The sequence below is a fragment of the Lagopus leucura genome, unplaced genomic scaffold (genome assembly GCF_019238085.1).
Source record: "Lagopus leucura isolate 7727_CA_CO unplaced genomic scaffold, USGS_WTPT01 Super-Scaffold_100057, whole genome shotgun sequence".
In the NCBI taxonomy this organism is placed as follows: Eukaryota; Metazoa; Chordata; class Aves; order Galliformes; family Phasianidae; genus Lagopus; species Lagopus leucura.
This window is the reverse complement of record NW_024962303.1, coordinates 334,259-470,726: the sequence shown is the minus strand read 5'-3', so window position 1 is coordinate 470,726 and position 136,468 is coordinate 334,259. Positions and strand designations below refer to the sequence as shown.

The 136,468-nt window shown below is 49.9% G+C and overlaps 12 protein-coding genes and 1 long non-coding RNA gene across 18 annotated transcripts in view; 3 read left to right on the top strand and 10 right to left on the bottom strand.

The window, feature by feature from the left end:
- Positions 1-3,853, top strand: part of GPR174 (G protein-coupled receptor 174) — a 5,632-nt gene extending 1,779 nt beyond the window's left edge. Inside the window, exon 2 of the mRNA XM_042886429.1 lies at positions 1,226-3,853. Coding sequence (XP_042742363.1) covers positions 1,690-2,682 — 993 coding nt within the window. The 5' untranslated portion in view covers positions 1,226-1,689 and the 3' untranslated portion in view covers positions 2,683-3,853. The remainder of the gene's footprint in view (positions 1-1,225) is intronic.
- A 9,062-nt stretch (positions 3,854-12,915) lies between these two features.
- On the bottom strand, positions 12,916-21,677 carry ITM2A (integral membrane protein 2A). Its single transcript, XM_042886465.1, has 6 exons — positions 21,532-21,677; positions 18,673-18,804; positions 18,273-18,461; positions 17,595-17,705; positions 16,344-16,494; positions 12,916-13,996 (listed from the first exon to the last, which is right to left on the bottom strand). The coding sequence occupies exons 1-6, from the start codon at positions 21,613-21,615 to the stop codon at positions 13,908-13,910; spliced, it is 756 nt and encodes a 251-aa protein (XP_042742399.1). The 5' UTR covers positions 21,616-21,677; the 3' UTR covers positions 12,916-13,907.
- Positions 21,678-35,302: 13,625 nt separating this feature from the next.
- Positions 35,303-40,695, bottom strand: LOC122188268. The gene is made up of 3 exons (XR_006181538.1): positions 40,605-40,695; positions 40,241-40,376; positions 35,303-36,494 (listed from the first exon to the last, which is right to left on the bottom strand). It is a non-coding gene; the product is annotated as an uncharacterized LOC122188268 (long non-coding RNA).
- A 6,634-nt stretch (positions 40,696-47,329) lies between these two features.
- Positions 47,330-52,181, top strand: TBX22 (T-box transcription factor 22). The gene is made up of 7 exons (XM_042886459.1): positions 47,330-47,415; positions 47,701-47,802; positions 48,235-48,409; positions 48,490-48,654; positions 48,728-48,792; positions 48,863-48,948; positions 50,728-52,181. Exons 1-7 carry the CDS (start codon positions 47,393-47,395, stop codon positions 51,336-51,338), a joined length of 1,227 nt encoding a protein of 408 aa, XP_042742393.1. The 5' UTR covers positions 47,330-47,392; the 3' UTR covers positions 51,339-52,181.
- An 11,426-nt stretch (positions 52,182-63,607) lies between these two features.
- Positions 63,608-69,629, bottom strand: CHMP1B (charged multivesicular body protein 1B). Its single transcript, XM_042886473.1, has 8 exons — positions 69,508-69,629; positions 67,712-67,809; positions 67,226-67,372; positions 66,337-66,405; positions 66,129-66,236; positions 65,310-65,353; positions 64,818-64,890; positions 63,608-64,294 (listed from the first exon to the last, which is right to left on the bottom strand). Exons 1-8 carry the CDS (start codon positions 69,521-69,523, stop codon positions 64,250-64,252), a joined length of 600 nt encoding a protein of 199 aa, XP_042742407.1. The 5' UTR covers positions 69,524-69,629; the 3' UTR covers positions 63,608-64,249.
- An 865-nt stretch (positions 69,630-70,494) lies between these two features.
- On the bottom strand, positions 70,495-94,036 carry ENOX2 (ecto-NOX disulfide-thiol exchanger 2). 5 transcript variants are annotated; one of them, XM_042886392.1, is made up of 16 exons: positions 93,971-94,036; positions 87,286-87,429; positions 86,446-86,580; positions 85,020-85,103; positions 82,671-82,826; positions 81,936-82,142; positions 81,357-81,590; positions 80,449-80,661; positions 78,817-78,923; positions 76,206-76,320; positions 74,721-74,902; positions 73,925-74,032; positions 73,290-73,346; positions 72,512-72,620; positions 71,919-72,004; positions 70,495-71,787 (listed from the first exon to the last, which is right to left on the bottom strand). In XM_042886392.1, exons 1-16 carry the CDS (start codon positions 94,020-94,022, stop codon positions 71,656-71,658), a joined length of 2,121 nt encoding a protein of 706 aa, XP_042742326.1. In that variant the 5' UTR covers positions 94,023-94,036; the 3' UTR covers positions 70,495-71,655. The 5 variants fall into 5 exon arrangements, with proteins under 5 accessions (XP_042742326.1, XP_042742327.1, XP_042742328.1 ...); XM_042886393.1 differs by having other exon boundaries at positions 86,446-86,577; XM_042886394.1 differs by lacking the exon at positions 93,971-94,036 and adding an exon at positions 91,988-92,085.
- A 1,587-nt stretch (positions 94,037-95,623) lies between these two features.
- GPR119 (G protein-coupled receptor 119) lies at positions 95,624-97,327 on the bottom strand. The gene has a single exon (XM_042886457.1). The coding sequence runs from the start codon at positions 97,088-97,090 to the stop codon at positions 96,128-96,130; it is 963 nt and encodes a 320-aa protein (XP_042742391.1). The 5' UTR covers positions 97,091-97,327; the 3' UTR covers positions 95,624-96,127.
- A 1,627-nt stretch (positions 97,328-98,954) lies between these two features.
- SLC25A14 (solute carrier family 25 member 14) lies at positions 98,955-105,184 on the bottom strand. Of its 2 annotated transcripts, none has more exons than XR_006181543.1 (9): positions 104,856-104,998; positions 104,582-104,676; positions 102,671-102,756; positions 102,340-102,435; positions 101,606-101,730; positions 100,451-100,586; positions 100,149-100,229; positions 99,269-99,409; positions 98,955-99,158 (listed from the first exon to the last, which is right to left on the bottom strand). XR_006181543.1 is itself a non-coding variant. In XM_042886458.1 (9 exons), the coding sequence occupies exons 1-9, from the start codon at positions 105,137-105,139 to the stop codon at positions 99,368-99,370; spliced, it is 873 nt and encodes a 290-aa protein (XP_042742392.1). In that variant the 5' UTR covers positions 105,140-105,184; the 3' UTR covers positions 98,955-99,367. The 2 variants fall into 2 exon arrangements, 1 of the variants encoding a protein (XP_042742392.1); XM_042886458.1 differs by adding an exon at positions 105,076-105,184 and having other exon boundaries at positions 98,955-99,409; positions 104,856-105,003.
- Positions 105,185-105,560: 376 nt separating this feature from the next.
- Positions 105,561-107,869, bottom strand: RBMX2 (RNA binding motif protein X-linked 2). Its single transcript, XM_042886431.1, has 6 exons — positions 107,823-107,869; positions 107,639-107,754; positions 107,406-107,457; positions 107,205-107,334; positions 106,920-107,100; positions 105,561-106,529 (listed from the first exon to the last, which is right to left on the bottom strand). Exons 1-6 carry the CDS (start codon positions 107,825-107,827, stop codon positions 106,087-106,089), a joined length of 927 nt encoding a protein of 308 aa, XP_042742365.1. The 5' UTR covers positions 107,828-107,869; the 3' UTR covers positions 105,561-106,086.
- Positions 107,870-107,906: 37 nt separating this feature from the next.
- Positions 107,907-112,218, bottom strand: RAB33A (RAB33A, member RAS oncogene family). Its single transcript, XM_042886469.1, has 2 exons — positions 111,972-112,218; positions 107,907-108,394 (listed from the first exon to the last, which is right to left on the bottom strand). The coding sequence occupies exons 1-2, from the start codon at positions 112,188-112,190 to the stop codon at positions 107,939-107,941; spliced, it is 675 nt and encodes a 224-aa protein (XP_042742403.1). The 5' UTR covers positions 112,191-112,218; the 3' UTR covers positions 107,907-107,938.
- A 2,063-nt stretch (positions 112,219-114,281) lies between these two features.
- Positions 114,282-117,703, bottom strand: MARS2 (methionyl-tRNA synthetase 2, mitochondrial). The gene is made up of 3 exons (XM_042886468.1): positions 117,484-117,703; positions 116,724-117,058; positions 114,282-115,878 (listed from the first exon to the last, which is right to left on the bottom strand). Exons 1-3 carry the CDS (start codon positions 117,686-117,688, stop codon positions 114,700-114,702), a joined length of 1,719 nt encoding a protein of 572 aa, XP_042742402.1. The 5' UTR covers positions 117,689-117,703; the 3' UTR covers positions 114,282-114,699.
- Positions 117,704-117,847: 144 nt separating this feature from the next.
- On the top strand, positions 117,848-129,633 carry AIFM1 (apoptosis inducing factor mitochondria associated 1). Its single transcript, XM_042886453.1, has 16 exons — positions 117,848-117,940; positions 119,425-119,552; positions 120,135-120,228; positions 120,800-120,912; positions 121,041-121,171; positions 122,217-122,307; positions 123,010-123,094; positions 124,038-124,114; positions 125,022-125,130; positions 125,279-125,386; positions 125,475-125,563; positions 125,643-125,783; positions 126,322-126,464; positions 128,080-128,204; positions 128,817-129,013; positions 129,418-129,633. The coding sequence occupies exons 1-16, from the start codon at positions 117,856-117,858 to the stop codon at positions 129,487-129,489; spliced, it is 1,788 nt and encodes a 595-aa protein (XP_042742387.1). The 5' UTR covers positions 117,848-117,855; the 3' UTR covers positions 129,490-129,633.
- A 1,426-nt stretch (positions 129,634-131,059) lies between these two features.
- The window catches only part of BCORL1 (BCL6 corepressor like 1), a 20,829-nt gene continuing 15,420 nt past the window's right edge, over positions 131,060-136,468 (bottom strand). Inside the window, exons 12-15 of the mRNA XM_042886415.1 lie at positions 136,339-136,468; positions 135,340-135,417; positions 133,379-133,532; positions 131,060-132,601 (exon numbers count right to left, since the gene is read on the bottom strand). The exon at positions 136,339-136,468 is cut by the window's right edge and continues 16 nt beyond it. Of these exons, the coding sequence (XP_042742349.1) occupies positions 132,325-132,601; positions 133,379-133,532; positions 135,340-135,417; positions 136,339-136,468 (639 nt within the window). The 3' untranslated portion in view covers positions 131,060-132,324. The remainder of the gene's footprint in view (positions 132,602-133,378; positions 133,533-135,339; positions 135,418-136,338) is intronic.

Genomic DNA, 136,468 nt, shown 5'->3' with positions numbered 1-136,468 from the left:
TGTGGCTGCAGAGCATCCCCCAGTCCCGGGTGGGCAGCAGGAAAGTCCCTGAGCACCCACAGAGGGACCCTGAAGCTGTTTGTCCCATTGGCCGTCTGTCCCTCCTCCACGTGATGCTGAACCCCAGAGGTGCTGCTGGATCCCATCACCCTCCTGCCACTGGTGCCACTACAGCAGGCAGCAATGGGAGTCCCCAGCTCCCCACCCATGGTGAGACACCCCTGTAACTCACAGATTACTCACACTTCTGGAATTAATCATGGCTAAGGGTCAACTTCAGAGCTAATAAAAGTATTGGGAAGTCTTTGGAAAGCAAGCCCACAACTCAGTGCTGGTAGCTTCTGGAGTTAATGTGATTACTGCCCATGGTTACACTGGATGATGGCTCCCTGGAAAAAGAAACATCTCCATCTCATTGGGCTCATCATGGTGGTACAAACAAAAGCGACACAGAAAGCTGCCCCTGGAATTGTTTCCTTTTGCAGGTTTTCTCATTTCATCACCCAAAGCAACAGTACAGGCACATGGATACTTGCTAGATGTCAGCTTTGTTGGCAGACATGTATTTCAGCACAGGAAGAAGCACCACACAGCACAGTAGGATGCAGTTCTATAGCCATGTCTGCTGCACCCACGTGGCACCCACGCTGTTCCCACTCTAGTGCTTCACAGTGAAGCAAAAGCCAAACCAGAGCAACGTGGGTCAGAGGGCTGAACTCCCTCTGTATTTATAAGATCTGCTTGTTGGGGTTTTTTTTGGTTTGATATATTTAGGTAAGGTCAACTGCTCACCATGCAAACAAGTTTTAAATGAAGCCCACCCACTTGCTCGATGCGGAACCGATACCTGGGATTTCCAGTGGTGATGCTCACCAGGTGGCTGAAGGAAAAGCTCAAAAAAGCCACGGGGAGAGAATCAGATTCACTGCCCTGAGAGCACTCAGGTGGCAGAAAGTGGCTGACAGGCACTGGGGCTGCAGAACCAGCTCACAGCCCCAGTCGGTCCTGCAGCACCAGGAGCTGCTGCCCGCGCCCTGGTTTGCGATGGTGATTGAACCCATGTTCTGCTCACTCTTTGGGTGCTTGGCACATGGTTGCATGCAGTGCTGGGTGGGTGGTGAGGAGCTGCCACCAGATGCCACCCATTGGGTTTTTGTTATGGGCAGAGATGTTCCCTGGTTTCTGCACATCCACGCAGTGCTCCAACCACATCTTTGTCTTTCAGCTTCTTCAAAGGAGGGTCTGCAGTGCCCAGTGTGGGTACAGACTGGCACTGGGCTGCCCACTGCTTCAGCTGGCGATGATGGGTTTCCACGTGGGATTTCACCTCATCCAGCACTGCCAGCAGCTGCACTGACATCGGGCAGCTTCTGAGAACACAGCAGCACAGCTCGGACCAATGCACAAAGCTCCTGGCCAAGGGCATGGGGCAGTTGGGTCTCTGAGCCTCACTCACCAGCACCGGTGCTGGAGGGCCTTAAACCTTTTGATTTCAGCCTCAGGTCAACACAGTGAGGATGATGTCACCGCACTGGAGCATCAACCCCACACACCAACACGGCCACAGCAGCAAAATTCATGAAGAGCAAAGGCAGATGGTGCCTGGAAGGAGGGGAGGCAAAGTTTTGGGGCAGGGGCAGCACTGAGCTAGCAGACCCCGACACACACTAGGATTGGGGCACGGGGGCCATGGAGAACAGCTCCAACTGCTCCGCCAGCACTGACCTGAAGCTCTACTACGCCATCACATACGCATTCATCCTCATCCCTGGACTCATAGGAAACGTGTTGGCTTTGTGGGTTTTCTATGGCTACATGAAAGAGACGAAAAGGGCCGTGATATTTATGATCAACTTGGCCATCGCCGACTTATCACAAGTTTTATCCTTACCCCTGAGGATTTTCTACTACTTGACCAAGACGTGGAAGTTTGGAGGAGGCCTCTGCATGTTCTGCTTCTACCTGAAGTACGTCAACATGTACGCCAGCATCTACTTCCTGGTGTGCATCAGCGTGCGCCGCTTCTTGTTCCTGATGTACCCCTTCCGATTCACGGACTGCAAGCGTGTCTGCGATGTGTACATCAGCATCGTGGGCTGGGTGGTGGTGTGCATTGGCTGCCTGCCTTTCCCCTTGCTGAGGCTCACTCAGAACACCACCAACGAGTGCTTTGTGGACCTGCCCGTGCAGGAGGTGGACCTTCCCACCTCCATCATCATGATGACCATCGGGGAGCTGGTGGGCTTCGTGACGCCCCTGCTGATCATCCTGTACTGCTCCTGGAAGACGGCCTTATCGCTGAAGGAAAGGAACTCTGCTTCACCAGACCTCGGGGAGAAAAAAAAGGCTCTCAAGATGATTCTCACCTGCGCTCTCGTATTTCTGATCTGCTTCGCGCCTTACCACATCAGCTTCCCCCTGGATTTCTTTGTCAAAACCAAAAAGATTAAGAACTGCTGCACCCAGAAGGTGATCTCAGTGTTCCACGCTGTTGCCCTGTGTCTGGCCAGCCTCAACTCCTGCGTGGACCCAATCCTCTACTACTTCACCACGGATGAGTTCCGCAGGCGGCTGTCCCGGCAGGAGCTGCACGACGGTGCCCCGCTGCACAGCCACAGCCAGCAGCACACGCAGGACGCACTGCAGGACAGCATCCCTCTGAATGCTCCTAGCCAGCAGTAGGCCCAGAGCACACTGCAGAACAAGCCCACTGATCGCTAGCACAGCGCCCGTGGTTTTGGGGTTTAACCAATGACTTCAGGAAGGATTTGAGCTTTAAGAAAAAAAGCCAAGCTTGAAAAAGCCATCACGCTTTAATATTTTGGTTGAAGATTTGCCCTGTATAAATAACCACGTGTGGTTCCCCATTCCAGAGCTGGGCAGCCAGGAGCAGGACACAGCCATGCCACCTGGCCACGTCACGATCACACCAGCACCACACAAAGGGCAGCAGAGATTTGGGGGTTTCCCTATGCAGAATTTGGTCCTAAAAGTGAGCATATGGCCTAGAGGCGTATTCTCCTGAAGCAAAAGGTCATGGAGCAGTGCAGCTCACTTCCACACGGTGCCCAGAGCCCACCTCACTCCATGCTGACTACATACAGGAGCTTAACAGCCTTGCTGTGCCAACAGTTACTCAGGCATCTTTTCTGGGGGTGCACCAGATGACAGTTCCCCAAATTGCAATGCCACTCAAGTGCCCACACACTATTTTTCTACCCTCGTTTTGTTCTACCACCAGTTATTTTTCTACCCTCGGTTTATTTCTGGATCAGGGTAAGAAGTAGCAGAACACCACCAGCAAAGCCCAAAGCCCTCTTTGTTGCCTGTGACAAGCTTTAAGCATGGACTCCTGCTTCGAGGGTATCCATTCAGGCTCCAGCAAGCCTCCCGGGTCCCTTTTTCCCTCCAAGAATGGCACATGTGGCTCTGCAGCACTGCGCTCCCATCAGCACAGCACTGAGCTCACCCCGAGCCCAGGATCCAACCACTGCAATATCTGAGCAACTTCCTGTAACCTTACACAGGCCAACTCGTGAAGTTCAGGCCCTTAACCCCAGCTTGGCTGAGATGCTGTCAGAGGAACCAAAGCTGTCTGAAGCTGAAAGCAATGGAATCCACTCTTTGTCAAGCCACGTAAGAGGCACAGAGACTTATAAAGACATATTCAAGGCTGGGTGGATTTCTAATGGTCATTACTTCCAAAAAAATCAAGCAACAGCAGCTTCGTGCTCATCTGGCATTCTGTTTGCACCTTCTTGTAAAATTGTTACGGGAATATTTGAAACGTTACGTTTTGGAAACATAAAAATACTGTGACGATATGAAAACTTTATTTAATGCTAACGCTGTTTTGTAGATTTAACTTATGAAAACATAAATATTTCGTAGAAAAATGATGTGAATCCCATTTCTTTGTTGTTTTAGAACCCTTCCATTTAATAAAAGGGAACTCCACCAGCCTGTGTACTTGCATTCACCATGAATTCACAGAGACCAACAGCATGCTGCCATTTGCTCGTGGCAACAAAAGCAACTATTTCTTTTCCACTACCTGCCTGCATTCCCTGCAGCAATGAACACTTCCCATTTTCCCTGCTTTCAGCACAGCCCTTGGCCTGCTCTCAGCCCAGCACACATCACCAGCTCCCACAGCAGGGCAGCACCTGCAGCACAGATATCTCACATGCACCTGCAGAAACCCAGCTGGGCACACAGAGCATCTCCCAGAGGATCCAGACACATCAGACACACTTCACTGCAGCATCCACGTTCTAAGATAATGCAGTTTTAAGCTTTTCCTCCATCTTACGAACACCCATGCGTTTCAGAGCAGCCCCAAACGTGGCTCTCTTGCCCTCGGCCCATCGGGCTGTGATTGGGCTGGTCCCATTTCAGGCGAGAATGAAACCCCCATTAGTGGAAGGGATGAGACCCCCGACCCACACTGGCTGACATCAGCAGCTCCGGATGTGTGGGAGACAGGCGATGGGTGTCAAAAGTTCAGAAATAGATGAGAAAAACTCAGTGTGCTTTGGTTTTCCCACCTAGGAAATACCGTAGGTGGGCCAGTAGCCACACGGGTTATTCATATCAGCTCCAAGAGTCTCTTCACACAGGAAGTACTGCGACAGCCTCAGCACTCACGTGAGCTGGGTTCAGGGTGCTGCAAGCTCTGCGACCCCAGCAGTGCTTTCTGTCATGGAATCACAGAATGATGAGGATCAGAAAAGCCTTCTCAGATTCCCACCCCCATCCCACTGTGCCCCTCAGAGCCACATCCCCATGGTTCTGGAACCCGTGGGCAGCCCGTGCCAGTGCATCACGGCTCTTTTGGACAGTAAGTTGTTCCTAATGTCCAACCTGCGCCATTGCCTCTCGTCCTCCATCTCACAGCCTTTATCTGACGCTCTGTGGACACTCGGAGAACTGAGATGTTGCCTTGCGTGGGCAAACAGTGAGGCTTGTGCCCAGGGGATGGCTCTGCACCAGCTCAGAGGGATGCTCTGGGTTTCTTCAAGCATCCTCTGCACGGTGCATTTCTCCAGCAGTCCCCATAGAGCTGGGCTGACACCATCCTGAAACAACACCCAGCTCAGTCAACCGCTGCTATGCCAAAAGGAAAGGTCTGTCTCCTTCTTATTTGCAGCATCACATTTCAGGAGAGTTCTCCTTCATGGAGCAATGGAAGGCTCCTTCATGGATTACTGAAGATATTTTCCTTGCAGGGACATGCAGCTCCAGCTGCAATTGAGCCAAAGCTTCCACAGGCTCAGCTCTGTTTCTGCTTCCCCACGCTTTATTTTTTCAGACTGTTGCACAAAGTTTATTTTCAACTTTGCAGCTTTCATCATCACCCTAAAACACTCCAAACCTCAGAGGAACGCGGATGGTTTCCTGGGAAGTTCTGATCTTATCAAAAAGCTAATTTTCCATTAATTAAAAAAGTCCAGATCCAGCATTTTCCCTGACCTCGTTCCAACACTCCATCTGCAGACTGAGACCTGTGCTCCCCCTGATGCTGCACAGCATCTGCTCCCAGCAGCTGCATCCCACCTGACCCCATCTGTAGCAATAGCACAGAACCGAGGAAAAGTAGGTTATGTGGGGACCCTGAGCTGCTCAGCAGCAGCACCAAGGTGTGTTCTGCTTTGGGACACAGGGAGCTTGGCTGGGCTATGGGTCACAGCAAGGCTGTCATCTCACAGTCCCATTCCCACCGCCACACAGCACTGCCTGCCCCAGCTGCAGGACGTTCCATCACCAGTGCTGTCTTGCTCGGCTTCCTCTGTGTCAGGCACCAGGGCAGAAGCACAGCGGGGCATGCATGGCGAGGCCTGAAGCTACAGGAAATGGGGCAGCATGCACCTGGGTTATCAATAGCAGGGCTGTTATCCTCCCTCTCAAAGGCCAGTGCTCAGCCAGCAGGAGATGCCCAGTCCAAACGTATCCATCTGGTTGTTAAAGACTACATCCAAAGCAGGACTGGGGTTTTAGCAGAGCATGAATCTTGCTGTCCTAAAACACAGGGAAAGGATCAAGTTGTCACTGCTCCTCCCTGTAAGCGTAAGACAGGAAATGGTTAAGATTACTCCTTCATCCAAGAGGGGATTTGAAACTCTGCTTCCTCGTGCTCTGAAAATGCCTTTGGCTATTCTATATGAGGACTCCGCTCCTCCCATCAAAGCGGTGGAGAAAAAGAAAAGCTGAGTAGCTGGTGACCAGGGAGCAGACACAGACACAGCTTGTAGTGGTCAGTGCCCTCTGCTCAAAGGGGAAAGCACTTGTTCCTGCTGCAAGCTCTATTTCTGTACCTGACGTCAAACCAATGCTGGTTATGACCCATGAAAATCACCAGCTGCTGGGAGGGGCACAGGGGGTTTTGGTGGCAGGAGGCACATCCTGCTAAGGGATCTCCATCCTGCCCATGGGAAGCCAGTTTGGTACCGTGCACAGATGTCAAGAGAGCCTGTGCAGGCTGCAGTGCATTTGGACCTCAAAACAGTTCTCAACCCCAAAAGAGAAAACATCCTTAGGAGGGTCAAAGCTCATGTTCACACACAGAGGTGTCAGCATGAAGCTAAAGAGAGGGAAAACGAAGCCTCTTGGAGGCTGCCTACCTCTACACTGGTTGAGCAGTGGTTGGCAGGATGACAATTCTCAATGCAGTTTAATGAAGTTTCCTTCTCCCCTGTGTCCCAATCCTTACCCTTAAGCCCAGAATTCAGGACAAAAAAAAACAAGACAAAACAAAACAAAAACCACAGCAAAACAAAAGATTAAAAACCAGACCAAATCAAACAGTGAGCTCAGGATGGATGTGATAAACATAACTGACTGCCAATGAGAACTAAAAACTCCTCCACTCTTCTGCACACTCACTTTCCCAGTGGGCTCAACCGTGATCCAAGGACACATCTTGTCAGGGCTCAGCTCGTTGGAGTTCATGGCTTTTAGCACCCAAACCATACAGCCATCCATGGCCTGGTGCAAGCACCCAATGACCAGCCTCACCTCCTTGCCTGCCCTTCCAGATGTCCTAGCAAAAAACCCTCTGTATCAGACTCTCAAGTTCCTGAAGATCTGTCTCTGCTGACAAGGTTCTGTAATCTGCTGGCAGCCCATGTATCAGCCCTGTGATTCAGTGCCATTACCTCACACAAACCCCATATTACATGACGTAGTCAATATTTAAAGACATGGTGAGTCCTTGTGGTCAGACAGAGGTCTGTGAGCTGAAGAGAAAGTTCCCAGGAGACCTACATAAAACAGAAGCTAACGATCACACGGCTTTAGGTTTCTTGTTTAAGGAGAGGTTTCTTATTTAAGCAAATGAACACTAACCATCAAAGCCTCACATCCCAGCCTGTTCCTGTTGGTTAGCAGACCTTCAGACCCATCACAAGCCCACAGCAGCACCTGCTCCACCCCAGGTTTTCTCTCTAGATTTGCTCATCCCTGGACTCTCCCACCAAACGGTCAATGCACCCTGGTTCTGTGGGATTTCCTACATCACTCACTGGCCTGGGACAGGGCCAAGCTCTATCTGTGTGACTAAGGAAGTATTTACACTCCATCTTTTTGTCTTCTAAGCAAGCCACGTGCTACTAAAGGTTCCAGGAAATACAGTGGCTGCAGGGATGACCTTATAAACACTACTACAAATGCTATCCAACCTCTCAGAAGTAAGAGTCAAGCAGTTCTCCTTTATTGGTAAAAGGGATGTGGGGCAGCTGGCGCAGCCTCTGCAGGGAGCAGAGGATCCCTCTGTGCCCTCTCCTGAGAGCCAAGAGGCACGATGCTGAACTGGTGCCCAGAGAGACAGGAGGTAAAGCACTGCCTTGGATGGAGAAGCGTGATGGTATGGGGGCAAACAGCCCTGCTGCTCATAGGGGCACCTGCAGGCAACACACAGCCCCAAACTCACAGCATCAGGCAGTGCCCATTTTCCTGAGGCCAGACTCACCACCCAGGGCACCGTGCCTGGTCCCCACACTGCCACAAAGCCATCAGCTGGTCTGTGCATCTGGAGCCTGGCACCAGCTCTGCTCTCAGCCTCCTCTCTGGTTTATGCTCCTTCCTTCAAAGCTGTCCGTGATGGAGCCAGGCACTGGCTTTCTGCTCCCTGAGCAGGATGCTCTGCTTCAGCTGCTTTCTTCCTTTCTTTGGGGCACAACAACTGCCTCTATCCAGACAAAAGCAAGCCACGCACTTGTTTTCCTATTCCATGTCACTTGCTTCTCAAGGCTCCATACTGCATACCTGGAAGAGTTTAAAATCATTGGCAATGGATCATTTAATATTGACTGGAAACCGCTTTTTTTTTTCTTTCTAATCATAGTTTTCCCATAACTTTCTCCTTTCTCTGAGCAGCCCCAGGACATTTGTGTTGCACTGGAGTGCGCTCAGGCAGTGCTCAGTCCCAGGATTAGCAAGCCCAAAGCAAGAAGAAAAATCTGATCTCTGCAAAACAAACCCTTGTAGAATTAACAAACAGGGACTACAATGATGCCCATCCAGAGGCAAAAGGATGAACACAAAAGCAACACTGCATGGCTCTGAAGAGCGCATCCATGTAGCCTCAGCCAGCATAAGCTCTTGGATGCATGAAATCACAGAAACAATGCTGGGAGGGAAAATAGTACAATTTATACAGGGAAGCCATTCATTTCTTTAAGAATAATGAATATTGTGAGCCTAGGATATGAAGAGTGCTTCTGCAAATAGGGTATTTATAGGAAAAATAGAGAAGTGGTCGAGGTCTGGAACTTCTTTCTCCCACACTCAGGGGGAGAAAGGCACTCAGTCACTTTGTTCTCCCATTAGCATGAGTCAGGTTGGGAGCACAGGGCTTGGGGGAACACTGGGGGCCAGCAATGGGAGGAGGCAGTGCCTTTAGAGGCCACCCTTCTCCTCAGCTATCCATCCCACCCAGCAGAGCTTTGCAAACTATCAGAGGCCATAAAATCGTTTTTAGAAGGGCAGAATTCATACACGAAGGAAAGCAGCTCCTACTGCAGCACAGATGTACGAGATAAGGAGAGGTGCTTTCATTTCTCTTCAGACTGTGAACTTACTCAAAAAAAAAATAAATACAGCAGTTGCAGCTCAGATCACAGGCATTGAAGTGCTGCTGTTTGCTTCGTGTGAAGCAGTCTGACTTCCTCTTCTTACAGAAGATGAGCAGAGCTCCAACGGCTGCCGGCTGCGCTGGGTGAGGAGCCGTGCTATGAGGACAGCAGCTCATACAGAGCTCCAACTTTCCTAAGCAACAATTTAGTGACAGTGGCTCAGAACGCGCAGTGACAAAGATGACAGCACAGTCAAATGCAGAGAAGGCAAAGTGCTGACTTCCAACTGATATTGCTGCAAAAAAATAAGCAGCAAAGCCCCCCTGAGAAGCCAAACTTCCCCCCCACCTCCCTCAAACGAGGCATTTCTGATCATAGACCACCTCCTGATGAGCCTCGCAGGCAGGCACTCTAACTCCAGCAGAAGAGCACCTGGCTCTGCTCCAGAGGGGGATCAGGTTTACAGGAAGGAAGTCCCTTCTTCAGAACGAGGTGCCCACGTATGGGCTTAACCTGGAACAACTTCAAGTGTCAGCAAGCCTTGACAATGGAACGGCTCAGTAGAAGCTGAGCACTTCTATAACAAACACAGCCTGCTGCTATCTGCAGTCAGAGCGGTTCTTAAAAAGTCACTCTCACGTTTGTTAATGAGAATTGGGAGTGGTGTCACTGCACAAAGAGACAGCAAAGAAGCTGAAGTAAGCAAAATGATTGGAACTGTAAGAACTGATTTCCTCTGGAGGCGGAGCGCTAGACGGTGAGACTCTTAATTGCTATCAAGGCAGGAAATACGCCCATTCGTGCTGCCTAGGCAATATCATCAATACAAACACATCATAAAAAAAATCATTTTAATGAAATGGTGTGACTAATTACACGTACTTACAGTCGTTTTGGTCAAAGGCTCAAAGCTACGATCAGTGCTTTCGGGCTCTGCGCCACGGCCGGCAGGCGAGCGTCCCCCACACAGCTCAGAAGGAGGACAGGCAGAGCAGCTTTAATCCATCCAGCCTTACCTCCAGCAGTCTTCCAGAGTTGTAATTCAGCCACATGGCAGCAAACATAGCACTGCAGAGGCTCCATGAACCGTTCTGTGCTTATCTGGCCCTGCAGGCGTTCTCTTCCACTCTAGGATTTTAAGTTCAGGGCACACTAGGAGGATACGAGTTGAAACACAACAGACCAGGCATGTTTTTACTTTATATTTAAGACCACCGTGTTTTCTCTCTCCCCAGCCTTCCTGAGTACTTCAGAAAAGGCTGAGAAACAAAATGATCCACCTCAAAAACTAAAGCTGTCAGCTGCTCTATCACCAAGAAGGAAGCCATCCAACTCAGCCTGCCCTGTTGCAATCCCAAGCACAGGAGGAAGATTTTAAAGCATGAAAACGACTTTCCTCAGGGAAATACAGAGCTGATTTCAGGGCTTGAATACTTACGCCACTCACCACTAAATCCTCGGAGTGCATCTGTATTTTTGGTGGTTTTTCCTGTGATGCTGAGAACTAAGAGAGGTCCATACAAGTCAGTCTGGTCTTGCTGGAGTCCCAGCAGGTTCCTCTTCCGGCCATGTGTACAACATCACCTTTGCTACAGCTGTGAGGTGAGATTTTTCTCACCCATGCTAGCCTGACTGTGCTACAACAGGCTGTGGTATTGAGCTGAGCTTGTGGTGAAAATGACTGACTGCTTGCCAAGCGGCTCATCAGTGTTTGAGGCCTCTGTAAGTCTTCCAAACATCTCCTTGCTGTTTCCATTTTAATTTCCCTGCATCTCCACCTCAGAGTATTTATATATGCAAAGAACAACTAAATTCCTATGAATTTTCACAAAAATCAAGCTGGAGAAAAACCTGGAGTTCAGGTGCAGGCAAGCACTTCTTTAATGGAAACATCTGCCTATCATTATGCCACCAGCAGCAGCCTGCACCTTGCAAGCCACATTCAGAAAGCTGCCTTCACATTCTGTGAAGGCCAGCAGCATCTCCTCAGAGTAACAAACATTTGTTCTTACGTGCCATTTTCTCACGTGTCTTTCTGATCAGCACTCAAACATTAAAAAAATCCACACACGCTGGAACAGGAATCATCCAAAGCACTGGATTCCATCTTAACATTCCTAAAGGTGCTTAAGATTTAAACATTAGATCACTAAAAAGATAACTGCAAGCTAGCATAAGGATAACTGGTCTAATGCAGAGATGCTTCTGATTATACTGTGCACGTTGATCACTTTGTCAGTAAACATACTTACCAAAAGAAGCAGCTTCTGTAAAGGAGTTTGCACGTGCATCGTGGTAATGCTAATGTTGTCACACCCGTGGGTGAAGCTGAGTGTTACCCAGACATTCAGTAGGATTTTATACACTTACACAGGCTATTGAAGAGAAAACTCATGCCTATAAGAAAAGATGCTTAACAGCAGCCGAAGAAAGCTTGCATCGACCCATTTTTAGGCTTAGTTATGGGAGTTTACTGGAAATCTGCATTTTAGGCTAAAAAGAAAGAGCAGCAGTGTGGGATAACTCAGTGCACAGCTGGTGCTGCTGCACCAAGGTTCCACCAGCTGCCCGTACTTCAGCCCAAGCAGCTCAGCAGCACAAGGGCTTGCTGACTGTGCCATCTGCTGGCACAAACCATCTTTCCAACTCTCACCCTCCTCATCCCAGCTTCCTGCAGAGCAGATGAAGGCAAGAGCTGCTCAGATACAGAACCAAATCCTGGGGATACTGGTTATTGTCATAGAAACAGCCTTGAAAGCGTGGCCCTTCGATCCCAATGCCTGCCCGCAGGGCACAGCAACTGGGGCCATGCACAGCACCTGCAGGCCTGAAACTGCAGCTACCTTCTCACTGACAGCACACAAAGCAGGTAAGGAGAACAGTGTGTTCCTCTGAACATGTTGGTTCGCTGCCTAGAACATCTGATAAATTTCTAAGGAACTGACTTCATTCTTTTAAAATCTTTACCAGGCAAAGGTAAGAGAAACTGTTTCAGCCTATCTGGAAGCATTTTTAGTGTTTGTGTGAGGTATCTCAAGATAGCCAGAGGTTGAAGTCTTGTGCAGTGAGAGCCATCCACCCTGCAGACGCTCCAAGCTGCAAGGGAAAATTACCTTTTCTGTTTTCAATAAAGTCGGGGCTTCGTGCTGCCATCAGATGCTCCCTATTCCCTGCAAGGAACTCGTTTCCAGCCCTCTCCACTGAAGGCTACCAAAACAAACCAGACAACCACCCCACCCTCGATATCCTCTCAGACAATCAGGAAATTGTTGCAACAGTAACTTGTCCAAACCCACAGCAAGCAACTTGTCCGGGCAGCTGCGTTACAACACAGGCTTCATCACCAATTCAGAGTTCTATTTCAGTTTTATGCCCTCAGCTTCGTTACTACCTCCTCCATTTACTAAGCTCCAGTGTAAGGACACGTGCTCTGCATTGCCATACACCTAAGGCAAAGAGCTGTTCGTTTCCAAGACAAGACAGCAGGACTCCCTGCTGCCCAGGAGCCGTTATCTCACTCACCAGCCTCAACAGCACCCAAAAACACACGCTGCAATCCAGCCGCTCTCTTTGCCGTATTCTCACGCCAGGAAGTCTCCATGAATTCAGTTTACAGCATCCAACTGTCCCTCGGGGGATCAAGTTTGAAGTGATGCATCCTTTCCTCCCCCTGTTGCTCAAGCTAGCCTTGCAGCATGACATATTTCCACCATTAACAATATGAGGAAAGCGAGCATCACGGGCAGATGGGAGAAGAAGGGAGAACAGCAAATGCTGCCCTGGAGCCACACACTGCTGCACTGCACTCTGCTTCTGAGCACCAGGAAGTCACACAGACACCAAGTTTTTAGAGAAACATTTATTATAGGGTCGCAGAATTTATGCCAATATAAAGTCCCTTAATAAAACTCTCATCAACTGCAGGATGCTAACTTCACTACCCTCATATGACAGCTTTCAAAGAAAGAACAACGCGCTGGCTGCAGCAGTAATGCTACCTGCTCATAAAAAGTTGATCTAAAAAGTCTGTGTAAGCCAGAGTAGTTTAAGTTTACAACTACAGTCACATTCACAAGTGAGCTATTACCAGAACAGATTCTTGAAATAGGAAGTTATAGGATAAACCAATTCAAAACCAAAATACTGACGAGCTTCAAGAGCAAATCCATCTGAATCTAAACAACTAAATACCAAAACAAAAAACAAAGGGTAGAAGAATTAAATGTAAGCTCAGGGAGGGTTCCAAATATACATACGAATTCAATACAGTAATTGCACAAAAAGAAAGAGGGTAGTGTTAGAGGTTTGTGATCACTGAGGTTGGATTTTACATGCTTCACACATGGATGTCAAAAGAAACCTTTAATGATACACACCAGGTTTTTAGGCAGAAGACCGAGTGCAGAACTATACTACAGAACTACACAAGATGTGCAAACCACAGATTATTAATACAGCAATCATTCTGTGAACGTTAAGGTGAACAGAACTGGTTCCTGGTTAACATTGTTGTGTATATATATATATATCTATATATATATGGTTTTTCCTGCCATTCCCAGGTTACTGCAGATCACACGCATTCAATGGATAAACTGATATCACCCTGCTAAAAAAAACTTATTCAAACTTAAGTTCTACGTGAGACAACTAAAAAGAGAGATACCAAGGATCAAAGAAAGCTGAAATGGTGACTGTCTTTTTGAAATACAAGCGATACACAGAAAATGCATAAGGCTTTTGATTATCACTGCACATTTTAATTTAAGAAGTCGCCCCCTAAAGCTCAGACTTCTCACTGAAGGTGTGAACTGGTCACCGCCCATCCAGCACCTCTCACTGCTGACAGATCTTTGTTTCAACCACGAAAGAGTTTTCAAAGTGTCTGATTGAATGGCAGTTCTCCACTGAACGTTTCTGCAGACCTGGGGAGGAGAGGAGACGAGAGGCTCAGTACAGCAAGAGATCAGGAACTGTGCAGCAATATTTACACACTCCTCTTTTTGAGTAACTCTCAACAGCGAGGAGTTACAACCATTCTGTGCCTGATTGCACGGCCACCACGTCACGAGCTGCCATTTGAGCTGGACACTCCATCACAAAACCTTGCCCATCTCCATGATGAAGAATAGTGACAACTCAAGAGAGGGCCAGATACAAACAGGGAATAAAGCAAGCTAAGATACTGCCAATTTTTCCTAGTATCCAGCAAACATTCCAGTGACAGAACATTAAATTGATTCTTCATCATTTCTCTTAGTCCTTCCTAATCACAGAGGAAAGAAAGGCAAAGCAGGCTGGAACTACAGGGAGAAAGCTGGAAAAAAAACCTGAAAAAGTACAGGAAAAAGGAAAAAGTTAAAAAAAATATTTAGTTATCAGCATTTCTCCACTCCCAGTGCACATAACAAAGTGTAATTTCACAGCACAGCATTCACGTGAGAAGAGAGATGGGGATTTGCCACACAGCTGATGACCTTATGGGGTCTTTTCCTAACATTATTAATGTGATTTTCTCTGTCCTGGGACATGTCAGCAGCACAACTGATAACAGTTTACTTTTACCAGCTGTGGGTCTTTAATAGGAGATAAGAATACAGTAGTCTCACAAGCAAAGCCAAGCTGATCAATCAAAGCATTCCAGTATACAAGAAAAAAGCTTCACAGCTTGTGTAATAAGCACAGAATCATTCAGAGCTGTAATCCTACGTTTCCTCTAGAACTAAACACAGCAGGGTGCTGTTTCATTTTATGAACCCCTAATGGCTGGACTGTGAGCTCATCCTTCAACTCATCTCCATCCCAGGCTGTACAAGCATTAGGAAGTCTCCAGTAGCTATCTATCCAGGCACACACAGCACAGCAGATGATCTGCCCAGTCTCTCCTACCTTCACCCACAGCTCCAGGAACTGCCTCAGAACCTACAGACAGTCCAATGGAGCAAAACCAGCCAAGCTCTAATCTGAGGGCAAATGCAGCATCAGCTAAATGAACAGACTTCCCCACAGAGGTTACAGGAGTTCATCCTCTGATCTAATTAAGTGGGATGGTTTTGTTCTCGCCAGAAGGGGTGCAAACATCTTATCTGGAAGGCAAGAAGTGTTTTCTCCTCACCACTAGGCTTCATCTGTCTAGATTCTTCTCTTCCCATCAAGGGCAAACAAGGTCAATGACATGAAAGAAACTGTCCCATGAAATCCTTTCGTGGAAGTACTCTACAGAAGTTCTTACTGTGCAGTGAAGCTGTCAGCAGCACCAACTGACACATGCTAGAGCAAGGAGATTTTCAGAAAATACCATAACTGCCCTTCATCGTACTGTCAGCAGACTGCAGTCAGAGCAGTTTAGACTTACAAAAGCTAAGATACACCTCTCGCCCTCCCTTAAAGGCAACATTTATTGTTTCTTCATCTGCTTTTGCTACACTGTACCACTGTTTTATGTTTCCACACACAGAGGCTTCCATCTTGCTGTAAAAAGGACATAAGTGTCTGGCAAACAGCAGATGTGGCTGCTGTAGCTGTAACTGGGGAGAGGAAAATCTTGCCCAACAGTTTGGCAGGAAAACTAGAGCAGAGTTCTGACAAACCCATCATTTGCATTCTGAAAGGCAGTCAGGGACAAAGGATTCGTTTGCCCTGCATTTGGTGAGAGCAGCAGGCTGAAAAACGCCTCAAGTGAGCACAGAATCACCGCCCTGCACTTCAGGCCTCCCTCCAATGTGTCAAAGCACTGCATGCCAAACTCAGTCCTTTCCACAGAAGGGTAGGGAGCAGCACAAGGAGACATGGGAAGGTAGAAATAGAGCTTGTAAATTCCTAAAAGTCTTCTTCCCCTTTCAGAGAGGAAGCCTGGGATGTCCAGGTCCAGATATTCAACGTTTTCAGAGCAAATTAACAAAATGGGAATGCTGTCATTCTGTGCTCCCGTGACTCAGATTTAGAAAGGAGAGTGAGAGGGCAAGTCACAGCTACAGAGAATCGCATCATCTGATGGACCATGTGAATTCTGGGGCCAAGCCAACCCATGGCTTACATTTAAATCCGTTCCAGCCATAAGCTTCAACTCTGTAACTGAAATCTTCTGTTACTCTGAGTGAAACTTACAGTAATGCTTGAAAGTAGGAAAAAAACACACAGCAGTTTTATCAGCAGTCTCAGAAGGCATGAGCAACACCAACAGATTTACAGGTAGAAAAAACACTAAATTTAGAGGCATTTACTCTTTCCCTGCTCTGATAACAGTTTTACTTCTTACTGCAGGAAACTTACCCATTATTTGGTCTCTGCGCTGAAGTTTGAAGGTCTCTTTTCCAACACAGAGCTGGTAAATGAAGATCCCCAGATCTGATACATTCTCTATCTCCTCTGTAACCACCATTTCTTCACGCACCAGGTAAGTCTGAGGCAAGTAGGAACCAGTCTGCAAGGACAAAGTGCTTTGAGATGTACTGTAACACCTGAAGAGGACAAGCATCACTGCATCTGATCCTTTGCTTTGGAAGGACTTGAAGTCCTAGATTCCAGCTTGCTTTCTTTTGAATATTAAAGATATGCTGGTCTTGAAGAGCTGCACACCAGCAATGTTAAAGACCAACAAAGGCCGTGTCAAACAGCTGCAGCTACACTCAAATATAGCACAGTTACCTTTAACACTGCCTTCAAGTACTGTGCACACTTCTCACCTCATACAAAGCAAACACTAATATGATCTGTTCAGGTCTACCTGAGTGCAACAGGAAGCTCACAGTTAAACAGGAAAAATGAGGTAATGAGAAGGTTGTCTTATGTGAGGCAATACATACCCAGTACAGAAAGAAGCAGCATGACCTATAAATGCTAAGTCTTCACCAAAAAAGGTTATAGCTCTATTAAAATAGCTTCCTGCTGCTCACAATCAACTTGTGAATGCAGAGGCAAGGGAACACACTTAAATTTTGTCTTTATTAAGGTGAAAAAAAGTAAGAAAAATGAATTGAACTAAGCTAGATCACTGGGCACAAGATCCTTCAGTATTGCATTCAACCTGGAAATAACAGCAAGCTCTATCAGCTTGACCTGTAAGTTAAATCCTCCTGGAAGAACACCACTTCCAGTCACTGAAAAGTCAAAATGCTTGCAGTGAGCTCATAACCATAGCGATAGGGAAAGGGAAGAACAATTGCTCTTTTCATGACAACTCTTGCAGAGCAAGTGAGCTTTCCAGCAGTCACTTGCAGGTTTAGGCTTTCACCGACACTTGGAGCCTCATGAAATTCCTTTATAATGGCTAAATGTGACCTTAGTTACGAGTTGCTTTCAGTTTCCATAAAGCTATGTGTCAGTAAGAGCATTATGCACGAATCTGCTCAACATAATATACACTGACAGCTGGCCTCAACTTCAGCACAGTGACTGAGCCAGGAGGATTATGCACTTTGATAGCAAGAGGACTGTTCTAGCAAGAGATTTGAGCTCCAGAGCTAACATCCAGCTTTCTCAGCAGGACTGATCAGGTCAGGACAGCTAGAAGCCCCCACGTACCGCCAGTTTTGCAAAGAGATCCATCAGATTTCTTGGTGGCATAACTATGGATGTGTTCAGTGGAATCACGTAGCATTTACCCAGTTGCAGGTCAAGATATGCTGTCAAAAGCTATTTGAGGAAAAAAAAACAGGTTTTCAGTTCATCAAGCGTGGCTTTGGGGTATTAGAACACAACTCTAAAGGTCTAAAAAAGGAATTCCAAAATGCTGAAGACCATGCACAGCAAGCTGAATGCTCTGACACAAATGTCTGCTACAAGAACTTGGCAATGACTACTCTTCCAAACAAAGCTGTTACAGTAATGCTTTGCTCACCCAGGATTCTTGAACTGCAAGTGTCACTTCCATACACAGCACGGGCAACAGAAGTCAAAACTGCACATCACTGAGACACATTACTGGAGAAATGATGCAGCAGGCTCAGTCTGGGCCTGAACTTTTCTAATATAATTGTAACAAAGAACTCAGTCCACTACTGGAGAGTTAAAAGACAACAAACCCACTGTATTCCAAGGGTACGATTTCCCACATTGAAGCCAAACCCAAAGAAGTGTTTGCACTGACAGCGAGCTTCAGCATCCCAGCAATTAAAACCCTGGCGCTACTACAACTCCCATCAGCTCCAGCTTCCCAGGGAGCACGGATCAGCTATTTCTTGCTGCCTCACATGCACTCACCCTGTCAAAGTCATGAACAATGGCAGCTGGGTCGCTGTCAGAGAACTTTGGCACGGGCACATCGATGATGGCAATGTTGTCATCCTCCCGAATGTCAGCTTCTTCAGCAATAGGGAGGAAATAAGGTTCGACCGCCCGATCCCGATTCTCATTCTCAAAGTAACACATCTCCCCACGGTACACCTTGTGCTGCAGGGAAGAGAAAGAGTAGGTTTCTCTGTTAGTTTGCTTTACAGCTGCATTCCACCACTCGCGTTACAATGAAGTGCAAATCTGCAAGGCCTGGAATTGTTAAGGATACAGCCGTCTGGAGGCAAAAGATGTGGATTACAGAGGTAACCCATTCCTAGTTACAGTTTCTTGTTTATTGGTGCTCAAAGAGAACAAACTTTCACGTTACCTTCGGCATGAAGTACTTGTAGATGCAGGCTCCTCCAACAACAACTCCTGCCAAGATGAATGCTAAACCCAGCAGAGTCAACAGGCATCTTCCAGACGAGTTCTCACCTCCCTGCGTGGCAACTTCAGGGTCCTTTGAGCAATGAATGATGAGAACTGAGATGGTGCAGCCACTCGGAATTTAAAGCAAGCAGAAATCAAGTACTTTACTTTGACCAACAACTGTTCTCAGTATACACACAGAAGAAACAGAAGTCAAGCATAATATAGTAAGAAAACACCTGCATGAAATGCTGTTAAATCATATTAAGATCAGTTTTCAAGCTGCACTGAAGAGAAGATATTGTCTCAGAGTGAGCTTCCTAGACTAATCTATGTTCAGACACTGAAGTTATTTGAAAGAAGCAATTTGAGTTACAGGAAATTCAACTAGCTGTAACAGAAGATTTAGTGCTGCAGCTGCTGAATAGTACAAGGAAAGCAAGATTTGTAGAGCAAGGTCATTTCCAGGTACACTGTGTTTTCAGCCCTGTTCCCAAAGCCTACTTTCTATACTCCTCTATCCCTATCAGATGAAAGGAGACAGTGTTGCTTTTCCTTACAGGGCTGGACTAACAGGAAAAAAACTGAGGTGCTATTTTATTTATTTTTGTCCTATTAGTTGGGGAAGAGACATCCAGCACGAGGCTGACATTCGGGTTTCAGAACTTACTCATAACAAGCACAAGTTCACCGTGAAGGAGAACTACTCATTAGCTCTAGCACAGCTTCCAATTATGGCCAACAAAAATAAACTCCTGCAGCACATCCTACCTTGCAGCCCCAAAATACTCCTCCTTCCACAGAACCACGGAAGCTGTTTGTGTCTTTTTAATCCAGCAGCCTACAGCTCTCTAGTTCAGCGCCTTGTTTTTTCCTGGTGTGCTCTGACAGAGCAGGACTGCAGCCAAGGGAAAGGCTGATCACCATTACATAACACAGTGATCCCGTGTGTGATACCTCGTGCTGATAGCACAGCATTCATTTTTACATGCTATTCTTTAGGCCTTCCCAGGCTCACAAGCAAAAAGCCCGCACTGAGCCCTTTGGAGAAGAAGAAAAGCACTCTCAAATACTAAACAACCAAAGGAGGCACACACCTGGAAAACACCCTGTCTTCAGGTCCTTCAAACACCCACAAACACCGTGATAATCTTTGGTCAGGAACGTCCCTGTGATGATTCATGACTATAGGATTTAACTCCCTCATTCTCAAGACTTGCTCTTTCACTTCCACACGCAGAACAAGGATTTCACGTGGGGTGCAAGAAGTCTTTTCCTCCTGCTATTTCTACATTCAGTGCCTAGATTTAGCACAGCAGCCTCCACAGCCCTTCTTAATCCCAGTCCCCTTATTTGCACTCCTGTACAGCACATTTAGGTGACCTGGGATCAGAACAAGCCACAGCACCACCACCAAAGCTGCACACGCTCCTGTGCTCAGCAGGATAGGTCAGCACAGAAATCAAATGCTCCAACTACACAAGCAGGGAAACAAAAACCAAGCTGTTCGGTGAAAAATCAGCATTCCTACATTCCACTCTCCCATCCTCCAAGCAGAAAATCATTAGTTCAGCAAGATCTAAGCTGCTCCGATCAGCTGGTTAAGCACTTGCCAAAAACATGGAAGAGAAAAAACCCAACAACTTGATTTCAAGTCAGAACAATGCCACACCATTATGCAGAAACCATCTTTCAGAGCTAGCTTTGCTTTGGGATCACCTGCTTTTCTGTTCTCCTTGCATTCTGCCGTCTTCTCCCACACCTTTCAGCCCTTCAGTTACTCATCAAGCCTGTCATTAGCTGAACACAGCAGTCTGCAGCAGGTTTTGGCACTACAGACATCCCAGCACTTGCACAATGTCAGCATGTCAGTAGCTACGCTTGCACTACATTTGCCTCAAACAAAGCCAAGCTATTTATCACATTAAGACACAACGTAGGAAGCCTGACTCTCAGAAGGCAGACAGAGCTGATAAGAGAACACAATACCAAGAGTTTGCTCCAGTGGGTTACGCAGCCTCTGCTCTAAAACAATAGGAGCATAAAGACGTGATTCTAAGCCGTGCAGTAACAGGCAAAGAAAGCTGGGAGCAACAGAGGAAAGAAATCACATCTGCAGCAAGGTCAAACTGCAAGGCTGACACAGCCACCCCCACGGGGATGAGCTCTGCAGGGAGAGCGCTGTGTGAGCCCAGGGGCTCCGTGCAGGTATCCTGGTGGGTTTTTGCCGTGCTGCTCCAACCGGCATTAGAGGTGAAATCTGTTTGCTGCGCACAAACGATCCACCAAGAGAAAAACCGGCATCGGAGCACCTCTGAGCAGCACTGCGAGCTCACCGACCGCGGGCACGGAGTTCAGACCAAAAGGCAGAACGCAGCGCAGGCTGACACCGAGGGCAGCACCGGAACCAACGCAGCCGAGCCGGGAAGAGCAGCTGTGTGAGGACAGGAGAGGGCGTGCGGCAACACCGGCAGCCGCTCGAACAGAGCCCGAGCCGTTAGGGGAGCAGGGCCGGCTTCGTCCCGCAGGACCGAAGGACCTTCAAACGCACTTTGTCCTCTCCCGCTCGCTGCTACCCCGGGCTCCTAATGGCCGGCCGGGTTCTGCCCGCAGAGCCGAGCCCCCCGGGCGGCTCGGAGCCGTCACATCCCGCTCGTGTCGTGCCGTTCCGTGCCCGCGGTGCGGCGGATCCGCGCAGCCCGGCCCGCCCTCAGCCCTCCGCACTCCGCCGCGAGAAGATGGCGGCGCTTCGGCCTCCGCCTCCCTCCTGGCCGCCTCCTTCCCCTCACCCCGCGCTCCCCGCCGCTCCCCGAAGCACCTTGTCGGCCACCAGAGCCTCGCTCGCCTCTTTCTTGGGTTCGCCCTTCTGGGCGAAAGGGGAGCTGAAGGCGATTTTCACCATGGCGCCGACGCCGCTCAACGCCGCTCCGCTTCGCAGCCTCCGGCCGAAGGGGGCGGAGCCAGCCGCGGAGCCACGCCCACCGCGGGGCTCCGCCCACTGCCGGAGTTAGAGCGCCCCCTGCCGGGCGGGCGCCGTCACAATGCGGGCGTTACGGCTCCTGCCCGTTCGGTGCGGGTGGTTGGGTGGGTGGACGCCCGTCTTCGCTGGGGCAGGAAGCGAGCTTCGTGCTCGCAGTGTTGCAAAGCACAGCACCGTCCTGCAGGCTCCATAAGCCCATAAAGGGGGCTGAATCTGCCACGTGCACGAATGGTGCTCCAAGTCCTCCAAGCACTGAGGCGCTGCGATCAGCTGCTCTCAGGATCCCCTGCGCTGAGCCCGGCAGTGGCTGTGATGGTGCCGCCTTTAAGCCGTTCCTGAATGTGGCTGCTCATAAGTGACATTAAACGTGGACACCTCTCATTTCAATGGCAAAGATGATGTGAGCAGCCCAGGCAGCCTATAAATTGTGACATGAGGTAGAATCTTTTGTTGAAGCGTGGGTTCAGTGGATAATGTCACTTGAGCCATCTTTCTGAGCAACCCTGCCGTAGCCCCACAGCTAATCTTCAGCATGTCGGAATTTTTGGACCGTTCCTACGTAGTTTTTTAAGCATGAAAGCATTATGAAATGTATCTGCTTTTATTCTGCCTCCTTCTCATGCATGCCAGGAGAATGGTTCCTTACTTTCTGGGAGCAGTGTGGTATTCCAGTTGTCACAGTTTGTATTCTCAGACTTTGAAACAGGAGGCACCGTGTACGTGCACAATCTCCGGCCACATACATTGCTCCAGTTCAAACAAAACTATGAGCAAGAGGGCTGCAGTCTGGCAAGACGTGTAAGCACACGCTTTACATTTCAGTGGTCACACACAGCTGAATGCTGAGCACGTGTTTAAGGATTCTGTTAGACCCAAACCCATGCACACAGCCAAGCGCTCAAGTGCATATTCAGTCACTGTGGTCTTGCAGCTCTTCCTGGACATCACACATGTGCACATGGATGGTGGCTGCCCCTTGTGAAAAACACGTATGGAGCATTGCACTGTTGAGCTCCAGCCTGGAACCACCTGAGCACACAGAGAAACAGTAATTAACACAAGTAATTGATAATAGTTTTAAATATAGACGACATCTTTCAATTGACATTCATTATGAGTAGCATAATTACTGAAAGAAGGGCAACAAAAAGTAAACAAGTGTTCGTGTAAGTCTTGAAAATGAAAGAGAAAGTACAGGCACGGCAACGTTTGCAAATGGAGACCTTCCCTAAGTTCGACTACTTATGGTTATGCAGATGCCTAAAGTCCTATTTTTGAACTCCAGTCCTTTTCATCCCTCTTTATAAATCTTCCTCATCTCCTCAGCCTGTTTTCCTTAGCTCTCTAACTCTGATCATCACCATCCTCATTACTTCTCAAAGCTGCTCTTTCCTCCTTCAGTCACTCCACGCGCACCTCACTCATGTTTGTAAGGCTGTTGATCAGGAATCTGTCTGCATTTCAGACTGTGAAACTGTTGTGCTGACAGCTGCCAACACAAACGTTTGCAGGAGAAAAGTGTTCCCCGTGTGTTGTGGTGAATTTGGGCCTTTGACTGAGAGGATGATTCTGGAGAGCAATGACCGTGTTTGCTCCACTGTTTCCCACGCTGCATGCAGTGCTTTTCTTTATGGTGTAGTTGCAGCAATATTAGATTAGTATCTGTGGCAAAACCAGCAAGCATTACTCACTTCTACTGATTGCCTCATTGCCAAAGACCGTAACAAGAATATTAGTTACATGCAAAGTAGCTCATCTGTATTCAAGAGAAAATCGTGAGTCCATTTTCTCCTTGGTGACAAACTGTGAGGAGCACAAAAGGAGCCTGAAGGAGACTGAGATGGAGAGGTGACCCCAACATCACCAGCGTGTCCCAACAGCTGTGCTCAGGCTGTGCTGAGGACCCAGCTGCCCACACAGCAGTTGCCTCACCGAGCAGAACTCCACCAGAAATTCCAGTCCTCCATAAAATGTGCAGCGCAAGCAGCACGCCCAGAGCACCCAGCGAGCCGAGCCCCAGCGACTGCAGGACCGCCTTCACCTCTGGGTTAGCTGCAGTGAAGCAAGCAGAATTCCACCGGAGAGATACGAGGGAGACAGGTCTGAAAGAGCATTGCTTATCTCTGTTATTGGAGGAAAAACAATAAAGACTCAGAGCTCAAGCTATCTCCCACTGAGCTGATCAGCAACGTCCAGCCTCGCTTATCGGTGGCAGCAAAACAACCACTTGGTGTGAAGAGCCTTTCTGCGAGCTTCATTTCAACAGAGCACAGCACAGGAGCTTCTTGCTTTGCTGTGTTGTCTGATGCTGCACTGAATGCTGCCTGTGCTTCCCTACAAACGCTGTTAAGCTGCAGCCATCCACACACTGCAGCTATGTGATGATCTTCCCAGACCAGCAGTGCTGTGTTGGCAGAGGTCCCCACTGTATCATCAAACCATGCATTGGCTGCTGCAGCTCATTGGACTCGTTGTGTGCTGTTTTATTTTGCAATGTGTTGATACGGCTGTGTGCACAGCTCTTGTCTGGCATGATGGAAATAGAGTAAGGATACCCCTAAATCCTGCAGATGGTTGTTGTGGAGGCGTATGATCAGCTTAACATTCATTAAGGCTCACAGTGAGGAGGCAGTTCTGAAAGAAGCCGAGGAAACAGAAGCTCTCCTCTGCTCTGATTGTTTACACCCATGTGCGTTGCATGCGTACTGTTTGCATATTGAACAGCTGTGTCTGTTAATATGGCATTAATAAGGGATGTATAGCTAGACAGCATTCCAGCTGGAGGCTCTTCCTCTTTGCAAGGTGATGCAATCAGGTGCTCTGCCTGAGGAGCACTGTGCCAGGAGGCTATGGGAGACTGTGGGAGACCAAGGGAGAATATCAGAGACTGTCAGAGACTATAGAGACTATGGGAGGTTTTGGAGCTGGAATGAAAAATCCCAGGAAAATCTTCAGGGGCTTTGGCAGAGTTTCATTCATTATGCAGAGGTATATCAAATTTGGAACTGATTGTGCATAGTGAGAAAGCAGTGCTACAGTGATAGAGACACTTTGCCTGCACTTTGTCACTTTTGTATTCTTTTAACTAGTGAAACAATGTGATTTTTCAGCACTTATGGACAATGAAGTCGCCCTCACCATCGTCAGCTCCTCTGGGTGTTTTTTTAGAGTACAGGTGTCCTTTTTCATCTGCCTGAAGCTTACGCTGTCAAAAATAGCAGTAGCACAGAACACCTGTCCCAACAGCAGCTCGGAGTACAAATATTATCAGTTAAAGAGATTTGTTGCTTTTTTTTTTTCCTGCAGATTGGAGGAGAAGTTGTGCAATGGGCTGGAGATCTTCTGTTAAGGAGCAGAGCAGGTGACAGCGGTATCCTGTTATGGCCTTTATCTCTGAGCAGGGGGACTCACAGCCCTGAGAGGCAAAGCCTCATCAAGGCTGTGATGTCTGCTCTGGGTGAAGATGAAAGCGGCTCAGTAAGATGGAGGCTGCAAAGCTCAGCTTGAGTTTCCTCGTTACAGTGCAGGGAGGAAGAAGCACAAAGATAGGAAGATCACACGCACACTCATACAGAAATGCCCGCTTACACGTGCTAAGTTTGATGCTTATACCAAATATTACGGTGTCCAAACAGATCCCAATAACATTATTCTTGTTTTTATTAATGCAGAAAAGGTGGCTTTTCATGTTCACAGAAGGGAAATCTACTGCCACCATCATTTTTGCAGACTGCTTTAGTGCAGATGTTTTCTGTACATCCGATACCACATCACGGCACAGGAACTCACTTGCGGTACTTTATTTTCCTCTTCCAAGCAATCTCTTCAAAGAATTTGTTTTCACGCTGAGGAGACACCTGGTGATGTTAGAAGGCTTTGATGGGACCCCATGCCATGCTATTTTTGAACGTGTTGGATCTCCAGCAGACAGCAGAGTAAACAGCCCTCAGATTTGAAAGGAGTGGAGTTGAGAAATGCTTTACAACTGTGCACTTTTTCCTACTGCACTTTTGTGTGAAACTCCCCAGTTCTGAAAGCAGTTCAAGACACACTGAAATCTTACACACTAATGCTAAGGGCACGTGTACTGGCCTGAATTTAAGATCACAGAAATATGGAAATGTTTGCTGGAGAGGAATTCTGTTGGACGTTTAGTCCAACCTCCCACCCAGTGAAGGACTTCCACCAATGTTCAGTTGGGTTTTGTGCTGCTGAATCTTTAAAATCCCTATGGATGGAGAGTCTCCAACTGGCTTCACTGACCTGTTCCAGTCCTACACCACCTTATCATGGGATCATCAGATTGCTCAGGTTGGAAAAGACCTTCGAGACCATCCACTCCAACCTCAACCTAACCATACTACTCAACCCACCACTAAGCCTTCCTACCGATCTTTATATTCCTGATGTTCAGTTGGGTCTCCCAAGCCACAGTTAGTGTTTGTTGCACACATTTCTGCCTCCTGGCCCCACACGTGGTGTCTCAGTGTCCTCTGTCTGCATGAGGCCCAGCAGAAGTTGCAGTAAAGCTGAATGAAAGGCCTCACTGAGTAGAAAGCTGTAATGGTTTCCCTCATTCTCCTGCAGGCCAACGTGTGGTTTTCTCTATTTGAGACAAAAGCGTGCTATTGGTTCATGGGCAGCATGGAATCTGCTGCAATCCCCAGGTGATTAAGTAAAATACTCTGAGATACTGGTTCACATCCTCAGTAATTCAAAACAGTGACAACAACACCACAAATAAACCCAAACCAACCAACAAACCCAAACTTACAAACCAACAAAGCCGCAGCTCACTGCGGTCTGACCGGAACATTCACACCCCAACAGCGTTGGGATATGGGCTCAGCCAGAGCCCTGGGGAGTGGTGGGAACAGCTTTGGGACACAGGGGAACTGCGGCTCTGCTCTGTGACACCATGGCCTTTTCCTTCATAACCCCAGTTTGCTTGGCTGCAGTGATGTGGAGGAGGTCACGTTCCCCATGCCCTGTTTCTAACTCCATCATTCAGCTGAGGGTGAAGAGTTTCCAGGAATTTGACCATCCTGTCCAATCAAACACAACTCTGCTCTTCTGGAATTTAACAGCTCCTTAGAATTTTAATAGCCCTTTACAGTGCAGATCATTTCAGGGCTTGGTGTTGCATTTCCTGGGGATGACAATGCAGTTGCCCTACAGGAAGAGCTGTGCAGAGCCAGCAGTGCGTTTACTTCCCCTTCTTCAAGGCTTGCATCACAGAGAAATACAGTTCCTGACAGTTATGTTGCAATGTTTTATTCTTTGGTAATGCTCACATAAACTAAGACCCAAACCGTTTCCCAGCTTCACGCAGCAATAATGAAATCCATGGTGCTGAGTGTTCTCATGGGCCCCTTTAAGGGCTCTTCGTGGTCTCCTGGGGTTTTTAATATTTTCCAAAGCCTGTGCTGCTCTCGCTTCCCTATGATGAGTGTGCTTGCCACACTCAGCAGGAAAATTATTTCAGTCTCAGCACTGCTTGGGCTGTCTGGAGACCAATGACCTTATTTCTAGGTTATTTTCTCCTACTTCTTCCCAAGCGAATATCCCCCATTTGTGAAGGACGTGATCTCCCCTGCCGTGTCCTGCTTACTCCATCTCATTTGACAGAGGCCTGGAGACGATGCTGTATTTAACCCAAATTTAACCCTGTGTCATGTATGCACTGCCACTTCCCTGAAATTCAACTGCTTTCAATGGGTGGAGATGGATGGTGATTCCCAGTACAAAAAGTTGACACCAAAATTAACGAGAGCATCAGAAATTCTCCAACTTGCATCCTGTGTAATCTGCTGGGGATAATAACTACACACAATGTAACAAATAGAAGTCTCCATGGAAGTCCTTTCTGAGGAGAGTTATTTGGATGAGCTTCTTTTTCACCTTAATTAGCAGAACTGTGCCTGGTTCATTTCAATATTTATTGGGAATTGTTATTAACTGAGGGCAGTATCTGTTCAACTACCACAGCACAGGGGTAAGGAGCAGCCTCACTGCTGGTTTCCATCCTGCAGACAGTGCTAGTGGACATTCCACTGAAGATATTGCACAGATCATTGCTTTCATAACCACGTTGCTCACCACGTTTTAATCACTGAGATCAGCAAGAAAGGAGGGGCTGGAAAGTGCTGTGCAGGGCAAAGAGCTGGGCAGGAAAGAACAAGAGGCAGGAGTGGGAAAGAGGTGATGAGCAGCTCCGAAGAAGGAGGAATTGGGAAATGCTTGCTAAAACGCAAAATTCAGTGCTGCTTGAGAACATTCTACCATTTACATGCACACACTGATCCTCTGCAAAGCATGCAGCCATCGGGCAGCAATGGGCTGAGAGTGGTTTTGGAACTCTGCTTATGTGAGGAAGCACCGAGCCCATCACTGTCACCTTGAGTCCATGAAGAACAGAGGAAGAACCATTTGCAGACAGAAAATGGATTAAGGGAAATAAATGATTTGCAACACCTGAAAACAAAAGTTTGGCACCAGAGGACCTGCAGTGAACTCAGCAGCAACACAGGCGTGTGTGTCTGTTCATGTGCAATGAATGCATGATGGACCCATGGGTGACCCCAGAAAATAGAGAGAGAGCAGAAAGGAGCTGGTACAGGAAGGCACTCAGAAGGGTGTTGGTTTTAAGCCTGAAAAGGAAAGGGCTTCCCAGGGCACGGCTGCCCACGCAGGGCAGAGGCAGCAAAGCAGTGCCAGGTGAGCTCACTGCCTTCTCCTCACTGAGCTGAACCTTTTCCTTGCCACTGTGTGTGTAAAGAGGCACACCGAGAGCCCAGCACGCCTTATCAGCCCCTGCCTTCTGGCAAACACCAAATTGCATTCTGACTTTGGGGTTCCAACCCATCCTGGCCCCAAGCCCAGCAGGGTGGGGTGCGGGTGCTGACACCCAAATGCAGGAGGTGTTTCCCCCCAGCAGCACAACGCTCTGCTGTCAGCTTTCAGACACCTCTGCAGAGCCCGAGTGCTGCCAGAGGAGCACCAGAGACACATTGCTTTTCCCAGCTTCTTCACAATAGCTTCAAACAGAAGACAAAAAATGAACACGGAAACGCACGATGCAAAACAAAACATTCAGTCCCCTCGGGGCTTTAAGGCAGTGAAATCAAAGGGAAATGAGATCTCGGGGTATTTGGGGATGTGGCTGTTGGGCAGAGGCCAGGGAGGAGCTTGGCAGATGGGTGCACAGCGGGTAGGGCAGGAGCAGCTCTGTCGGTGCCAAGCAGCAAAGCCCAGGGACATCTTTCCAGCCATCCTTATTCATTGCCCTTCAGAAAGAACAGTAAGATATGGAATGGGGGCAGATTTCAGAAGTAGAATTGAGCCGGAAGGTGAACAAGAGAGAAGGACAGCATGCTGCCATGCGCGTGTCCCTTTTAGCCCCCACTTGTGCCCCAGCTTTTGCACAACACACTCTTTCTGCAGCCGTGTCGACCCTGCAGTGTGGCACTGAGCAATGTATCAAGCAAGGACAAGGGGAAATATTTTTAAGTTGAAGGAGGGAAGATTGAGGTTGGATGTCAGGGGGAAGTTCTTTGCTATGAGAGCGGTGAGGTGCTGGAACAGCTGCCCAGAGAGGCTGTGATGCCCCGTCCATCCCTGGAGGTGTTCAAGGCCAGGTTGGATGGGGCCCTGGGCAGCCTGGGCTGCTGTGAAATGTGGAGGTTGGTGGCCCTGCGTGTGGCAGGGGGCTGGAGCTTCCTGATCCTTGAGGTCCCTTCCAGCCCGGGCCGTTCTGTGATTCTGTGAGCAATACTTCTCCAGGAAGAAGAGCTGCAGCGTTCACTGCCCTCTGCAGAGCTGGGATGGAGCAACACCTATTTTGGCAGCCTTTGCAGTCTCCTCGTATCAGATAAACGAGAGATGATGAAAAAAATACGGTTCATTAAAAAAAAAATAAAAACCCACAGATAGTAATCTGAGAAAATTAAACACGTGCAATCTCTAAATGCGGCTTAATTGCCTTAAGTAACAATCAACCCTAAGGCAAAGAGCTCAATCTGAAGGCTCCATCTGGCGGCGAAGAGCAGCAAGTTCACTTCGGGGCTGCAAACAGGAGCTGCTCACACTCGTGCGCAAGCTCGCCGCCCAGCCCTGAGCGCCCTGCCTGCCTTCCCAACGAGCTCCCCGCTCCCAAACTGCATCACGGCCCCCTGAAGTCCTTCCCCAGCGCTGGGTGAGGAGCCGGGCCGTGCTGCCTTCAGCTTTCTGCTGGGCAGCCCGGAGGAAGAGCAGCAGCTGCCGCCTCATCGCCAGCACCTCGCTGCCGTGCGTCATCTTTCTTCTGCTTCTTCGTTTTCCTTGGCTATGATTCTATGATTCTAACGTAAAGTAAGGCTGGTTTGCACCATGCCCGGTCATCCCCTCCTTCCTCCCATACCCAGCAGGAAAGGGAGCACAGAGCCATCAGCTGCCTTGCAGGAGACGTACAGAGCTCTGCTGCTTGGGGTAATCACGCTGCTCTAGATGTATTCATCACTCTGCTCCATGCCTTTCTATGTGTTTCCCTGCCCTGTTTACAGCACTAAGTGGCAAACGAATGCACTGTGATGTAGCATTAGGTTTAAAGCAGTGCTTTCCTGTTGCTGTTCCCCATGAGTTGGTCCTTAATGTCCTTCATAGGAAATATTTACTTTGAGGACTTTGGTTCTGAGCACGGCAAGTGATCAAAACCAGACAGCTCAGTTTTTCCTGGAAAAAGAAAGGGGGAACAACAACAACAACAACAAAAATTTCACTTTCCAAATTAACACAAATCAGCTTGAAGATCAGCTTGTCCCAACAAATGAACGCGATGTTCTTTCTCAGTCACGGGCCTTTCTTGTGGGAGCTGCAGAGAAAACACTTTTCGGCTAACCTCGTGGCATGGCAGCATTTCTCCTCCTCTGTATTTCCTCCCTACAGACACGCCAAGCAGAACTCACGCTGCTCTCCATCAGCTGCCCTTCAGACGGGTCACCTTGCTGATCCTACAGCTCTGCCCTGCTGATTCCCCGCCTGCTGCTCCCTGCGTGAGGCTTCCTGCTATTCCTCAAAGCTGCACGAAGCCTTCTGAGGGATCCTCGTGCTGTCTGAAATACAGCTTGCCATTTAATTCTGAGGTTTTGTCCATAAAGCAGCAGGGTGTAATTATAACCCTCCGACCATCCCGACTTGAAAGAGCCGTGATCTCTCCCTTGTTCTCCATGAGCTGTAACTCAATGCAAAGCCCTCTGTCGGTTCCCATTTTCCAGTTCTTTCATTCATTCCTGCTGAGTAATTAAAAATGGCTCATAAATAAACACCGGGGATGATTTCCGAAATGTTCTGTATTTATTTGCAGGGCTGGTTCTTCTGTCATTGGCCCACTTAAGTGATTTTGAAGGGTTGTATACGGGTTCCTTTTACAGCGTATTTGAAGTTTGTAATCCTGCTTAAATACACAAAAATAGGAAGGATTAACAAACTGCCACGCTGAGGCCAAAAGAAGACAGAACTAAAAGCAATCAAGGAGTGGCCTATCGGATACATGAAATAAATTGAGGGAAAAGTGGAAAACTGTCAACAAAAATAATACGTTACGAATCCTCAAGCCTTTGTGTTTATGCTAGAGGAAGCCTAAAATAATCTGTGGTTTCTGGTGCTTGATTTAGTTTTCCACAAGCCTAATTAACACCAGATTAAGCTTGCTGCCACTATAGTTTATTACCGAGATTGACAAATACTGGCTGTTTATTTGTTTTCTACAAGAAATGACTGGAGGCAATAACAGTATGACACAGCTAATAAGTTTGAAAACAATGCTGTAATATTCATTTCCATAAACTTCATCTTTAGGAAAAACCCCGTGACTTTCCATATGTTCTGCGGTCCTTTTGAAGGAAAAAGTCCCACTGATTGGAAGTCCCATTGATTGGAAGTCCCACTGACTGGCTGGCCCATTGGCTGGAAGGCCGTTGATGGGATGTCCCACTGATTTAGGATACATCCCTGGATGTGCCCAAGGCCAGGCTGGGGAGACCCTGGACAACCTGATCTGTTAGGATGCAACCAGCCCACAGCAGGGCTTGGGGCTGGGAGGGATTTGAGATCCCTTCCAACCAAACCATTCTATGATTCTGGGATTCTATGATGCTATGAAATGAATACATCTGTGAATAAAACCAGGGCAGGCACAGGGAGGTGAGCAGGTCAGATGAACACTCACTTCACAGCAGATCAAGGCCAGCCCCGCTGCTGGGATTTCCCTCTGCAGTCCTCACCTCTCCCCAAAACCAAGGCTGAAAGGCACAGCAGAGCCCCAGCTATTTCTGGAAAGCATGAAGGGATCAGCCAGTGCCAACGCCTGATGAGAAGGGGCAAATGTCAGGATTGAGTGGCTTTCTGCTGTTTGCATTTAAATCACTGCTGAAGCAGCTCACTCGGGTACGACACGGGCTGTGAGGACACCCACACTGGGACACGGCTCACATCTGTCTCTCCAGCCATGCAATTCGGAGGTGACACCTCTATGCACTCTACCCAGAGCTGCAGCCCTACCCCAGGTGAACCTGGGAGCAGCTGTCGCCATGCAGCAGCTCATCGTGCCCCACACTGATGCTAATTTTGCTGAGAAGCAGAGTGGACAGGTCCAGGCCGTGGAGCCATTTGGATTTAATAATTCACTTCCATTCCTTCTTAGCCCAGATTTCTCAACCAACTGTGCTAGGATTTATCATTTGTGAACTGTAATTTAATTACTGCGGGGTAACCCAACCCCGAGGAGGGGGTGATATCCTGCATATGGCTGCAGAATAGGGGCTGGGGCTGCAGCACGGGGGAGAGCCCAGTGCCCTCCGTGGGATGTGATTTCCTTCAGCAAGGATAGGGAAAAGTGAAGGATGGACACATGGGTCAACACCTGAGAGCAATGGGACAAGTTTTGCTGGCTGGCATTGCCCCTTCTGGCTCTGACTGAGCCCAGAAAATAACATCCCAGCCAAAAGTGCCATTTTCTAGTTGAAAAATTGTGCTTTCATTGTGGGGAGCAATCTGGGCTCAGGATTCAAACCATAGGGAGACTTCTTTTTCCTCCTCCCTTTGTATTTTGCATTCAACATCTGATGTTCCTCACATTTATCATAGCAGTCAGCCTCAGAAATGGCGTGGCAATGAAATGCAGCAGGTAATTAAGCTCTTTACCTCATCACTGTGGACGTTACCTTGGTTTGGTTGGCTCTTCCTTTGTTCAAAGAGAAGAGCAGCCATGACTCACGTGCAGCATCGTGTAGATGTGGCGTATGGGGACACAGCATTGTGGGCATGGTGGGATGGACGGATGGTTGGACTTGGTGAGCTTCCTGCAGCTCCTGAGCCGCTGGCAGGCCTTGCAGGGACCAATCCTGATTTTGCAAGGAGCAACGGGACCCAGGAAGAACAGAGTCACCCCTCTATCACCTGTGGAGCAGCACCCGTGCACCCACTGTGGAGCATCTGCTTGATTCAGAACTGACCAGCACCAAAGTTCAGCCCTTTTGCTCTCTCCCTCATTGCACACTGGGTGTTTTGCATTAAGGGAAAGGCAAGAAGGGCTGCAGCAGCTTGCAGCTTGTTGCGAGGCCCTGCAGCAGCCGTGAAAATCCTCTTTCCTTCTCGCAGCCTCTATCCACTTGTTCCCCATCAGCCATGGTACTGAGCGATCCGCGTGCTTTCAGCTTTCTGCTTTAATTGCCATGGAAATCTGATAATTTCATTCTACAGCAGAGCTGAGGAAAACTCAGGAAGAGCTCCGATTACTGAAAACTGGAAAAAATTAATCTTGATTAAAGCACTTCCCGCCTGAAAATAAGGACCTCCTGAACCCCGCAGAGCTGATTGCTCAGGAGCTGCTCTTGGGGCAGCGTCTGACTGCACTCGTGCTGTGTTTGTCCTGCAGCAGTGTGCAGGGTGCAACCACCACAAGGCAGAAAGGAGAAAACCCCCAGAGGTGGAACCGAGTGGGATGTCAGCAAGAACTCCCAAGGCAAAGAGCCAAAATACGCGTGTTACCTTCCCAAGCCAGAAAGGTTGCACAAATGCCCATCGGCTGTCAGCGCCCATAGAACTTCTCCAGCAAAAAGAAAAAAGAGGGTTTGATCACCAAAGGTGTTTTGCCAGCTCAAAATGTTATTTGTTATACTATTTCTATTCTTTTTCTCTATTTTAACTTTCCATCCCCCCCCCCCCCCACGCAACAAGGCTCTCCCATGCTGCAGGGCCCAAACAGCCCACCCCATGCAGCCCCATTCCCAGAGCACAGCTTTGCCCTCACCCCCCCCATCCCCACTCACTCAGCCCCACAGATGCTTGCAATTATCCGCAGATGCAGAATGTGAACGCAGGTTTGGTGGTTACAATTTGTACCCCTCAAAATTGTCCTTTTGAAGAGTTGTCTCCGAATTTCTCCAGGCTTTCAACACTGTATTTATTCAGCAATTGACTCCAGCAGAAGAGAGCGAATGTTACCTTCGCATTGAATCCCCTTCAGCAAGGGAGATCTATGGCACAATTATGCAGAAACAGGCCGGATTTGCTCAGAGGAAGGCACATGCAGGGCAGGAGCAGCCTGGTTTTCCTTCAAGGCTGTGATATTTGGCTTTTATTTCGTTTGATAGCAGCTTCCAGCTCCTGCGTGACGTGGATGAAACCCCAGCAGGCACCGACACAGAGCTCAGCAATGCAGCCCTGCCAGCACTGCTCACGTTCTGCAGAAAATCACTGCAAAAGGGGAGGCTTAGGGCAAGGAGCCGTGTGTGCAGGTTGGGAAACACTACGAGCTCCTAGCAGCCAGCCATACAGCTGTGCTCAAGCAACTGAGTGCGATTCTGTTTGCAGTTTGACTTGGTTGCAATTAAATAGATGTCAAAGAGGCAATAAAGCCCAGCGCTGCCATCCTGATAGGGGCTTTGGGTACTTGAAGCTCACTGTTAAATGAAGAGATGGAACTAGAAGGCAGCAGAACACCACAGGGCTGAGATGTGCACAACATCAGGTTTCGCAGTTTCCTTGCCCCAGGGGAAGCTCAGCAGCACAACTCCACATTTCCCTTGTGCAACACTTCACTGCGTAACTCCCAAGTGGCTCCGTGGATGCGTATTCGTGCCCTTGTCTGCACTGACACATTAAGGTCCACGTTAAGAAAAGACACCAAAGTGCAAAAGCTTCCAAATCATCTCTGCAGCACCGAGTCTTCCTGTATGAAGCTGCGGGCCTAAGGGTGGGATTTTTAGTATCCTGTGGAGCAAAGAGAGGCTATGAGGGGAGGAGATCAGCCTGCATGGGAAAGCTGAGAACTTCTGCTCTCCTGGGCAGGATCCTGAGGCTTTCTCTGATCACCTCCTCCAACATTTCCCCCAGATATTAGAATCATGGAATCATTAACGCTGAAAAAGACCTCTAAGGCTATCATGCCCAACCACTGACCCCACCACAGAAGATCCCACGAGGCACAAACGAGTCCATCCCCTTTCCCATCCATCACACCACTCACAGCCCATGCTATGATCCCCAAGGGTGTCTCGAGGTGACCTTCCCATGGGCAGCCCCTCCTCTCCCCTCAGATCCCCCATCCTGGGAGTTCCATCAGTCCCACATCTCTACAGGACACCCCCAAGGGGCCGCAGCCACTTCCCCTGGACCTCATTACTCCATTGACAGCAGTCAATATCTCCCCACATAGGAATGTATTTACTTACAGGCACATAAGTAATTCATTTATGAAATTGAATTATCTGACTAGGGAGATTGTGTGTTTTGATTGTGTAGCTGTACTTCTGAAACCGACTTAGGACTGATAAAAGCCAGATGGAAAGCGGAAACCGTCCATTTCATGACTCTTTAAACGTTTAAGTTGGTTAACCCTTGTACTGCACGAGTTTTGATGTCGGGCCAGAGTGTGGAAGCAATTTGTTGGTGAGTTCTCAGGCTGCAAAGGGGCTGCTAGCGCTCAGCGGGTTGGGTGCCGAAGGGAAACGAGTGGTTGGCCTCCAGCTACGGAGACTTGGTGGAGAAAACACTGCAAAGCAAGAGGTGTCACCGCAAGGATTGCTGCAGCTAAGGAACTTCTAAAGGAAGAGGCAAAATCCCAACGAACAGGAGAGCTGCTGAGCCGTGCCGGCTCTCTGCACCGTGCTTCCCTTCTTATTCTTGGAGTTTGCTCTTCCCCAGGGCCACACGGTGCTAAATTTCCATTACTTCTCCAATTACCCAAACCTGTCCAAAATACACACCGGTGGTATTACAGACCAGCATCACGTTCCCTTAATAACTGAGGCAGAACGTGACCCGGCGGCCCGAGCGCGGTGCCCGCGGCACATCTGGGAACATCTGCACTGCATCCCAGCCTGCAGGTGCTGGGCTTTGTGCACTGCCAGAGCTCTTCCTTCCGTGAGAAAGCCCCGAGGTTAAATGGCCCTAAATTGGCTTACGGCCCTGCTGGTGCAGATCGCAAAAGGGAAAGCAGGCCAGAGCAAAATGCTTTACGATCTCAGTTTCCATTTTGTTAATATTTTCCAAGGCGGTTTTCTTGTTTCCCTGCTGCCAAAAACGCGCATCGGGAAGGAGGAACATAACTCACATAGCAGAGATCTGAAATAATCACTGCTGCTCGCTCAGAAGCGCGGTCCTGGTGCCGCCCTGCAGCCCTATGCTCCCCATGCAGATCTGTGCCACCACCACAGAGGTTTTGAGGCCATACTTCCAAAGCTGAGGGCCGTTCCACTCGGAGAGATGTTTTGTGGATCCCAGTAGAGGTGGGTGCTCTGTCCTTACACTCCTCCAATACGCTCCTGTGTCGGGCAAAGAAAGCAGTGAGGATGCAGTGGGGCTGCAGGAGGAAAGCTTTCTTGTGCCTGCAGTTACCCTATGCTAAAAGCAATGAAAGACTGTGATACTCTGAAAGGCCACAAAAGGAAAAACCTTTTTATCAGAGCACGAAGCAAAGGAGTGTAACAACTCAATCAAGAAAAATGAAGAAAATCAGGTAAATTGTGATTTAAATATGCAGAAAAATGTTAATTCTTCAGACTTGCTTGGTGGGGACAGGGATTGCCAAGGAGGGGAGCAGCTCCTCACATCAGCTTTCCTAGCTCTGCCCTACCAAAATTCAGGCAGATTTGGGAAAACAAAACAAAACAAAACCCACCAATCAAAGCTTTGGGTCAGAGAAGCAAAGCTCTCAGTGAACTTCCCCACCATGGGATGGAGGGTAGAATCTGGGCAAATACAGCCTAAAATGGGTGCTTGGATCCCATCCTCTCCTGCAGCTCTCGCTGCTCGCAGAGACACTGAAACACTTCGGGAATTGGATTGGGAACGTATTTTCCCCTGTGACCTTCTCTGAGAATCAGACTGGAGATTTATTTTTCCCCTGTGATTCCCTAACACAGGGTTTACAAAACCTGATCTCACAGTAGCATCCTATTATTTTATTTTTTTGTTCATCAAAAAATGGATTTTTACAAATCATGAACTGTTACAACTGGAGCAAAGCAGACCCACAGACCTAAAGCTTTTTCCTTCCATGGCCTTTCAAAGTACCACGATCTTTCATTTCTTTTAGCCCTGCAAAGGGTAACTGCAGGCAGAGCAAAGCTTTCCTCCTGTAGCCCTACAGATCTACAGCCAACAATTCTTGGGGCACTTTCCACCTCTCCTTCAGGAACATTGATAATTACCCCTGTTTTCCAATATAAACCCAGGACAAAACCCTCACGGGGGTTCAGCAGCTGCCTCAGTGACAGCAGCCACATCCCAGCTCCATGCAAGCGATGCTGAGAATCACGATGTTTCAACTCAAAACTCGCAGAGCTGCTTGCTATGGCGCTTCTGAGGAACAGGAGATCATTACTTTACCAAGGGGGGAAAAGAAAAAAGAAAAAGAAAATTAATTTCCTCCCTTTTGCTCGAGTTTCAGAGGAAATTCCGCATTGTCGCCCCGGGGAGAACCCGCAGAAGAAAACGAGGAGGAGAAACCTTTTGGTGCCGTGATGGGGAGCAACGCGAGCTGCTGCCCAGCTGGACTGGGAGTGAAGCACGGAGCCCGGCCAGGAGAGCGGCTGGGATGGGATACCGGGGCTGCTGCATCCAGAACGCTCCCTTACGCTGCGGGCACAGCCGAGGGGGCTGCAGGAAGCGCTGTTTGCAGGCTCCGGCCTCCAGGCGGCAGGCAGAGGCCGGGCTGCTCCGAGGTGTTATTTACCGATGCGCGTAAATAAAGCGGCACGGATGAACGGCGCTGAGTCCTTCAGAGCGCTGTGCCGGCTTGGCATCCCTTATCCCCGTACATTTCAGTTCGCAGGCGATGCAAACCCACCCACCTGGGTGTTTTTTCCAACCCCGTGCCAGCATTTTTTGGCTACTTCAGCAGTTTCCAGCGGCGCGTTCCTTGTTGCCATCCCACGGTGCCTATCGCACAGCTGGAAGTGCCTCCCGTCCTTCTGAAGAGACCCTGCGCCGACCTGCAGCATCACGCCGAGATGGGAAGATGGCTTTGGATGAACGAGAGAGCAGGGAAACCCCATTGCTGCCCCTTAAAGCGACTTCTGCTGAAATCCTGGTACCGAAGGAAGGAGGTGGGGCTGCCAGGCAGGAGGTGCCCTTGCAAGGCATCGCTGGGACAGAACCAGCTCACCTTCCCAGGATTATTTTCCAAGGAAGCAAATTGCATATGACAAGTATTTGATTAGAGTTCATAGCTGAGAAGGAAAAACAATTAAAAAAAAAATAATCACAGAATAAACATCTGTGCTTGAAGGGCAATCTTCAAGTGTCAGAAACTGGAAATGGAGCAGGATGATTAGCATTGGCATCTTGGTGCCCCACTGCTGAGCTCAGCTGGATGAGACCCCATTCCCTCCCCAGGTCACTGCTGTACTTTTTGGGGATGGCCTTGGGACAGAGCCATTGGCAAAGACAGAGATGGCTCGTCCCTCCAGGGAGATGCAGCGCTGTACCGTTTGTTATTAATAACACCCATCTCTTTCTCAGTGTTGTTTGGGCACTGCGTGCCACGGAGCAGATGGGGTTCATTGGAAGCCCTCCAGATCACAGGGGTCCACGTGCAACTGATAAAGGCCCATTGGGGGGGGGGGGGGGGGCGGCGGAAAAAAGAAGAGGGGGGCAAATCCAAGCAGGACGCCCTATATGTTTTCTAAGTGCTAAACTCAAGGGAAATTACTTCATCAAAACCCGATCCAGACCACAGTAATGAAGACTGTGATGTAGCCAGTGTTCAACCATGTTGACTTTGCAGCACTGGAATTAATCCATCTGCATTGCAGCTCGGTGAAATCACTTCCAGCCCGCAGCAGCTCCGGGGCTGACTTCATCCTCACAGCCCCAGATGCGGAGGCTGGGGGGGGGAGGACAAAAAAAAAATACAATCACATGGTGACACATAGTGACAGCTGCCCATCCTCAGGGCACTGGGTTCCTGTTGGGGACAGTTGGGTTTGGGTGGTTGGGGGCTGGCACGGGCAGCATCGTGGTGCTTGGTGTTGCTGGGCAGGTTGGCAGCTTTGTTCCACCAGGTGAAAAGAAACATCAGTGAAATCCCAGTTTCGGTGGGTTTTCTGCAGCCAAACTTTGGGAACTGCTGGATTCTGACCCTGGGAAAGGCTGTCACAAGCTCTGGGCGTTGGGATGACCAGCACAGGTCACCAAAGACACACAGCCTTCCTGCCATTGCATTGCTTATTGAGACAGCCTGCTCAAAGCACCAAATTCACCAATCCTCAGCTTTCCAAAGGGCTCCCTGCTTTTTATGCCAGCAAAGGCAGTATTTAAATCACATGGAAGGGGAAGAAACCAAACAGGCAACTCACGCAGACCTGCAGGCAATGGGATGCACCTTCAGAAACCATCCTAAAAGAACACAGCTTTGAAGGAGAGCCTGAGCACATCTAAAGGCATTTTCCAGCCCTTGTGCTCTTGCTGGGTTTTTTGCAGTCTTACCTAACCCCAAAATGTAATTTAATTAAGTTTGTTTAATTTTTTAAATTTTTTTTCTTAATGCATGTGGGACTGGTAAACTTAATTAAAAAGAAACATTGTTAAGCAGTCTGATACAGCTATAATTTGATTTAAAGTGCTGGATGATACCAACATTAGGAACGTAAACCGATACATTACAAAAAAAATAAAAGGCTCTAAGTGGAATTTTACAGTTTCTCCTCATTCGTGGCAGGTTTTGGAGATGGGGTGAACTGCAAAGTTCCCTTCCTCCCGTTCATTGCTGCAGAGTGAGGGGTATTCCCTACCCAGCAGAGGACCTCTGGCTCATTGCACTGCATGCAGGTGGGTACCTTCGTTCCTGTAGCCTGGAGTCCCCCATGTGCACAGCAAATCTGAGCCAAAGTTCCCCAGGATTTCAGGGCCCAAGGGGAGATTTGGGTTTGCTCCTGGAGCAACCAGCAGGGTTTCAGAGAGGGAAGAATCCACCCAGCAGGAAGGAAGCAGCTCCCATCCACCCCAGCTGTAACATTGCTGTAGATAAGCAGTGCAATACACCATTACGCAGTGCGCTCAAACTCACCTCTGCTCACGATGCTTTTTGCTGCTGCCTCGCTCAGGTTGTGCCTCACAGCTCATCCAAACACCCACAGCTCCGTGCTCAAAGCCTGCCCAGAGCTCACTGCTGAGCCAGGCCAAGCACCAGGCAGACATTGAGGCTGTAAGGGAGAGAAAGCAGGGCACAGCTCCCCTCCAGCACCACAAACCCCTCCTCAGAGGGGGCTGCAGGCAGGCACTGAGGCTGAGCAGCCCCAGCTCTGTACCAGCAACATACAGAACTATTCTGTGGTTGAACGTGAGAGCTGAAAGTCTCACTCCTGCCTCCACTCCACACCCCCTCCAAAAAAAAAAGGCTTATTTTAGTACTTTTTAAACTAATCTCTTACCTGAGGTGCCCACAGAAACATCCCCATCACTCTGAAGCTGAACACTGGGCAGCACCACTTTTAACTGCTGTGGCCCAGGTAAATCCCATCAGTAATTATGAAGGCAATCACTGTGCTCACCTGTAGCCCACAGCTGCTGTCTCCTTTATACCCCTGCTCTGTGGGGAACAAATGGGTGGAGGAGGTCTCTCACAGCACCATGTGGGCACAGGAGCAGAGCAAACCAAAGACAAATAATTGAACAGATGCTGAAAGCTGGGGCTGCTGCTGTATTCAGTCCTTCTGCTCATTTCTCTGAGTTGTTGCATGTCTTTAATTGCATTTCTCTACCTCAAAATGAGCCCTTTATGGCTGAGAAGCAGAGCAGGCACTCCCTACAGCTGCAGCACCTCCTGTGTGCACAGATCCCCACGGGAGCTCACAGCACTGCAGTGCATTCAGTGTGACCTGTTGGATCGGGCACTGGATAACTGCAGGCTTTGCTTTTTGTCCTGCAGACTGTGCTCGATGTGCCCTTGATTTCAGTGCAAGCAAATGAAGTGCAGTTGTTTTTGGACTCTGCTCTGCTCTGCTTGCACACAGTGGGGCAGACAGCAATCCTACAGTTCTGCATAGAACCCTGCCCAGCTCTCTGCCATCAGCTTTATTTGTCAGTGATAGAGATTAACAGGCCTGATTCCATAAGCTTTTTCCTATGCATTTCCTACTAACATTTCTACTTGCATTTCATTGATACAAGTGACAGGAAAACAAATCACTGCGCTGCCTTTGGATCCCTTTCTCACACTCCTGCTCCTACAGCTGATGCTGCTCCCTGGCACTCAGAGGGTATCACACATCTTACCCTGATCTCCAAACTGCAGCTTCCCAGGCACGAAGCACACCAAGCAGCACATGATGCTGGGGCATGGATCACAGCAGCACACCAAGCACAGCCCGGCTGTGGTTCCCTGCCCTCCTGCAGCACAGAAAGCTTTCCTCATCCCCAGCCATTCGCAGTTTCTCGGGGAGGTCTCAAAGATCCTGAATTAATGTGGAGCAGAAACCAGGGCTGCACGCATTGCTTTGCGCTGACATTGAGCTCCGGTGTGATTTTCACCAGCCCTGCTGTATGTGGGAGAGCCTGAAGTCTGTGGGATGTGGGATGCAGGACGAGGGTGAGAAAGGGGACAGTCGTTGTGCATCATGCCAAAGCTCATACCAGTGCTATGGCTGAAGCTGAGTCCTGGCCAGCACTGGCAGGGCAGGGAGTGGGTGCAGGCTGATGCTGTGCACCCAGGGCTGTTTGAGCTCCTGGGGCCATCATGCCCATAATCACAGTCTCGGGAGTATTTCAGAGCTCTTCTGCATGCAGACAGCCTTCCCAGGGATATTACCTCTTTGTTCCTACTTTCTAAACTGTGTCTTAGCTTAAAAAATCCATCAATGGAGGCGAAGGAGCTCAGACCAAAGCACTGCACAGAGCACTGGAACCAGCATTCCCCTCTAGCCTCCCTATTCCATGCTGAGGGTTTTTTCACCGAGGGTCCAAAGCTCTCTGTGCAGATCTCTGCACCCTGCAATGCTTGCTGGACCCTGCAGCTCCCAACAGCCATCCTGCCTTGTTTTCCCATTACCCAAAGACTGAGTGGGTTTTTACAGAGCAAATCCCCTGCTAACGTTGCAGGGCTGTGGATTTATGGCCGCGGAAGGCGCTGAGCCACCAGGCCAGATGGTTATTTGCTAATTTTGAAGGTTTGGAGTGGTTTTTGGATCTCGGCAGAACTGTCCCCGTTTGCAAACAAAAGGAACCCGCAAGTTGAACTGCTTCGTCTCTTAAATCCCTGCGTGTTTTCCTTCTTTCCTTATTGAAAAAGACCGCTGGATATTTTGCCATGTAATTTACAGTGTGCATTCTACGACCCCGTGCAGCCAGAAGGACGTTTGGGATGCAGAGATAAGACAGATTTCCCTGCTCTCTGACCTGCAGCCCCCATGAAGCCCCATGCCCAGTTGGCTTTGCACCGCTTTCCTTTCTGATGGCAGCACCAGCAGCAGCAGCACACCATGGCACCACCCCTGCAGCCCTCCCTGCGCTGAGCTGTGCGCAGCTCCACAGCCGCCATTGGGTGGCAAATCCATCACGTTTATTTATTACTTCCAAATTAAAACCAGAGGATAATATCCCTCATCCCTAAGGGGAAACGTGAAAAAGCAGAATTTCACCCAGCTCTGCATGGAGAGTTCACGTGGTTTCAATTTCAAATACAAAGAATATATATAGCTTGGTTCGGGGCTGACATCACTCTCCTTCGGAAATGTCTTGTAATTCATTCTCCTTTTATTCTGAAGCTATTCTCTTACATATCTGCTGACAGATATTTGTATTGGCAGCTCCCATGGAATATTAAGATCGTATCTTTTCTGATTCATTCCAATAATCACTTCCTAACCAAAGTGCAAGCTCACGGTTCACCAGCACTTTGGTGCCTAGAAGTGAAAGCTTCCTCGTGCCTTTTCTGACTTGTTGTCCTCCTCCCAAACACACTCCCCTCTCTGAGCTGCTCCTCTTCCCTCTGATATTTGCTATCACATCAACAATTGCTGCAATATCCGAATGGAGAACATCAACAAAGTGCTCTGGCACAGCAGCTTCAGGAGGAGTGTGTCCCTCCCTGCCGGGCTCAGCTGAAGCCCTGGGCTCACACTTACCTTCGGACCCACAGAAGTCTCCAATCTGTCCTCAAAGGTTTTCCACTCCAGCCACACAGTTCACTTTGCTCTTCCCAAATCCTCTATGATTCCACATCCTTGGAGTGTTTTCTTTAAGTATTACAAGGAAAGTTCACCGCAGCAGGGCTTCTCCCCTTCGCTCTGCAGTGGAAGGGGCTGTTTGTTGGATAGATTTTGTGCTGGGGAAGGAAAGCCCAGCAGGACAGGACCTCATTCCCACCAGGCAGAGATGCCTCTCCCAGCCCCATCAATGAGCCTGAATGTCTGGCAGAGCTTGGAAAATACCTTGCTGTGTTGTTTGTTAATGGGGCCGATAACCAACAGTGCGTGCGCTCCACACAGTCCTCAGCTGCAATCACTGACGCCAACAAGAAGGCAGGAGATGGGCTGGGAAAAGAGGCCCAAAAAACATCCTTTGCAGCACAGAGCCAGTAATTCTTCCCTTTCCCTCAAACACATTGGGTTGCAGTGGGATATGGGCGCTCTGCAGCATCCCAATAGCTCTGCCCTGGCCACGGCAGTGGGCTCAGGTGGCAGCAGGTGGACGCAAACCTGCTGGGACAACAAACTGATCTCCAGCACCAAATTCGGCTTAACTTTCCCCCAAATGCTGCTCGGATTGTTTTTGCTTTGCTGAATCATTTCCTCGGGGCTTAATCCTCCTCCCTGTACAACCTTCCTTTGTGCCGATGGATAAAATAACATAACAGAGGTTTATTTTAATACATCCTCGGCTAATGCCGCGCATGTGGCAGGAGGGCAGGAAGGCAAATCCAATTCCAAAATGCTGTGTACCCTCCCATGCCCACCCACTGGGCTGACCTGGGCTCGGCGCTGCCCCTTCCTGCACCCACGGGTCCTTCAGAGTTCATGATGGGCAAACTGGGATGGGGGGTGAAATAGAAGCTACGCTGTGGGACCTGACATCCGAGAACGCGAGGGGAAGCGATCTCAGCAGCGCCGTGCTAAGCGCCATGCTAAGTGTTTCTGCCAATTTTTGCTTAGTCTTTCGGAGTGTCTTCTCAAACCATTGTTTGCTGGAAATTGCCTTTAATCTGCTGCTGAGCGGTGGCTCAGTGATTCAGATGAAGCAGCCACGCTTAGAGAAATGGAAGGTCGATGCACGCACCCGCAGTGCCCAGCACAGAACCGCTCCGAGCCGCTCCCAGCACAGCCGTAAAGCAGCCCCAGAGCGAACTCCCTCTCCTCCCCGTGGCCGAGAGCGGCGGTGCGCAGGGACGCAGCTCTTCTGCGAGAGAACAGCGCGATTTGCGCCCTGCACCATCAGCTTCTCGCTCGCCTTTCTCCCGCGGCACAACGGAACGAGCTGAGCGTTGCGCTCCCAGCCCTGCCCTGTTGTTGCGTGTCTGATACCCGTGGGCACATATTTGGTCTCAAGGTTTCTATCCTGTAATTCCGTTATGAGATGAAAACAGTTTTCCCATCCACACCACGAGTGGAGATTTTCCAGGGTCAGCAAGCAGGGCTTTGTTTCGCACTGCGTACAAAGAAAGGTTTTCTCGCTCGCGGTTCTCAAAACAGAAAATGAGGATCCTCTGCTTTGCTGTTAGACCTGACAGTGCCTCAGCGCCAGGTTTATGACTGCTTTTCACATAAACTCGTTCAGGTGGAGGCACAGAGGATGACGGCGTCGGAGCGTAACGGAGCACAGAGGATCCCTGCCTTCCCAACGGCAGCTTTGAGACCTTTCCTTCAGTTTGGTTTCACTTTGTTAAACTCAGAGTGAATCTGGGCAAAAGCGAGCAGTGCAGCACAGTGAAATGCCTCGTGGCAGCCCCAGCACGGCCAGCAATGCCAGGCTTTGGCATCTACCTGTGTGCCTCAGAGCGCCATCCAGGATCGTTCTCAAGTGAGGCAAACATTTCTGATGTATTGCACGATACTTGCTTCAAAATGGAGCTAGTTCATCTGAACTTGATGCCAAGGGATTATCTGCTCCGTTTTCCGATGATGGAAATATATGACATCCCACCCTGTAATTCGTTAAGGACAATAAGATGACAAAGCCCAGGGAGGGGCTGAGTCGGTCTCGGATGGCTGAAAGCAGCCCCTGGAAAGGCAGCCCTGCCGCCTCCATCTGACTCAAACCCTCAAAATGTTCCTGATTACATCGTCTCAATTGCGCTTTATTTTTGTTTTATTTCTCCTTGTAGGAAATTAAAAAGGGGCCGCTTGTTCCCGCTCCAAGTTCTTGCAATGTGTTGCAATGCTGAGGAAATCAAAGATTACTTGAAATACTTCTTAATAATCTGTCGTGTCAGCAGAGATAAAGGCTTGTGGCCCGTGAGCTCAGCTGGCTTCTATCAGTGCTGCGAAGGGAGGGACCCCCCCCAGACCCCCTTCTAATTACCAACATGCTGAAGGAGTGATCCATTTCTCCAGGTAGAGAAGTGCAGATGGGTATAAACAGGTGTAAATGGGAATGAATGTGTTGAGCCCGCTGTGAGCCGAGCAACGAGCATCCTCAATAACGAGCATCCTCAGCAGTGAGTAAGCTCAGTGACGAGCACCCTCAGTAACGTGCATCCTCAGTATTGTGCATCCTCATGTGGGCTGTGAGGCCAGCAGCAGTTTGTGGCACTGGCACAAACATCAGCAGAGGGCTGACGTTCGATGCTGCCACTGCCTCATCCCCACCTGCACCTCACCCACCTCCACATTCCCTCCCGAAGGCTCACCTGCCTCAGCTGATGCTTTACCAACACTGTCCACAAATTTAACTTCCTTTTTATTTTATTTTATTTTTTTTCCTGGCCCGGGGCTGCAGCCCCCATCAGCTTTGGGATGCGGGTCCCACTGGAGCACAACGGCACTGCAGGGGAGACTGGGAGCGGGACACGGAAACGGGACTGGGATGTACGAGTGGGATCGGGATGCTGGAGAAGGATCAGAATAAAGGAGTGGGATCGAGATGCTGGACTAGGACCGGGATTCTGGAATGGACCGGAGATACGGGGAAGGGGATGCAGGAGTGGAGCGGCAGAGCGGGACCTCAGGCTTAATTGCCCCACCGAGGCTCCGTTTCCGAGCCGCTGCCACCGGGTCAGTGCGGAGAAAAAACCCGACGGAGGCAAAAATCGGCACTCGGCGCCGGCACACGGAGCGGGGACACCGAGATCCGCCGGGAGCGGCCCCGTCGGGACAGCCGGAGCCCGGAGCCAGCATCGGGGCTCGCCGGAGAAGCCAAAGCGTGGGGAGTTTCTCCCCAGCTTCTCCTCCCCCGCTCATAACCTCCCTTTTCTTTTCCGTCCTTCATTCTTTTTTTTTTTTTTTTTCCCCTTTTTTTTGCGCTGGTTCTTGTTAAACGTTATTTGCACTTTTGTTGGGAAAGTGGCCCCTAGTGTGCAATTATGTCAAATTTCTTTGAGTTTTACAATTTAATGGAGAACAGTAACTCTTTTATTGATCCTAGACGGGGCCGGCTCCTCTTCCCCCATCTTCCCCTCGCCTCTCCCTTTCCCCTCCCACCCCTCCTCCCCCCGTCCCGGTCCTACCAAATGTCACTCAATGTTTCTTACGCTCCCATCAGTTTCCAAAACAAACAGTGGGAGCCGCAGCCTCCTCTCTCCTCACTCGGAGCACCTCGCCGTGCCCGCTGCCCCCCGACGGCCGCCGGCTGCGGGCCCCCCCCCCGCACCCTGATGGAGCCGCCGCCCGGAGCTCCGCCGCCCGCCTGAACCCCGCGGCCGCCCGGGGGGAGCCCGGCCCGGGCTGGGGGGGGGGGATGGCGCTCAGCTCCCGGGCTCACGCCTTCTCGGTGGAAGCTCTCGTGGGCCGCTCGGCCAAGAGAAAGGGACCCGACGGCCGCGACGAGGAGAGCGGGGCGGGCTGCAGGCAGAGCCGCAGAGCATCCGAGCCCGGTTGGTAGCGGCGGGGCAGAGCGGGGGGGGGTCCCGGTGAGGTCCCGGCAGCCGCCCCAGCGCTCCCTCCGCTTTCTCTTCCCCGCAGAGAAGCGGCCCAAGGCCGGCGCCGAGAGCCGGGAGGTGGGGGACGAGGTGCAGGTGGAGCTGCAGGGCTCTGAGCTTTGGAAGAGGTTCCACGAGATCGGCACCGAGATGATCATCACCAAGGCCGGCAGGTAGCAGCCCCCGGCTCCCCGGCTCCTGCCTTCAGCCCTTCCCGCTCCGTTTTGCGTCTCACATCCATTTCTTCTTTTTCTCAACTCCACTTTGCTGTGTTTTTACCTTCTTTTTTTTTTTTTTTTTTTTTTTTTTTCCTACTTTTATTTTTGTTGTTGTTGCTATTTCTTTATTTCTTTATTTATTTTTTCTCCAGTATCTGTTTAATTTTTCAAGCCCTTTTCACCTCTTTAAACAACCACTGCCATGGGCACTCCTTAACTGCTGCCCCGTGCCCTGTGCAGGCGGATGTTCCCATCGGTCAGGGTGAAGGTGAAGGGGCTGGAGCCAATGCAGCAGTATTACATTGCCATCGACGTCGTGCCAGTGGACTCCAAACGGTACAGGTATGGTGAGCTCCAATGGTGGCTGAAGAGATGAAGCCCTTCTGGATGGCCGAATGGCCAACGGCTGCACTGGGCTGTGCTGGGAATGGGGGGATGGATGGATGGGTGGAGGGATGGAGGGATGAATGGATGGAGGAATGGATGGATGGATGGATGGATGGATGGATGGATGGATGGATGGATGAATAGATGGCAAACTCATGGATGGAGGGATGAGGGGATGGACGGGTGGTGGATGGATGGATGGATGGATGGATGGATGGATGGATGGATGGATGTAAGAATGGACTGATGGAATTAGGAATAGGCCGAGGGACAGACATGCAGATGGATGGATGGAAAGATTGGAAAGATGTATGGATAGATGAATGGACACAGGATGGATTGGCACATCAGGAGTACGGTGTGCTGACGGTGTCCCACTTGGCGCAGGTACGTCTACCACAGCTCGCAGTGGATGGTGGCAGGGAACACGGACCACTCCTGCATCACACCACGGCTCTACATCCACCCCGACTCCCCCTGCTCGGGGGAAACATGGATGAGGCAAATCATCAGCTTCGACCGGGTGAAGCTCACCAACAACGAGATGGACGACAAGGGGCACGTAGGTGTGGGGCAGCCGCGCAGTGGGGCTACGGTGGGACTCGGGGCAGCGGCTCAGCCCGGCCCTCTCTGCCCGCACAGATCATCCTGCAGTCCATGCACAAGTACAAGCCCCGCGTCCACGTTATCGCCCAGGACTCCCGCTTCGACCTGGCGCAGATTCAGTCGCTGCCAGCCGAAGGGGTGCAAACCTTCTCCTTCCAAGAGACCGAGTTCACCACGGTGACGGCCTACCAGAACCAGCAGGTACCCACGGGGCCGCGGCCGCCCGGCCTCCTGCTCCCCAGCGGCCCCATTGAGATGTTGCTTCCGCCCGCAGATCACCAAGCTGAAGATCGACAGGAATCCCTTTGCCAAAGGCTTTCGGGACCCTGGCAGGAACAGGTAACGGCTCAGTCACCCCCCATCACAGCCTGAGGCCCAGCCCTGGCTCTCAGCCCCATATCGCCTGCAGGGGAGTGCTGGATGGGCTCCTGGAGCCGTTCCCATGGCGGCCACAACTCGCTCTGGACTTGAAGGCTTTCGGGGCAGACAGTCAGGGTGAGTGCGGGGCCGTGGGGCCGGGTTGGAGCTGCTGGCAGGAGGACGAGGATGTAGGGCTGAGTGGGGTCACAACTGTGGGTTTGGGGCTGTGAGAGTGCGGGTGCACGGGGTTCTGTGATTCTGTACGATTATTTTGCCAAAAGTCCCGTTGAATTCGGTGTGAGCGCTCCGGGGGAAGCAGTGACGGACGTGGCGGAAGCTGCAGGAAGATTGAGACAAACAAAAAAAGAAAGAAAGAAAAAAAAGTATAAATATATGGATGTATATATATATATAAAGATGCAAGAGGTTGTTTTGGAGTAGGGTTGCTGTGTCCTGCAGCCCACAGTGCTAATTGCTACCAAACCACTGAAGGATGTTGTTTAGAAACACCGCATTAAGAATAACGAGTCGTAAAAAGGAGACTTGGGAGGAATTAAGAGGTTTAACAGATTGTAAAGAGAGACCATTTTTTTTCCCTTTTTTTCCTTTTTTCCTTTTTTTCCTTTTTTCCCTTTTTTTCCTTTTTCCCTTTTTCCCTTTTTTCCCTTTTTTCCCTTTTTCCCTTTTTTTCCTTTTTTCCCTTTTTTCCCCCTTTTTTTCCTTTTATTTTTCTTCTTTTTTTTTTCTCCTTTTTTTCCAGATTTTTTAACCTTATTTTTTAACCTTTTTTTTTTAATAGAAAAGACCATTTCTAAAACAAAAAGCTTCTCTTGAACCAACTGTGCAGGCTGCAACGCGAGAGCAGGGAGAGGGGCAGCAGTGGGGGCTGAGAGAACATTTGCAACTTGCAGCTATTGTCACACAGACACTAAAATGTCACGGCTTGGTTGGATTTATTTTTTAACTCACTGTAACATAATGGGTATTTTTCCTAAGGGCCAATATTCGAGGTGATCTTAATGGTCCCTTCCAACCCAAACCGTTCTATGATTCTGGAAAGATGGAAATAGAACAAAATTCTTATCTCTGCTGATAAGAAAAGTGTATTTCTGGGGGAAAAACAATAAAGAAAGAAGAGAAAGGAAGGAAAAGAAGAGAAATAGCAATCATGGAGCCTCAAAGCCAGGAGACAAATTAAAAATGATAAGCTACATAAAATAACTGGTCATCAGCTTGGATTTTAAAGCCTGATAGCAACGGCAAAAAGAATTTGGTCTTTGAGTTGCTCTGTTCTTCCCACTGCTATCCCCAAATTTGTGTGGGGGTTGAGTGATGTGCTGCTTCGGGCACGGGCTGCACCCAGCGAGCTCATCTGGATGGGAAAGCGCTCGTTCATTTCTTTCCTAAAAGAGAATGGCAAAATGCTGTGTGCATTTACGGCTTCGGGAGACACCTACGGTACTCGAGGGTACGTCTCAAATTGCATGGGGAGCCGAGGAAAATGAGTCAATTCCTGTGAGCAGGAAGGTACAAGAAACTCTCCATTGGGCTGAATGCATCTTTTTGTTCTCACGTAGAAGGGGGGAAAGCTGCCTGTAATTTGCACAGAAAACTGGGAGCCTGAAATAAGCAGAGGTGCTGTCGCGGGAGGCGGCTATGGCTGGCACGGCGGGCGCAGAGCTGGCGTGGGGCTGTTCCAGGCACAGCGGTGGGGTTTGACACACACGGGTATGGACAGCCATGCTGATGGGGTTTGACACGCACGGGTATTTCTTAGACAAGTGGGAGCAGCATTCAGCTGATGGGTGGATCTCCCTTTTTCCCGGTTGGTGACAGCGGGACGCACAGCGGCGCGGAGCTGCTGGCTGGAGCAGCCGCTGACCCACTGCAGATTATTCCTCTTCTTCCCTCCAGGCAGCAGCTCCAGCTCTTCCCCGGTGACCTCCAGTGCTGGGACACCCTCTCCTCTCAACCCGCTGCTGTCCCCTCCGTGCTCACCTCCCACCTTCCACCTGGCTGTGAGCAGTGCCGGCGCACCGTGTCCTGAGCCCCACCTGCCCGGCCTCGGCGTGCCCCTCTGCTACCGGCTGTGCTCCGCCAACCTCCTCCGCCAGCAGCCCCTCATCCTCCCCAGCCACCAGAAGCCAGGCGGCCCTGCTCCCCCCGTCCTGCCCCACTTTGTGGTCGATGTGCCCAAGCTCTCCTCCCTCGGTATCGCCAGCCTGAAGAGCTCGAAGTCTGAAGACCTGAACGGGCCGTGTCTGCAGGTCCCCAACTCCGCCAGCCAAATGCTGTATGGATTACACGCATCTGGAAACATTTTCCCATCGAGTCCCATTGCTCGGGAAGCACTTAATTGTTCCTTACATCCTCCATATGGTTTGTACGGCTACAGCTTCTCCGTGCCATCCAGACTGACGAGCGCGGCGAGCCATTTTGGGGTGAGTGACAGCCTGCCTGCTGCCTTCAGGGACGGCCGGTGCAATCACCCCAGCTGGCACTCAGCAATTAACCACTGCCTTTAGCGGGATGCTGTCATGTTCCTGAGCGCATCGCTATGTAACGCAAACCCGTTCCCTGGTCAGACCCAGGGTCTTGATAATTGCTGAGTACGAAACACGGTGCGGTGCTGGAGCAGGCTGATGGGCCTTTAATTTGGGGCTAAACGTGCAGTATTGCAGGCAGCACGGAGGGCTGTGGTGATCCAAGCAGGCCGATACCCATCGGTGATATTTGTGTAGGGTTGTAAGGGATGGGTGAGCGGTGCAGACACCTTTGTACTATTTGCACTCTGAAGTGGGAACATAGATGCATGCATTTCCACAGATCTGTTTTCCTGAAACTATCGAGCTTGCCTACAGTCAGTCCTGAGCCGCACCAGCTCCTGCTCATCCTCCCTGTGGATTTCCCCTAATTTCAAAGGGATCCTCAGAGAGTGAGGGTCAGCAGAGGAGCTGCATGCGCTCATGTGTTGACTTGGAGCTGGTCAACCCCATGGAAGTGCCTCGATGGACCCACATCGCAATGCAGACATAGGTTGAAGGCTCTGGTGCTGCGTTAAGGACACAGAGCCCCACACAGGTCTTCCCAGAGCCGTCCCCTCGCATCCCATCCCCACGCAGTGCTGGGGGATGAGAGCAGGAGCTGCAGAGGATGAGGACTGAGCAGAGTTCTGGACACCCCTCCCACAGTCCCATTCATTTTATTTTCACCCGTGATAATTGTGTTATTCCTGTAAATAATCTCTGGCTCTGGGGGCACAGTGCGGCTCGCTGTAAGTTGGGGCACAGCTTATATTCGCTCCCCAAAGCCATTTCTGTTACCTATGACAGATGTGATACAAAGTGCCTGACGGGGACCTGCCGTATTTTGGGATTAAATAAAGAAAATTCTGTATCTACAAACATAACAGCAATATAGAAGGATTAAACGTAGGTTTAAAAACCAAAAGTCATACTGATTTTTTATTTAAAAGCATGAGATTTTTTTCCATGAGCCCCCATTTCCAGGTCGGTGGACTGGGATGGGTGCAGCAGAGCGCTGCTCGTGGCCGTGCTTTTGGGGCTCTTTGGGTTTGGGCTGAGGGTGGTGGGCAAACATTCATCTCCCAGATAGTGAACAGGAATATCCCTGGGCTGTTGGCCATGAGCTGGGGGGATCACAGCACACTGCAGCTGTTCAGTGCTTCCCACCACTTGCAGTGTTTGGAGACTGGTGATGGCTGCAGGAGCTCTCACTTTTATAGATGTAGGGGTGAATAAGAACACAAACCCAGTGCTGTTGTGCTGTCGTTAATGAGAACAAGGAGAAAACAACCTGAGGTTTCGGAAAGGTCGAGGCGCCTTGGCCGCTGAGCTCTCTCAGAAGGAGCCCAAAGTGACTCAGAACCGTCTGCCCGCACTCCAATACAGCAAACAGAGCCAACAGCACCAAAGGTGCCCCGTGTCCCTGCGGGGTGGGTTGGGGTGGGGGTGTCCCATCCACAGAACGAGGGCTTAAAACCCACGGAGACACAAAAGCACTCCTCGTGTTACCACCAAAGGGGCGTCCTGCCATCACCCACACACCACGGAGGGAGGGTCAGTCGCGCCGGGGGGAGCCCCCTCACTCCCGTTTGATCTCCTGAGGTTTGGGCTGTAATTAAACGATAATTTGTCTGGCAATTACACAAAACAAAGGAGGGCCGGTTAGCGATACGCAGCAGGACAAATAAGAGCGCGGAGCATTTGAAATGTATCCAGTATTGAAACCATCAACATCTGCGGCTCCGCAGCATCAGACATGCTGTTCCAATAAAGGGGCAGAAGGGAACAGGCATCGGCTCCCACCAGAGCATCAAACGTCTGTGTTTACAAATTTGTATTGCGCATTAATATGTAAACACACGCGATAGGAAACAGATGAGCCCACGGCATTGACGTCTCCTTTCTCCTTCCATTCGTGTGCGCAGAGCACACGAAGATGGGGTGACTTTTGGAGAGGAACGCTGGACAAAAAGTGCAGCGGAACGTTGGAAATCCGTGCTTTCCATTTTAAATCTTTGCATCCCCTTTTTAAACTCACGCTTCCCAGTTGTGCATGGGTTGGGGCATGCAGGCAAAAGAAAAAGCCTCGTTGAGACAAAGAAGGAAAATGGAGAAGTCACCCTCCTTGTAATTTACAGGCAAGACTGAGAACTGCCAGCCACTCCTCCCCATCCCAGCCAGCGTTTTAGGGTACAAACTGCACTGCAGTTTTTCAGCCAGAGGGTGGTGAGGCACTGGCACAGGTTGCCCAAGCAGGCTGTGGATGCCCCATCCCTGCAGGCATTCAAGGCCAGGCTGGATGTGGCTCTGGGCAGCCTGGGCTGCTGGTTGGTGACCTGCACACAGCAGGGGGTTGGAACTGGAGGAGCATCGTGCTCCTTTTCAACCCAGGCCATGCTGTGATTCTATGATATCTCCATCCCTACAGCAGCATCGATGCTCAGCAGCGCTCACAGCAGCATCAGATTGCTGGGAGGAACTACTCACTGCATTTACCAAAGGCCTTCCAGGATCACGACACATCAGAGCGATCCCAAACTTCCCCTCAAAGCAAATCCAAACCTTCACAGCGCCCCAACATCGGTTTGGTGCAAGGGTCCCCCACTGCAGGGCCAGGAAGGTCATCACAGACCGCTATGGGATCAGGGCGGGGGGACAGCACGGAGCTGCCCCTGGATGGGCTCAGAGCTCAGCATTCATTCCCTAACAGCACTTCAGAGGAGGGCTTACAGCACAACGGGCCCTTTTAAGATAATTTGTCAGCTTAGAAAATAATCACCATGCACACAGGGAAGGGGAGAGCATTCGGAGAGCTCCACGCGGCGACACGGGGCTCAGCCAGCTCTCGTCTCCTCCTCTCTGCTTTGACAGCCACACTCGCCCCAAAGCAGCCCCAATTCCGCCGTCTTTCTTCCTAAAATAAGGCACACCTGCAAGGAAGGAGCTTTTCTTCGGGACATTCCTGATCTGGAGCGCATTACGTTGATATTTTTGTTGTGTATTTGCGATGATTTGCTCCAGCGATAACGGAGCAGCGTGATGTCGTGCCTGGGACTGATTAGAACGGCGCTTTTGATCAGCGCAGCGGATTGAAACAGTTGTTTATTTCTGGACACGGCTTCAAGACCGAAAAAAAAAGGGAAAGAGAGAAAGGAAAGAAGCTCTGAGCCTCTGTGAATGCCGGGGTGGGGTTTTATTTTTGCCAGGGGAATTTACTTCACTTTTGGAAGTTGTGGAAAATTCCTCTATTCGGCTTCAATGCTGCAATGGGGAGAGTGGGGCGGCCCGGCTGCTGTCCCTTCTGTATGTGAGGAGGGGAGAAAGAGGAGGAAAAAAGGAGGGGAAGGGGAAAAAAAGAAAAAGGAGAAGGGGAAATAGGGGGGGGAAGTAGGGGGGAAATAAAGGGGGGATGTGAGGGGAGGAAATGGGGGGGAAGGGAAAAAATAGAAAGGAAATGGGAAAAAGAAAGGGTGGAAAAAGGGGGGAAAGGGAGGGGAAAGGGGAAAAAAAGGAAAATGGAGAAAGAAGGAAGGAAAAGGGGGAAAAAAAGGAAGGGGAAGAGAAAAGAAAAAGAAAACTGAGAAAGGAGAGGAAAAATGGGGGGGAATAAAGGGGAAAGGAGGCGGAAAAGAAGCTCCTTTCCCAGTCTCAGAGCACGCCGTGCCCCAGGCGCAGGAAACATAAAACTCCTATGACCACACTCAGCATTTCCTACAGCGATCCTCTCGGAGCATTCATTCAAATCCCTGCACACCTGGCAGCCACCTCCATCTCAAACATAACGCTGCAGCTGAACAGCCTTTCCTTTTGGCTTTTATAAACTGAAGCCAACGTTCTTCTGCTGCAAAACCTGGCCGTGAACGGGCTTCTTTTGGTTTACCTCCAGTTCGTATACAGACTTTTGGGAACAAAGATTTTAATTGCACAAATATTTTTAACAAAACCCGCACACAGAGGCTGGCAGGGCTGCCACCCCATCCCTTCCCATCACCACGTGTTCACATCAGCCCATTCTTTGGCATTTATTGTGTCTCTGTTTGCTTCCCACTCCCCCACAGGATGCTCAGAGCCACAAGTGAACACGTTGGTCACATCCTTTGCTATTTCTCACCACAAACCAGAGCCCACGGCGCCCAACCGTCGCAGCAGAATGCACCTCCTGCCCATTGGCACCAACACAGGGAGAGAAAGCACGCATTTCTGGGCTCTCCTTCTACCTGTGTTCACCTTGAAGGCAGATCCCCATCCCTGGGAAAGCCCAGAGCTCAGCAGACCTGCAGACACTGAGCAGTCCCTGCCTTCCCCCAGCCCTCCCAGCACAGGAAAGGAGCAGCAGCGGTGATTACGGAGGCACTGCTCTGCACTGAGCTCATTGCAGCACAGCCAAGGGCCCATTTGTTCAGAGGGTTAAAGCAGAAACAGCTCCAGCAGAAATCCTGAATTGGGTCTGTATTGATTCCTAGCTTTCAGCACTGTTATTTCCATTGGGATTTGTACCTCCCATCACACACAACCTGGAGGTGAACGCTTCCCCGATTTCCATGTTCTACAGCCACACTTTCAAGGGCTTTCATGAGAAAAGGAGCAGTGCCAGCACCGGGTGCATGGTGAGGGGCAGCCCAGGCCCCTTTTTGTCTCTGCCCCCTCTCACTGAATTGTGTGCAAAGGGAAAGCCACAGATCCCACTGTGGGAAACACCTCCTGCCCTGTGCTGGCAATGGGGTGGTCAGGGTGTCAGCCTGGGCAATGCAGGCCAGGAATGAGCTGTCAGCAGCTCCCCGGGATCTGACAGCACCCAACAAATGCTTCCCCCCTCCTCTCCCAGTCCCATACATCAATCAGAGCCCAGCACTGCCTGCTCCACGCTGCTGGTCACAATGGCAGCAGAGCCCACAAAGCCCAGCTGTCTGGGCTGCTCAAGGAGAGAGCGAAATTCAGTCTCACTTCCTTCTTGGGGACACAGAGTATAAATCAGCACTAAATGCTTCAATGCAGAGTTATTTCCTGCTCCCCAAGCAACGTTCGTGACGTGGGGGCTGATCTCCCCTGGACTCACATGCTCTGCAGTGCACTGAGCAGCTGAATGTGCTGAAGAATCTGCAGCAGAAGGAGGGCAGGATGCAGAAATAGCAGGGTTAGGATCTGCAGAGGAGCCAACCACGCATCTCCTCACACTGAGCTCTGCACCTCTGAATCTGCTGGCTGCACACATGGCTGCTCATCAGCACGGTCCTGGTGGAATCTCAGGGGATTTCTCCTCGGGGGAGGCATCCAAAATACAACAGAAAAAGGTGATACCAGGCACCGTCTTCATCTTCTTCTCATACCTATAATGGTCCCACAAGAGCAAATGTTGTAAGCAACCTAAGCAGAATTGTAAGAGCTTTGTTGGCACCACGCTTTGGAAACACGTTGAAGCAGCTCTAAGCTTTCATAGGCTCACTAAGATTGGAAAGGGCTTCTAAGATCACCAATCCTACCCCAGCCCACGCCACCATGCCCATCCCCACATACCTCAGTGCCACATCCCCACAGTTCTGAGCATCTCCAAGGACAGTGACCCACCCCCCCCCCCCCAGGCATCCTGTGCATCACCACCTCTCTTTTGGAGAAGAAATCTGTCCTAATATCCAACCTGCCCCTCCCCTGACACAACGTGGGGCTGTTACCTCTCATCCCGAGCCCAGCAGGCTGGGCAGAGCACAGGTCTGCACAAACAAGGGAGATGCTGTGCCCTTGCACAAGAAGCTGCCCACGAGCATCCCACCTTACTGCTGGGATAAGGCAACCCCTGCCTGCCCCACAAAGGCAGCAGAGCACGACGCTGCTGCAGTAACAGAGGCAAAGGGGAGGCTGTGAGCAGGGCTGAACGCACATCTGCCACTGGTTTGGCCACACCGTGCCATCAGACCACGGCACTGGGTTGCCTGTAGAAATAAATAGCAGCTGGGGCCGTATCCTGTTACCACTCCTGGGGCGAGCTGCTCCTCTTTGACATGATGATGAAGCTCACCTGTGACCGACGAGGACTTTGTGTTCAATTAATTAAGATGCCACGCCTGCAAATGATGCCTTTCGTTCATCCAGTCCTGACAGCACTTGGGATGTCTCTATCACCACTCTGCCAGCACAGCGTGTGGGGAAGGGAAAAAGGCAGACAAGAATTGCAGCCTTTCCAGCCAATGTTATTGTGTTAATGGTAAATTACACAAGGAACGAGCATGAGATGGCCCTTAAGTCCCTTCCAACCCAAAGCCACTCTAAATATTGCCTGAAGAACATCTTCCCATTTGGAAGGTCAGTCTTAATCTCTGAGATTGCCTTCGTGCAATGCCAAGAACTGAAAAGCATCCAAAACTTCAGAAAGAGTTTCAGATCTTCTTTCTCCAGCCTGGAGAATCAATCTGCTCCCCCAGTCCTCTGCAAGAATCATTTCTTTGTCACGGACCCGGCTGTAATTATCTCCTAGAGAACAACTCTGTTGGTGCATCGGTTTTCAAACACAACATCCATTTCTATTGGCCGCGTTTATTTAATTTGAGCTGATTAGCACAGGGCCCAACAAGTGGCTTAGACTAACAGCGTGTCACTGCTGAGGCATTCTGTAGGTAATGAGAAGACACGGGACAGCACACATGTTGCTTTGTCTGCATTAATCTATTTACATTGTAATTCTTCAACTGGTTTTAATGGCTGCTTCAGCTGGAAGCGATTAGTCGCCCAAATGAAAGCCACGTTTCTCACTCCGCATGCTGTGAGGTTTGTGGCTGTTGTCTTTTCGGTGCTTTTTGTTTTCCAATTTGTGGCAGATACCCCTTGAAAACAGATCCCACGGAGGGGCTGCTCCTACTCCTCAGCTCCTTGCTCCCAGTTGTCTCTTTTTCAGCTAAAACCTCAGATGGGTCACAGAAGTGCATCTGAAATGCAGCGCTCCGTGCTGTGTCTCCCCGAGGTTCTCCCAGCCCTGCGCTCCTCTCAGTCCGTGGCTGCTTCTCAGGATGAGAGGTGATGGCCCCATGTTGTGCTCAGGGTGGATGTTAGGGCAAATTTCTTCTCTGAAGAGCAATGCTGCACCAGCACAGCCACCCAGGGAGTGGTGGGCTCACCATCCCAGAGCTGCTCCAGAGCAGAGGGATGTGGCACCGAGGGATGAGGGCACTGGGGATGGGTTGGGGCCGATGGCCGCAGCTCTCTGTCCTTCTCATTTTGCCGCAATCCAAAAGCCCTTGTGGTGTGTGCATCCCATCTGCAGCACCTGCAGCTCATTACATGCTGGGGCACAGGGTTGGGGCAGCCCCCACCCAGCACCAGGCAGCAGAGCTTCTCAGGGCTGCAGACAGAGCCCATCCACAGCACTACAGCAGCATTAGAGGATCCCTCTTCGAGCAGCTGAAAACCAAAGAGCTGCCAGCTGTTCTCCCTTGCTGCGTCTCTGCAGCCTCCACATCTTTCCTCAGCACACAGCCCAGCATTAATCAAGAGGGTTGGAAGCATCCTGTATCAGCTCTGCAGAACAGAGCTCCGGTGATTTACTGGCGGATTCCTCCAGCTCCTGTTTTGCTTTCATGCTGGAGCAGAGGTCAGCAGAGGCAGATGCATGCTTTCACTTTGTCTCGCATTTGCTGCTGTCAGTCCAGCCCCGCTCGGTCCCTGCGGAGCAGCAGGATGTGCTCGTGCTCTCAGCCCCGTGCGCTAATTGATTTTCGGGAGCCCATTCATCAGTTTAATTTAGTAGATCACCCACCAGGTTTGCTGTTCACTGTCAAAGGTAATTCAATTAAAACTCCCGGAGTGTGACTGACTGCTCCCTGTTCAATGTGCTCAGCAGCTGTGCCGACACATCTCCATCCCACCATGCCTGCAAACAGCCGCAGCCCGGGAGCAGGCCGTACCTTGGCTGATTAACACACACAGCAGCGCCAAAAATTAAGTCCAAATGCCTCCTTCTGTATGCAACAGCATGCAAATGCAGCAAGGCAGTAATTCCAGCAAAGGCAAAAGCCTCCAAAGTGGCAAAAGTCAACAGTGGGTGCAATGGCTGAATTCCATCTGTGCATCTTACCGAACCAGAGCCACGCCAGGCTGATAGGTATTAATAATTCTAACCCCACAGACATCTCTGGTGCAGAAATGGATGTGAGTGTATGGAGATATCAGGTTCTTAAGTGCTTGCAGTGGGGCAAGGGGGTCAGGGAGCACTGTGATATACAGCTGCTGCCAGGAGCCCTCCTCTCATTGCCATCGAATCCCTCTCTTCTCCTGGCATTAATAAATTAAGGCACCTGCTACACCAATCAGCAGAAATCTGGATAATCGTTATCGCTTCGATCCGGAAACGACGTCCATCACCAGGGAGCAAATGAGGCACAGCTTCTACATGGGACTTTAAGAAGGAAAAAAAAGACTGCGTTTGTCAAATTACTGCAGGAAAAGTCCATCTCCCTGTGATGGACTTAATCCACTTCCAGGTCACAGCAATTGGTCACGGCCAGCTCCGGGAGACTGGAACTAATTGACAACACTCCAAAGGGGACTGGCAGCTTTCCTACAGCCTGCAGTCAGTGCTGGGCTCCATCCGGGGTCGGAAGCGACGCGCTCAGCAGCCAACGTGGATCCAGTGTGCAGTGAGAGGAGAGGAGTGGAGCACTGCCACCTCCACCAAAGCAAACATCCCAGCAGGATGGCAGCGTTACCTCTTGGGAATAAAAGGAGAGTTCTTAAAAACAAGCAACAATATACATAGAAAGAATACATGGGGAGGGGATGTCTTCATGGAATGTTTCAAAAGGCTTTCCTACCCCTGCCAGCTCCTTCAGACAGAAATTGATGATAACAAAGTATTACGAAGCAGATAGTGGGGAAATTAAATTAAGCTGATTGTTATCTTGTCAGATAAGCTTGCATGTCTGATTTATGACTTTAGACTTCAGGGAAACAGTTATTTCATTTCGAGCTAACAACTTCAGGCTCTCCTTAGCAATGCACACAGTCTGAACAGAAAGGCTGAGAAGGATGAGTAACAAACAGAGAGCAGTGAGTCTGCCCCAGCCCACTGCTGGAGGACACTGCAGGGCTTCCCAGAGAGCTCACATCCCACAGCACAGCGACTGCCTGACTGCATCTTCTTCCCTGTCAAGCAGGGCGATGGCACTTGGAATCAGCTGCAGATTGCTCACGTTGCTCTTTTCCTTTATCTGAATGGTAACAGAGCTGCTTCTGACACGAGGAAGGCCACTGACCCCACTGGGATTTCATGGAGAAAATATAGCTTGACACACATGCCAACGCTGACAGCAGAAAGCAGTGCTCTACAGAGTCCTGAAGCAAAGCCATCATGTGCTCCATCAAAATCTCAACACTCCCTTTGAAAACAAAAACGGAACTTTCTGTTAAATCCTATCTTCCATCAGTTCACAGTGTGCTTCTGTCTGGATGAAACGGCAGCGATGCCATCCGGAACCAATGGGTCCCCATGAGACAAAGCTGCTCAAAGCAGCTCGCAGGGCTGCCAAAGCCCCCCTGTAAGAACGAAATGCTGATTTCTGTTGGACCCACACAAAAGCAGAGCTCAAGGCTCCCTCTGCTGGGTCCCAAACAACGATGGAAGCCCCACGGAGGACCAACTCAGCCACCAGCAGCTGCCAGTTTTCCCACTGTGTGCATTAAGGACAGCACACCAACGACACGCCGCTCATCTGTCCCCGCACAGAGCCATGCCAGAAACCATCCACAGCCTGGGCAACACAACCTGAAGTCATTTGGCTGTACAGTTTTATTTACCAGTTGCAGTTACAGTTACAAATCGTCCCATAACAAGTAAAGCCGTTTCCACCATGAACACTGCCAAGTTACAAAAATTATTCTCTTCTCTATACAACGTCACCAACTTCAGAATTTGTCTCTGTACATCGTTGCTGACCATATGTAACAAAATTTCTGGGCTCTGAGGGTCTCCACAAAGGCAGAGTGATGATCTTCTCCCGTTGGCACTGAGATTTCTTTTCCTTCCTTTCCTCCCTTCTCCTTTCAGCTGGATCTTTTCATGGCTTTGTTGTGGAATCCAATGAATGAAGGCTGCCTGGACACGAGCAGTAGGAAGCATAACACAAAGATACCACAGTCTATAGTAAACCAGGAATTAAACAGTGAGCAAAACCACCCTGAAGCAACGTTTCACCTTAGATGTGCCTGCTCATAAGTACAAATACTGAAGCACTGTTTGGTAAAGAGGTTGCATAAATGCTCATACAATTTATTTAACACAAAGCAGACTGCTGCAGAAGTACACCATCATCTCACAAGAGACACCAGGAACGTAAAAGCAAGGAGCCACAGTGGGTCAGAAAAAAAACACCAAACGTTTCCAGGAGAACTCCAATGGAAGAATTATACCAGAGTCAAATATTGCTTGAAGTTCCAGTTTTAAGCACTTGCAAAACACTGGAGAAACATGCAGACATTATAAATGCAACTCCTGCAACGTGGTGAAGGGCAGCTCACACACACAGAGGCTCCTTGCCCAGGAGAAGGCAGATCTACAAGCAGAAGCAACTGGTGCACGATGCTGGCAACACTCACACACAGCAATGCTCAAAGCTGAAGCAGCGGGGCAAAGATTCCTTCTGGTCCCAACCTTCTTTGCTTTATCAGCCAAGTCTGCCCAGCTCTGTGCAACACAGCAGGTTGCCAAACACAAGGAATCCTGAGCTTATGGTACAGCCCTACCAACAACCAACTGCAAAGCAAGTTCAGATTTAGTGCATTTATTACACAACAGCAGCTTCCAGTCCTGTCACGAGATCTGAAGTAACTGAGTGTCAACAAGTACACCAAGTGCACCAGGATGAAGGCACACACACCAGTTTCCACAGCTGTGGGTAACCTGGTTGCATAGATACACCACTACCATTTTGTTATGCTGTTCAGGAGTAGCTAGGAGGAAAAAAGGGGTAGCATACATTTACCTTAATGGTTTTAAAGGATTGTACCTACAGTTAAGAGTGTATCATCTCTAAAATACCTTCCAGCTTCTCCTATTTGCAGGAGGAACGTTGAAAGGTGTTTGAAAGAAGGCTGCACTGAACTTAAGTGCAAACACAGGAAAAGTGCACATTTAAATCACTCAAATTCAGGCTGCCAGCCTGAGATACAAACCCACATTTCAGGTTGCTTTATCTGATTTTCCATGCTTTGTGCCCTGAATACCTCAGCACGTAACATCCTGCTACGCCTCCAAAGCGACTGAGCAGCACATCAAAAATGGCTTGAAACAGCTCCACAGTTTCCTCATTTTTGCCCATTTTTCACTGAAAAAAAAATCCTGCTGACTAAAAGAAAGTAAGCAGTTTTTAACTGAAACATTTCCCCAATGCTGGCAAGTCTGCATGGTCCTCAGCACCGGTGAATTAAGAAGTAATTCTAAGTCTATGGTGCTTCACATCTTCCTCACACCTACAAAAAATGATTCCAAAAAAGTCAGGAAGAAATGTTTAACATCATCACTTACCACAACACACCACAAGTAGTTTCTGCTATGAATTTCTACCTCCATTTCTTTACTTCACAGCCACAGGAGTCTGAAAGCTCCTGAAAGCAGTCCGAATCTCTCACTGTGCAGAAGTGTAAGAAGATGAACTAAAACAAACCACCTTCTCCATAGATGACTTCAATGTTATGGACCACATTACCCCACCTGCAGAGAGCAATATTACACCTCACAAAACAAGGCAGCTGTTCTCAACCCAACAGAACCAATGCATTCATCCAGCAGCTGAGTGGAGGCACAGCAGTTGTGCCCCCCTTGCTCACCCAGTTCTCACTTTGCTCTCTCCAATACCAGACCAGCTGCAACGAGCAGAGGAAGCAAGCTGACCCAGGAGTGTGCCCTGGTTGGAGAGGACAAGGTTGGGACCTTGGCTCATGAAGGATGACCGTGAGGATGCAAACCTGAGGAAAAGCACTTTGGTGTTTCTTATATGGCAGAAGTAGGGGATACGATCAGTGCTTTTCCTTGCGTATAAAGGAAAAACAAATGGAGAGAAAGCACGACAAGGAATGAGAAAAGCAGGCTTCAGTTATCTCACATGGGGTTTCTCAGCTTGAGCCTAAGGATAACAGAGAGCAGGAGCTCCACACCACGGTGGTGGAAGCAGAGACGACCGTGGCATTACTGGCTGCACCACAGGATGCTGAGAAAAGCAAAACGGAGAAGCTACAGCACTCAACATTAAACAACGTGCAAGCTAAAATATTCAACAGAACCAACCAAGTTGAAAAATATATTTTATTCCTCCTGGACTAAAGTGATCAAACCGTACAAGTTCCCAATTACATGAAAACAGCTTTTGGTAACTTATTTTTAACTGAACCTGCACCATTACTGTAGCTTTACAATATTACAACCACCACAGGCCGAAGTCCACTCTTTCATTTTGACAAGTGTACTTGCATGAAGTCCACACTGTCCACCTCTAAGGTTCCAGGAGCTTGGCTATATAAGAAAGTTGGCTACTACAATCATCAGAACTGAATATATCAGTTCTCCAACCACAAACAGTTCTCATAATTTAAAAAAAAAAAAAAAAATCACTTCATAATTTAAAATATTTATCAATAGCACTCTGCTTTCCTTTCAGCTAGAATGCTCCGGCGTTACTGGCTGACTTAGGATATCAACTTGATTCAGTGAAAAAAAGCTTGCCAAAAATATATCAACTTCAAAATGTACAGAAAAAGACATGAGAGCTGATACTTCTGGATTACTGAATGTATTAGAAAGAGGAGAAGCTCAGAGTGAAGAACCCTACGTTACAAATATTGGAACACCTACGCCGCACTGCGCGCACCTTTTGAGCACAGGGGGGAAACCTCAGTATTCTGACAGCACAGCCAGGGCTGCAGCTCTGCTTAACTTAAACTTGATCACGAAGGCGGGCCAGCCTCTGTGACAGCTCATCCTGCAGAGATGCAAAGCAAAGAAACCATCAGTAAAAGGAACACTGATTTTCGGGAAGCACGCGGTCACTGTGGGGTTCTGCAGTCGTGCGTGCAGATGGCATCGAGTCCAAGCCCCAACAAGAAATTCTAAGCTGCCTAGGGCAAACATAGAGCACTGCACACTCATCTTTTAAAGATTTTCAGAGGTTAAATGGGGAAAAGAAAAAAAAAAAAGCACAGTCTCTGTGTATGGAAAGGGAGCTGGGAGGATTCATTACATTTGGAGCAGGTCAGAGACTCAGCAGTTTGGAACTCTATTAGATAATCATGCAAAAAAGATTTGGAAATAACTAAACTTAATGCATCCACTAAACTAAACGTATTTTTAATTACTGTGCTTACAAGACTGCTTTAATTACATATTATTTCTTTTGAATTGCCAAAATCTAATTAGAATTTAGCAAGTTTGCTCTGGCTGAGTGAAGCATGAGTTCTGTTCCACAGCTCTTTAGAAACATTGACTTCTATTGAGTCTTAACTTACCTGCTCTGCTGAGGCAACGCTTGTACCAACAGAACCTGTCTGCCCTTGAGGTAGTTCCATGTTCAGATCAAGGCTACAGATAACAGAAAAGTACAAAACCAGAACAAAAGTCAGGCACACGTGGCTAAAGGAAGAAGTACAAGAAGTGACACACTGAGCAACACTGGGACAGCAGGAGATCCCTGGCACGCAATGAACACTGCAGACCTGCTCATTAGACAGCCCAACCAGGAAGCTAGCTTCACCACCAAGACAAGCCACACATGGCAACCAGCATCAGGACAGAGCAAGACTTCAGTTTAACAGTAATGTATCAGACACACCATGCATACCAGTGACACAGAGACAGAAAAACCTACAGCTAAGTTATAAACAGTGACTGATGGCCAGGGGTGAAAGGAAAGTTACTGATACTTGTCTGCTTCCAAGAGACACATTTGAAGCACTGATACCTCACCTCTGTGTCTGCCTGGAAGGGTTGGTGTTACCTACCCTGCTTCATCTGCCATTTCCTGTAGAAGCATATCCACCTGGTTCTAGAGAAAAGAAAACAAAACTGGCTCAGTTGCACTGCTGCAGCTCACACTGAGCTCTTCTGTTCAATCCTGCAGAACAGATTTTAAAAACAAAACACTGCTTTAAAGTGAAACATCTTTAACAAAACTGTGCTTAACCACCAGAGGGCTCTGCATGAACTCAAAAACCAGCAGAGTTCTGACTATTAAAAGCCCATTCACTGAACTTCAGTGTCTGAGAAATAATGCTCCTGAAGAACTGCAGTCAGCTGTTAGCAAACAAAGCAAACATCTCCGAACGCAGTGCCATCAACTGCTGACTGCAAACCATTAAACCAGTGCTCTGCACACTGGGAAAGAAAGCCCATCTCCAACAGACGTGGTTTAAGGTTTATTGACAAAGCGCTGCCTCCAATAAGCATCAGACAAAACTTCTGATGAAGTTCAACATCTTCTGGGCTACCAGGAGCTGGCAGCTGCCAGGAACATTCAACTACCTTAAGCATTGCTTAAGAGTGTATCTCAGCTAAGAAGCTTTACCAAGAGCTCACCAAAGCACTGCTCATTCCACAGCAGGGCTGAAGATCTCAATGGGTAATATAAAATCAGTCCTACTAGAAGTGAGAGAGAGCAAAATGCAACTGCATGACCTGCCACACTGTGGCTGTAACTTGAAAGACTCTCTTCTCATCAAGAAGCAGAAGATGAAAACACTTCAGGTGCCTCAAAGCAGGCAGAAAGGAGCACGTAACTTTTCCATGCAGTTTGAACAAAGTTTTTTGTTTAGTATTCTTACTTGTGGTGTTGTTAGTGTTGTAGTGTTGCTCATGGTGTCCTCCATCTGCTGCGTCTGCACATCCAGTGTTTCAAACTGATGTTCAAATTTATCCATTAATGCAGATATCTACAAAAACACAAATCGAATCACTGAGCTGCAGATAACAGAAGAGCAGCACAACTCCTAGAACTTTTTATATATACCTCCACAAAAAGTTTCCATTTACCTTTTCCAGGTTCATGCTCTTCAGAGTGGCATCCATGGATTTCACCACCCCTGCCATCGACTTCGTTACCTGAAACGAGGTCAAGAATTCATCACAAGGAGGAAAAATGATGAGTTTCTTACTGAGCCCTCTCACTTCTATCCAGTTCCTACAGTACCAAATAGCAGGGCATATTTTACTGCCATCTAGAACATCCCTTTTTTTAGGGTCCTTCCATTGGAAACGTTACAAATCCATTCATGCACTAAAAGCTGAGATCTATATGGCATTAACTTCTGAGGGTCTCAAAACCTGTCAAAGGATAACGGATGTGTTTAGGTACACAGATCACAGGGCAGCACAAACTGTGCCTGAGCAGCAGCACAGCCACGTACCATAAGGTATCACCTGAGCTAAAAAGGTAAGGCTGGAAAAGCCCTCTGAGGTCCCCAAGCACAGCCCACCCCACCACACACAGTGACCACATTCCCCTGGGAATCCGATTCCTGGGATCAGAAGTCCTACAAATGGCTGCATGCATTTGGGAAGGGATCTCCTTAGGAGCACGAATAACAGCAATTAACGAGTTACAAGCTACAATCATGGCAAAGAAGCACCTATTACTAAGGAGCAAGTGCCAGCAAAGCTCCTTTAGACTCTGTGCAGACGTCGTGCTGAGGGATGTGGCTCAGGGGAAGTCTTGGTGACAGCTGGACAGTTGGACTGGATGACCTCAGAGGTCTTTTCCAACCTTGGAGATCCTATGCCTCTACTGTATGATTCCAGCACCCGACTTATTAACAGACACATGTGAAACCAACCTTCCAGCTCATTACAGATGGAATTCAGTCCCTCCCAAGAGGATCAGAAGGGACTAATCCTTTCCAAGGACGCATTCAAATAGACTTACCTTGCCCATTGTCACTGCAGTCTGAACTCTTGCTGCCACAGCATCAACCCTGGCACTCATGCGCAGGAAATTAATGGCCTGGTTCTTCTGCCTGATGGCATTTTCTGCATGTATTCGTGCAACTTCCATGTTCCCCTTCTGGATGGCCTGTATGAGAGAAGAAAAAAAGCATTCCAACTCTCCTGGATCTTCATAAGCATGTTTTTCTAACAGCCTATTTTTTATAAAAGCATCAATTGATCACATCAATATATTTTTATTAATTAAAACAAAATAGATCTAAGACAATTTTCTTAGCAGCTAAAAGCCACCAGTTCTTCATGAAGAACACATCCTCACACTTACTAATAAGCATGGGAAAACGTACAGTATGTAATTTAAGTCTCAAGCATTTATCAGTGCCATCAGCAGGCATGCCAGGAAACAGCAACAGATTCTGCTACACAATGTAACCAGACCTGAAGATGTTTCAGCCCCACTGCTCACCTTCTTAATCTTTGCTTTCTCGGCCTTTTCTTCTTTGTCGCATCTTTTTGAGTTCCTGTTGAGTTCCTTTGCAGCAAACTTCAAATTAAACAGGTGTTCTGCAGCACAAGTTAGGGGTCCATGAACAGGATCGATCCTTCCTCCGTACCAACCTGCTCTCCTGTTTAAGGTGCTACCAACCCTAGCACTGCTCTACTGACATTAAGAACAGACACTCATCCTATTGATCCTACTGGGCCATAGGAAAGCAGTTCAGATCCCAGCTGGCTCCACGTAACAGCAAATCCAATTCAGACTGACACATAGAACAAAACAGACACCCCCCAAGAGAAATCAAAGGCTCACTGTGCTCCTTTCACTCACGCACACTGAGCCTCTGGCTCCCAGTGAAATGGAAGAGCACAGCAATGGAAGAGCAGCTTACTGGCCTGCCTGGATCCTCCTCAGCCCCCCAAAGAAAAGTGTTATGGAACAACAGACAAATTTCCTGGATAACTGCAAGCTGGCTCTGCTGACCACACCCAGGATAACACAGGAGGCAGAGCTGCCCTTCCCAGCCAAAGGATGATCTCAGGCTTAAACAGCAGCCTTTCCATCTTTGTGTCACAGGAGCAGCAACAGTTCTGTCATCTGGACTTATTAACTATTAAGGGAGCTAAAACAACAATAAAACTGAATTTGCTGCTTGTATTTGCATTCATTTCTTTAAAATCTGGGTCGCTGTTTCTTCCTGCAGCAATAAATGAACTGCTCTGAGTCACAAACCAGACCATTTACCAAACAAGAAAACATACTGAAGTCCATTCAAGTATACGACGGGTCAGAGACCAGAATAACCAGGTAAAATATGAGATCACCTGCTTACACTGACTTGCACACCTGCTTGCACTGAGAAGGAGCATTTCAGAATACCTTATTTTGAAGTAACTCCCCCAGTTACTCATCAGATACACATTTACCCTTGGCACTCTGCTACCTCCATGGTTCTTCCTCCTATGACGACACAGCCTCGCTCCTCCCTTGCAGCTGCACAACCTCATCGAAACCAAACTTCCACCACCAGCCATGAGGTGACTCACAGTCACCTGCTCCAAGCTCCACCCCTCTCCCTACCACAACAACCAGCAGCACGCTTCAGCTACACTGAGATCTTTGTCGTCTTTTAAGCCTTTTCTACTTCTCTGTATTATGATGATTGCATACAGCCAGAAAGCTCAAGTTCACCCATAAGGGTTCTCCTCGACTGTACTTTCTTTCTGACACCAGGAAACAAAGAGCAGTTTGTGCAGCTGACAGCAGTCAGGCTTCAGGAAACAAACACTTGAGGAGCAACGTGCCATCAGCACAGCAGCCACTGCCTGTCACTTTGTGGGTCGGCAGTGTTTAGAACAATCTGCAGGGTCCTACAGCACAGCACAGCACAGCGAAAACTGGTTGTCTGCCTGAGTCACATAGATCAGGCCCCAGTGAAACCAGCCAGGCCCGAGCTCACTATCAGAACAAAATCAGCATTTCCCATTCTCCTTTAACAACCACCACAACCTCAGCTCCCACCATTAACCCCAAACCTTTTCCTCCCGATCAAGGCTTCAGGCAGCGACCTCCCGCCTCGGCGACACGCGGCCACCACACCGCCCACTCCTTCCCTCATACCCTCCCCGCGCCGATGCCTCCCCCAGCCCAGCCCCACCGAGGCCTTCCGAGGGGACCGGCAGCCGCGGAGAGCAAAGAGCCACCGCACCCCGCCCACATATCCCCAGCCCGCCCCACAGAGCTGCTTGTCGATCCGAGGATACTCTCCATGTTAGACATGGCGGCCCAGCAGCGCTTCGGCCCGGCGCAGGGCAGGGCAGGAAGGCTTCGGCCGCTTTCGTTCCCTCTGCCGGTTCTGTGGCGGCTCCTTCTTCCGGTAGCTTCAACTTCCGGCAGCTATCTTCCGGTAGCTTCCACTTCCGGTAGTTCCCATTTCCGGCAGCTCCCTCTTCCGCCTACTGCGACGGGAGCACCGAGGCGGAAGTGCGCATGCAGACTTCCGGTCTCCTCGGTCTCAGTCTGCTCTCCTTCAGACCCCGCCGTGGGGCGCCAGGCCCGGCCTGACTGCCTGCGGGCGGTGGGGTTTGGGCCCGGCAGTGGCCGTCAGTGTGTGACAGAGCCTAGAGGAGCGCCAGAACGTAGAAATGCAGGGCTCTGAGGCGTGCTCCTGCAGGCTGCAAGCACGGACTGAGCAGTGAGCTTCTCCTGCAGTGCCTTAGAGCTTCTCTGCTTAAAGACAAATGAGAACGCTGAGTGCTACCTCATTATACCTAATGACTGCTTACCGCGTATCCAGAGCAGCTATAGGAACGTAGTTACACTTCACAGAAAGAGGTGTTAACAGTCATTAAGGAAAAGATGCAAGGGATAATTAGTTCTGAGAGCAAGAAGTCTGTTGAACGTTCAGCATTTCATGTGTACATTTGCATGATAACTGTCATGGAAAGGCAGCTAGATCAGGACCCATGTCGGCATTTGTGTGTGTACCTGCACACACCTCGCCCAGAGGACACCTTTGCCCAGAGGACAGAAAGGTGCCAGAAGGTCTTCAAGGACGTGCACAGCAAGGAGCCCCACACACAGATATGCCCTGGGGCAGATTGAAGAACAGATGTCTCCTACAAGGGCAGAGAATATCCAGGCTCACAAAGGGCACGGCCTCCAACCCTCAGTCTTACTTCTGGAGCACCACCTTTCCTGTATCAGACAATGCAAGTCAGGTGAGGAAAAAGAAAGCAGCAAGGCTGAGATTGGAACATAAAAAATGTTTATTCCTTAAAAATACAACGTTCACTTGTAGTGACACAAATACTCAGATTTCTTTAAAAGGGTTTCCAGTGTAGCAGTCTTTCAGTGTCAGGAGCAAGGTGAGCACGTAGCTCCCCCCAGCATGGGCAGCCTGGTCCCAATAGAAAGGTTTGTTCCACTCGTTTCTGCAGCCTGCACCACAATAAGATACATGCAGGTCCCTCACTCACTTCTACAACTCCAGGAGGTATCCACTACCAAAGCTCTGTCTGATGACAGCGTGGATCCCTTTTCGTTTGGTTTTTTGATTGTTAAAGCATTTCAGAGTCTATCTTATTAATCTTCTGCAGAGGGCTGAGTGTCTGATGTTTACTGAGAACACGAGGAACAGCCCTTGGGAAGCTGCAGTCTGTGCTGCTTCTCACACTTTGTGAAGATCAGTCTCAAAAACAAAGCAGGTGGAGAAATTTGATGGTAAACAATCAGTAAAAATACAGGTCTGATGTAGGCCTTTTGCTCCACCCAGATCAGTAGAAAATTAAATATCCCTCCCACAAAACGTTTGTTTAGACTGATTTTGCAATGCACACCCCAGAGGTACTGCTATAATCACACTCCTGGTGACACTGCCTTCACCTTAGCTTAACCTTCAGTAGAGAAAAGAGCATGAAAAAGAACTGATTGTTAGGCTCAATTAAATCTTCTGCTTAAACATATTTACTTTTTTAGCATATAAAGGTCTAAAAAAATGCCTTTTTTCTTTTCCTTTTGGTGGTTCTAGAAACCAGAAAACTATTGTCTGAGTGGATAGTCTATATGTTTCTATCAGTAAAAAGAAGGTACAATGATAACCAGAGATTTGGGCACACGAAACAGATACAACATTGGCAAAACACTGGGTCTACATGCTGTGCTTGAAAATATCAGACATGAACTTTGTACACAAAATGTATCAAACAGCACTTTGCCTGTTAACAAAATAACTCAAAGAAGCTCCAGCACCTGAAGTTTCTCCTAGTGCTAATCTGGACTTAAAATTTCACTTACATTATTATCCCATGCGTGCAAGATAATCATCAGAAACAGAGGTAAGAGGCATCCCAAATTTTCTTGACGCACACATCCTGCTGTTGCTTTCAGTGTTAAGTCAGTTCAGCTGAAGTTCAAGTCATTTTCAAGCCATCAAAGCCACAAAACTTCCATTTTTTCTCCAAACTGGCCCCAACCCCACTCAGCTCCTGTTTAAATGTCGTCTGTAGTCTGGTCATGAGAACTTCCACTTCTGTGGTGCAAATCTGTGAAAAGGAAAGGGAAATTTCACTAAAACGCAAGACGCTGTTGGTTACAGAAGCCCTCTAATGTCTGCATGCATTCAAACATGTATAATTGGTGTTTAATCAGGAAATGAGGGTATTAGTGCACCTACTTTGCTGTCCAGGCGCTGCAGGTAGGAACAAATGTACTCTATGCTTGCTCCAAATGGGTGCACATGAAGAAATGTTGAAATTATTCCTGGGGAAAGGAAAGCCACAAATGTCATTTTCATGAGAACCATCAGCTGAGAACACCAGCTCTCTGCCACTGCTGGCACTGCACACAGGGATCTTATTTGGCATTTTTGGTTTTAAATTCAGTGAAGTTTGGTCTGTGGGCTACAAAGTAAATGACAGCTAAGTGATGCAGGAGAGATCTCATCACTCTCACTCCCTGCCAAGTAATGGTAACGTGCTCCATGTCAAACCTCACCAGAATTCAGCAGGGAGCTATTATAAATGTGCGGATGCAAGGCTAAAGAAGAGGAAAGCAGAACTCTGCTCCAGCTGTGCCAGGTCAAGGAGCAGGAAAAGACAGAGGTCAATGGGCAGAGCAGCAGAGGGCCGTGTGTCGTAGGTTGCAGGACTCCCACCTCTACAGGCACAACTCAAGAAACAAAAGGCAGCCCCTAGCAGCTGAGAGGCCGCTCCGAAGGAACTCCCACCACTTCAGTCTCTAACATCATCACTAATCAAAAGGCCTCACCAACTAAGAGAGCTTCTCGTTCTGATTTCACAGGGCTATTGCTCAGTGTCTTCTCAACTGGACACTCCTTCTCCTGGCTGCATGCACAAACTCTGGGCATACTGCTCTCCTGCAGAAAAAAAACCACACAGGCCTGTTCCACACACCGACAGCACAGGAAGCACACTTACACACCAAGCAGCAGCTCAATAAGACCTGACTCTGTATTCTTCTTTTCCTGTTTCTATGAGCCATCATATTGCTTTATTTATCTCTCTATTGCAAAAGGCATCCAACACATCAGAATGATGTTCATGCTGCTATCAGAACCTGCATGTCTGAATAACCAAGCTAGACTGAAGTTAATGATGTTAAATAAAACACCACAGCATGCACTTTCATCATCCTTGGTCACTCACATGACATCTGCCCTGGAAGACCAAAACTAGACTAGACAGAAAGTCTTGCAGCAACTAATTCAGATGCACATGTACATTTTTTAGATGCATAAACAGTGGCAGCATGATTAAGCAAGTGCCTCCTGCCTGCAGAGGGCTTGGCATCAGAACCCTCCTTGACGTGAATTCACAGAACTGAATTAAAACGTAAATTCACATAATTTATTATCCTCAAAATAAGTTGCTATGGATAACTTGAAGTTCTTAACTTGTAAACTGATAGACAGGCCATTATGTACCACGTCTGTATGCTTTGCAGCAGTCAATTGCTCATTGTACAATGAGATATCACTACTTCCCTCAATAAAATGCTGACTAAAGCAGCAGAAGACTTTACTTACATTCCCTTGGCCATCAGTAACATCTCTCTCTTTGTCCTCTTCATTTGCTACGCTTTGCTATGTGTAAGAAAAGGAAAGGTTACTGATGTTAGTGTGTTATTTTTGTTCTTTAATATCCATCAAAGCTCCCACTCTGGAGATCTCTGATATTCAAGCTCTATTTTGATTACTAAAAAGCTAAGTATTTATCACCTTCCCTAGAGCAAGGCACAAAATGGTGGGGTTAATGATACAAAGTCAGGGAAGGAAGGGTCCAAAGGCACTTGCTTTACAGTCCTCCACGAGAAGTGCTCTGTAATATTTCTCATCTATCCTGTAGGTACCCATATAATTGAATCTGCTACGAAGGAGAGGACCAAGCAAGCCTAGATTCACATGCAAACCCACAAACAAAATACAGCCTTATATTTATCCAGTTCTGATGGTTGCCTCACTGTTACATGAAGCAATCAGGAAGTTCATTTATGCAACCTCCAATTAATCAGGTAATTTTCTCTACCTTTCAAAAGACCACTTCTCCTAAGCAAGGCTAGGCATCTTCTACACCCTCTCCTTCCTTGCACACGCTACAGGCCATGAAGTGCAAGAACTGCATTTACTATTGAAGAATAAGAAAGGATCAAGAAGTCCCCTACCTGCTCCTTAAGGGTTTCTAATAATGTTTCGATTTTTAGTTTGTCTTCTTTCACTTTTTCCAGCTCAGCTTCTCTCTTTTTGTATTCATCTTGAACTTTCAAAAGATGCTGGAAGAGAAAAGTTAAACAGTCCACAGCTCTTTCAGCACGGTTACTTATCCTGGCAGTGGCACATAGAGAAACTTTAACTCCCTGACATCTGCAAAAAGGAAAATCTGTTGTCTGGCAATTCCTGCCATTTCCTTACACACAAATAGCTGAAGGTGATTAGAGAAGGCTCCTCCAGCCAGCTCTGATGTCACAAATAGCAATGCAGTTAGTGCCTACCTCAGATTCCTTCAGTGAACCACAGCCTCCACAGCAGGTTCTAATGTTAATGAAGTGCATAGCTGGACTATCGTGTACTCTATATGCTTTGGTTATCAGTCTGGTTTAAGACATGAAGGGATACTGTTAAGACTTACAAGGAACCTAAACACTTGATATTTGGCCTAAGGAAATCCCAAAGAGCAATACATGATCTACAAATCCATGTGAGAATGAAAGCCCAGTAAACGTCAGAAAAGGCTGCAGAGCAAGTTGGGATTTCCCACCTTTTTGCTCATGGCAGCAATCAGGATCTCACAGGGCTTCGAGGGAAGGTCAGCACACTCACTGTTCCAGGAGTCACAGCCAACATCACACAAGGAATTCGTAAAGCATGATTAACAGAACACCTTTGCTTGTGCCTGTGCCCTGCACCACAGCACCCTTGTCTTTGTAGCAAGGCCACAGCTAGATGGAAGCCCAGGCCCACCTGCTGCATTCCCTGCAGAGCCTGCTGGAGAAGTTTCAGCTGCTGCTCTTTGGTTGTGTCTTCATCCCTGCTGGCTTTGCCGTGCTCCTGCTTTAGGAGCTCTACTTCATTCCGGTAGGCATCCAGCTGCCAGCGCAGACTGTCATTTTCTTCTTTCAGGGCTTCCACCTGTGACACAAGTGCTGGAAAACAAGGCAGGCAGTGATCAAAAATCAGAGCTGGGCATGAGCTGGCTCTCACACTTCTGAGACTGCCAAGTCTCAGTTACAAATCCACAGTACTAAAGAGAGTTTCTTACAACCACTCTTCAGAAAAACACACTGCTGTGGACAAAGAACATCTCCTTAGGGGAAAAGCAGTATTTAACTTGGGGGAAAAAAGGGAAAAGGCAAAAGAATGTGTTGGAGTAAAATAACGATGTAGGCAAGGAAGTAGGTTTCCTGACCAGAAAAGCTGAAAGGCTCTGGACAGGCTCTACTGCCACCCTCAGCCAAAAGATGATCCCCATCAAGCCATGGGATGAAACAGCTCCATCAGCCTGGTGTTGATAAATTTAGGAATGGGGTTATATGACATTAGCACTGCAAAGATAGCTTTAGCAGGTTTCAAAGCATACCCACCATGTGGAGTACATGCTCTGCCACCTGCCCTTGCTGTTTTCCTCTGCTACCTGGGCCATGGTTACAGCCTGCTCAGGCACTTATGCAGGACTTGGATGCTGCCCTTGGAAGGCTCAGAAAAGGCTACAGAATTAGGAGAGGTGAGGAAAGGTTGGGAGGTGTGGATAATGTAGGATATATTTTAATATCAATACATAACTCCAACAACTGTTAACTTGCTGTTTCACCCTAATTCAGCAGGAGATGATGAGTAACAATCAGTGACAAGGATTTTGAGAATTATAATCACATTTAAGAACTTGTGCAGAAGGAATTATTGAGCTGGCAGGAGCTCAATGGAGCCACAGTAAACGATTACAAAATAACAGCTGGTTGGAGAAGCAGTCTTCTTCTCTCTCTGTCTCATAATGTAACCTTCAGATGCAAAAGGAAGAGTGTCACGTATGTATGTTCTGTACCTATGATTGCAGGATTTGCTGCAGCAGGATATCTACCAGCAAATTCAAAAAGACATCAGGAGCTTGGAAGAAAGGAAGAGACAAGATAGAGCAGCTGACAGCAACAGAAACAGCTATAAAGACCACTGCTTAAATAACCAATATCCCTTGATGTTGTGCTTGCCTGTAAAAAGGTTTCCTACAGCTTCCTCTTAAGTCCTGGTTCTGGTACAGTGCTATGAACTTCTTACTGTCCATCAGAGTTTGTATGAATGCACAAAAGTTTAGCAAGACTAACAGAAGGCAAAGCAAGTATCAGAGACTGCATGCTGTTCAACCTCGGCAGCAGAAAACTGCTATTGATTTTGCTCTGAACAGTCAGATCTGAGCGGGGCTCCCAAAACAAACCACTGCAAAAAGAAGTTTACCTGATTCATCCGTTTCTTTCATTTCTGATGGATCTTCTATTTCTTCATCAGACATTTCCATTTCCTCCTCTCTTCGAATGCCCATTAGTTCGTCATTATGAATGTTACGAATCTCCTAAGGTTCAGAAACCAGATGTTTTTTAAATGCAGATTATAAGAAACAGATTGTATGGATTAAGAGATGCAGAAGTCTTAAGTCTGCAAAACACAGCTCCATCATACAGGAAAAGGGAAATGATAGCAATTTTTGGCACAGTCTACTCAATCAAGAACATCATCTACCGTGAGCCAATCTATCAGCATGAGAGGCATTTCTGACTCTTCTATCTTCCCTCTAAGCCATGCTCTCCTTTGCCTCAGGGAAAATGAGCATACTCTCAGCCTGGATGATACCTTGGGAACAAGGGGGAAAGGACAAGAATACAGCAAACCTGAGCAGGAGGGACAGGGCTGGTTTCAGTTCCAAAACAACTGCTGCCTGCCCTGGAGACCACACATAAAATGGAAGCTGGGTTGAAGATCCCACAGAAACGTTCCTACTGTTTTTAACTAATTCTGCCCAACAGCTAAAATCTAAAAGCTGGCCCAGAAGCTGAAAGAGCCTGCAGAGAGCACAGCACACAGTGAGGCCAAGGCTGCACAGCAGGATGTACCAAGGCTGCTCTGTGGCTAAAGGGGAGCCATGGATGGGGAAAGAAAAGCATCATAGAGGAGAAAAACTTAAGTAAGGCCCTTCCAAAGCAAGGAAAGAAGCTGGCTGGTAGTTATAGCAGTATGGTGTTCCCACCAAGTCTCAAGCTGCAATGGCTTCTTCATGAGCTGCCCTCAGCTGCAAGACCCACCTGCACTGTCTGGCAAAACCACCTTAAATCACCACTGACAGAGCAGCAGAGACCCTGACCCAGCCCAATGATTCCCAATACACACCCATTCCCCAAGCTGCCCTCCAAGTTCTCCTCAATTTCCTCCAAGCTTTTCTCGAATTCCAACAAAAACTGTAGCAAGAAGATGTTGGGGGGCCATCTTCCTTTCAGAAACAATCCTGAGAAAGGAATGCATGCTGAGCCCAGCAGCATTCCTGGAAGATGCCTCATAACAGGTCTTGCTGCCTCTTCCCACTGCGAGAACTTACCTTGGAAAAACAGACCACTCCAAATGGAGAGCGCGTTCCCACCCCAACCATGGTAAGTAATCTCAGGCAAGCAGAAAAGAAAACAGCAGCACTAGGGCTCAAAGCAGAGGCGTAACCTGAATCAAGACTCTCCACTTGGCTTTTTGGGTATAAGAACAAACATTAGCTTCTCCATTGTAGCTGCTAAGAAAGGACTAACTCAGTGGGATTTGGAAAGAAAGCCCCAGAAGTGCAATGTCATGGGGGGTTCTCAGCTGTGAACTTCCCAAAACAGTCATTCAGAGTTTAACAGAGTTGTGGAGGATCACTCCTCTGCTTTTTACCATAAGAGCGTTCACTGAATATTATCAAGCTGTGCAAACACTCCCATTTTTCTCAGGTTGCAGCTATGCTGAAAGGTGGCCTGCATACAGCCAACCCCACAGACAAATGGCTTTTGGGTGAACAGTTACCACCAACTTGTTCACTTTGCCCAGATTTACAGATGACACTACAATTATTTTAAAGGTCAAAGGTGACTTTTAGCTTTGTTGGAACAGATTTCTTTGTACTAAGGAACATAATACATAAGGAAAACACAGAATCACAGGAAGGCTTGGGCTGGAACCAATACTTCCTAAGGTCTTTAAGTTCACTCTGGCTCTCTTTGAAGTGCTCCCTGCAAATCGGGCTGCCAAGGGCCTTACTCAGAACTCAAAGATGGAGATTCCCCCGTCACCTTGGGTTCTTCTGCAGGGCTGAACTGCTTTTCAGGAACAGAATTTGAGGCTTAAAGCCAAATGGAACTTCCCTTGTTGTGACATGTGCCCATTGCTGCTCACCCTCATGCTGTGTGACTATCAGAAGAGACCATTTGTGCCTCCTTGTGACCCCCTGCTTTAAATAGCAGAAAGCTGCTGGAGGGGACCCTTTCAGCCTTCCCTTTCCCAACCTACACAAGCTCAGTTCCCTTACAATCCCAGCAGACATCTACCAGATGTTTGAGTCACACACTTCCTTTCACCACCCCCTCCCCACTCTCTCCTGCACCACCTTTAAATCCTTATTTCCCCTCTTAGCAACATCAATGCATGAAATAAATGTACAAATATGAGAATATCTTCCCTCAAATCTTTCAGACTGTCCAGCTGCAATTATTTCCATCTCTCAAGTCGATCAGTAGAAATGCGACAAAACAGATGTCAGTGGTAATCCTTATCTTCTTTCCCTTAATATCCCTCTAGAAATACCTCTTGCTTTAACATTAAAAACAGATCAATATCCAGCTTCAATCAGCATACAGATCTGAACGTATTGCTACTAGTAACACAAATGCTAACAGCAACTTCATTACCTGGAACAAGAGACGACCGAGTAATTCCCATCTTACACTGTGAATTAAGATGTTGTTATCCACGTGAGCATCGTGCAAACTTAAAATCAATATCCTGACAAGAAAGAGACTGGCTGGAGGATCTAGCACAATAAAAAATTACCAACCTCTGCTTGTTTGCACCACACGCTGATGTTCTTACGCTGAGCTTTCGTGAAATGGTCCCAAGCCTTTTGTTTGGAGGCAGAATGGTACACGGCCACTATTTGCTCGACTGTAGTATCAAATCAGCAGACAAATCAGGCCAGAATATCATCCAGAGAGGGCGAACAAGAGGAGTAAAGGAGTAAAAGAGTGGAATCAGGCAGGTGTTTGGCTAACCTTTCGTTATAACACTGTACTGTGCTGAAGCCATGCTCAGGACTCTGTGCCTGGAAAGGAAAGCGGGTACTTGACCAGGCCAGCAGCACAGAGCCACGCTCAGCTGGGAAAACTGATCTGCACTCAGCGGGAAGAAAGGAAGGCACACGTTGCACTGACAAAAACATTCCATGTGCAACACCATTTATCAGTGCAATGGCTGCACCTGCACCTGGACACCTGGACAGCATTTGCTCTCTAACATGTGCTCTCACGACTTGTGAAAGCTGGCACTCTGCGTGCTCTGAGGCCCAGTGGGTACAGTCCCAAAGAACAGCGCAGCTGCGTCCTACGCATCCAGCAGCAACTTCTTTTTTCTTCCTTGGACTTATTCTAAAATATTTTCCTAGAAAATTTGCAGAGGTTTTTGTAAATAAGAAGCGCCTCCCCTGGGAGGAGATTTCAACCAACAGCAGAAGGTACACCTAAGCTGTTTTTTCCCCACACCTCTGGTGCTGCAGTAGGTATAACTCCTAGGAAATGAAATCATTTCTCTGCTCCTTAGATTAACTAATAAATCTAGATGTGCCTGAGATACCACTAGGTGTTTTATAGAGGTGACTTGCATGCAGTTGACTATTACTACTTACTCTGCAGTGCATACTGCTTTTTCTTCTGGACCGTTTGCCCATATTTTTTGATAGAATAAAATATATATAAATCAAAACACTAAATCAAACACTAGACAATTAAATTAACGAATATAAAGCCAAAGTTAAGAATGTTCACATCCTAGCCAAGAGGTTCAAGGAGGCTTAGTAAAGCTATGGAAAAAAGTACTCTTAAAAAATATTTCAGACTTAGTAAAGAAGAGATGTGTAACAGGCTACAGATGGGTTGAGGACTGCTATAAATCACACTCTAGAACTAACAGAGCCAACAGCTCTTCCTTGATCTAATAAAGTACTGGGACTCGGGTTCAAAATTCTGTTCTGCAATAGGTTTTCATCATAACTTCAGTTGTGACTGACAACAGGGTATTGGGAGCACTCTAATGCATCCTACCTTTGATGAATAAATCCTGCACATTTCGCTGAGCCATCAGATTACCAGGAACTTACCTTGTCTGTACACAGAAGTGCAGTGTTGAAAAGATTATAAAATTACTAATAGACTATAATTAAAAGAGGAAAAAAAAAAAACACATTAGGAATTCATCTCTCCTCCCCTCAGATGTGGACTCTGACTTTAATAAAAGGCACCACAAGAAACTTTTGCCAAGTTAATGACATATGCATATAAATTAACTGTAGCTGCATAGAAGCCATTGTCATTTATGGCCCTGGTGAGTTTTCAGCATGATCTTACCAGACTCTAGAAATTAAGCATCCTCTCTACAACAACAGGTAGCAAACACTCAGTGCAGAAATACTACTCACACTGAACCAGAATCCCTGAGAGAGCAAGCTTGAACTTCTCTTTAGCTTCTTCCATCTCCTTCTCATGCGCTGCCTTCTCGTTCACCAGTCTGCGAATGTGGCTGTTGGCCGACTGAATCATGGAGTAGAAGTTGTTTGCAGTCCTTCTGTTCACTTCTCCACGCTCTATCCAGGTGAGCAAGGTCTGCACAGCTTCTGAGAACTTAGTGTCATCTGCAGCAAGAAATGGTATCTTTCAATCACGGAAGCACAAGTTTGCCTGTGCAGCTTTCAGAGATCCTTTTCCTGCCGCCACTGACCTGCCCTCTCTCAAAGGTCAGCTTGCTCAGGTTGGCTGCCCTGGGTTCATGAAAGCACAGCATTACCCAAACACAAGACTACACAAAGGAGTCCAAACCTAATTCATAGAATCACAAGGATGGAAACGAGCTGACAGAAAGCTGTAGAGGCACCATAAGAAAGAGAGGAATCAATTGCTGGAAATGTATGAGATAACTTTATATGCCTATTTAGATGTACTCTTTCGTGACAGCAAATATCCTCTGACTGAAAGAATCAGGCCACAGATGGGGTTGAGGCATCAGAAAAAAGCCTTAGAATCCTAGAATGGCCTGGGTTGCAAAGGACCACAATGGCATCTGGTTCCAACCTCCCGCTGTGTGCAGGTCACCAACCAGCAGCCCAGGCTGCCCAGAGCCACATCCAGCCTGGCCTTGAATGCCTGCAGGGCTGGGGCATCCACAGCCTCCTTGGGCAACCTGTTCCAGTGCCTCACCACCCTGGACTCAGGATTTAAACTCGTCACTTAAACACAAAAATGGGTTGGAAGATACCAAAGTCAGGCGTAGGTTTGTTTTTATAAGACGACCCTGTGCAGACAGGCAGCTGCAGGCCACAGAACCACTGACCTTTCAGCTTCTCCGCAACAATGCTGCACTCGTGGTCAGAGTAATGCACAACAGGAGGTGGGGAGGGCGGGTGGAAGCGTTCCTCCTCCAGCCTCCTGCGATGGCGCTCCTCCCTTGCCAGCATGCGCTGCTTGCACTCCCACTCATAGAGGTCATCCCGAGCCTGGGCAAAATCCACGTGCAGGCGCCCAGTGTCCTTCTTGTCAGTGCTGGAACCCAACCTGATGCGATAGCCTGGTGGTGATGACAACAATGTTCACATAGGATAGCTGATTTACACGGGTACAACCTCCCTCTGCCTCTGCCTGCCTGTGACTCCCATAAAGATAGCAAGACCTTGAACAGAAGAGCTGATAGTTTGCAGGGGTCTACAGTACCCAAGGTAACGAAGCGTTGCTCTCTTTCCTATCAGGAGCAGCTTTTAGACATTGAAGCAGACAAGCATAAAGAGCAGAGAAAGAGGCAAACTGACACCACGTGAGACAAATGGCTATCAAGCCTATCATCGCAATCACACAGAAGTCGTTATACCCACAGCCCAGAATTTTAAGCTTCCATCTCAGACAGAAATACACCCACCAGAAAGATACAGCGCCTTGTCCACCATGAATTCCTCAGCAAAGCGGATGTGACAGAAATTCTTCTTACTCTTCCGAATAGCTATGACTTCTCCACACTGCTCAAACACTTCCATAATGATCTGCTCGGTTCCATTTTCCGGCAGCCCCCCAACAAACACGGTCTTACAGCCTGGGGGCCTCTCTCTTGTTGCTGGGGGGGGCAGATCTGAAGATAGCAAAACAAAAACAGATCAGGTCTGTCAGCACAATTTCCATGCATCTGCTCAGCTGCACTGACAGATGTCCTGGTTTCCTTCAAATGCATGAGTTAGCCCCAGTATATTTGACTTGACGGACAAACAGTTGTGCCAAGCATTGCTGAGGTGCCATACAACAAACACGTTTACTAGCTTGCTTCCAAACCGAACATCCAGGGTTGAGTCAATTTCCTGCACAGCAGCTGATTTGGTGTTCTGGCTTTCAGATGAAAACAATGTTGATAACAGAGATGTTTTAGTGGTTGTTGAATAGTGCTTGCACAAAGACTTTTCAGCTTCCTATGGTGGCCTGCCAGCAGGGAGGCTGGAGGTACATGAGGAAAAAACATAATGCAATGGCTGATGGGTCTGGCCAGTCACTAAAGGGGTTCCACGTGACTCTTTTCTCTGATGTACACATTTTTATGTATGTACTTTTCTATATAGACACAAAAATTCATAGATAGAAAGGGGACAAAAATATAAATAGACGTTACGTGGGTTAGGTGGGAAAAGAGTGCAGCTCTTGCAGTGAATGATCTCCTTCACAGCAGGCATGTCTGGAGGGATGGGAGGAGGGACTATCCCCAAGCCTGGCATCATGGGATTGATTGGAGGGATTCCAGTCATCATTCCAAGAGCAGGATCAAAATCTAAATGGGGGAGAGAACAAGGGAATCAGTTTTGAACTCGTACAGTAATTGTTCATTTGGACAGCAAGTAAAGTACCACATCTACAAACACCAGTGAAAATTACCTGAGTAAACAAGAGAGAGGGGACATGACCACTTACCTCAGCAGAACTTCACATCTGTTCCCTTGAAATAACTTTTAAGAAATTGTCAACTGCCTCAGACAAATAAATTTCCTCTGTTCACATTAACTGCTCCCCTTTCCATTCCATACGTACCCTCTCCAATCTAGCACCAGAACCTTTCCCAGTAAATACTATATTACTCAAACAAAGTGTAGGAACATCAGTTAAGAAAGTTCTAGAAGAATTCTGGGTAAAATGGACAGCAGTGCTTAAGGAGACACTTTCCCATTAAGTGCAACCTACAGTGGTAACACACATCTTACGCTGCTCAACTTGTTCCTAGGCTTTATTCAGATATAGTCAGAAGACTAAACAAGAAGTATGCTATTCTGCTTTTTGCTTCGATTTACCACCCACACCAACTACAACTAAAAAGAATTGTCAAACATGAGGTGTTTCATCTGCTCAGAAGCTGTGAACCTTGGGCAAATCAATACTTTCAGGCAACCAAAATGGAAAACGTATACTTAAACAAATGGCTTCCAAAGAAAACTCCTGAGCTGATAACATCAGCAGCCAAGGACACCCAGCACCACCAGGGCCAGCTGCTACCAACAGCTTAAGATCCCAGCTGCAAACCACCTTCTCTACTGCCTCCCACCATTCCTCTCCCTGTAGCAGAAGCTCTGAAGACACAGGCGCTCCCCAAAGCACCGAAGGACCCTAATCCTGAATGTGCAGTTTTGAGCGCTGCAGAACTGGCTGAAGCTGGCTGCTTTTTACAGATGTAAGCAGATAAGATTAATTTTGCAGGGCACAGATGAAAATTGCCAGCAGGCAGAGCAGAGTGGTGCAGAGACAGCATTTTCCTTTGATCTTAAGCTGGCACCATTTCAATGCTATTCGTATCGCTAAGGCAGAGAAACGATTCTGTATTCTTCACTTTGCAAACACTAAAACCAGCTCCTGCTTGGCTCCGCAGAGATCTGGGAGCAAGACAACTCTGAGTGCACAAACAGGATGTCTCAGTTTGGTAGCTGAGCTTTATTTTCCTTTGTAATTTGAACATTATGTCCAGGGCTACATTTTTACACACTTTACCTACAATGCTCTGCTTGCAAGTGTTGCTGTTCGCTTTACGCCACACATGAATGGTGCCAACAGACCCAAAGCAAAAGCTCCACCATGAAACAGACTTCAGAGAAAGGGAAAGTCTTGCTAACCCACCCTGCTGAACATCAAGAGGAAGGTCACCTTGTGAACGGCTGTGACTTTCAATGGTCGCACTCACTGAAGATAGAAGACAGGAGGAAAAAACAAAAGACCTGTTTCTGAGCAAGTAAGTTCCTGATCCGAGCTGAACAACAGCATCACCACTGAAAGGAAACTGCAGTTCAACAAGCTGGAAGGAAGAGGAATGACCAACGCTCTCACTGTGGGGACAAGGGGGGGATATGGAGCAACAGTGACCTGCTGGAAAAACGCAGCAACTGTTGAAATGCCCACGTGTTAGAATGTAAAGATCTGCTCACCTTCTCAGCACAATTTGCAAAGGTACATCTATGAGATCAAGATTATTTCAGCACTTACGGGCAGAAAACAGAGACAGCTGGGAAAAACAGGAGCTGGAAAAATCAGAGGGATAAGAAATCCAGGATGGGAATTTCTCTGATTCAGGCTTTAAAAGAAAGCATGAATCGATACAATCAACAGAAGCAAAAGAAGTAGCAGAGAAGATGAACGTAGTTACATTATAGTGAAAGGTAAAAGGTGTACATACAGGGGGAAACAGATCCCAGGGTCTTTGGATTTGTGGTGAATCTCACTTTTTACTGCTCCAACAGCAACATACTGGACCACTCTCCATCTTGCCTAGGGCTCTCTTCCTGTTAATAAGCTTATCTCCTGGCTACAGGCCAGCATCTGAGAGGCTCGTGATGCCACTTCAGAAAAGCCAGTCTCCATTAGCAAGAAGGAGAAAAGAGAAAAAGAAAAAGAAGTCCTCAAGGATTCTAAGAGGTTCAAAAACATCAGGCCTGGCAGCTGCTGTTTGCTGTTTGTGAGAACTTTTATATAAAACTAGTATTACCTGGATGGCGTGAAAGATGATGTGTATTCATTTTAGACATTGTAGTCTTGTCAAAGCATCTCACAACTACATGCTTTACTTCATCTGTAGAAACAGAACGAGGCTAGTAAGTTCTCAAGCATTTTCAAACAATTTTTTAACGTGACCTGAAACTTTAGTCTCACCTGACACTGAGCAAAGATGGTCCAACTCATTTCAATCTTCCATCACCTCTCCTCTTTCATTGGTACTACAAATATGTCTGGTCTGAACTTCACCATTATGCTTTACAACAGATCCACATTCACCAGAGCATTCTGCTTGCTTGCACTCGGGTCTCAAAAAAACACTGTGCTCCTTCTAAACCATTCTGAGTCATCTGTCCTGGGAGCAGAACTCCTGATCTCAAAGTCCAATCTTAGAAGGATCAGAACAAAAATTACTTGGAAGCTTAAAGTCTCCCCTGCTCTTACAGCAGGGAATAAGAAAGCAGCTTCAAACTTGCGTGCTCTCCCAGGACAGACTTCTGCTGACTTTTATTTGACACATATACATGAATAGGAGAAAAATGCATGAAAGCATCTCTTACAGCAAAGACAAATGTGAAACAAGGCCCAGGGAACAGAAGAGTACAGACTGCATGCAAAATTTATATCCAGTGATGCTATTAGCTAAATACAGGCTCAGCTGCACAGCAAACTACCTGCACTGTGCCACCAGAGGAGTAATAGGATTGTAAAGTGCCACCAACGCAGGCACTCTCTCCTTAGGTATGAAGGCAGTTACTCAGGCATGGGACAGCATCCTTCTCAAGTGCTCAATTGTAGCACAGGACTGAAACAGTAATTTCAACTCAGGATTTTGATTCACAGGCCCACCACACTGCAGTGAAACCACGTATAGCACATCTCTGCTGCCACATAGGAGCTCTTTAACATACCCTGGGCACAGGCTGACTCACCTCTGAGCAGTACTCCACACTACCAGGTGGCCATTTCTTGAGCAAAATCCTCCATTATCTTCTGCCAAATCCATTTTACTGCCTTATTGCTTTCCCCATCGTTTCCCTCCCACCCTTCAGTCTATGCAGTTTTAGTTCAGCTTAGAATAACGCTTTACTTGGTATCACTGGCTTCCTGAGCTCTGTAGACATGTCTCACGTGAAACACTTCCACTGCTGGTCTGCTGCAGTTACCTACAGGTACAACCCACCTTCCCACTACCCCAGCAGCCATTGTTTGCATCCATAAACATGTATTTCTTCTCAACTCAGTTTCAAAAACTCAGCAGCCTCCAGATACATTGCTCACTGACATCAACACATAAATGCAGCTTATAAACGTGCACCGCATATAAAAACCCCATTAATCCAACTCAGCTGACACAGGTTCTTCCCAAAGACACGTTGGAAAGAAAAAGTGGGCACAGTCTGGATAAAGTCTCACACCTGGCAGGAGGGGCTGTCCTGTCATCCCCATGGGAGCCATCCCCAGGTTGTTCATCGCAGTGGCCCAGGCAGTTGGGTCTGACATTGGCAAGCCCATTGAAATGGAGTCCAGGCTTAGATTTCTGCCACCATCTGCTGAAAGGAAAAAAAAAAAGGTGATTAAGAGCTCAGTGCACACCTTCATTGCTCTGTAGGACAAACGTTGCTCAGCAAGGCTCTGCTGTTTCAGCATACAAAAGCAGATTTGACCCCACTGCACAGGAAAGGTCTGTCTGAAAAAAGCAACCTCCCTTCAAGCAGAAGACATTTCAGGGATGCAAGGTGTATGAAAGCACTGAATTCCAAGAGCACTTAAAATGTTTTTTCCATTACAATGCACAGCTCTAAGGGACCCTGAGGGAACACTGATTAAAGATAAGAATTTATGAAGAAGGCACAAATATTCTGCGTGTATAAACTGCCAGAAATGCACTGGAATCAGAGACAACCAGTCTGCTCATACAGAGAATATTTCCACTGCCACCTGAAGACACTTCTTCCATGCTGAACAGGGAAATGAAGCAGAGAATAATTACACATTTCTGAACACCCCCAGCTCCCTTGATCTTATTTGGAGGAGAGATGCTGCAGCCTCTGATCATCCTCGTGCCCTCCTCTGCACCTCCTCCAACAGCTCCACATCCTTCTCATGCTGGGGACCCCAGGCCTAAGGCAGCACTGCAGGTGAGGCCTCACAAGGGCACTTTCTAGCACTGACACCTCAGCACAGCAGTTGGCTTTGGTCTACACTTACACAGACACCTCCTCTTTTGCCAGATATCAAGCTGCTACATGGCTTACCTGGAGGAACGTTTGTTCTCTTCCTCTTCTTGCCTGGATCACTCCCATTCTCAGTTGGGCTTTCTGACACACATGCACCACTCAGGCTGCCAAACTGCAGAGATTTGCTGTTGCTGGCAGGATCAAAGGACAGATGGTTTAAGCCTGAAATACAAAAATAGATTCAGATACTTTATAACAGTTTGCAATGCCTCAATATCACCATCACGAAAAAAACGTCCTGTCCCATGTGCTGCTGGTATCCTTCAGACCCCTGAAGCAAATATGCCTCCTGTTTGCCATCCCCAGTATGCCCCACTCACTGCTACACTCACATCAATTTAAAATATTATCTACAAACATTATTCTCACTGTCCCTCTCCGGACACACAAAAATCAAGCTGCACGATGCTATAAAGCAGGGGTGCACCTCTCCTGCACTGCACTGTATTTCCCAGTTCAGAAACTTGGAAGCCAGAAATTCATTCTGTTTCCTCCAACCCATAATAGACATTTAGCTTTGCCTGGTTTGTCACCAGTAGTGACTTTACCTGGGCTCATTTACTAGCAAAAACACGAGGCGTGCCTCGCTTGCAATTGCTATTGCTATTTTTAATCAAGGAGGCTGGCAAGCAGTTGAGCCCTCCTGTAGCCAAGGAAGAGAGCTCAGCAATCTGCTCCCTCAGGAAGGAGAGCTGGCAGATCTAGCTGGGGATCTGCAGGAGAGACAGGGAAACAGAGCAAAGAGGAGACAGATCCTTCAACAGCCAGCCATCACACACAGGAAGAAAAGCTAATTTTGCACGTTTGAACCAAAGCTGACCAAAGAAAAATTGCTTTGCAGCTTCCAGCGTGTTTCTGACTTCAAGGCATTACATCCGTTTAAGAGTCCATCTGTGCTACGTCACCTGTGGTGATCCACAAACCACGGCCAGCTCTGCCTCGTGTACGTGCCCCCATCGATCCTGCCTCTTTTACTTGGCCTTTCTCTCAAAACGAGGGGTGGTAACAAGAAAAAGGGACTCTAAACAACTCCACGTTACCATAGGCTTCAAAAATTCAGCACTTTGAACATAAGCTTCAAGCACAAAAAGCAATGATAAGTTTTGGAGATGTACACCGCCCTCAACTGAGCTCTGAGTTCACGGTTCCATCTTCCATTGCATTCAGCACTTGTAGGGATCCAGAACTGAAGAGACACTAAAATATTCTGCCGTGTTCATCTCTGTCTCAGCAAACTCTGAATTCAAGTCAATGCAAAAAAAAGAAAAGAGAAAAAAGCCCAGGACCAATGAGAAGTGATGAAAATAGCTGCATTCCTGCTAAGGTGCACATATGTTCTGGGGGAAGCAGCACAGCTCCAGAAGCAGCCAAGCTGACAGCGATGCTGCCTCCCAGCACCGAGGGGCTGAAACACAGCAGCTGTTTCATTTACACCAACCCTTCCCCAGGCACGCTGCAAGCCACAGCCAGCACTGTAATATCTATTCTAGAGGATTCCACTTCCCAGAACTTGCTAATAAATACGGTTGCTGTGTACGGCTGTAAATAGACAAGAGAGTGGAAGCAGGGAGCCTGAGGGAGCTCTCATCTCAGCTGCTGAAAGGTGAGAAGAGCAGAAGCAGCCAAAAAGCTGAGTGCTGTTCAGCTGGCAATAACAATAGTTGCACCCAGCTATGCAAGGTGCCTACTGCACTGCTTCTTCAATGCTCCAAAGTCAAAATATCACTGCGGCTGGGAGGGCTCAGGAACACGAATCACAAATGCAGCAGGTTAAAAATAGAGAGCCGTGCATAGTAAAGAAACAGCAAGAGAGTAAAGGAGTGCTCAAGAGGCTTCTGGATGAGTGCTGTGAGGTATGGATAGCAGCTCAGCGGGTAGAAATGGTGATGGGAGGATGGTTGGACTGGACGATCTCGTAGGTCCTTTCCAACCTTGTGATTCCACGTGATTGTAATAATTATAAACTTTATTCTCAAGCATTAAACTTCAAAGCATGTTTTCTCACACTTGGGTCCAGCAGAGCACGCTGACCGCAGGCAGATGCTGCCTGTGTTGGGCCTGGCACAGGGATGGACAGCCAGCACTGCCTGCAGGAGCATCACACCACACCAGCACAGGGTGTGAATGCTCCTCACCCACACCACTGCTTTCTACCCCACCGGAGAGCAAAGGCAGCTACTCAGTGCAATTATTTCCATCACCGCTTTTGGAAAAGACAAGATCCTTGACAGGCCAAACGCTGAGCTGTATGGAAGGCAAAGGATGCTCCTGCAGCACTGCCAGGCAGCTCCTGTGGTGCCCAACCAGTCTGACAGAGCAGCACAGAGCAGGAGGGAGCAGCCCTGCAGCCATGCCAGCCAGCCCAGACGCTCGCTGGAACTCCCTGCGGTCTGATTCAGCTTGCTGCCCTGGCAGACACAAACACAGCTCTGAGGAGCAGATCATTTTCTGCTAGGAGCTGAGTTGCACACAGAAGGCTCTGCTGCTAATGTGACACACAGGAAGGAGCAGAAACACATCTACAAATGCTCTCAAGTCATCAGCACGACCACAGCCTCTCCAGAAAAACTAAAGCACTGCATAACTGCAAACCAGCAGGCAACTTGCTGTGTAGCAGCTGTGAGCCTGCAATGCCCCTCCTGCTTCCAGCAGGCAGATTAACAAGAAAAAAGCTATAAAAGGAGAAAAGACTGTGGTAATGGAGTCATTATCGTTTCTCTTCTTGCCTTGCATCACGCAGGAACAGAGGTGGGGTGGCTGCTTCAGTTCCAAGTAAAACACTCTTGAATGGGTACAGACCACTACTGTTGATTCAACAAGCAGACAGTGCTGTGTCCAAGAGCTCCCAGTCTCATCAAGATAATTAGCAGCAGCAGCCTAAGTCTGCAGCACAGTCTTCCAGAGATTACAGGCAACATGGAAGAGATGGAGAAAAGAAATTCCCTCTCATGCCAGGCAGGAAACACTGGGTGGCAACCAAGAAGTTGATTTTTTCAAATAAGAACAACAGCAGGAAAGCGAAGAGCCAGCTTCTCATTTGGACCTCTGTCTAATCAAAGCAGCTGCATGTTTCCAGCCTGGAGAAGAAAGGGTTTGGGAGGGGATCTTATTAATGTGCATAAATATCTGAAGTCAGGATGCTAAGATGATGGAGCCAGGCTCTTTCAGCGGTGCACGGCGCCAGGACAATGGTCCTCGTGGGTCCCTTCCAACTTGGGATATTCCACAGCTCCACGATTCTGTGAGATGACTGCCAGCACAGGTCCTCCTCCCACAGCAGCCCTGAGAACAGCAGGCTGCTCCAGGCAGTCGTCAGCCCTGGACTCTGCTGGGTTCTGCCTGCTCTGACTGAGACACGTGGCAGCCTCCTGCTGCCCCCAGCAGCTCCACCAATGCACAGACCTGCCCATCGCTCCGGGTCCACGCTGATGCTATATATGGGATTAGGAAGGGCCTGAATACAGAATGTTCCAGGCATAAATCAAGGCAAGTATCTATCCACGCTGGGTCCCATGCCAGGCCCTTGACAAGACTTCGTTTTCCAGCCACTGACTCCCACTAACAGAACTTGGCCATCTGTCTTAATGACTAGCAAAACGTATGTGTATAGATCTATAGTAGAGAGACTCAACTCCAGTTTAACTGCAAAGCATTGCTTCACAGATCATTCTTTCTACTGACAGCAGAAAACATTGACAACAATTCTCCCCAAGAAACAAAGTGGCACAGCTCACCCTGCAAGGCTCTACCACTGCATTACTCAAGGCAGCACCCCAACAGGGCAGCTTCACTTCAGGACTTCTGCAAAATCCTTCCCTGCTGCCTTCGTCCCATCAAACACCACCAGCTTTGCCCACAAACCCAGCACTGCCTGGAGCACACAGAGCTGCTCACCCCAGCACGTGCTCTAGCAGCAGCAGCCTTGTGCTCATCAGGCTCCCAAACATCTTTCTTGACATCCAACTGATCACAAGAAGGAGCTGCGCAAATCCATCCCTTGTAACTCAAATCACAAAGTAGTAACAGGTACCCTGACACCTCCACATGCCTACAAGCATTTCAAGCACATGCTTAGGAAGCCCACGGAGTTTACACCTGCTCACCAAGCTTCTCACTTACTCAGCATCCAGAAGGGAGAACTCAAGAAATGGGCTGACGCAGGCTTTGCTATAAATATGGATCTGCCTTTTGCCAACATTGGCCAATATGTGAAATACGTATTTCTCAACCTGAACAGTGGTCCTACTCCTTAAACAGAAATAAACAGGATTGCAGAATATAAGACTCCCATCTGGTTACATACCACTTGTTCTGATGCCTAAAGGAATGCACTTTAAAAGAAAACAAAGTACCTAACATCTGCAGCAATCAATTAGAAAACACAGAAACAATAACAGCAGGGAAGGGAAAGGAGAGAAGAAAAGCACAGAAGCTTCAAAGTCACACATCCAAACCAAGCATTTGCTTTCTGGATCTGGTTCCCAGGCTTCACACCTATCTCTGGGATTGTGCACTGCTTTCTACTCTACTCCTGGCTTCACTGCCACGGTCAGAGCTCTATAATCATCAGCTGCCAGCACACCGTTGGTACAGGAGCTGCCTAAGCACACTGCAGAGATCAGCAAGCCTCCAAGAGTTACTTCTATCAACTCCATATAATCCTACATTCGAACAACTCTCATCCAGACAGCGTGAGAGAAGCACACGGAACGCACTGTACCTGCATACTGCACCAGGAACATGGCAAGGTGCTCATAGTACTTCAGTAGTTCAGCCAGTTTTCCTGCCACTGCCTGCCTGCCTGCAAGGTGCAGCTCCCTGCTCAGCGCCCACGCAGCACTCCTGGGCTCAGCAGAACACAAACCAAAGTTGCAACGCAAGCAGAACCACTGCTGTGCTTCCCCACATGGGCAGCGCCAACGGAGGCACCGAGAGCTCAGGTTGGGGCGACGGTTCACAGAGTGCAGCTGCATGTGTCACCATCAGTCTGCTGTGAGTGACATCCACGGGCCCGTTCCTGGATGTGGGGGAAGGAGGTGAAGGAGCAGGTGGTAAATCCATTAGCAGTAAGTAAATCTGAATTTGTGAGGGATTTCATACATCAATGCGCTAAGCACCGGCAGGCAGTTAAATAAACCCTACTTGCATGCCTGAAACTGGTTGCCTTTGCATAGGAAGATTAAGCTCTGGTAATCCTTGAAGAGGCACACAGCTCAATTTGTGAGTCTGGAAACTTAGAGTGAAAAGAAATATCAACTCCAGACAAGGTAATTACTGCAGCAAGGTGCTGGAAAAGAAGAAGAGGTGTGAAGAGTCTTTGGCTGCAGTGCTCGCTGTACCAAAGCGTTGCCTGCAGTGTTTTCAAGGAAAGGCATTCACAAACCACTGCCAACACAGCAAGAAAAGCACAGGGCTGATCAAGCAGGATATGAGTTGGGTTCTAAATGAACAAAAAGGAAAATATTACATACTGGTGTACGCAAGCAGGAACGTATGGCCACACACACACAGCCGATCCAGTCTTTGATTCCCTGTGGAAGGCCCTCATGAGTCTGATGTGCCCCAACCACTGTGATAAACGACCAGAACTACCAGCACTGAGTGTTGAGAGGATGCTCACTGCCAAACTCACATTTTCAGAACACAAAATGCTCCGTATCTACAGATGAATTCCAGCACACGGGACCTGTCACCAGAGCCCAGTGCAGACACTGAGCTGAGGGCTGAGTGCTGCTCTGCAGGTGAGGGCGCAGAAGAACGGCATGGGCAGCTCACAGCTGGGGGACACCCACAGCATCAGTGAGAGGAGCAGGACTGCAAAGTGCCAACAGAGAGCGGAGCAGCCAGGAGCTGTGGGGAGGTGCTGCTCTGGGATCCAGGCGCTGGCAGTGGAGGAATGACAGCAGAAAACCCGGGGATTAGGTGAGAAATCTCACACCATCTCTGGAAGGGATTCAGAATGCCTCTGTAGCAACACCTTTGAAATCGCTCGGAAATCGAACCTCATCTCTTCCACGGGCTGAAGTCACTGATACTAAGAACATGACCTTAAAGCGAGAAACCTGACCTTACGGTGGCTTAGAGGGAGCTTTCAACAACTTAACACAGAGGGCGTTCTAACTAGATCTTATTAAGTCCCCCAAACGTAAGGTGAAAAAACAGACACAACAGCTTCTCAGCTTCCAGGTGGGGAAGGAGCGACGAGCCCAGGAAGGGAAACACCACCAAAAGCATTTGTCTGCATCCCGAGCCGAGCAGCTCTCGCGTGTAACAGCCGGGCCTCGCACGGGACGGGGCTAAAATAACGGCGGCATCAATGAGTTTAACGCCCGAAGAACCGCGGGGCCGCGGGCGGCCGCGCACAGCTGGGCACGAGCCGCACAGCGCCTGCGGGCCGCAGCACGGGAACGGAGAGCTGCCGCCGGCGGTCCCGCGGGAGCGGGCAGGGCCGGAAGCGCCGCCCTCCGCCAGCACAGCGCGACCGGAACCGCCGCCGAGGCGCCCCGCTACGGCCGCTTCTCCCGGTACCGGAACTGCCGCTGACCCAGAAAGGCGGCCCGGAAGCTTCCCGCGCCTCGGGCCCCGCTGAGCCGACAGACGCCGGCTCCTCGCAGCTCCCGCACACGCAGCGCGGCGCGGGCTGAGGTGGAAACGCCGAGCGCTGACCGCCCGCCCGCCCCGCCCCGCACCGCCCGGCACTCACCGCCCAGCCCCGCTCTGCGCCCGGCCGCGCCGCGCCCGCTCTCCACGAACATCCGCGTCCAGCGTCCCCGCTTAGCGCCCCCCTGCGGCGCCACCCATTGGCTGCCGTGGCGCTGGGGGCGGGGCCTGGCGCGCACTGCATGCCGGGAGAGCGGCGCTGGGGGCGGGGCGGGGCGCGTCCCATCCCGGCTGCAGCTCACAGGCGCCCCTTGGGGACCCGCGGCCGCTCGGCTCTTTTCCTGCCGGCGGGGCCGGGTGCGGGGCGGCGCAGCCCCCGAAACGCCGAGGAGGGCGACCCTCCCCCCACCCCCCGTGATTCGGAACAGCGAGCAGACCGGCAGCGATGCGATTTATTGAGCAAAGAGAGGAAGCGCTCTTTATCTCAGAGCCGAGGGAGGAGGAGCGAATCGGGGACGCGGACGGACGGACCCCGCTGCAGTGCGGGTCGGTGCTCCGCCTCCCGCTCGGTACAAAAGCGTGTCATCGTGTACCGTCAGTCCGTCCCCCCGTGCACAAGGAGACGCCATCCCTGCCGCAGATGGCAACGCCGCTGCCAGGCGGCCCCGCGCCCGAGCACCAACCCTGCCCGCAGCAGACGCGAGGAGCAGGAGGCCCGCTTGTCTCCGTTCCCAATGGGCGCTCGCAGGCGTGTTAGAGGAGGCAGAGGACGGCTTCAGTGTTGGCAGATACTCAGCAAGGATGGGTCGGCTTTGCAAAGCAACAGCTGGTGGAGCCCACGCCGTGCCAAGCGCGGACAGCAGCCACGTCACGCTGACACGCGATGTGCTGATCCCCACAACTGAGTCAGAGCGGAGCCACCTACCAGACCCACCTGTGAGGTATCAGTTCAACCCACGGAGTCCATCTGTTCTGTGTGAGCCTTATCTCAGGCTCTTTCCTTCATGCACAGGATCCGTTGTGTGGTGTTTGCTCTCCCAGGCATAGAGATGGGTGCCACAAGCTGCCTGCTGCTCTTGTTTTGGTCTTAGGAGGGTGCTTTTATTTTCATCTGTTCCTCTGAGATGATGATGAGGATGGCCTCAGGACTGAGGCAGGTTCTGCATGTGTATGGGATCAAGCCTTGAGCCTTCATCTCTACCAGCAGGGCAGGTGACAGAAGAGGAACCAACTACTGTTCGCATAAAGCATCCCCAGTTTTCAGATGGAAGCAAGTCCCTAGCTCTGTAGCCTGTTTTAAAGGGAAATGTTCCTGCTGTGTGGATTTTACAAGTCGTTACAATTTTACAAAAAGCAATTAGATAACATCACAGCCTCTGGCAGGACCAGCAGTCTGTCCATCACTGCTGTGTGGCACGAGGTGCACCGAGTGCTGTGTGCTCCCATCTGCAGTCAGTGTAGAGGCATCCTTATCACCCCATAAACAGCCCTATGGCATCGGTGGGACAAAGCAGCTCTTCCACACAAGGTTTTCCCTGTCTCCAAGGCAGTCCTTCCTGCTCAGCACTGAGTCAGTCACTCATTAACTTGCTTTACAGCTCAAACCAAACAGTAACAACACAAACCGGTGCTGCCCTGCACCTCTCCCAGGCACACCACACCTGTTCAGCTTTTGCTCCAGTGCACATAAGCCAAAGAACAGCCACCCCTTCCCCGCTGCATTACAGCAGAGACCCCAGACCCCTCACCTCTGCCTCTAAGATCGATCCTAATCAGAGGATGGTTTGAGGGACAGCCCAGATTGCATGTGTTGGATTGCAAGTTTGGTTTAGGTAAGGCAGTGATAGGGAGCGACAGAGCCAACACAGTGAGAGCAGCCCTGCCCCATGTGCTGGTGGGGAAACTGGCCCAGACAGCTGTGCTGCAAGGCAGAAGGGACAGCAGAAGGCTCTCAGGTCTGGGCTGGGGACAGCCAGGTGAAAAGTGAGTGATCTCAGTCTGTGGAAGGCTTGGTCCCACCGGACACTAAGCTGCTCTTGCTGAAGCTCTCCAAGCAAAATTCAACATGTGCCACGCACCTGCAATTTGGGGTGCCCTGGAGCTGGTGCAGAACTGGCTGTGCTGGTTGTGCTGTGTCTAAGCACGCAGAGCTGTCCTACCCCATATAGGATCTATTCCACAGCTGGCAGCCCTCAGGTTCACAGTCCTGGTGAAGGAGACAAGCTGGAAAGAAAGCCAACGGTAGCCACTCCTAACCACATCAATCCTGGAGCTGCAAGCACGACACAGCAGGAATGGACTCGGTCCCTCTGCTGGGGAAACAGCAACCCTTCCCCAAATGAAGGACTTTCCTCTTCACACCAGCAGCCAGCTGGGAGAGCTGCTGCCGCACGTCCTTCTGCCGGTAGGAGTAGAGCAAGGGGTTCAGGAGGGAGTTGCACAGTCCCAACAGCCAGAGGTAGCTCTCAATGACTCTGTAATGGAAGCACTTGGTACACACAATTTGCACGATGCCAGCGATGAAAAATGGCAGCCAGGACAGCACAAAGCAGCCGACCAGCATGGCCACGGTGCGCATGGCCTTCATGTCACTGGTGCTGCCCCTGGCCAACCCCGCACGTTCCGCTTCCCGGATTTGTTGCACGTGCACAGAGGCAATTTTCAACATGTCACAGTAGAGGTAAACGAAGAGAAACAGGACTGGAAAGAAGCCCATGCAGGAGATAATGAGAATGTAGCTGAGGTGGAAGACCCTGAAGAAGGAGCATTTTTCCTCGAGGGAGATCTTCCGAAAGCCTGGGATAAGGAGTGGGAGAAAGCCAACGATACCAGCAAGCAGCCAGAGCGCCACCAAGTGCAGCGCTACCCGCGTGCCCGTGACCAGCTGGTGATAGTGGAAAGGCTTTCTGATTGCCAGGTGCCTGTAACACGCGACCAGGGTCAGGGACAGGATAGAAGCAGCAGAAGAGGATGTCACAAAAGCCATTCGCAGGACACAGAAGATCTGCTTGGGATGAACGTGCTCAAAGAACTCCCCTCTGACCAGACCTACAACCGACAAACCAACTATGGCATCTGCAGCAGCAAGATTAAGGACAAAATAGTGTCCCTTGTAGCCGGTCTTCCAGATAAGGCGAAGGAGGGCAATGGCCACCAGCACGTTGGCAGCGATGATGAGCGGAGCCAGCACAGCAAGGATGATTCCCATAGCCAAGCTAGCCATGTCTGGCACTGCGGGGCACAACCCAAAGATGGTATGTCCACAGCACGACCCTAGAGCATTCCTCACCTGGGGCTTCTCAGTAGGCACAGCTCAGTAAGCAGGCAATGGGCGGCTGTGAGTGCAGCACCTCGCTCTCCAGGTGGTGCCTCAGGCTGCAGAGCAGAGTTCTGCTGTGCCAGAAGGGACCGATGCACTCACAGCACCCGCTGTGCCCACGGAGGTCCCTCCCCTCGTGCCACGTTTCCAGACAACCCGAGAGCAGGAGGGTGAGCTCAGAGCCCTGAACAGGAAGGCTGTGTGAGGCTGGGCTGACGCCACTCTCCTCCCTAACAGCCCACTCCTGCTCCCCTGGCTCCCTGCCCCACCAGCAGGGCAGCAGCCCCCTGCACAGGGTGTTTCAGCATCTTCCATTCCAGGGCAGCCCATGCTGCTGTCGGCCTCTCCATCATCTCCTACTGCAACCACGAGACCTGCCTGGGGGCTGTGGTCCATTTCAGCAACAGGATCACGCCCTGATCACTCCCCCTTGTCCAGTGGTTCTGCTGTGGTGGCAGGCAGGGAGCTGAGCAGCCCAGCCAAGCGCTAAGGACCTGAGCAGAGCCAGTGCCTGGCTTTGACACAGGTGCAGATAAAGGAGAAAAGCCCACCAAGATGTACAGGTGGTACAGCTCATGAGGCTTCTGCAGGGTCATTGCCAGAACTACAGCAGCCTCATCCCATAGGGACCAAAGAAATAACACTGAGCCCTTTAAATAAAGCTGCCTCTCCTGGACCAAGAAGCGGAAAAACCAGAGCTGCCAGGAAACAGGGAAGGCTTCAGCCTTCCTCAGTCAAATAGCAACCAAGGCGAGCGGGCTGCTCAGGAGAGGCTGAGCACAACCAAGGTCAGGGTACAGCTGAGAAGGCAGCCAAAGGCAGAGCATGGCACAGGGCAGGATGTAGGTGCCGAGGGTGGAAAGAAGAGCCTCCCCCCAGCACTTCACATCAGAAAAAACAAAGCCAAAAACCCATAAGAGGCCACAAATACACTTCATGCATTTCTGAGGAGCTGCTTGTAGAGCTTTGCTCCTGAAGAACAAAGATGGGACAGCAATGGCTGTCAGCAAGGAAATTACAACCACCAGCACAGCTGCACAGAAGGCTCTGCTCCAGAACTCAAGCTACAGAAACATGAAGGAAGCCAAACGAATGTGTAGAATTACTGTTAACATTCTTCTCTCCAATGGATTCACACTGACCCATCACATCTCTACGTCTTTACTTTGAATATTCAGAATGCTTTTCAAGAGTAAGGCAAGCTGAAGCATGCAAACATCGTTTGCTTTCGATCCTCTGCTCCCAGCCCCTGGTAGCTTGCAGTTTACCTCTGGAACTGACCCTCCAGCCTTGTAGGATCACCTCCATTCATGGCACTATTCAAGTCCACGAGTCCAGAGGCCTCACCTTCCTCATGCATTCAACCAGGTCCCTACAGAACCACCCATATCTGCCTCTCTCCTTTGTTTGGCTGAACATCCCTTGTGCAATCTGCACAGAGGTCACTTTGCAGCAGTCTCAAGCAGGAAGCATTGCTGCACATCACACGGAACCTTCATCCAGACCAAAGCTCTCCCACAGAGGAGGAAGGAAGGAGGGATAAAAGCTGCTTTTATGGCACCATCATTTCCTGACTATCCAGCTGTCTTTTAGAAATGCATTCATGGCAATGAAGTTTGAAGACTGAAGAAAAAATAATGTATTTAGGGGGGAAAAAAAGGATATATGGTGTGCTGGAAAAAAACCCTTATGTTTCCAAGGACAGACACAGCATCTGCTCTGAAAAAATATACCTATGCTAAGTCTGCACAAACACGAACTCATGCCATCCAGTCAATAAATAATTTAATGAGGTTACAGGAAAACATGACAGCACCCCTGTCCAGCTTCCAGCCTTGCCCCACAGGTATGGCAGAACAAAGTACGTGAGTCAAACAAACCACAGCTGCATCAAAAGGCCACTGGAATGCACAGATCTTCACAGAAGATATTGCTTCAGGCCCAGACACTCGTGCACAGTGAACACTCGCCTCTGTGTGGAACAAAGCATGCAGTACCTGCCATCAGCCTCCCAGTTACACTTCAGCCAGAACCAACCTTCAGGGACCACAAATGTGGGGGAGGAGGAGAATCCAGACCCACATGTAACAAAACATCAAAACGTGGGGATGGTGAAATGAAGGCTGCAGCAAAACACTGCTGTGAGCCTTGAAGATGACACTCGTGGAATGAAGCTAGCTCTCAGAATGGAAGTCGCTTCAGTTGCTCATATGTGATAAAAAACTGAAGGGAAAGTCAAGGAATTAGGCCAAATACATCCAGCAACTGCAATGCACCTCCCTCATAACCAGGCCAAACCCCACAAGGCAAGGCAGGCAGATCAGCATAGCATAGCTGAAAACCAACAGGGGAATCCCCCTCTTCCAGGCAGCATAAAGTGATTTGTACAGATGGAAGAGAGCTGTGGAAGGAGGCTACCAGGAGAGGGAAGAAACTGACCCAAAAATCAAGGTGGCCAAGGCTTGCCTGGACCACTAGGAAAGGGAAATCACTCCAACTGGGTTTTTCTAAGCAGGAACTTCTTTAAAACAAATTCTATACACCACATCAGAGGGAATGAAGAAACCAGTACAGCAACACAGCTGTGACTGAGCTGCAGAGCAGGTCAGCACCTGTCTCAGGAGAAGAATATTCCCCAGGCTTCCCTCCTAAAGCAGAAGCCAATCTTGAAACTGCTGCGACTGCAGCAGCTCAGGCTCAATGGAAAGCTTAAAGCCACGCACTCGAAAGCACTCACTTTACAGGAAAATGCTTGTGCTGCTGCACTGCAAGTCCCTGCATAAACCACCACAGAGCTGTCAGAAGGAGCAGCCACAGCCAGTGGTGCTTTTTGGCACTCGAAGCACCTGCAGTCAATGTCTGTCCAAGCCTAACAGGGGATCTGCTCTGAACTTCCATTTACAGCTCAGTCTTCCCCTGCTTGCCCACACTCATCACCTCCCAGCAGCATAGTGAAGGATACAATGATGTTCCAGGGACCAAGCCGAAGCCAGTTAGGCCAGAAACCTTTATAGAGTGCAAAGAACCCTTCACTCTTCCATGTCTGGGAGGAAAGAAGAGACAGATCAGTTATCACTCAACTTAGGATCAGTCACAGACTCTGTAGAGCCAAAGAGGAGCTCTGCTGTGAGAACACCACCACGCTCTGGGCTCGGCCATTCAGCCAGTTTTCAACACACCTCACTGTCTGCTCACCCAGCCCATGTTTTAACAGCAGCCAGCCTCCTAAAAACAGCGTTTTGCCCACCTGTGTCACCTCCTTACCTTCACAAGACCATCCAGAGTGCCCTTGTAGAGCTCCACACTGCCCACTATCGCTCGCTGGTTCATCATCCGTGTCCGCACCACATCCACAGGGTTGGAGGCAATTGCTCCTGCCAGCCCACATGTAAAACTGGACCTAGATGTACCAGAACATTAGAGAGAAATAGCTCTGAGCTCAGACAGGCACAAGAGTACTTTTCAATTCCACGAAAGGCATTCAGCAATAAACATTAGCTGTCCTGTCTGCTCCCACCCAGAACCAATAGCACACACTGAGACTCAGAGAGCTAAGGAAGCAAAATGCTCAGCTCCATCTGATGAAGATCCTGCCAGAGCCCACTGCCAGGTCTCCACAGGGCTGTCTGCAGTCCAGCAAGTGCTGACAGGGTGACACAGACCTGAAGGCAGGCTCTTGGAAATGCACATCCTTCTCCCCAAAGCAAACATTTCTTCGTGGCAGGGAAGGAGGAAGACCAAAGGCAGCCATAGGGAGCATGCAGTCTCCTCCCTGCACACATGGTCTAGTGCTTGTCACCTTCAGCCCACAGCAGGTAAACCCAACAGAAGCACTGAACACCTCCAGCTAAAGTGTCTGCTAAAAGAATAATAGGAAAATGTAGGTGAAGAAAGACTTTGGGAAGTTTCTAATCTACCCCCTGTTCAGAGCAGGGCTGACTTCAAAACTAGGTCAGATTGCTCAGTGTATTCTTCCAGTATCAGTTTTGCAACTGTTTGTTTCATAAAACTCTGATAGTGCCTGCAATCTGACATCTTCTGTAGAGGAGAACCTCGGACTGGAGCAGCTCTTTCACCTTCTGCTACCATTCATCACACCTAGAATCCTGCCAGGTTCACACCGTGGCAGCAAAACGGAGCAATGGCATTTCTGGTAACCAGGGAACTGAATTCAAGCTTTTATTTCACTTCACCAGAAGGATTTCTGCCACGTTCCTTCTCCAGGGAGGTCTCTCTAGGGATGCTTTCTGGGCACCCATAGCTGCTCCAGTCAACACAGCAGATCCCTCAGAAGCACTGAGCTTGTTCTTGGCAGCTCCAGAGCTCTTGCTCTATAAACAGATCTCCAAATCCCACCTTGCTTCTCTGCCTCACACACTGCCAAGCTTGGAGAGCGCAGCAACCGCAGCAAATACTCACACAAAGTGGGTAAAGATTGTATCACCCATCAGGCCTGACAGAATCAAGTGCTTCTTGGTGATGTCGTAGACTGGCAGTTCCACCCCAACCACAATGGCAGCTCTCTGGGCTGTTGGAACAACACCCTGCAGAACACAAACGTCAGTCACAAGCATGAACTGCTGCCTTGAGACCCACAGCTGGCATAACACCTCTTCCCAGCCTCCTCTCTTGTCTTTCTCTTGACAGGACACCTGGTACCCTCATCATCCCACCTTGCAGCTGAAGCTTGAGGTAGAGCTTGCTCCCTGTCTCCCACTGTACCTCCAAAGCCAAGGAGGACTCCTCCATCCTCCTCCCTAGCAGTTTTACTACAGCCAGATTAACCAGATCTGCTTCTCTCTAGCCCACAAAGGAATAAGGCTATAATTCACTTTTCCTCACCAGCATACTGAAATTTCAACACCAGAAAAGATCCCATACCACAGAAGTCCCAATCTACCTGCCCAGACCTACATACTGCTCTGACCAGGTCTGACTGGCCCAGTGCTGACACTGCCACAGCACAGACCCAATCTCCACACAGACATGCTTCCGTTTGCCTGCTAACGAGGAGAAGGACTTCACTGCCTCCCCTGGCTCACAGTTCTCCTCAAGAGCTGCACTTGGGCTCAGAGAAGGAGCAGCAAACAAGTTGAGGAAGCTTTTAATTCTCATGCTAGTGGAGGTGAGGGGTTGCCAGCAGTGGTGCTCACCCTCCAGAGGCCTCGGGTGCCCTCTTGCTGGTAGATGTCGATGAAGCTGCCTATCATGCCACCCTGGAACAAACTGCCTTGAGCTTGCATTCGAATCTGAAAGAAATGTGCAAGTGAGGGGCACAGCATCAGCAGGCGATGAGCTCAATTGATTTCCTGGCACAAAGGAACAAGAGAGCAACTCCCATTCATAACAAGCCCAAATGAGCAGAACTAATGTCAGCAGTGGCTTAGAGAGCACCTCACTGCAGCTGGGAGAGATGCAGCTTTGTTAGAAAGCAGGAGCATGTGACAAACTGCACTGGGCTCACTGGGCACACACACTTCTTACCTTCAGCACATCTGTCGGATTGGCAAGGGCAGAGGAGATCACCCCTGAAACCACTCCACAGATTACATTGATTAGCAACGTTTCATCTGCAATCGAGAAAAGAAAGTCAGGTCCTAAAGGTCTGAAGAGAAGGCGCTGCACTGAGCAAGCAGCTCTGGAAAGAACACAAAAGCTAAATTCACAAATCACATGGTGAAGCTGCACAAGCAGAAACTGGCCATTCACCACCAGCTGACAGCAGACCTATCTGCAGCTGCCAGAGACAAAAAGCAGAGGCTGAAACAGCAACACGCTGTCAGAGAGAAGCAGGTCTGACTGCCAATCTAGATGATCAGACAAATAAAGGGCTGCTACACAAGAAAGTGCTAAACAATCATCTGAGATCTCAGCGCCCAGGGATGCATTTCTCATAATGGATAATGGCAAGACGGAGGGGCAACTAAACACTTCTCAAGGCAATCTGACATCAATTAGTTTTAATTTGGAGCCAGCTGGCCACACTCAGAATATGCAGCCTCCCTGAAAAATAGAGAGTAGACGATCCAGGCAGAGAAAGTTAGAGGCAATTAGTTCCAGAGAAGGAAAAAAATCCAAGATTTCCAGGTCCAGTATTAGATTGATGGTTATATTGGAAAAAAGGCCCTTTGCTGGTACTGACCACAGCACTTCCCAGAGGAGACCAGGCCACGTGCTGCCCCAGGCCTGTAGGGAGACAAACATTCAAACAACAGTACTCACAACTGGAAATGCTGCAACAAGTGAGGTGGGCAGCCCAGAGCACACGCACAGAACCATCCGCAGGGAGAGGCGTCACTCAAGAAGAGAACAGCCCCTGGAAAACAGGCCTAGTGCATTGCACACCTGGTCCTCTCGCTGGTGTGAATCTCACACCTCACTTTCCCAGGCTGAACATCATAAAGTATTCACTCATGATGGGACAGGATAATAGAACTGCACGTGCAGCTCCTTCAGTAAAGAAATCTTCAACTTTGGCAGCTCTACTATCATACAAGTAAGAGCAACGGAGGTTCCTGTCACCAGAGTCAAGAGTACACACTGTTTCTTATCTCTTTAATCACTGCAAAAGCTCATGAATTGGACAACTTCCTAACCAGAGCTGCTGTATTCCAGCAGAAGGACTTCAAGAGGACAACAGGAAAGGCTTCCTAGTGAAGGTTACAACCCAAGTAACACAGAGCAGTGCAGGGAGCACAGCTGGGATACCACAAAATCACAGAATGATCTGGGTTGCAAAGGTGCACAGTGCTCATCCAGTTCCAACCCCCTGCTGTGTGCAGGGTCACCAACCAGCAGCCCAGGCTGCCCAGAGCCACCTCCAGCCTGGCCTTGAATGCCTGCAGGGATGGGGCATCCACAGACTCCTTGGGCAACCTGTTCCAGTGCCTCACCACCCTCTGGGGGAAAAACTTCCTCCTAATACGCAACCTAACCCTCCCCATCTCAGTTTAAAACCATTCGCCCCTGTCCTATCACTATCCACCCTCGTAAACAGCTGTTCCCACTCCTGTTTATACACTCCCTTCAAGTAATAAAGATACATATGACATCTTTCCTGAAGCTAATGAGAAGAGATGGGCCTCTGTCAGTACACTGGAGGTTTCCTGGGATCTGATGCTGCAAAACAAAGATGAAAGCTGGGGAAAGCATGTTCAGCTTACGGACCATTTCTGTAACTGTGGGCGGCGTCAAGTGCAGTGAGATTCCAACTGGTGCTGCAGCCTATCCCTGCATGTAACACAGCCACACGGCACGAAGCGAGAACTCCATCTCTTGAAGAACCAGAGCCGGGAAGGGCAGGGAAAGGAACGAGCAAACCCACACAGAACAGAGCATGCAGCACCGCGCCGCGGATGTCTGGCAGAGGAGCTGCACCACGTTCCTACCACAGACCTTCCAGGCGCTCCACGAACAGCCGCTTCAGGCTCTGGTAGATGCCGATCTTGATGGTGCCGTAGGACGCCTGTCTCAGCAGCGCAGGGGCGATCCTGAGCGAGGGAGCAAACGGCGGCAGCTGAAGCTCCCAGCAGGGCGGCACCACGGGGCGCAGCGCCGGCCGCCGAGAGGCGCCTTGTGCCGTGACCATCCCGCAGCGACGCCGACACACCGCCCTCACACCGCCGCCGGCCCCGCGCAGCCCCTCAGCCCCCCCCGGCTCCGTGCTTACCCCGAATAGAGGGCGCGGCCGCCCTCCTCGCGGCAGATGCGGAACAGGGCGTGGAACATGCCGCGGTAACGCACCTCGCGGAACCGCGCATCGGCGCTCTGGCCCTGCACCTGCAGGCGCGTCTTGGTCAGGTCCACGGGGAACGTGCCTGCGGGGAGAGCGGCCGTCAGCGCCCCGCCGGCCCCGCGCCGATGCCCGCCGCCCGCCCGCCACACCTCACCAAATTCGGCCACGATGGAGGCGAGCCCGCCATACACGAAGGGTTTCCAGTTCAGCGCGGACATGGCATGGCGGAGCGCGCCGCCGCGCCGGGCCGGACACTGCCTCGCCTCGCCCCGCCCCGGAACCAGAAGCGCCCGGAACCGGAAGCGCACTGCGACGCACTGCAGGCGGATGGCGCCCCCTGGCGGCGAGGCGCCAGCAGCTCGCTCTCGGAGTTCCGGTTCCATCAGCGCCGCCCGCTAAGAACGGAGAGCGAGGAGACGGGCGAGGGCTGCAGCTGCGAGACCGACTGAAATCACCCCGAAACCCACTGGGTAGACGGCGGAGAAAGCTACTCAGCGAAGCAAGGGCTCCGGTAGCAACCAGATGCGGCTCAAAGTCATCGCTGCGTTCTCTCCATTGCCGTCGATGTTCAGTCCAAACAGCACAACGAAAGAGTTCACCTTTCCCTGATAACCCGACACAGAAGCGGTGCTCCCAGTGTTGTCTGTTCTGGTTAGTGGATCAATTTTATTAAAAGGAGTTTACAACAAAAAACATGAACAGCAATGGCTCAGCAGCACAGCCTTGGAGGTCCATCTCATAAACAAAGTCAGTGGGACAGGCTGGGGGCACAAAGCACTTATGCCCGCCTGCAGGCTCCCACCGGCCCCGCTGCAGACAGGGGTGCTCCCACTGAACATGGGCAGTTTGGGGTCCATAGCATCCTGCTGCTCAGCACCCCTACTGCCCATGCTGCGCCGTGAGCCCCTCCACAACTGTCTGTGAGATGCCACTGCACAGAAGGGCTGAGCGAGGCAGCGACAGAGCTCACATCCCAGTCCACAGCACAAAGAAAGCCTTGTCTGAGGAGCAAACGAGTCAAAGCTGTGTGTGAGATGACGCACCACCAGCTGTGGTACCTTCAAGGACACACCAGGAAGCTGCAGACAGCTCCTGGTGCAGCTCACAGAGCGCAGCTGTCTCTTGGTGGGCACAGCTGTGGACCAGAGGGTGCTCGCACCAGGGCTCAGCGATGGCTGGAATCTCTGGTGGAACCACGCTCCCTGTGCTTGGAATGGGGCTCTCTGGTGCTGCTCTCCCACCGGTGCCTGGATCTGCTTCCTTCAGGACACTCTTCTCGCCGGCTGCCATGCCCCTCACCCTTCCTGCTAACCTCTCCTCTCTCCTCCCGTGAACCATTCTGCCCTCTGTGTTCCTGAGAGCTCTTTTCCCCTCTCCTCCCCAGAGACCTCTGGTGCCTCTGCTCCTCCTCATCTCGCTGTGTCCTGCTCGCATGTTTCCTCTCAGACTCACTGCAGGACTGCTGACTCCCACCAGCATATCGGTCATAGCCAGGATCTTCCTTCTCCTTTTTAATCTTGATCCTCGGATGTGCCTCTTCAGCAGACGCTGCTCTCTTTGCAGCCTGAGAGCTCTGCTTTTGCCGATCATGTTTACTCTTCTCTTTATCTGAAACAAAAGGTTCGTCTTTAGAGATGGACAGTCCTGCAAGCATCATCTCCACAAGCTCTGTTACAGAGCACCAGCTTTTTTTTTTTCTTTAATAAAAAAAAAAAGGGCTTTATTTTGAACCTTTCTTCTCCCTGTCCTCCACTGTCCATCCACCTCTCCCCCCTTGCAACATCCTTTCATACTAGGATCTTTGGAGGGTGGGGGTCAATGATCACAGATAAGGGTAAATACTGGCAGTGTGACACAGACCACAGAGTACAGCCTGGACATTAGGGTTGCATCTCTTTTCAAGAGGATACCTATCCCTGCTGTATGCTGAGCTAAGAGTCCCTGAGACCCACACAGATCCTCCCACCCAGGGTAAAGACTGGTAGAAATGCATTTCACCTTTCTGCTTTTGGACTGGCGTGTCGTCATCCTCCAACGAGGAATCTGACGACGTATGAGGTGGCGTTTTCACCCCGCAGCCCTTTGCATGGAGGGCTTTTGTGACATCATCCAAATCATCCGAATCCTTGGGAGGCCGATAGTTGGCCACGTGGTCCACACGGATCGTCCTTCCTTTGATCTAGGACAGGAGGCAGCAAAGCATGTGCTGTGGGCCAGTGGCTGATGGAGCTCCTCCCTGACGTGATGCAGTGCTCCAGGAGCTGCTGCAGCCCCAGCACTCACCTTGATCCCATTGAAGTTATCAACAGCAAGAACGGTGCTCCTCTGGTCCTCATAGCACAGAAAGCAAAACCCTTTAGACTTCCCGGTCTTCTTATCCCGCACCAGATTAATGTTCACCACCTCCCCGTACCTGAAACACACCATCAGCAGCCACAGAGCAGGGCTATAGGGGCACAGCAAGAGGAGGGGGTGGGCACTTACTGCGAGAACACACAGATGACGTCCCCCTCTGTTAGCTGGTAGGGCAGCCCGCCTGCAGGGAGGGGAGGGGGCAGCCATGTGAGGCGACCGGGCTCAGCACGGAGCCCCAGAACAGGGCTCATCAGAGAGACCAGCTCAAGGCTCAGCACGGAGCCCAGCTCAGGGCTCAGCACAGCCTCCCGCCGCTCTCCTCACGCCCTCCACACCGCCCCCCCCACGCGGCCTACACGTACCGATGAAGACCCAGGCGCTGTCCTTGTACTCGGCGTGCCACGACACCGCTTCACTCACGCCCAGCTCCGCCTCCCGCGCGTTCAGCTCGTTGATCAGCTTCACTTTGGTCAGCGGGCTGAGGGCGATGGGCACCGTTAGCACCGGCCGGGCGCGAACCCCCCGCCCGCCCCCCACCGAACCTACTTCATGATGGCGGCGGCGGCGCGCACTGCGCATGCGCCCCGCTCCGGCCGCGCATGCGCGCCGAGCAAAGCAACGAGTCCGAGCGCAGGGCTCCGCACAGACTTTATTGAAGGCGCTCAGCACGGACACGCGCTTTTACCGTGGGCGTCGCGCGACTGCTCCAGCTTCTGCGCCCGGCCCGGCCGCTTCTCCACATCGCGATAGAGCAGCGATTTCTGCGCCTTCAGCCGACAGGCCAGGCACATGAAGATGGACTCCACGTTCTGGCTCTCCTTAGGGTCCTTGGCTGAGGTTTCGAACAACAGCATGTTGTGAGCGTCGGCAAATTTGAGGGCCATGCTGGACGGCACTTGGATCAGGTCCTTCAAGTCACACTTGTTCCCTACCAGCACTTTGGGGACGAGCGGGGACACGGCATGCCCGTTGCACTCCTCGATCCACATCTTGAGGTTGGTGAATGATGTCATCTTGGTGACGTCATACACGAAGACCACGGCGTGCACGTTGCGGTAGTAATGCTCCACCATGCTCTTCCGGAACCGCTCCTGCCCGGCCGTGTCCCACACCTGCACCTAGAAGCACAACACGGGGCTCTTGAGGCTGCTGGAGCGCCGGGTGCCCAGTGAGCAGGCATTTTGCTGCAGCAGGAAGGTGTGCTGCAGCTGCTCCGACAACCGGTGGGCAGCACGCTTTCATCCCTGTGCTCTGAGGGAGAAAAGTCCCAGCCCGATGACTTACCTTCCCCAGGAGTGCATTGCTGGGCTGGTGCGCTCAGCCAGCATCCCCACCACCAAGTGCACAAAGCACTGCTCCTTTCAGAAATGTCACAATAGATTAACACGTCGGCCCACCTGATGCTATGCTGTTAAGAGAACCCTGAAAATGGTGTACGCATGAAGGAGGCAGGGCAAAGAGCAGCATTCCTGCGTGGAGCTCTGCCTGAGGGAGGAAGCAGCTGAGAAATAAGGGTTGGGATTAAAGAGCAGAGAGCTCTGGAGATAGGGCAGTGGGCAGTTCCAGCCTGACCAGGAACAAGAACTGGATGAGGCCCTCTGCAGACGGGCAGAGCCTCACATTCACAGGTCCTTCTGGAGGCCTCCAACCATTCCTGTGTATGCTGGAGGGGCAACACAGCAGAGCACAAAGTGTGAGATTCCTGGAGAGCATTGGTGGCAACTTCATGACCCAAGTGATAAAAGAGGGGAAGGTGCTCTGCTGAGCCAGCTTCAGCAGGGCAGCTGTCAAGGTCAAAGGCATCTCATCAATTATTTTGATTGCCCAGGGAGGTTGTGGAGTCCTCCTTCTCTGGAGATATTCAAGACCCACCTGGACATCTATTTGGGAACCTGCTTTGGAGGGGGGTTGGACACAATGATCTCTGGAGGTCCCTTCCAACCCCTATGATTCCATGATTCTGCAATCAATGTGATTCTGTGATTAACCATGAGGTGGTGGAGTTCAGGATCCTGAGCAGAAGGAGCAGAGCAAAATGCAAGACCACAACAGTGAGAGCAGATTTGGGCCTTTTTAAAGATCTGCTTGAAAGAGTCCTGTGAATTAAGGCCCTGTAGGAAAAAGGGACCAAAGAAAGCTAGCTAATAGTGATGTACATCCACCTCTGAGCTCAAGAGCTGTCCATCTGAATGAATAGGAAGTCAGGCAAAAATGCCAGGAGGTACAAGGAGAAGTACAGGGAAGGTGGAAAGTGAGACAAGTGACCTGAGAGGAATACAGACACCATGTGAACCCACAGAGAGGTGGTTTAGAAAGCAAAAACACAACTGGCACTGAATGTGGCAAGAGATGTTAAAGGCACCAGGAATGGCTTTTCCAGGTATTTAGGTGACAAAAAGAAGGCTGGGGACACTTGAATGTTACTTTTGATACCTGTCTGCCTTGAGATCCTCATAGAAAAACTGATGAAGCCGGATGAGCAATAAATTGCATTAGAAACTGGCTGGATGGTCAAAACCAGAGGGTGGTGATCGGTGGTGCAAAGTCCGTTTAGGGGTCAGTTACAGGGGTCATTACTGTGCCCGCTCCTGTTCAGCATCTTCACTGACAATCTGGATGATGGAGCAGTGCATCCTCAGCCAGCCAGGAGGTGGCGAGGTGGGAGGAGTGGCAGATACACCAGGGGGCTGTGCTGCCATCCAGAGGGACCTGGGCAGGCTGGAGAAACGGGCTGACAGAAGCCTGCTGAAGTTCGACAACCCCAGGACACTGAGCGGACACACAGCTGGGAATAAGAGGAGCTCAGGGTCTTGGTGGGCACTGACTCGAACATGAGCCAGCATCGTGTCCATACGACAAAGCTGGCTAATGATATCCTGGGCTGCATTAAGCAAAGTATTGCCAGTAGGTCAAGGGAGGAGATCCTTCCCCTCTCGTGGGCATTGGTGAGATTACGCCTGGACCCAGCACTCCAGGTCTAGGCTGCCCAGTACAAGAGAGAAATGGAGATTAAAACGGCCTTGAAATGATGAAGGGATTGGAGCAGCCCTCACATGACAGGCTGAGAGCCGGGACTCTTCAGCATGGAGAAGAGAGCTTATGTCATAAATGGTATAAATACCTGCACAGAGGGTGCAAAGAAGCCAGGCTCCTTTCAGTGGTCCCCAGTGATGACAGAAGAGACGTGGACACAAACCAAAACAGCTGGAGTTCTTTCTGAACATCAGGAAGCACTTATTTGCTGTGTGGGTGACAGAGCAGTGGCACAGGCTGCCCACAGGAGCTGCAGAATCCTCCTCCTTGGAGATGTTCAACAGCTGCCTGGATGCAGTCCTGGGCAACCTGCTGTGCGTGGCTTTGCTTAAGCAGGGGGGTCAGACCAGATAGCCTACAAAGGCTCCTTCCAACTCACATCTGGCTGCAAGCCTGATTCTATAAGTCCTGCTTGCTCTTGTAAGTAATGCCTTGAAGCATGGAACTGCCAATTGCTCAAAGTCAATGCTTTCTATATGAACTACTCTGGGCTGTGACAGCGCCTGGCCCAGAATCATTCAGCATGGAAAAGTGCTGGAACAAAGAGGTACTGCTCCTTCATTTCCATGCCTGTTTATCCCACACTGCTTGACTCTGGGCACAGCAGGAGCAGGAGGGTGCATCTCCCCCTCTCTCCTCCCCACTGGGATGGTCCCAGAAGGTGCAATTTGCTGCACTGCCTCCCAGTCCTGCCTGCTGCAGCACAAATCACATCCAAGAAGTAGAAAGCCTGACAACCATTACAAGCTGGTGGCAGCGAGGCAGGCTTTGTGCCAGCCTGCAGTAGGCTCACCACAACACAGATAGGTGGTGTTGAGTGGAACCGGGGAAGGCAGGGGGGGGAAATGAACAACTCTCCTCCTAAAGAGGGGGAGAGAAAGAGATTCACTGACAGTTTAACAGCATAACTGAAGTTCTTATCAACAGACATTAGCTCTGCATTCATGTGATCGGTCCTTTAACTTCTGATCCCCCATTTGTCAGTATTTGCCTCCTCCCTGTCAGCTGCACAGACTGCTGTTTGTTCTGATCCGTGTCACTGGGGAGGCCAAGACCTGCTGCAAACTCTGCTTCCGAGGCAGTTTTGTACCAACTGCAGCCCATCTGTGGATCTGCTCTGATCCATCAGTCAAAGCTCTCTGGTCTGAGCTAATACACTTCTTACAGTTGTGATGCTGGTCTGCATACAGCAAATCAGTCCTGGTCTAGTTCTGTTGGAATTGCATCCTCCTATCGCTTGCTAACACCAGTTCTGAGTGTTAAATCACAGCTGTCAAGCCCCCTGCAACCAGGCAGTGTGAGCCCCGACCTTCCAGCGAGCCCCTGCAGCCACCTGCTCCATGACACACGGCCGTCTGAGCACAGCTCCAGCAGCTCCGGCCCAGCCGGCGGCTCAGCACCCAGCCGTGCCGGATGCCGGCGGCGTTCCGCTCCGCGCCATCGCTTCAAACCCCCCGCAGACTCGAGCCAACATCAAAAAGCAGCAGTGACACGGTCGGCAGACGTCTCCGCAATGAGAAACCTTCCCCGGTTCCCATCCCTCGGGCTCGAATCCGAACGGCCCCCGGGAGGCAGCCGGCGTTCGGGCAGCCCGCGGGCGGTGCGGGGCCGGCCGCCTCCGGAGCCCGATGCGATCCGCCCGCCGGGGCCGCCGCGGCCCACCTTGATGCGCTCCCCCTCGATCTCCACCGTCTTCTCCCTGAAGTCCACGCCGATGGTGGCCTCGGTCTTATCGGGGAAGGTGCCCCCGCAGAAGCGGAAGGTCAGACACGTCTTGCCCACGTTGGAGTCTCCGATGACGATGATTTTGAAGATGCGGGTCTGCACGTAGGGCTCCAGCGAGGAATCCGGGCCCGGCGGCCGCCCTCCTCCCGCCGCCATCCCGCACCGCCGCACCGCACACACAAAGGCTGCGGCTGCGGCGGGCGGAGCGGATCAGGTGGTCGGGCGCAGGAAGGCTGCGGGACCGCCCCGCGCAGCGGCACCGCCGGCGCCCCGCCCCGCACAGCCCCGCGCAGCTCCGTGCGGTGCAGGTCGCAGCCCCCCGGGTCGGCCCCCCTGCTGGCAGCGTCGGAGAGGGCGAAGACTGGGGCTCCTCTTCCCCATCCTTCACAGAAACACAGAACGGCCCGGGTTGGAAGGGACATCAAAGATCACGAAGCCCCAACCCCCTGCCTCAGGCAGGGCCACCAACCTCCACATTTCACAGCAGCCCAGGCTGCCCAGGGCCCCATCCAACCTGGCCTTGAACACCTCCAGGGATGCACGGGGCATCACAGCCTCTCTGGGCAGCTGTTCCAGCACCTCACCACTCTCACAATACAGAACTTCCCCCTGACATCCAACCTCCATCTGCCCTCCCTCAACTTCCAACCATTTTCCCTTGTCCTGCTGTTATCTCCCCTTTCCAAGAGTTGATTCCCCTCCTTTGTAGGCTCCCTTTAGGTACTGAAGGCTGCAATGAGGTCACCCTGCACTGTGCAGGGATACAGGAGCAGCCTGAGGCACGCGCAGCGGGGAGGGAGAGGTAAAGATGGGAGCAAGAGGCATCGGGTCAAATGCACATCACCCAGGGAGAACACTGCTCCAAAGAGGTCTGGGAGAGCACCTGGCTTTCATGGGTAACACGAGACAGATGGGCAGTGCACTACAGCGTGGGAAGAAGGGTGTAACAGAACCCCAAGGGAGAAGCAACCTCCTTGGCCCTTCCCTCTACAGACCCCCAGTGCTCCTGCTGCCCCTGATAACGTAGCCCAGACAGCTCCAGAAGAGATCACAACCCCCTAAAACTGCATGCAGCAGGGCTTGGTAAGAAGTGAAGGAGCCAAAGGCTGGGAAGAATTTCCCAGGGGTCCCCCAGGAGGTCACAGCCGTCCCAGGGCAACAGCACGTAGCTGCCTGCTCCTGCCAATACTGAAAAGACAAGAAGAGGTGCAATAAATCACACAGCGGGCAGAAAAGGTTCACAAACACTGGTCCTGAAACACATGGATTCCCCCCCTTCTGATTTTATGTCTGCAAGTGTCAGCTGAGCGAGGCCACCCACCTGACCAGCACACCACTCTGTCTCATCGCACTGCTCCACTCTAAACAACTCTAATGCAGAAGAGATCCTCCCCATCAAGGCTACATCAGCTGATCTGAGGGTTTGGCTCATCAAGGAAGCTCAGCTGATGGACTCAGCGCATCCACTTGGGCTAAACCCCAGAGGTGTTACCAGGACAGTTTCGAACCACCCCCAGTTGCTTCTGTCTCAGCATAGCTAAAAAAACCTCCAGAGCAAAGTCAAAGGGACACAAGGACGTTGGATGCGAGTTGCTGCTCACCCCTGTGCGTGAGCTCCAAGGGGAAAATCCCTTCTTTGGGGACAGCTGGATCCCCTCAGACACTCAGCCTGAACGTGAGCCTGCTCTGAGCAACTGCAGCTACTGGAAATGCTCACCGCAGCTCCGTAAGTAAAGGCACCACTCCCTGAATGAGAGCACAACCAAATAAACAATCTTATTTGCCCACAGCCTTACGGTTGTTTGTTTTCAAGTGGAAGGTTTCTTTCTACCTGTCAGCTGCAAACTCCTCTCCCACAGGAGCTCTGACACCGTTGCCATGTGCATCCCAGCTTGTCTGTCTCCACGCGGTCTGATGGAGGCACGGTCCCAGCACTGGGAACACAGCAGTGGCCAAAACACCCACCTCAGCCACAGGCAGAGGTGAGCTGCTACATTTCTGATTCTGTGACTTCCCAGCAATTCCTCTTTGTCATGGTATTACATCAGTTTCAAGCCTGCTCTTCTGCTTTTCCTACTCCACGTTCACTCCAACCACTGTTGCTTGCCCCAGATGCTTTGTTTTCTCAGGTAGTGATGGGAGGGATTCCCAGAGCAAGCAAGCTGGGGGACCTGACCTACTCCTCACATCAGCAAATGCAAAGTAAAGAGGCCAGGATGGAAGATGCAAGTAGTATGACAAGAGGGCTTCAAGGCTGTGTAGGAAGAGTGCCATGTTTTACATGGATAGATATTTTGCTTCAGCCCCTTTATGTTATTAAAGCAAATTGGAAAACAAAGTAGCAATATTCAGACCTTAGACTGCACCTTCAGTTCATTCTCTGCTACCAGCTAAGCTGCAGAGCTGTTCCTCCAAGGATGTTACCCAGATGCTTTCCTAGCTCTCTGGCTTGAGCACACAACCAATCTGTCTGCCTGCTCTCCAATTAGGGCAGACACCTCTGCCAATCTCCAAGGCAGGACTGGACAGCACAGCCCAGACCTGCTCAGTCCCATCTCATCCACTTCATACCACCACCAAGAGATGGGAGGAACACACTCTGATAAAAACGATGTCTCCTAGGAGTTCCTGGAGGCTTTTATTTACAGAAGCTATTTGTCAGACACTAAAGCCTCCTCTTCTCTATCTGATGCTGACTTGATTTCTCTAGTCTGGGAAACAAGATGCCAGTGTCAGGTCCAAGCTGTCTCCCTTCAAAGGGACATGGCTTCCCACTGTAGCGTGGCAGAAATGTCAAACTTGAGATCTCTCTCTCTTCTGGCTCAACAGCCAGCCTGGAAAGCAACTTGTCTGCAGTGCATGGGATCACTGGCTGCAGGAGAGTCCCATAGACCCGCAGACATTCCAGAGTGACATGGATGATGGTGTCAAGCCAGAGCTTCTCTGCGGGGTCTTTTCTGTCAAGTTTCCAAGGCCTGTGCCTCTGGAAGAAACCGTTGGTCTGCCTTACACACAGGGCAATGCATTCTAAAGCCTTGTAGATCTGGAAATCTTCAAAATAACCAGCTACCTGCAGAGGCAGAGAAGCCACAGCCACCACAAACTCATAGTCCTCAGCAGCAGCCCTACCCAGGGCTTCTGGCTCCCTGTAATCCACAACCTTAGGAAAACAAGTCTCTGAGAAACACGGGTAAGTGTTGCTGGGGTTAATGCCAGGGGCTGTTGACCGATTCAGAAGTCCCCCAAGTGCATCTGCCAGTTCTGAATTCACAACCTTAACGACCTTCTCGTCATAATAGTCACAATCCCTCTCGGGAACACCCTGCCTTAGCAGGAAGTACCGAAATCCATCTACTGTGTATCGTTCATTACAAGCAAAGGGATCAATCACATTGCCCAGGCTTTTGGACATCTTCTGCCCACGGACAGTCCAGTGGGAGTGCACAAATATTCGCTCAGGAGGGGACAGCCCAGCTGCCATCAGCAGCGCCGGCCAGTAGACAGCATGAAATTTGAGGATGTCCTTGCCCACCACATGGTGTGCAGCGGGCCACCACTCACCGTGCGTCTCAGGGTAGCCCAGAACACTCAAATAATTCACTAAGGCATCTACCCACACGTAAATAGTTTGCGTTGAGTCACTGGGGACAGGGATACCCCACTGCAACCGGCTTCTCTCACGTGAGATGGACAAATCTGGCAAGTCCTCTCCCAGCCAGCAAAGCACACGCTGGTAGAAAGGCTCGGGGGAAATGGCACGTGGGTTGTCACGGAGCCACTTCTGCAGCGGGTCCTGGAATGCAGACAGCTTGAACATGTAATTCTCCTCTTTGGTCCAGTGCACCTGAGAACACAGGAGAGAAAAAAAAATTGAGCTCAAATGCTTGTGAATGGTTTCACAGTTTGCACACAGGATACTCGGTTCGAGTTCCTCTGGAACTGTTTCTCTTCACCATCAACTCAACAATTTCAATGAAACAACTTGTTTCAACAACTTGCAATCAGGGTTCCGAAGCCTGCTGCCTCTGTTTTAGATCTAAGGCTGCTTTCTTTGCCATAAAACTCATCTTTTCCCTCAACCACTTTGTGTGCTTTATCAAGATACACTATTTTACAGCCTTTCTCCTTCTACGTGAGCCAACACTTGTATATTTCAGTCTTCAACATATACCAAAGGAGATTAATCTCTGCTTAGCTTTGAAGTATGATTATCTGCTACAGTTGAGTTAAATCATGCAACCCCTGACACTGTATAAGAAAAACAGTGGTAGGGACACATTAGGTCAGGTACCCACACTCCTGATTCCAATGCTATTCAATGGTGAGACTAGCAACAAACAGCTCACTCATGAACAGCGTTACTCTTCTTTCATCCAACTCCTTTCATCAGCACTTTAAAACACTGTTTCCAAGCCAACAGCCCATTCTGCAGCAGCAGAATCCGTTCCATGCCACAAGGCTGAAATCTGCACCTGACCCCTGGGGTTTGGGATCCCATTAGCAGCTCTCTCCCATATAACCAAACACAGCTGTGAGACATAGAGAATCCGCTTTGAAATCATTGCAAGTCTCAGCTGACTCAGCTGAAACACTACACAGACAGTATTTTCTTTTTAGAACAAAATAACAGGTGTGCAGCACTCATACAGGACAGCCGAAACTTGGTCAGCAAAACAGGGGTGCTGTTACCTCATGGCCAGACTCCGCAGACACCTTGTGTGTGCAGCCCTGGGCATCCACCCGCTCCGTGAGCTGACTTTCAGGCAGGAAGCCCTCCTCTGCCGTGCAGTACCACCCCTCATAGGTCCCCTTGTAGAGAGCCCCGCGCTCCTGCAGGGCAGACCAGAAGTGACACACAGCTTGGCAGTGACGGGGCTCACTGGTACGAATGAAGTCAGTGAAGGAGATGGCTGCCTGGGTGAAGGCCTGGTGGAACAGTGCTGAGATCCGTGCACAGAGTTCTGGGGGTGAGGTTCCTGCTGCAGCTGCGGCCTGTTGGATCTTCAGCCCGTGCTCATCAGTCCCTGAAAAGCCAGAGATGGTCACAGGAAGGGGATGTGGAACCATGCTGGGACACTGGGCCTGGGGAAACAGGGACAGCCCAGGGACACGAGGGCTGGGTGTCAGCCCCAGGAATCACCAAGGCTGGAGAAGACCTCTAAGGTCTCCAAATCCAATCCCAACCCATTTCCCCCCCACTGACCATGTCCCTCAGTGGAACATCCCCACGCTTCTGGAACACCTCCGGGTTTGTTGACCCCCTCACCTCCTTGTGCAGCTGTGCCGCTGCATCATCTCTCTTTCTTAGAATCATTTTTTTCCCTGTATCCAACCTGAACTTGAAGAGAAGCCCCGGACACAGGGACAGCCACCACAGCCCGCGGGGCCCGGGGCCAGGCCCGACAGAAGCCGAGGACAGACGGCGCAGGACCCGCGCTCTCACACTCACCTGTGGAAAGGCGGCTTGGCCCGGCGCCCCGGAGGCCGCGTTGGCGATGCAGCGCGTCGGCCAACAGAGCAGAGTAGAGGTGCCCGATGTGAGGCGGCCCGTTAGCGTAGAAGATTGGCGTGGAGAGCAGCAGGCGGCGACCGGGCCCAGCGGTAGAAGCAGCGCGGCGGAACGGCCGCGGGAGGCGGAGAGGAGGCCGCAGCATAGCGGCGGCGGAACCATAGAGACGACGGCGCAGAGCGGCCGCGCGCGAGCGCGGATGGGAGGAAGGCGAGGGACGCGGCAGCCAATGAGAAGCCGGCTTGCGAGCTGCCGCGCGTGCGCCGTGGGGGCGACGGGGGCGGCGCGAGGTCGGGCCGGGAGCGGCGCGCGATGAGCGGCGCCATGTCGTGCTGCCGCCTGGCCGCCGCCGCGCTGCGTCCCCTCAGCTCCGTGCAACGCGGCCGATCCGCCGCAGGTGAGTGGGGACGGGGCGGGCCCGGCTCTGCGAGGGCATCCCCGCACCTCCCTGCGTCCGGGGGGATGTCGGGCACGGGCCCGGTCCGCTGTGAACGGAGCGCAACGAGGGCGCGTTCTGCAGAGCAACCGCAGCGCGTCCTCACGCAGTCTGACCGCCGTTCTGCTTGGAAACGGGCGGCGCTGGGCTGCGGCACGACTGAGCTGCGGGAAGGTGAACACCGCGCAGTGCCGAAGGAGACGTGCGCTCGTCCTGCTTGCGGTTTGCTCGCGGCTGGCTTCGTCTGAGCCGGCAGCCCCGCCGCTCCCTGGCTTTGGGATGGCCGCGCTGCCCGCTGAACCCTTTGCTTTCCATAACGTGCATCAGCGGAGCCTCCTCCGCTGGCAGGGACTCTTTGCAGCCGTAAGCACGGCTGCCGGTTGCCCCGTGCGGGTGTTGGAGCCCTGGGGCGGGGCGGGGAGCGCTCCTGCGTCTTCCCTGTGGCCATTCTTGTTAATTTCTTTAATTACGTTTTGATCTTGCGTGCATATTTGGTACCCGCAGCAGGCTCGAAGCCATTTGTTTTGGCAGAGTAATTCACTGCAGTCGCTCAGATGTGGTATGCTGGGCTATGCAAACGAGCAGCTTATTTACTCAGCTTAAGAAACGATTTGCTCTCTAAATTTCAAAGCATGCCTTTGTATTGCCAGTCTTGGTGTTCTTGTCTAAGAAGCCGTATGGCTGGGTCACCCTGTTGCAGTGCTGGAATGTTCCCATGCAGATGAGCAGACAAGGCTCTCCGTGCTCTGCCTGGGGGCAGAGGCTTCTGGTTTTGCCCTTGTGGGTTTTCTCAGCATTAGAAGATGTGTGAGCAGAAGGGCAGCTGGCAGAGCAGGAGCTCTCCTGTCAGACCTTGGGGAAGCAGCTCTGACCTGTCATTCAAAATATTCATTTCTGAACATGAAAAGCTTCTTTGTGAAGTAGAACTGCTCTGTAATGGTTGGGCACCCGTTGCAATTGGCAGTCAACATGTAGCTGGTGAGAAAGTTGTGCTGAAGCTTAAGGGCCAGAAGCCATGGGGAGGAGTGACCTGATGCTAAAATCTTTGTTTGCTTTTAGTTTATATCTCCCTCACTGTCTACTGAAAAGCTTGGTAGAAAAAAAAATATTTGATACTATTAATAAAGAAAACATTATATATTAAATAGTCTCTTGAGAGAATTGCATGTTCCCAGTGCCTCCTTTCCCTGCCCCAGTCCACACTGGAAAGTAAAAGGTCAAGCTCAAATGAACCATTAACTTTGAATATAGAAGGTGGCATAAATAATTAAGAGGTTAGTAGTCTGGGTTGCAAAATGTTGGTGTCTGCCCCTCTAAGCAGTGGGGTTCCCTTTGCTTTTTCAGTTCACTGAAACCTTGTCCTCCTCTCAGGCTCTGTGTAATTGGGGGTCCTTCATACTCAGCACTTCTCCCTTTGTTCTCTCACTGCTTGTCTTCCCCTACAGTTTTGCAGTGCCATCACCTGAGATACCCTTCGAGAACACTGACATCTTCAGGTGTTCCTGGCAAAGCTGGCAGCAACCTACTGCTGTACTTAATTGTGGGAGGAACAGTCACTGGGGCAGGAGTTTATGTAAGATGCTTAAATAAACGTGCTTTTACTGGGGAAAGGGTGGAGGGAGGGTACCATCTTTACCTTAATTATTTTTGGTAATGAGTTCTAGCTTTCTGCTGTTCCTGACACTGCTTCTGTCCGTCTCAGTCCTTTTTCATGCTCTGCATTAAATTCCTTAATTCTTCTTTGCATCTCTTTATAATGTTATAAAATACTTGACCGTGGGTAAAACGCACAACGTCTAGGGAATAAAAGAGATGTCAGCTCCTCAAGGTAATTCACTTCTGTTCAGTCAATGGTTCTGCAGCCCAAGGACCAGATGTATGCAGAAAGCTTCATTGCTTGCTCGTGGAAAGCAGTCAGCCTGCTGAGTCCCACCCTGTCATAAGTAGAACAGGTAGCTGTAAGAGGAGTGCACTCAAAACTGTGTGTACACCCACAGGTGCTTTTTAAACTCAGGTATATCTGGGTTTGTTTGCTTTAATTGAAAGCAGATGCATTTTCTGAGCGAGTTGGGTAGACAGAAGCTTATGGGGAATAGAAGCAGAATGATGCCTTGATGCTGTAACACATACAAGGTGTCTTCTTGTCTGTCTCCAGGTATACAAAACATTGAGGGAAAACAAGGAGAGATTCACCAGCCGTGTCACAACAGTAACAACACGGTCCCAAGAAAAGGAATCGTCTGCTTCTGGTGGGTATTTGCCTGCAGTTCTGGGTTTGGAGCTGTTTTGCATGAGCTGCTAACTTGAGGCATGCAAAGCAAATAGAATGGAGCCTGCCTGAAAACACAGTGGTAAAGGAAGGAGAGGCCCTGCTTAGGGCTGTCACCTTCTCCCAGCCTGGCAAAGGAGCAGTGCAGTTCCCAGCACCAAATCCTCAGTGCTGTGCCATGTCCTGTTCCATTTAAGGAGTATCATAGAGGGAGAAATGAGGACAAAGTAGCAAAGCTCTTGATAATTTCTTGCAGCCTGTATGTGGACCACAGGTCACTCACTGAAGGTCACAGGAGCATGCAGGTCTAACTCAGAGAAACCAAATTTGTTGAACTATGTGGCACTATGAGTTGTGCAGGAAGCAGGCCTCAAGAGAAGTAGGTTCTTAGGAAATACAGGGAGACAGAAGGGAAGGGAGGAGAATATTTGGAGTGCTCTCTGCCAAAGGAGGTGTGTATGTGGAAAAAGCTCTGGTGACACACAGTTCTTTGCATGTGGACAGTTTTCCATGCTGTATTTGCAGTCAACTGTCTGATCTGTTTCCTGCAGCTCAAGGAGCTCACCCTGAGGTCCCATCTCATGTTCCTTTCCTGCTCATTGGTGGAGGAACTGCTGCTTTTGCTGCTGCCCGATCCATTCGGGCTCGTGACCCCGGTGCCCGGGTAAGGGACACCCTGTTCTAGAGAAGATTCACCTGGATGGCTGAGTACATTCTTGCTTTGCCTATGTAATGCTATGATGTTTGTCAGCATTAGCGTAGCTGATGTGTGTGGTGACTGCTTGTCTAAAGGTACTGATTGTGTCTGAAGATCCTGCACTGCCCTACATGCGTCCTCCTCTCTCCAAAGAGCTGTGGTTTTCTGATGATCCTCACGTAACAGAGACTCTGCGGTTCAAACAGTGGAATGGCAAAGAAAGGAGGTACGTGTCGCTTGGGCAGTACTGACAAAGAAGAGAGCGTGTGGAAAAGCTTATGATGATCAGAGTATTGTGAGGGAGCCACTGGGGAGCTGTGAAGCGTTCAGAAGGCAGTTTGTGGACACGGAGTAGTGCTGTGCTTGTGATGAAGGCCCTGCGTGTGTATCCATGTGCACTGTTGGCTGACTGATCCAAAAAGGAACAGAGCATTGTGTGCTGTAGGCAGAATTTGTGTTGTTTGCAGCAGGCCAGATGACTGCTTTGTGGAGCCCAAAAGGCTGCAGAGCTGTGGAGTGTGGCTTTGCAGAGATGTTGCAGACTTGTCAGTTAAGCAACAAAGATCAGGCTGAAAGGTGTGACAGTTGCCAAGAAGAGTGCAGCTTAGTATGAGTTAACTCAGTATTAAATTGAGACTTGTGATTCCCTTAAATGTATGTCATGCTATAATGTGATGGCAGCTATAGTAATAATAGCAGAGTGGCAAAATCTTTCACCAAAGAAAATGAGGATAAGCCCAAGTGCAGCAGTGTGGAAAGAAAGGAAAAAAACCTGCTTACCTTTAGAAGGCCTCCAGTATGCAGGGATCTCCAGCACAATGGCCTCACCTCCACTGCCAACCCTTAAATAAGGTCTGGGAAGAGGTGGATCCTGGCTCCATCCCTTCCATCACTCAGTGCATTGCATGCACCTGGGCTGGCCCTGCCTTCCCACCAGGTGCTCCATCACTGCTTCAAGCTGTGAGACAGCATTTTTGCTACAGTATGCCAGTAACAGGAGAAATCTTGTGCAATAAGTTAACAGTAGAGGTGAGCATAGAGCCTTGCAGTTCAGAACAGAGCTCCTGGAACCTTGGATCCCAATGGAGATCCCTCTGATGTTTGTGGTCTTTGATTAAAACACTGGAATTTAACAGCGTGCAGCCACGAGTTCTTTGCTATTTCTGAAGTTTGTTATGGTTGCACAGAGTTGCTTTCATGTCATTGGTAGTTTCTGTATAGCTGGTATCAAAGAGTAACTGGAAGACATCTGCTAATTGATCTTTCCCCAGTATATATTTCCAGCCACCATCGTTCTATGTGCACGCTCGTGATTTGCCTTTTGTAGAAAATGGTGGAGTAGCAGTTCTCAGTGGCAAGAAGGTGAGTACTGCATCACCAGCTGTCAATCTAATGTCATACAGTTCTTCCCAAGCAGAGCCCGTGTCTGAGCTGAAAATAAACAGCTGTAGATGGTGTTGTGGAGGTTGGCTGAGGAGAAGAATGTGGAAAATTTTCAGAAACGTGTATACAGTGAATCAGGGACTATCCTAATATTAAGGACAGCATGTGTGGAGCTTGAAAGCAGGAGAAGCTGTGAGGAGTAGTAGCTAAAGGTAAGAGGACAGTTTGTGCATGGGATAAGAGTACGTAGAGCTTAGAGACTGTGTGGCAAAATGAGAACTGAGCTGCACATGAGTTGGAAGGTGAGTAGAATGTCATCTAAGTAATGGATGACAGCACAAGTAGGAGCAGAGTAGAGGCAGCAGAAAGGTGGAAAGCAGTTTGTGGCTTCCTCAGTTCTCTGCATCTTGCTAAAATAAAGAACTTAGTCTTCTTACTGCTGGATTGTTTCTCAGATTCATATCCTGGGATGATCAGTCTAACCTGTCATTGCTACCAAAAGAAACTCTGAACTCCTATTTTCAGTTCCCCCCTCCACTGAAAAATTACAGAGCAATTCAACGGTGTGAAAACGTTGCTCCCAAGTATCCTTCTCTATTTGGTAGTCTGTGCCATCTGCCTCAAGTAGATGTGCCTACAGTGAGTGGAAGCCCGAGTTCCCCTGCTTGTATGTTTTTGCAGGTTGTGCACATGGATGTGAGAGGCAACACTGTGAAACTCAATGATGGTACCCAGATATCCTATGATAAATGCCTAATTGCAACTGGTAAGACTTTTGTTTCTATCTCCTGTTCTTCATATTGTGTCAGGCTTTTGATTTCAGGGGCATCAACTGGCAAACTTCTGCCACGTGGCAGAGCGCTCACACGAAGGGCAGTGATGCAGGCAAAGGTGGCATTGGGTTTTTCCACTTGCTTTATGTAAGCCAGCTTCTCTGGGATGTTCAAAGTTTTACTCTGTCAGAATCAGCAGGGAAGGAGGAAAAGGTGACTGCCCTAACAGCTGGGTAAAGGCACTGCTCTACAGTCAGGTGCTTTAAAACCCTGCCTTCAGCAGTTGCAAGAAGAACACCCAGCTCTTACCTTGTTGTGTATTCTCAATGAATACAAAGATGTTATAATTACGAAATAAACAGGAGAGTTTGGCAAAGCAGATTAAAATAACAAAAAGAGAATAGAAAACTTACCTGCATCCTGGGCTCACTGCAGAATTCCAGAAGAGGGACCTCCAGAAGAGATCCTTTCCTCCTGGCAGTCAGCCCTTAAATGGGGTCTAGGAGAGATGCAGCCAGGAGAATTGCCTTCTCCAAGGAGAATTGCCTTCACCTGTGCTCCCAGGGCTCTGCTCAGTTGTTCAATCTGAGGCTCAGACTGTGACTCAGCAGCTCCCACACACCTGGGCAGAGCACTGCTTCAGCATCTGGCCCTACATCCTTGCGTGGTTAATATGGAACTGACTTTCTGCAGTCAGTGGAGCAGGGTGTATGGCATCGGGTTGTTTGTGGGGGAGTTAAACTGCAGAGTTAAAACTTTCTGCTTGCACAGAAAGTCTTCCGTGGTGAAAACCAGAGGGCAACGGGCAATAGAGCATATTGGAACAGCTTTAAAAGCACAGTCCAGATGGGTGATAGCTCATTGCTGACATGGCCAGCAGTCATTAGTATTTCTCTCTCCCTGTCTTCCCTCCCCTCCCTCCCACCCTGTCCTCAGGTGGCTCCCCGAGGAACCTGCCTGCCATCGAAAGGGCAGGAAAGGATGTGCAGCAACAGCTGACGCTGTTCCGAAAGGTAAATCTACAGGCACTGGGCCGAAGTCTTCAGAGACACTGCCAGCATTTTCAACTTGTTAGCTCTCTGCTTTGGGTCCAGCACAGCCTTGCCTCAGCTACCAGCTCCCCTCAGCTGGTAACCAGGGATCCTTTTGCTGCTTATTCTTTTCCCTGAGCAGGTGAACGGCGTGAAGTCTGACGTCGCTCTCCCCCTCAGCCTGAGATATTCCTGTCCTACACTGAAGTTCTAGCTGAGTGTTTGTGTTAGCTCTTGGATTAGCTTCAGTAGTTTGCTGATACTCTGATGTCCACGTCTTCTTCGTGGCATTTCTTCACCTTCATCCTGTGCCTTAGGGGAAAGTGGATGAAAGAACTGAAGTTTGTTGGTGGACTCCCAGTTCACTTTGAAGAGAAGCTTTTTGTTGACAGGCTCCACGTTTCTTGAAATTGTGGGGTTTACAACAAACAGGGAGTTTCTTCCTTAGTCTGGGAATGAATCAAGAATAAAGAGCCCTGTGGAAATGTTCTGCCCTGCACTGGACTTGCCCCGGTCTGCTCACTGTTAGGTCTGCTGGGATCTGTTCAGCTGTGTGAGGGATGTGTAAAAGACACGTAATGGGAGACAGGGTGTTCCTGTAGTACTGTGTGTACTGTAGATCGTTTGCATCTGGAAACTTCATTGCAATTTCCTTCTTGACATGTGGGAGAAAATGCTGAGATTGTGCAAGATTTTCCCTGTCAGCAAACATCAGGAAGCCAGAGGGTTTGGTTTTTCTTTCCTTTTTCTTTCTGTGCAGTAGAGGAAGAGAAGGAAGGAGAAACATGTCTCCCATTCTAAGGAAAGAGTTACTCTTATTTCAAAGGGAGAAAGTGCAGAATCTTCCCACTGCCATTCCTGTTTGAAATGAGAATAAATCTTCTTTCAGATTGAGGACTTCAGAAATCTGGAGAAGATTTCAAGACAAGTCAAGTCCATCACAATTATTGGTGGTGGTTTTCTTGGCAGTGAGCTGGCCTGTGCTCTGGGTAGAAGAGGTAAGTGTGCTCCAGCAGGCAGCTTGCTTCAGCTGGCAGCTTTACAGAAGCAGCAGGCATTGAATGCAATCAGCCTGACATCACACACCGTTTTTTTTCAGTCCACATCTGGATTTTTGCACAGATTTGCTCTTTCCTTTCCTTTCAGCACAAACCAGAAACCTGGAGGTGATTCAGCTGTTTCCAGAGAACGGCAATATGGGCAAAGTCTTGCCTGAATATCTGAGCAACTGGACCACAGAGAAAGTCAGAAGAGGTGAAGCTGTGCTCCAGTCTCCTCCTCCTGCTTCAACTGAAGCCCTCCTGACCCCGTGCAAGCAGTTACATTTCCTTTTTGTTTCCAGAGGGCGTTAATGTTATGCCTAATGCTGTGGTCAAGTCTGTCTCTGTCTCTGGAAATCGACTGGTGATTAAACTGAAAGATGGCCGAAAGGTGAAGCTGAATGCAGGGGGTGAGAATGTTTGCAGGGCCACTGAGAGAAACAGAGTAATTGTTGCAAATTATCCCACAGGTGGAGACCGACCACATTGTGGCTGCGGTTGGGCTGGAGCCTAACGTGGAATTAGCAAAGTCTGCTGGTCTGGAGGTGGATTCTGACTTTGGAGGGTTCAGGGTGAATGCAGAGCTGCAGGCACGCTCCAATATCTGGGTGGTGAGTACCTGTGAAGGGGTTTTCTTCCAGCTGCTTTGACCAACGCAGTCAAAGAGCCTGGAATCCTGGGGGCTGGCATACCTAAATTAGGTGAATGGTGTAAAGTAATGAGCCCAGGTGCTGTGCCTTGGAGCCTGTCCATGCACTACAGCACGCCTTGGTACTGTGGTAACGACTGCACTCCTTTATCTGTGCTCCCTAAGAGAACCTGGGGTAACTTAAAGGTAGTGTGGGTTGCTGTGTTGTGTCAGAGCCCTTTTGGTGGGGAGCTGAGACTGATTCCTCTGGAAAAAAAAAAACAAACAAACCAAGCACATACCTGATGCTGCCTTAATTTTCTGCAGCTCAGTGAAAGATGTTGAGAAGATAGAGCTGGAATAGCCTGGGAAATGGAAGAAGGTGTGAAGGAGAGGGGGCTGGCAGAACAACTCACTTCCTTGTCTCAGTCATCTTTGTCCCAGTGCCTCTTCTCTTTTGTGTGTTAATTTGGGCTTTTGATGTCTGTGTTCAGTCATCACTGAATGAATTTCTCTTTAAGGCTGGGGATGCTGCTTGCTTCTATGATATCAAACTAGGTAGAAGACGTGTAGAGCACCACGATCACGCTGTTGTGAGTGGCAGACTAGCTGGAGAGAACATGACGGGAGCTGCAAAGCCCTACTGGCATCAGTCTATGTTCTGGTAATGCTGAGTGCTTGTAAAGCTGCTTATTTGACCATGCTGTTAGGAGCTCTGACAAGATATACCTTGTAAAGCTTCCTGTTTTCAGGCTGCAATGAATGCAAAGCAAATACCTGTGCAGCTTATTTGCAGAGTCTCAGGGAACTGGAGCACACGTGAGCTTTCACTGCCCTGCCTTCTCTAAGCTATTCTTTGCCCCTGCAGAATCCAGTTTCTCCCCAATTGTGTATAATTGCAAGAAGCAAAGAAATAGCTGCCCCTTTCTTCAAGCAGGTTGATCTGCACCCTGAACTTCACAACTTCTGTTAGAATTATTGGGAACTCCCCAGCACAATCTGTTGGTTTCAGTTCTGGTGAACCTTTGCTGATTAGCTCCACTGGTGCCTTGGTAGCAACACAGCAGTGTACCCAGGCCTGTTTTTGAAAGCATTTGTAAGGAATGAAGAAAACAAAGCATTTTCTTTTAAATTCTTTAAAAAGAGGGCAAAAATTGGTCAGAATGCACCAGAAGTAGAGCGAGCACAAGTTTAAATGTGGGAAAAGAGCTTTTGCTCCTTGGGGAAGAACCCCTCCAAAAAGAATCCCTTACGACTCCTCATCACGTGTCTGAACTCTGGGTCTGTGCCACATGGGCTCTGCACACAGAGCATTTATTACTCAGCTGTTGAATGAGGATACTGAAGCACCTTTTGACTGTGTGTTTTCCTGGGAGGTGCTCTGTGAGACTGGGGGCTGTGAGCTGCAGCCTCAAGTGTGGCTGGCAGGTGTGAAGTGAAAGCCTGCCAGCCTTTGCTGGCTCAGATGTCCTGTTCCTGTGCTAAAAAGCTGCCAAACAGCAGGAAATCCTTAAACGTTTTTCCCAGTGCTCAGAATTCCTGCAGAGCTCCATGGTTCTAACTCAGAAGGACGAGGCATTTGGATAACCCATGGATGTACCAATGTTATAATTAAGAAATACACAGGAAAGTCAGGCTAAACAGGTCATCACACTAAAGAAGAACAGATGGAAAGCTTACCTTAGGGCTCACTGAGAAGACTCCAAGAGGAGCAATCTCCAGCAGAGATCCTTCCCCCCTGGCAGTCAGCTCTTAAATGGGGTCTAGGAGAGGTGCAGCCAGGCTCCATCCCTTCCAGTAGCACAGAATGCCTTCACCTGTGCTCCCAGGGCTGACTCAGTGCTCAATCCAAGGTTCAGGCCGTGATTCAGCAGCTCCCACACACCCTCTGATCAGGTGGCCTCATCTGGAACCCAGAGAAGCACTTGCTTCTGCCCCAGCTCTGCAAGTTTCATTGGCACTCACTGAACAGCACAGAAGATTTCTGCCACTTCCCACTAATTGTGTACCTACTGGTTGTGTCCTGGTGCCCCTATCTGGGTCCTGAGCTTAGGTGTGTAACTTCCTAAAGGGTGAAGGTGCACACAGCTCATGGAAGCAGCCTGGCTTCCTTCAAGGAGAAATCTGACACGTTTTGAGTTCCCCGTTGGTTAAACTGGTTGCTTCTGTGATGGATGCACTGTCCTGATTCCTCCTTACGCAACGCTGTCAGGAGGATTTGGGTTTGCTGCGTGTTTGCGATGCTGTTCCTACAGATGAGCTTTGTTGTTAATTCCTAGGAGCGATCTGGGTCCTGATGTGGGCTATGAAGCAATCGGCCTCGTCGACAGTACCTTGCCTACAGTCGGGGTCTTTGCTAAAGCAACAGCAAAAGACACACCAAAATCTGCAACAGAGCAGTCAGGTGGGTTCCTGGCCTTCCTTGGGAGCTGTGTGCCTGCATGGAGGCTTTTGTGGCCGGCTCTGTGCGGCCGCAGGGAGGATCTGGTCTCACCTGTGTGCTCTATTCTAGACCAAGCTTTCAATGCTGGTTTTGATGTTAAAATGTGGTTAAAAACATAATGTTTCACTGGGGCAAAATGCAGTTTATTTACCATATTAAGAGGGGAGGTTTAGATGAGGTACAAGGAGGAAACTCTTTCCTTGGGGGGTGATGAGGTACTGGCACAGCTTGTCCAGAGAAGTTATGTGTGCCCCATCCCTGGAGGTGCCCAGGGCCGGGTTGGATGGCCGTTCCCATGGTGTGGGGTTGGAAGCAGTTGATCTTTGAAGGTCTCTTTGAACCCAAACCATCCTGTGATTCTGTGGTGTGCTTGGCTGTGGAAGCTGGAAGCTGTCAGAGTTGTGCTTTGTGTTAGGGTTGCTTCTTTATTGTGTTACAGAAGCTTTTGCTGGACACAAAGAAAGCACACCTAAATCTTTTACAGAAGCCATCTGCCTGTCCTGCTTTCCCCAGCACAGAGAGCTCCTCCTTTTTTCTGCACTGGATGTTTGATGTCTCCCATCTTTGCCTTAGGGACAGGTATTCGATCAGAAAGCGAAACAGAAGCAGAAGCCTCAGAAGTTCCCATTTCTCCAAGCTCTTCACCAACGCCTCAAGTTCCAAAAGAAGGAGAAGATTATGGCAAAGGGGTCATTTTCTACCTCAGGGATAAAGTGGTGGTGGGAATTGTGTTATGGAACATCTTCAACAGGATGCCTATTGCTCGAAAGGTCAGTAGAGGACGAGTATGCTGAAGCAGGGGGCTGTGGCATTCAGCTTGCTTAGATCCAGCACTTTCTTGTGGAAAAATCAATCTATCAGTAGATAATGAGGATACATAAAGGCAGATGTTGTTCTAGCATGAAATTACCAGCATGATGAATGAGAGGAGAGCAGTGGATATTGTCTTTCTGGACTGGATTACGACTTATGACACTGGACCTCTCCTCACAAACAAACTGATGCAGCCGGGGCTGGGTGAGCAGGGAGGTGCACTGCAAAGTGGCTGAAGGGCCAAGCCAGAGGGTGGGGATCAGAGATGCAAAGCCTGCTTGGCAGGGGACCCCAGGGTCAGTGCATCCCACCGTATTGTGTATAGGACATACGAGTTTGAATGCACGATTCCTTCTTTCAGATCATCAAAGATGGGGAGGAGCATGCTGATCTCAATGAAGTAGCAAAGCTTTTCAACATCCACGAAGACTAAACTCCAGGATCACTGCAATAGGAGGAGTGAGTAGGGCTGTGTTTGTCCCTTCCGTTTGGAGAGCTTGCTTTGAGCACTTGTGAATATTTCCCATCACCCAGAATTCTAATATTTCACCAATAAAATCAGACTCTTCTAAGTTAAGTGCCTCCTTCCTGCACTTGTTGCATTGCTGGTTTTGAAAGGGCAGCCTGTGGCGTGCTGCTGCTGGTAGTTTTTCCCTCTTATCAACACCAGAGAAGCCTGCAGAGGTGTTGTTTTCTCACAGCACTGTGTGGCTGGTGAGCTTTCTGTCCTGACTGGGTGGAGGGCTGTGCTCGTGGTAACAAATTCTGCCCTGATGGGATGAAATAGTCCTTGGAGCAGCTAAGTTACAACCTGCTACACTAAGGCTGCCTGAAGACCCTCCAGCTCACTTCCCCTCCTTCTGTCTGTGATTTGAGTCAGGGACCCTAAAAGTTTCAGTGCTGCTGTTGAATTGTCCTGTTTGATTCATACTTGCACCACCTTGTATCACACTGGGCAAGCGTGGAACCTCACCTGGTGTTGGGATGGGAGCACAGAAATGAAGCATCAACCCTCTCAATTTTTGAGGCTGCCCTTTGCTGCTCTGTTGTTCCCCTATGAACGATGCCACGTGCAGTGCTGTACCCCTCAGGCTGGTGGGGCACAGCCCAAGCTTTCCTTTCACTGCACTGTGAAGGCATTCCTGCCCCCCTTGGTCTCCTGTTCTGCAGTCTGATCAGCAACTGGACAGAAGTGATGGAGAACCTTACTGGGTCTAAGGCTGAAGGCTCACCTGGACAGGGCCTTGATGACAGGGATTGGAATGGGCCTGCAGTTTGTTTAGGTGCCAGCCTGACTGTCTTCAGAAAGCTCAGGAGCTCCTCCACTATTTTCTCCAGGCCTCAGGGAGGGGCACCAGGGAACCACTGCTCTCACCACAGCTTCAGGCTGGGCTCAGCCAAGTCCGAAGGGCAGCACGAGGCCAGTATCTGCATCCATGGAGAGCCAGGAGAAAACCCAAGTGAAAGCCAAGAAACGTTGTTTCTTCAGGCTGGGTTTGTTCACCACGAGATCCCCGCTCCCTCTCCGAGTTCTTTGTTTTGGCACAGGGTGATGATGAGAAAGGGGAGCTGGCAAACCACGCTGTCCAGATGCGGGCACAGGGGGAGGGCAGCCCGGCTGGCAGCAGATCTGCTGCATCTTCCTCCTGCCCCTGGCAAGTCCCAGGGAAGCGAATGCAGCTGCTCTCACCCAGGTGAGGAGCTACAGCACACGTTGCAGTCCTATACAGGTTAGTGAGGGACTGCTGCAGTCCTGGGGCTCGTCCTGCTGGCAGCAGCATGCCACTGCCAGCACACCTCCTGCAGTGCTGCCACTCCCCCCAGAGCTGCAGGGCCAGAGAACAGCAGGCATGGAGACCTCCCCCAGCCCTCACACCACCAACAGCACAGCCCCCTCCTCAGCCTCAGGCCCCTGGCTGATGGGAGGCAGCTGGAGTCCCTCCCTCCACTGCAGCCCCGCGGCTCTGCTGGGCACAGCAGGCACCGTACAAAGAAGAAGAGGCAAGAGACAGGGGGCCTGATGCAGGTTTTTTTCTGTACATAAGTGTTTTTGACACCACAGCCTGTTGCTTATAATAAAACAGAAATCAGAAAGAGCAGCCAGAATAACACACCCAAAGGCAAAAATCCTCGGCTTAAAAAAGGAGTGGCCAGACCCCAGTGAGGGGAGGCCAGCAGCTGGGAGTCCAAGGGGGGAAAGGTACACCTGCCCTGGCTGGGAAGAAACACAACACAAAACAAAACAAAAAAATGAACCCAAAAAAAGAAACCAAACACCCAGTGCTCCCACTGCTGAGCAGAGGAGAGACAGGAAAAAAAAAACCCAAACCAAAAAAACAGATTGTCCCATCCTCAGAGTCCTGTTAGCACCTGTACAATAAAACTGTACCATCTACCGGGAGCGCAGCAGCCCTGCCCTGTGCCTTGCTCTCTCCGGTAGAACTGCTCCCAACGACACAGGAGGGGCAAAGGCTGAGCAGACACCGTGCAGGGCAAGAGGAGAGAGACCCCGGGGGGGGCTGGGCTGCTGGAAGTGTGGGCTGCCTCTGTGACAGCTGCTGGGGGCAGGGAGCAGCAGCGTGGCCAAAACGCAGGATGGAGCCTGGTGAGGATGGAGCAGAGCGGGTGAGAGTGCCTTCAGCAGAAGCCAGCTCCAATGCTAAGAGATGGGACCGTCCCCAGGCTCTCAGCCGAGGTGCCAAAGCCACAGACCCCAGTTCTGCAGCTCGGGGTGGTGCTCCAGGGGAGCGCAGGCCCTGGGGAGTGCTGCAGAGGGGCCGGAGGAAGCCCTCGTCCCATAGCCCGGAGCTCACATAATCACAGTGATACAGACTGCAAAAACAAAAGGAAACGTAACAAATTAAATACTAATTAAATAAATACTATGGAAGACATCGGGGGTGGGGGTGGAGGGCAGACAGAGAGGTGCAGTTCCACGGGGTCGGGCGGGGAGGGGCGATGGCACCCATTGCCCCACGCTGCAGAAGAGCTTGAGCCGATCGCTGCCCCACGCCGCCCCACAGAGGGCCCACCTCCCTCTGCTGCTGCTGGATGGGGCTGCCAGAGCCGCGACCGCCGCCGCTCAGCACAAAGAAACCCCAGGAAGTCCTTGGAGGCAGCGTCCTCTCCCCCCAGCCAGCACCGAGGCACCGCCGGGAGGAGGAGATCAGCTGGCCGAAGCCTCAGGTCCTTGCTGCTGGCTCCAAGAGGGCTGCTTCCCATTGGTCCTTATTATTGCCTCACGATGCAGGGAGCGATCTGCCCCCCGTCAGCTGCTCCACGCCTCGTATTCCACCGCGGAGCCCAGCAGCTGCAGCAGCTCGGGCTCATAGTGCACCAGCTCCACTGTCTCTGCAGCACCCTGCGCCGGCTCGGGGCTCTCCTGCACCTCGTCCTGGGCCAGCACCTGGCTGAGGGCCACCTGGCGTTGGAACTCAGCCCTGGGCAACGTGGCAATCTCAAAGTGTGGGAAGCGGGCCTGGAAGATGCGGGAGGACAGCTTCAGCCGCTTCAGCACATCGGAGAAGAGGAACCAGTTGCAGGGCCTGCAAGGATAGCAAGGTCACACATTAGGGAATGCACCAGCAGCACTCCAAGCCAGCAGGAGCCGCAGCACGGCTTTTAGCTGCCTGTGAATCCCAAGCTGGGGCTCCTCAAAGCACATCTACGCCACAGGAGAGCCAACTTAAGGCAGGCCCCCAGCACCGCAGCCACTGCAGGGCTGCACGCAGTGGTTCATCTCAGCCCAACACTCCCTTCCTGCCCACGGCCAAATGAATCCCACTACGAATTCTTTTCCAAGCTGACTGCCTCAGGGACGGAACTCTGAGAATCAAATCACACCTTGGTGTCTTCCACTTGCTTCACTGACACAGGGCTTAGCAAGAGTGGTTTCTATCCTCAACATTTTTCTAAAAGTAAGCATGTTGTGCTTCATTATGGGGTGCTATAAGACAGAGAGAGCCACAAAAAGTGCCCCGTCGGCAGCTATTTTCTGCTATGAGGAAAGCTGCCCTACAGCCACGACTCTGTGCCTCTACCTTCAGAATAAGGATGATGGTGTTTTTCTCCCCTGGGAAAGTGGTTTGAAATGTACAGGGCAAAATGTGACCACGTGAAACACTGTCCTGCCTGTCTCCTTGGCCAGCAGTTACTTTGGGCTCTCAAGAGTTCCTCAAGCATGCATGTTTTTTCAATACAAGAACATTTCATATCAACTCCAACCTGGAGGGCAATCTCCAGGCTCATGAGCACCTCCCACCCTACCCCTCCAGTGCAGCATTAATGTCACTCAAACGCTCTCCATTCCAGAAGATACCCACCCCCGAGAGACGGACACTTGGAGGTTGTAGCTGGGCAGCAGTGGCTTGTCTGAGAACTCAAACATGAAGTTGTCAGGTTCCTGTTCCTCTTCCTCCTGGTCTGAACTCCCTGGAGGGTTGAGCAGAAGATCGCATCCAATGCTGTCTTTTCCCTCTGCAACAAGAAAAAAAAACAGATGTTGGTGCTGCTCACACTTTCACTCCATCACCCCGCGGGGAGCAGCTCTGCCCAACCAGACCGGCTGCCCCTACAGCCCTGCAATGAATCCAATCACTGAGCCCCAGCATCCTGCTGCTCTCCTTCCAGCAGCCCCTCATCTCCGAGAAACACAGAGAGCCGCCTGAAAACTGCCCTTGGTGAGCAGGCAGGGTAGGAAGAACATCTCACACCGAGAGCAGGATGGCACCGATCCCAGTGTGAGACAAAGCGCCGCCTGCTTGCAGAATGAGACGCTTCCACTCCTGTGCAGCCTGGGAGAAGCTGCACCACTCGAGAAGAATGGAGGAGGTGCTCTGTCTGCACAGATCCCATAAAGGAAGGCACTGCTCTCTCCTTGCTGACCACCCAGCTCCCAGCTCTCAACAACTGCCAGCAGGTTATCGAGGTGCGTGCCAGGAACTGTGTCTAAATATGGGCTGCCAGGCTGTGCTACCCAACTGCACAGCAGACCTGAACACAAATGCAACAGAACAACAAGAAGCATGACTGCTGAGCATCACCCCATAGATTTCTGGCTTGTAGAAACCCTGGCTTGTTTTTGTCCTGCCGAGTTAATGTGCCTCCAAAAACTTCCAGAATATAATACAGATGAGATCCCATAGAGAAAAGCAGATGAAATGTGCTGAGAAACAAATAAACCATTTGTGCAGAATAAAATAAAAATAAAAAACTCAACACCACGATGCATGGAAGAAAAGGCTGGAGAAAAAAAATCTTAAGGTGTGCTGCCCAGGAAAAATCCATGCACTGCACCAAGCAAGAATGTTAATAGGGAAACAACAGCAGGTGGCAGGAGGCGTGCGTTCAAACAGGCTGCTTAAATCTTCAAGAGTTACTGCAGAAAGGGGCAAAGGTAAGGGATGAGAATGTTGGTCTGAGATCACTGCTGGGCAAAGCTGAAATACCACGGCTGAATAAAGAAACAACACAAACATTTCTTGAGCAACCCAGGAAAAAGAACTGAATGCGTTCCACGTGGAGTAAACGTGGCCCAACATCTCAGCCCTGTCTGTTAGCCATGTGAGAGCTACTCACAAACAAGGCCATTGCATCCACTGTAAGGCAGAGATAATCAGGCCCAGCAATGCTAGTCCCAAATGCAGAAGAAACCCTGGAGTGGCACTTTGTTTCTAGAGCTGCACGAGCACAAAGGGCATCAGGCTGATGAGCCTCCCATACCCAGCCCTCACAGATCTCACACTCTCATTTCTCTCATTATCTTTTGGCCCCACATTAGATGCTCAGACCTAAGGGAAACTGTGGGCAGCTTTCCTGCCTCGAAGAATAGAAATGGATTGAGCAGTGGCCTAGAGTTTCTCCCCCACTCTCAGTGACATGTAATGGGAAGGGACACTTGGAAGAACTGAAAGCCCCTTTAGATACTGGAAGGCTGCAATGAGAGCTCCCCAGAGCCTTCTCTTTCCAAGCTGAAGGAACCCAACTGTTCCAACAACCTGTCCTCACAGGATAGCTGCCCCAGCCCTCTGATCACACAGTCCTCAAGTTGTCTCCCTCAAAGCACGTGGGACAACAGTCCAGAAAGATCCACAGATGCATCTTACCAAAGAAAGAGTCCCTTCTGGGAGCAGTGGGAACCCTCAGTGTGTAGCACTGTGGCAAGGTATCTAAGATGTGACTTGGAAGGGAAGCTGACAGAACTGAGGGGACGATGCGTTACATCTCACAGACCTGCTTCTCCCTGCTCTGCTGCTGCAAATGAAATCAGGTTGGCTGAACTCACCGAGTACAGAGCTGCTGTAGAAGTCCCACGCTGTTCGAGGATCCCCGTCAGTGCGCCCCTGGAGATCCGAAAGGTAATCTAAAGAGGAAGAATTGAGAGGGTTAATGCTTCTCTACTGGCCACACCACAGTCCTGGCATACACATCCATTGATCCTCAGTAAGCCACGCCATCTCTGCTGCTCCTTTTCTCTGCTGCAACGTCAGGCATCACGGCAGAATCTGAACCACAACCCGCTTGCAAGAAGGGCACCCTCGCTCAGGAGAAGGCAGCACAGCCCTGACCTGAGAACACGAAGTAGAAGCCAATGGGGAAAAGCAACTGATAGCACTGTGTGGGTTGGAAAGCAAGATTCTTAGGGTCTTCTTACACTCAAGATCGCATCCACAACCGGTGCACACACAGTTAAGTCTGGAGGAGCCCTGACAGCTATGTGGCCAACAAGACTTTTCAGAAACAGGAGATTTTCTGTCTCCTATCTACCTGGGAACCACCATCTCCTCTAATTGTCTTTGCCTCACTGTTACGAAGAAGCCAGGACACTCCTCTCATTTCTACTTAAACAGTACAGAAAGTGGGCATGCTTCACCCTCAGCCAGTCATCAGAGTTGGCCCTCCCCATAGGCAGAGCCATTTTAGAGCGGATGGCAGCACTGTGTGGCAACAGAAGTTTATCTTTTGGGGTTATGCTGTAGGACCAGAAAGTGATGCTGCTGAACAGCATCTCCAACCCTCCTGCTGACTTCAGGCACGTGACCAGAGCACTGCCTGTACATTAGAGAACAAAAACACTTGAATCTTAATTGGGAAGTGTGATGCTAGTCTGGAGACATTGGGTGGTAAAAAATAAAAAAAAAAACCAACCACACACACAGGACGGAGCTAAAAATCACTCAGTCATTGGCTGCTCAGCACTTTTAAACCCTCTGACACCCGGATCTGTGGTCCTGTGTGCTGCCACACAGGAAGGATGGAAACGCAGCCACCCCCAGGCACCCACCACAGAGGAAGCGCTTCATCACGTCGCTGGTGGCAAGCTTCACAGCTGTCTGCCCGGAGTAAGTGGCCAGAGTGGGGTCAGCACCGTAGGAGAGGAGAAGCCACATGGTTTCCAGGTTGTCATTGGCTAC

Excerpts from the sequence above, each read along its gene's own strand:
- ENOX2 (XM_042886392.1), bottom strand. The coding sequence starts at position 94,022 with ATGTTCGTGGAGAGCGGGCGCGGCGCGGCCGGGCGCAGAGCGGGGCTG. Across the intron at positions 86,581-87,285 it reads GAGAACAAACGTTCCTCCAG|CAGATGGTGGCAGAAATCTA; the intron begins GTAAGCCATGTA and ends TTTTCCTTTCAG. Across the intron at positions 76,321-78,816 it reads TGTGGTGCAAACAAGCAGAG|GAGATTCGTAACATTCATAA; the intron begins GTTGGTAATTTT and ends TCTGAACCTTAG.
- AIFM1 (XM_042886453.1), top strand. The coding sequence starts at position 117,856 with ATGAGCGGCGCCATGTCGTGCTGCCGCCTGGCCGCCGCCGCGCTGCGT. Across the intron at positions 120,229-120,799 it reads AAAGGAATCGTCTGCTTCTG|CTCAAGGAGCTCACCCTGAG; the intron begins GTGGGTATTTGC and ends TGTTTCCTGCAG. Across the intron at positions 125,784-126,321 it reads CACGCTCCAATATCTGGGTG|GCTGGGGATGCTGCTTGCTT; the intron begins GTGAGTACCTGT and ends TTTCTCTTTAAG.
- TBX22 (XM_042886459.1), top strand. The coding sequence starts at position 47,393 with ATGATCATCACCAAGGCCGGCAG. Across the intron at positions 48,655-48,727 it reads CGGCCTACCAGAACCAGCAG|ATCACCAAGCTGAAGATCGA; the intron begins GTACCCACGGGG and ends TTCCGCCCGCAG. Across the intron at positions 48,793-48,862 it reads CGGGACCCTGGCAGGAACAG|GGGAGTGCTGGATGGGCTCC; the intron begins GTAACGGCTCAG and ends TATCGCCTGCAG.
- ITM2A (XM_042886465.1), bottom strand. The coding sequence starts at position 21,615 with ATGGTGAAAATCGCCTTCAGCTCCCCTTTCGCCCAGAAGGGCGAACCC. Across the intron at positions 18,805-21,531 it reads AGGCTCTGGTGGCCGACAAG|GACCCTGAAGTTGCCACGCA; the intron begins GTGCTTCGGGGA and ends CATTGCTCAAAG. Across the intron at positions 16,495-17,594 it reads ATCTCTTTGCAAAACTGGCG|ACTGGTTCCTACTTGCCTCA; the intron begins GTACGTGGGGGC and ends TTGTCCTTGCAG.
- MARS2 (XM_042886468.1), bottom strand. The coding sequence starts at position 117,688 with ATGCTGCGGCCTCCTCTCCGCCTCCCGCGGCCGTTCCGCCGCGCTGCT. Across the intron at positions 117,059-117,483 it reads GCCAAGCCGCCTTTCCACAG|GGACTGATGAGCACGGGCTG; the intron begins GTGAGTGTGAGA and ends CTGGCTTTTCAG. Across the intron at positions 115,879-116,723 it reads CTGCGGAGTCTGGCCATGAG|GTGCACTGGACCAAAGAGGA; the intron begins GTAACAGCACCC and ends CTGTGTTCTCAG.
- GPR119 (XM_042886457.1), bottom strand. The coding sequence starts at position 97,090 with ATGGCTAGCTTGGCTATGGGAATCATCCTTGCTGTGCTGGCTCCGCTC.
- RAB33A (XM_042886469.1), bottom strand. The coding sequence starts at position 112,190 with ATGGCGGCGGGAGGAGGGCGGCCGCCGGGCCCGGATTCCTCGCTGGAG. Across the intron at positions 108,395-111,971 it reads TCGAGGGGGAGCGCATCAAG|GTGCAGGTGTGGGACACGGC; the intron begins GTGGGCCGCGGC and ends TTGTGCTTCTAG.
- CHMP1B (XM_042886473.1), bottom strand. Across the intron at positions 67,373-67,711 it reads AGAAAGCAAAGATTAAGAAG|GCCATCCAGAAGGGGAACAT; the intron begins GTGAGCAGTGGG and ends TCTCTCATACAG. Across the intron at positions 64,891-65,309 it reads GAAATGGCAGATGAAGCAGG|CCTTGATCTGAACATGGAAC; the intron begins GTAGGTAACACC and ends TGTTATCTGTAG.
- RBMX2 (XM_042886431.1), bottom strand. Across the intron at positions 107,458-107,638 it reads CAGCGCCTGGGTCTTCATCG|GCGGGCTGCCCTACCAGCTA; the intron begins GTACGTGTAGGC and ends CCCTCCCTGCAG. Across the intron at positions 107,335-107,405 it reads GTCATCTGTGTGTTCTCGCA|GTACGGGGAGGTGGTGAACA; the intron begins GTAAGTGCCCAC and ends GGTGTGTTTCAG.
- SLC25A14 (XM_042886458.1), bottom strand. The coding sequence starts at position 105,139 with ATGTCCGCGCTGAACTGGAAACCCTTCGTGTATGGCGGGCTCGCCTCC. Across the intron at positions 100,587-101,605 it reads ACAATCTTTACCCACTTTGT|GTCCAGTTTTACATGTGGGC; the intron begins GTGAGTATTTGC and ends TGGTACATCTAG. Across the intron at positions 100,230-100,450 it reads CTCTGGATGGTCTTGTGAAG|ACATGGAAGAGTGAAGGGTT; the intron begins GTAAGGAGGTGA and ends CTTTCCTCCCAG.